Genomic DNA, 144,179 nt, shown 5'->3' with positions numbered 1-144,179 from the left:
ACATTAAGTACACTGAAATTGGAGGGGCTATATTAATCTTAGACAAATTAGATTTAAAAACAAGGGATATAACAGTATTTTTCATAATATGAAAAGGCCAATTTTTATATTCTTTCATTTGAAAATAGCTAACTCTATTGTCAGAAAAAAAGATAGGCACAAGGGGGATTCAAACTTGGTTAACTTTATTGAAATAACGTAATCCCAATAAAATAGAGCTAATTGTGTTTGTACCTAATAAAAATAATAGAGCTTTAGGTTATCTAAAGAAAAAAGAGAGAGAGAGAAGTAAAAGAAGAAATAGACCAATGCTGTTTATAATCAGAAATTTCAACACTTCTCAATAATTGATTAAAATGACTGAGAAATTCAGTAAGGATACACAACTCTTGAATAAAACCGTCAAGCAACCTGCCCCAATTGATAATTATTGATAACTTCACCCCAAAACACTGGAATATACATTTGTTTTCACTGTGCAAGGAATATTCTACAAGACAGTACACCTTCTGGATCTTAAAGTGATTCTTAATAAACAGGAAATACTTGAAATCACACAGAGCATACACCCTGAGAAGATGAAATTAAACTCAGTATCCATTACATACAGATTAACTGACAAAATCCTCAAATATTTGAAATTTAAAAGATATGAATGTAAAATAGTTCAAAAATCACGAAAGATATTTGAGAATATTTTGACTCAATGAAAATAAAAAACAAAGCATATAGAAATATGTGAAATCTGTGCTATAGTTAGATTACATTCTGGGTAAATGGATAGCTTCCTTTAGCACATCTCTATCTCTATCTAACCTAAAAAATACTGATGTTTTCTGCAACCTGCCAGGAAATATCCTCAGTCAGATCTACATGTACATTAAGTTTATTTTCTATTTTTCTATTTTTTCACATTATCTCAGGGTAAAATGTTGAATTTTCTGCCACAACTTAGCACTGTTTCTTTCCCTTCAGCTTCCAATTCATTGATTTTTTTTCACTTGCTTTAAGCTTTCTTTCAACAAGAGTTCCTTGAAAACAAGCAGGTTTCTTCTAAAATTCTCCTCCATGACCTTTCAGTCTCTACTCTACTCACTGTTCAGTATCAAACCAGTGTCACATATTCATGTTTTTTTGTGTGTCAGTGGCCCACTCCCAGTAACAACTTATGTTCAGTGTATCTTTTGCTGCATAATAAACGATCCCAACTTAGTGGTTTAAAACAACCTTTTTATCTTAACTCATGGATTCTCTGAGTCAGGGATATGAACAGAGCTCAGCTAAGTACTTATTTTTTTCTTCATGTAGTTAACTAGTACTAGGTTCTGATGCATTGGTCTGAAGGGTTTAAGATGTCATCACTCACATGTTCATTGTTTGAAAAGGATGACTGGAAGGCTGGAATCAGCTAGGAACCATAACTGAAACTTCAATATGTGGCCCCTAAACTTACTGCTTTTAGGAAAATTGAAGTTTATTGAATTTCACTAGAGTGAGAATTTCAAGAGTGCTAGATGACAAGTTCCTGTCTTTTTTCTCACAGAACCTTTAGAGTCATCTAGTGTCATAAATACAGCATTCTATTGGTTGCAAGTGAGTCAAACATATAACCCAGATTCATAGGTTGGGAATTATAAGCCATCATGGATGGGAGAATTATTGGCAATATGTAAGCAGAAATTACTTTTAAATTTTATTTTCATATATGTCTGATCTCTAGTCATTGATTCAGAATCCATGTCCCTGATTATTTTGTCCCCTAACCAACTATTTATATTTCAAGAAATGTGTTTACTTCAGAGCTAACAATAGGTAGTTTCTGATTTCATATAAAAACACACCTTTACAAACATGGTGGGTATTGTGGTAATGCTGATGATGATAAGGTAGACAAAGACAGGATATCTCTCCTAGGTGAGAGGCTGCTTTTTGTTCTACATCTTGTGGAAAAAAAGGTAAAAATACTTCACTCATCAATTTAGATAAAGGGGTTTTAATTAAATGGCATAAAACCCAAGAAACAATAAAAAATAAGATCAGAAATCAATGAAATCTAAAATAAGTAAATGAAAGGTGGGGACAGTATTAAACAAAAGATTATCTTTGTTTTTTTTTTTTCAACGTTTTTTATTTATTTTTGGGACAGAGAGAGACAGAGCATGAACGGGGGAGGGGCAGAGAGAGAGGGAGACACAGAATCGGAAACAGGCTCCAGGCTCTGAGCCATCAGCCCAGAGCCCGACGCGGGGCTCGGACTCATGGACCGTGAGATCGTGACCTGGCTGAAGTCGGACGCTTAACCGACTGCGCCACCCAGGCGCCCGAAAAGATTATCTTTGAATGTATGAATAAAAGAATATTTTATGACAAGATTAAAAAAAGAGATTGTGAAGACAAACAAAATAGAGACAATGGGAAAACACCAAGAACACATATACAAAATATATTAGACAATTATTTTGTAAATCACTATACACCAATAAGTTATAAAACTGGGATAAAATACATTTCTAGGAAAAATATTACATGTCAAAATAGTGTAATAAATAAAATACTGATGACAACAATAATTAGTGATGTTTACATATTAAAATTTCTTTAAAAATCCCCATACTAAGCAGATTTAGTCATCGACCTGTTCAAGTTATCTAAACCCATGAAATCTCTATCTTATAATATCTTATAATAAAATAGGAAAAGAGGAAAGTATCTCCATTTCATTTTTAGCACCTACTAAAACCTTGGTTTCAAAATCACATTTGAGAATATATGAAATGAAATATGTTAAAGGCCCAACTCATACATGAAAATAAAATAAACAGGTATGCACACTTAGCTAACACGTGTTAATTATACTAGCAATCCATTATATAATTATAGTCAATTTACATAATTATAAATTAGGAAAAATCAAGAAGAATTTATTACAGAAATGTAAAGATAGATATATTATGGAAACTGCCAATATAATGGAAACTGTCAATATAATTGATATTAATGGGCTAAAAGCAAAAAGAAATGTCATCTTAATAGTCAAAATAAATATTTGATAAAATATAATTCCTTTTATGGCTAAAACAACAATGGATTGTAAGGGAAATTCATACTCAAATTTGTTTTAAACTGTTCTAGAAAACCCACTGTTAAACAGAATATCTCTTAGTTTCATTGCAGAAATGAAACTATTCATTAAATTGCATTTATACCACATTGCCAAATATCCAACCAAGTTTTTCCTCTCCAGGTTTCTAGCATAATGCTACAAATAACACTTCTTTTTCTTATACTAATTAATTTCCTCTCCTTGATTTATACACCTCAGTTAATATCCATATGCTTTTAAGTGCACCTAAACCAGTCCGTATTATCTTGTTTTTTTTTAATCATATCATTGGTCCACTTAAATACTCTGCTGCTTTTTTTTATTTGCTATTTACTGGGGTTCCTTCTTTACATCTGCATTAATTATGCATTAATTGCCATTAAGTGTTCAATTCTAACTAACTAAGACTCACAGGACTTAGTTTTTACTCACAAAAGACCTAAATCAGAAGCAAATTAAATGAATATCAACAGCAGGAAAAAAAAAGGACACACATTGAAAATGGTCTGGAGATCTCAACTATGGACTTCTTTCTCTTCCACCACTGAGTTACACAGGACACATTTTATTTCTAGGTCTTGAAACACTTCTTTATCAGCAAACCCAAAGTCTCTTATAGTAAACTGTCACACAGCTACCTTATTACCAGCTTTAACAATAGTTCCACCAAAACCAGTTACAAATCCTGTTGTTATTAACAAACAATGCGTGCACTTGAATGCATGCTGCCTTCAAAATAAATCAGAATCATGATTACAGTACATCATTTACTTCCAATTGGTATATTCTATAGCCTTGGCTGAGGGTCACCATCATGCTTCAGGCATATCTGAAGATAAGCATGCTATCTATCCAGACCAGCTGAAATTAACCCATGCTATTCAACATCTTTTAATAAATGGTGTGCCTCAGGTAAAATTCAATATGTATTGACTTATGTGTCCATGCAGCAAGTAAGTCTATGAAGTTTTACACAGTTTATAATAAAGTGGTCATCTGGGGAAAAGGTCAAATAACTATCTCTCCAGTTTTCCAGTGCAATACCTTAGAAAATCTGACTACTTTAGGAAGACACTGGTATTTGTATGATTTAACCATAACATAATTTACAAATATTTGATATTTTTTCCTTTCATAAGCTTTATTCTACATATTTAGTTTTTTAAGTTTATTTATTTTGAGAGAGAGAGAGCTGTGTGCACAAGTGGGAGAGGGGGAGAGAGAGAGGGAGAGAGAGAATCCCAAACAGGTTCCCTGCTGTCAGTGCGGAACTGGACATAGGACTAGATCCTGCCAACCACAAGACCATGACCTGAGCGGAAATCAAGAGTCTGTTGCTTAACCAACTGAGCCACCAAGTGCCCCAGATTTATTCCACAGATTTAAGCAAACGTTCATAATACTGCAGAGTCTCTATCTACATGAATATATTTTGGAGGGAATGATGGACTTTAAGACAAAAAAATAGGGAGAATAAAAAGGAAAGAACCAATCACCTGCAAAGAGCAAGCCTGCAGATATGTATTGCTAAACTTTGCAAAAGGCCATAGGGAGTTTTCTCAGGGAGGCTCAGGGAGACTGTTAAATTCAGTATAGTTACTCTTTGCTGTTTTTATTTATATTAGGAACACATTAAGAAAATATTACTATGCTGTCTATTCTTAGTACAAATTTAAATCTAAGGCAAGAGAAGGTAATTTCCAGTTTTCAGGACAGCACTAAACTTAGTTTTACCTACTGTTTAACCACCTCAGTGGACACCTGAGAATCCTAATCCCTCCTATGTCTCCAGTTGTGGGGAGGAAGCATATCTTACTAATAGTTAACAAAACACCACAACTCAGCAATTATTTTACCTTGACAATATGGGTATTCCTTTGTTTTGACTATTTCCCTTGTTAACCTAGAAATTTTTATTTATCTTATTAACGATACTCCTCTTACATTTTTTCCTTTTGCAATACAAGACTAATATATGTGTATCCTGGACTATATGAAAAGTTCTCTCTTCTGAAAGCTAAAGGTACAGAAATAAGAATACTTAATTCTTTGTTAGCAAAAACATAATTTTCTTCTTGACCTTAAGTATTTTCCTCTTAATGCTAAAGTCACTCTTGATAGGAAACAAAGTCTCCTCACCACTAACTGTTCAAAGTATGAGAACCTGTGCTTCAAATAAAAAGTAATGTAAAAAAAATCATTTAGCTATGTAGTGATAACCAGATTTTTAAGATGGAAGCAGAAGAGTTATTGTCAATAGCCTTTTATAGAACTAGAGTTTTCATCCCTCTGATCATCCCCGTGATTATCCCTATGTAAGATGGAATTTAAGGGCAGTGGTCAATATCCATTTCAAAAGTAGAAGAAATACAGATGAGAACTGAAGCTGTAAAGGTCACTAGTCTCTTCTACAAAATAAGACAAGCCTCTCGGGATTCACAATTCACTTTAATTCTTCATGTCTTGATTTAAGAAACCAATCAATGGCTCAATCAACAATATTAAAGATCTACTATGTGTCTAGCATTATTTTTAGCAACTATTGACACATCCATCTTACAGTATGTCTACATCAGCAGCCAAAGCATTTTCAGTTGCATGGCAATACAATATTTGTCAATAATAGCTAAATAAATAGCATTATTGAGTGAAATTCAGATTAAGCCTTTATATGTAGAATGTCAGATCACAGTAAATATAAAGTGAACTGAAGGACAAAAACACTTATTTATGATGTGCCATCTCATGGGATTATTTTTCCCCAAAGTATCCAAAACTGCAATCATTCTCTAATCCTACATATAGGAAAAGTCTAAAATTGTCTTTTATTTTTTTAATGTTTTTTTTAAAAAATACTTTTTCTTAAAATTTTTTTTCAACGTTTTTTATTTATTTTTGGGACAGAGAGAGACAGAGCATGAACTGGGGAGGGGCAGAGAGAGAGGGAGACACAGAATCGGAAGCAGGCTCCAGGCTCTGAGCCATCAGCCCAGAGCCCGACGCGGGGCTAGAACTCACGGACCGCAAGATCGTGACCTGGCTGAAGTCGGACGCTTAACCGACTGCGCCACCCAGGCGCCCCTAAAAAATACTTTTGAAGGAAAGAGAAACAGAGCATGAGCGGGGGAGGAGCAGAGAGAGAGGGAGACACAGAATTTGAAGCAGGCTCCAGGCTCTAAGCTGTCAGCCCAGAGCCCAATCGGGGCTTGAACTCACGAACTGTGAGATCATGACCTGAGCCAAAGTCAGATGCTCAACCGACTGACTCACCCAGGCGCACCTAAAATTGTCTTTTAAAAGACTCTCATACATTAGCATCTTCTATCTCGAGATTTCTTAACTTGAAAAAAAATGTTATTTATAAAATGAAGCATGAGATTTTTAATCATAGTGTAAATTCTCTGTAGGCTTCAACTATCAGTAAACATAACATTTAAATATTCACACACTAAGACCACTTTTCCCTTCACTTAGCACTACAGAACATATTAAACAAATGGCAAATAATTTAAAAAGCATTTCCAGAGTTTCAATGGGTAACCCATACACCATCTCCAAAGTTCTGTGCCACCTGTGTAATTTAAAAAGAGGTCCATTATGTATGTAACCAGGTTATACCATATTCATTTGGCTATTTTTTGGCCCCTAGATTTAAGACTTTTTTTTTTTACTGTTACTACAGTTCTGTGGTTCTTCTGTTGGACATTGAGTTAGCAATTTTTGGTGCAGAGTGCAATCTATCAGCTGCTTTCTTATATCACATTACAATTTAGGTTCTATTTTGTCAGTTTTGCAGCAGTATTTTGAATTCTGCTGGGGGATATGATATCTCAAGACAATTCTGTACTTTTCCAAGCTATCTTGCCACTTTAAAAGTGTTGTCAGAAGAAGTATTATTTGGAGAAGTCAGTCTGAATTATGCTGCTGCAAATCTGTACCGCACAGCTAACACAAATTGATTTACCAGGAAGCTTGCTGCATTTCTAAGACATATAGCCAGTAGAGCAGCTTAGAGAAATCATTGCTCACAAACCACACATCCAGATACAGAATGAGAATCCCTGAAAACAAAGTTCCAAAAACATTTTAGTACATTTAAGATATATACATTTATTACTAATTTGGAAGGAAAAGAAATGTTCCTTTTTAAAGTAAGGTGCCACTATTACATTTCATGAACTACTTGAAATAATTGCTATGACAATGAGAGAAAACTGGTGTCTTAGGAGATACATGACTCTTTGGAAAAAGTACAGATGGGGCCAATAAAATGATAGTAGAGCTGACAAGCAAAAAAAAAAAATTCTGTGTGTACATTATTTCTTTTCTAGTCTGTATAGTCTCAACTCTAAAGACAACTGTGTAAAACACAGATGAAATTTCTTTAAAACACATTAACATTATATTTATAAATCATTGGGTAGTCACCTCAGGTGTCAAATACGGAAGGATTTGACTTCTAGCTAGAGCTTGCCATTGTCTGGTTGCCTGCCCCACTTACTTCATCCACTAAAAGGATGTGCAGGTGTGGATGCATTAAATCCAAGGAGATAATACACTCAAGCCACTAGGGGGATGATCATTATTAGAAGAGTGTATAATAATTATTGCCTTTTTATTTTCATTTCTTTGTTTGTGGGCTCACTTTGCCTTGCTACAAGATTTGCAACATTTAAAGGAATTGGGTAAAAATGGCCAAGAGTTACTTAATTGGATTTTCGTGTTATCCTTAAGCATTGTTATTCTAGTAAATATTTAAAGATTCGTTATCCAAAATACTAATAGTAATGCTATAATTTGTAATATTTGCCAATTTCTTGTGTAAATACATACACCATATGTACATTACCAACTCAATATCATTACCATGATTCTACACAACCAGTGAAAACAGAACACATTATAAAAATGGGCCTTGAGTCGACCTTTCCCCTGAAGAGGAAATGTGTTTTCTTATAATTCTAGATGTTTCAGACTGGCTCGTAAGACAATGCTTCTTTGTAGAGTACAAAAGCTTTACCTCAATCAAACCATGCAAAGACTGGATTAATATGGATGATCTAGTAGATTCTTGGTGAGAACAATGTGAAGATTATTTTTTCAGTTACATGAATATCCAATAGGACAATGATGATTTTTTGTTGTGTAGGTCTGTTCTGTACCATTCTTTAATGTCTGCTGAATTTTCAAATGGAAATTAAATAAGGGAACATATACTCATTTTTGTTTATAATTTTTAATTAGAGTTTTTAACACATAGGAAAATAGCATCACCAAAGGCAACACTATTCCTGGCATTTTAGTTTCCAATAAAATTATAACTTTATCAGTCATTTGTCTTGTCTTATATGCTCCTTTCCACAATACACTACACCAAACTCACATTTCATTCCCAGTGCTACCAAGAATGTGATCTTTTCCTTATTTAATCTCTCACTCTCCATGTTCCATGAGAAAAGCAAGGGGAAATAATCATTTTATTTACTCCATTTCCATTTCCTATTTACAGGCTATTGGTTTTTTTAGCCTTATTTTTAGAGAAGTTTTAGGTCTACACAAACTGTATCAGAAACTGGGGTGCCTGGGTGGCTCAGTCAGGTAAGCATCTGTCTTGACTTTGGCTCGGGTCATGATCTCATGGTGGTGAGACTGAGCCCTGCACTGAGCTCTGCACTGGCTGTAGAGGCTGCTTAAGATTCTCTCCCTCTCTTTCCCTGTGCCCCTCTTCTGCTTGCTGGCACACATATGTGCTCTCTCTCTCTCTCAAAAAAATTTTTTAAAAAATGTTTAAAAATGAAATTACACAGAGTTCCCATATATGTCTCCAAGCCCCACCCTCAGTTTCCTCTATCATTAACATTTTATATTAGGGTTGTACACTTGTGAAAACTGATGAAATATGACTGTATTATTATTAACTAAAATACATAGTTTATATTAGGGCTCAGTTTCTATGTTGTATAATTCATAGAGTTTTGACAAATTCATAATGTCACTGCCCTTAAAATCCTCCATGTTCCACCTATTCATTGCTCCTTCCCTCTTCGAAACTCCTGGCAATCATCGATCTTTTAACTGTCTTCATAGTTTTGCCATTTCCAGAGTGTTATATGGTTGGAATAATACAATATGTAGATTTATGAACTGGTTTCTTTCATTTAGACATATGCTTTTAAGGTTCCTCCATGTCTTTTCATGGCTTTAAAGGCTCATTTCATTTTATCATTGAATAATACTGCCTTGGATGGATATACCACAGTTATTTACCCATTCATCTATGGAAGGACATCTTGGGTGCTTCCAATTTTTGGCAAATGTAAATAAAGCAGCTATGAAACTTCATGTGTATACTTTTGTTTGGAAATAAGTTTTCAACTCATTCCAAAAAATACCAAGGAGTATAATTACTGGATAATATAGTAAACCTATATTTAACTTTGTAATGACTGTTAAAAACTATCTTTTAAAATAGCTGTACCATTTTGCATTCCCAATAGCAATGAATAAAAGTTTCTGTTGTTCCACATATTCAACAACATTCAATGTCATCAGTGGTTTGGATTTTGTCTGTTCTAATAGGTGTGTTTTAATATGCAATTCCCCACAACATATGATGTCGAGTATCTTTTCATATGCTTATTTACCATCTGTATATCTTCTTTGGTGAGGTGTCTGTTCAGACCTTTGGCTTATTGTTTAATTGGGTTGTTTGTGTTCTTACTGTTGATATTTAAAAGGACAGTATATTTTGAATACCAGTGTTTTATCAGATACGTGTTTTGCAATTATTTTCTCCAATACTGTGGCTTGTCTTTTTATTCTCTTAACACTGTTTTTCATATAAATTTAGTTTTTGTGGGTTTTTTAAAAATTCTAATGAAGTCCAACTTATTTTATTTTTGTGTCTCATGGATCATGATTGTTAAGGCTACTGCTTTTATGTTCCCATTTAACATATGCTCATTATGCTATATATAGTCACTTTTTATGTCTTTTTACATTTTGAAATGATTTTAGATTTTCAGAAAGGTTGTAAATACAAAAGATTTCCTCTGTATGTCCTTTACCCAGCTTCCCTTAATAAATAACATCTTCCATAACCATGATACATTTATTGAGATCAAGAGTTAGTTAACACCTGTATTACTACTATCAACTGGGATTATTACTACTATCAGCTGGGATTATAAATTTTGGGGAAAAATGTAAGAGAGGTAAAGTGCCCTCCTCATTATACCAGAAGAAAGGTCTATATCAAAATAAGTTACTACTGGTCATTTTAATTACAATCATTTGATTATGTATGTGTCTGCCAGGTTTTTCTATTTTTCCCTTTTCATACTTTATTTATAGAGGTAACTAATACCTGTAGAGACAACATAAGAGAAGAGAAATAAGCTCTACCTTCTAAAAAAAAGAGTATAGAAAAGTCTGTGGACATATGTTACAACCCCACAGTTAAGTTATAAGCACTTCAGGGAAAAGCCTTGGAAACTATGGATGTATCCTGTCTTTCTTTAAAGTTCCACCCACTAGCTTGCTTTAGCATTCATCAGGGGACCTTGCCTGAGGCAACTGTTACTGTGGTGTTCTAAGAATAATTTTCTATTTCCTTCATCCTTTCTATATTTATTATTTGAAATTCTTCTGTAGGGATGGATACTCCCATTTATTTATTCATTTAATCACTAATTTATAGCAGGATGGGTTAATGGCTATTTATTTTATTATTTGGGTAGTAATCCAATTCTAAGGCATTTATTTTGTTGCTTAAATCACACATTTTTAATTACAGAAATACCACACTCCTCAATGTTTAACCTTCTTGCACATTTTCATCCTTAACACTCCTGCTTCCTACTCACATCTCTTCATTCTTCAAGTCTCAACTCAAATATTACCTTCACTAGTTATCCAATCTAAATAATCCATTCTGGTTTAAAGGTCCCTTCTCTTTATCTTAATAGCATGAACAGGCATTTTTTAAGTTATTGATCTATTTTTCTGTTTCTCTAAGGGAACCTGACTGTGTCTTTTATATTTGTGCCCTTGACACCTAGAACAGTGACTAGTGCAGCACAGGTACTCAATTTGTCTTTTTAGAACTCATGTAATTATTAATGACAGGCATGAAATACAAGCAATGAATTGGGACCATCCTTTCATGAAGCTTAGCTTTGCAAAGCAAGAAAGAGTACACTCACAAGGGAGAGATTCAAGTTGGAAACATAATTCAGTTTTGTAAACAGAAATGAACTGAATGTAATAAGGTGAAAGAATAATCCAGGGAGAAAAGAGGTTAGGATCCTGAAAAGTTCTGTCATGGCTAACAAAGTAAGTCTCCAGGGGAAGTAAAGGAAGCAAGATCACACACACGCGCACACACACACACACACACACACACACACACACACAAATCAAGAAGTCAAAGTAGAGATGTTAACCTTGGTCAGATGCACAGGTAAACGTGACTATGGATTTCCCTGTAAGTGGAAGATGACAGAGAAAGAGAACTGAGAAAGTTCAGAGCAATGATGTTTCTGTGAAATAGAGGAGATAACATGAAATTACAGAAATAAGGTGAGCTCTTGCTTCTCATAGTATAACTTAATACTTCAAGGTTGCCAAAGATGGAACCATAGGGAAAGAAGGAGAGGTACTCACCTTTGCCAAACACAGTTTCCTGGTGTTGGAAAACATACCAGTACCTCTACTTAGAAATCTTGCTGGAAGAAATTTTACCATCTCAAACTGCTTTCACTTAAATTTCCCTCGCCCCAGTTTACCCAATCCTTACGCGCGCACGCGCACACACACACACACACACACACACACACACAAATTGACCCTTTCTAAAATCTCATGTTGCATTTGGGAAATTTCATTATAGAACATAATATTTGGTAACATAACACCATAGTACCCAGGTTATATCTAGCTTCCCAAGTAGATCTCTTAGTATTTTCCCCATCTGGACATGACCCATATCTTACTCCTCTTTACATCAACAGCACTAACACAGTACCCTGAATATGGTAGGTTTTAAGAATACTTTGCTGGATAAAAAATAACATAGATAATTACAGAGTACACACACATATACAATATTTTATATGTGACAGTATGGGCTTTGTTGTATCCTTAGTTCTTAGAACAGTGCATGAGGAAAAGCAGGTGCTAAATACCTATTTGTTAAATAAATGAGAGAAAATGATCAGGATTTTATGGAGGTCTTGAATTCATTTCTCAGAGGTATAAAGAGCTATTAACTCCCTTTCCCAACACTTAAAGCTAAACAATAAAATATTTCACTAAAGAAGAGAAAACCAATTTCATTTTAATGGGTGAGATTGAGAGACTTGGTAAATTTGAAAAACAGAATTAAATCCATTCCAAAACAATCAGGTAAGTTATTCTTAATGATTGAGAAAAGATTTACACAAGAGGAAAACCAGTCTTAAGAACTAATCAATAGCAAGTACACAAGCATCAGCTAAACAAAATAAACCACCAGGATTTTGAGTGTCGCCAAAGTTATTTTGTAGTAAAGAGTGAAAAATAGTATCAATCCATGTTTTAACAGCATATCAAATTCAAAAGCAGTTTCCTTAATTGGGGAGTGGGGGGATGGGGAAAACAAAACAAATCTACTATGAGTTAAGTTTCTTGAATAAGAAAGGGCTAAATAAAGCATTAAATCTTTAAAAAAAATAGAAAAAGTGCTGATTTCTCCTTGGCATAATCCATTTTGTCTTTCCAGGGTAGGATCAAAGGATTTGTGGAGACACAGAATATAGGTCTGGTTTATGGCCATATGGTGGAATACAAGTATCACTTAGTCAAGATAACTCAACTCATGCACAGGATATTTTTCCTATAGAAAATGCTCTATTTTTTCCCCAAAAGCGTCCTATATTTTTTTAAATTTTTTTTAGCATTTATTTATTTTTGAGACAGAGAGAGACAGAGCATGAACGGGGAAGGGTCAGAGAGAGGGAGACACAGAATCTGAAACAGGCTCCAGGCTCTAAGCTGTCAGCACAGAGCCCCACGCGGGGCTCGAACTCACGGACTGTGAGATCATGACCTGAGCCGAAGCCGGCCGCTCAACCGACTGAGCCACCCAGGCGCCCATGTCCTATATATTTTAATACAATTTTTGAGTTCCAGCAATAATGTAAAGTATATCTCCTATTAATTATATGTTTTCATATATCATAATTAAGGCTTAACTTTTTACCAAGGCTGAAAAATTGTGTTTTCATGGTATTATGTTTATTTTGTGTTAGAGTAATGTCTCTGGTACCTGTTTTGGTGATATCACTGAACCTGTATTTTTATTCTAAAACTGAGAAACTGCTTTTAAAGTCCATAGAAAGATTAAAATAATTATGTACCTAGGACTCCTGGGTGGCTCAGTCTGTTAAGCCTCTGAGTCTTGATTTCGGCTCAGGTAATGATTTCATGGTTCATGGGTTCAAGCCTGTGTCAGGCTCTGCCCAGACAGTGCAGAGCCTGCTTGGGATTTTCTCTCTTCCTCTCTCCCTCTGCCCCTCCCCTGCTCACTCTTGATCTCTCTCTCAAAAAAAAAAAAAAAAACAAAAAAAAAACAAAAAAAAAAACCGAATAAACTACAAACAATTATATACCTTAGAACAGTACTTTGTTCTTACTTGGCCATCGGCAAATATTAATCAATTTCTTTTCCCTTTTTATAAATAGACTATCAAAATGTTAATAAGGAATAATTTTGAGAAAGTTTCTAATCAAACAATGCAGTATCTTCTTTCTAGACTGCAACATAAAAATGTCTGGAATTACACAATTCATAATCTACCTATAAAATAGCTCACACTTAAACAATTTTTATTATGAAAAATCTCAATGTGTAGTGATAGCATATAAAGTCGTTTAGGAGCTTTATGTTACAATCTGTCAACTTCAACTGTGATCAAACCATGACAATACATTTTTCATCTATATGCACCCATTCTTATCATACTCAAATGATTTTGAAACAAATTCCAAATACTATGAAATCTTACCAAAAATATTTTAGCATTTCTGTATAAAAAATAGTCTATATTAAAAACATCAGCACAAGTTCATCATCTTGTTAAAAAATAATGTTTATTCCTTTAATTAGTTTATTTAAATCTATTTTCAGATGTTTTATGTGTTATAAATGATGTATCCCTTAAGTATCCTTTTCTAAATTTTAGAGATATTTATTCAACTCTGAATTATATGCAATAAAATGCATTCATTCTGATTAGAGATTTTTGATGAATTTTGACAAATATATTCACTCATGTAATCCCAACATAATCAACACATTGATGTATTTCCAAATATGTCAACAGGTTGAATGATAGCATTATTTGTGCTATTTTATCTTTACTCATTTTCTATTTATTTGATCTCTAAATTACTTGATCTATAAAATGATTTTCAGTATAGTTCTATATTGCATTTTGTTCATATACGCTTTAAGTCTCTTTTATTCTGTAGATACTACTTTTTAAATATTGAAGAAGAAATTGGGTATTTTGTCCTATAGAATTTCCTAAAGTCTGTATTATTCTTATATTAATGAAATAATTTCATTCATCACGTTTCTTTATAGCTCGTGTTTCCTGAAAATATCCAGATTTGGGCTCATCTGAAAGAATTTTAGGCAGTGAGAAGAAATGATGCTATTTAAAACATTTTAACAAACATGTAAAGAAGGATAATATGAAAAATATTGATGAGGTTCATATATGACATCATATGGTATTAATTGAAAGCTGACCATGAGATCATGACCTGAGCCAAAGTCCAGCACTTACCTGAGTGAGCCACCCAGGTGCTTCTGAAACTCTCTGGTTCTTAATTAGGATATTAAGATGAGGTTGTATATATATCTACCATCTTAATATCTGTTTGTATTTTCTATCTGTTCCTTTTTTAATATTTTCCAATTTATTTTGTATTAACTAAGCATTCTTATGATTCCATTTTATTTATTTGTGAATTGGGGAAAGATATAACATAGTATTGTCATTTTTATTATACCCTATGTGTATACCTTATATGTCATTCAACATTGCATATAGCATATATGTTGGAACAAATCAAACAGTAAATACACAAGATCCCACCATAAACACTCCAAACCATAATTGAGAAGGAAATTAAATAATACTTAAATTAACATATTAACATATGTTACATATTAGAACACCTGTGTTGTAAAGATGTGAATTACCATTAAGATAGGCTACAGATTAAATAATTCTATAATTACTATCTTATTTTTGACTTTTTAAAATTGAAATGTGCGGCTATTAATAATTACGCTAAGATAATAGAATACATTTTAAGTGTACCAGGCAAGCATGGTTATATGGTTACCCCCCACCTAAATTCAATCAATTTCCATTCAGCAACACAGCATGGTGTTTTGTAGAAACTGACATGATAATCCTAAAATTTATGTGCAAATCTAACAGCCAAAATTAACCAACACTATCTTGAAGAAGAAAATTAGAGGACCTGCATAGTAAAGGCTTATTATAAAATAAACTACAGCAATTACAATGATGTTGTCTGAACACAAATATTAAGGAAGAGGCCAATGGAAAAATAGAGTCCAGAAACAAAATCACTCATGTATGTACACCTGCTACATGACAATGTTGAAAATGCAGCAAAGGGGGAAATGTCACTCTTTTCACAAAACTGTCATAGGCAACTGTTTATCTATATAAAGCTTATAATTTTGACTCCTGTTTCAATTGAAATGTGAATCTAATCTTGAAAGATAAAACAACAAAAAATATAATGGATAAAACAGATGTGTATCTTCATAATCTTGTGACAGAAAGTATTTCTTAAGTAGGAAACATAAAACACTCATTTAAAAAATTACACTGAATTAGGGCTACATTAAAATCAAAAGTTTGGGTTTATCAAAATAAAAATTTCAGAAATTAACAAATCCAACCAAAGAGCAGAAATATATATCTGGTATATATGACCAGATTCATATACTGAATAAGTAGAGAATTTTAAACTAACAGGTCAACACAAGAAAAATAGTAAGCTTCATAATAACTACTTCAGAGAAGTTCTGATAGACGATGCACATATGAAAAGGTATCCAGCATAGCCTATCAGTCATCAGGGAAATGTAAATTAGAACCATACCACTCCACATCCACCAGAAGACTAAAATTAAACAACAACAACATGAAAATTGCAAAATATTTTAAGGAACAGAAGCAAATAAAACTTGTTTTTTGCAGTATAACTTGTTAAAAGCACTTCAGAATACTGTTGTGCTTATCAACTAAGCTGGACATGAACATACTTCTGACAGCAATTCCACTTCCCCGGAACTCTCTTTTTAATATGTATTATTATATATAACACATATATTTTCATATAAATTGTTCACATCTATGATAAAATATGGGATTATACATATGATTATATATAGCATACATATTTTACATATATATGATATATTCAAATAAACACAGGCACATTATTTTCAACATCTATAAAATGAAAGTAATTAAATTACTCAACCACAAATAAGATAAATTGTTGTATATTCAAAAAGTAGAATGTTATATAGAAAAATTCACTTAACACATTTAACACATATTTCTTTGTACATAACTTGAATAAATCTCATAAATATTTTCAGGGGAATATTGTCAGACACAAGAGAACATATACTCTGTAGTTTCATTTACGTAAAGTGTAAACATAAGATAAATTACTACATACCAATGGGAATCAGAATAATGATTAGATTTAGGATAGTGACAGTAAGAAATCAATGAAGGCTTCTAAATGCTGTTAGTACTTTATTTCTATGGTTGGGGTGTGGCTTTATGCAAGTATTCATTTCATGACAATTTGCTAAACATCTTTTCTATATCAGACTTCAGTAAGGTAAAATCTTTTATTAAGTAAAATGTAAATATAATACAGCTCATATCCCAAAGCAATTTATGCCCTCAAAGGGCTATATAGAAGATAAATGATGGTAATGAACAAAGCTAATGTTTAGTAACTTGTGGGAACTTTTCTAAGCACTTTTCATATATTATCTCATTTGATCTTCACAAGTGTGTAATTTCTACATTGAAGGCGATTCGGGCCAGAGAGATTTAGTAACCTGTACAAAGTCTCATGTGGTTAATAACTGGAACAGACTATGAACTTGTGTTCTACCCTTTGTAAGGTTTTTTATAGTTAATGATACTCTCAAATATACCTTCTATTGTACCCAAAGTGAACATACATATCAGGATATGTTTTATTAAAGAGACTAGGTCATTCTATATATTCTTCAGTATAAAAATAGTAAACACATTAAAGGAAGCCCTCTGTACTTCTAAAGAATTTTCTTCCTCCTCCTAGACATTATTGGTGAGTAGAATGGGCATGAAAGAAGTAAACTAATATTAGTGTTGTAGAATTGTATGAAGAAATGTTTGTCCCCTTCCCTTTTTTTCTTGAGTGTTCCATAAGTCACCTTCCATATTTGGCATTGACAAATAGAATCTCTGTTTTTGTATCTCATTTTAAAACTTTTTTCTGTTGGGGCACCTGGGTGGCTCAGTCAGTTAAGCATCCAACTCTTGGTTTTGGCTCAGGTCATGATTTCATGGTTTATGGGTTTGAGCCTGGCATTAGGCTCTGTCTGCACTGATGGTGCGGAGCCTGCTTGGGATTCTCTCTCTCTCTGCTCCACCCCTACTTGCACTCTCTCTCTCTCAAAATTAAATAAACTTAAAAAAAAATTCTGTTTTCATCAGCCACAATTGTCCCATTCTATCCTTTCCCTCCATAAATGCATTATTGCTCTCATATTTCATTTCCCCTTAACTGAAAAAACTAAACTATATCACTGTACTAGAATATTATATTTTACATGTATAGATCCATAACTTTCCATCATTAACTGGGAATAATCTTAATGGGAATCTTCTTAATACTCTACATTTTAAATATGGTATAATACTACTGAGTCTGACTTGCTGATCATAAATCAACAGTTGGGTCACACGTAATTCATTAAATGACTCTAGATTATTATGTTGTATTCTTAGGATGACTCTCTACTTTTGAAAATCACCTCACTTGAAACAATAACGATTGTAGGTTTGATTTTTTGAAAGTTCAGATTCTCTCACTGTTACTGATTTGCATTATGTGCCAAAAGACCTCTTGACTTCAGTCAAAGAATATGTTAAATAATGAAAGAGTCGCCACAGTGATTTTTCTTTCTCTTCACTCTAAGTTGTCATATTCCACTTTTCTTTAATCTTTCAGTGTCTTTTGAAGTGCTGAATGCTTCATTCTACTTCAGAAGAACACTCACTAAAATATACCTCTGCAAAGATTAGCCACAAACCCCCCAAAGACACTGCAGGCTAATAGGATGCAATTCATTGTCAATTCTTTCCCTTTCTCCTCCCACCCAGAATCTCTTACTTTTTTTTTTCATACCAAAGAATTTCACCTATACCAAGATCTGTCTGCATACCATGTATAGATTTTATGCTTTTCTGGTACTACCAATAAAAATAAGTAAACAAATTTTCCCATTAGGAGTGTGCAAGTGAATGATGATGTATCCTCTCCTTCTTCTATCACTAATTATAATTTAAGACATTCTTCTTTAAAAACTCATTTAAAAAGTTTCATTCAATGGGATAAAATATTGTATTTTACACGTAATACCTGCCCTGTAAGTGAACTTTGGGGCCAATATAATGAAAACTGACCTAATTCGATGAATGTATCAAATTTAATTTTTTTGCCTATGGAATTCTCCATTTTGATGGAAAGAAAAAAATATACGAAAATCAAAAATGAGCTTCTCAATTCTAAGGTCACATATAAAAAATGAAGTATTCAGCCTCAATTAAGTAAGTAACTCAACTGGTATAGATCAAAGAACCCCATTGAAGAGACCCATCAGTTTGTACAGTTGAATGGATGTGCAGTGATCCAGACTGGCATTGCCAGTTGTGAGCCACACTAAATAGTTCTGTCCATCCACAGATGTTTTCATGATAAATAAGGACAGATTCCAGCAAACTGCAAAAGCTGAGTGAAAAATATAAATTGCAAAATATAAAATTAAAGATAGTAAAATTTCTGAATTAAAACATCTAAAGGTTTTCCCCTAACCCAACATTGATTAAGATCTCAAGCAGGTAACCCAAGATTACTTTAATTCTTGTCATTTAAAAATAGGGTTGGAAGACAAATGTCAATGGGTCTCTTATTTTTGTCCCTTTCACCCCTCACATGCAGGTGTGTGAGGAAGACATTTGGTCCCGTTTATTTTAGACAATATTTTCAAAGCTATTTTTAGTGAGAAGCCTTGAAATTGAGAAACAGTGTCTCTTCCAAAAAAGACAGATTTCCTTGCAGTTTTGTAAGGATTACTGTCTCTTTCCAGAGCAAAGCCAGGCATTACCATCCAGAATTATACAGATAATGCATCCCAAAGGCAAATGCACTGTCCACTTAAAAAGATTTGAGTTCTCTAAGATCAGAGTTCCTTTCCTGTAATGCAGCCTACCATGTGTACAATATCAACTGGCTTTCTTCACATAACTGAAAATAGGGCCTCAGGAAATAGAACAAAAATGTTGATTTCTGGCTCCTGCTATTGTTCTCTGACTCAGGAGTCTCAGGTCTTCTACCAGCACTTATGAAGGTAAATTAGCATGTTAGTTGACTCTGGCTACATCATTATGGCCCTGGAAACTTCTTTTTGCCATGTTTTTGGCTTTAAAGACTTTTTGTAGTATGACCATTTATTGCAAAAATCACACAATAATAAGCTGATAGTCAAGGTGTCTAACAGACTTCTCATGATTCCTACCATCCACAGCCATCTACATTCTGGAGTACTGGCATGGCTTTCTCAAAGACTGACTCAAAACAATTTCTGATTCTACCTCTTTTCTTTTCCTTCTGGTCCTTAAACCTTAGTATGATAGGTTAGTCATTGACATTCAGAGTGTATGTTCTCAAAATGGTACAATCCCTATTGACTAATTTCTGAATAAAAATCAAAACAAAACGGATGGGAGTTTACAAAGATCCATTTTATAAATTTGAGATCCTGCTCTGGGCATTTTTTGGGCATGATAAATCTTTCTTATCCCTAATAATAATACCTTAGTTAGACTGGTTGATAAACCCTCTGAGTGGCAGCCTAGCCAGAGAGAAGCCTAGAGGATTCTAACTGAATTCTTGCTTAGCTACCTGGATTCCCATGTTAGATTGGCATGGTCTTGGATCATAAGGATAATAATCACATATTTGACTACACTGTTATATTCCTCTACACTGGCCCACACTGATATTTATAAGTTTCATAAAAAAATTCCCTTCACCTTCTTCCACCAGACATTTCTGTACAAAATGTGTGAGTGTATGTAGGAGGTGATTGGCAAGAGTGACAAATTTATTGCTACTGGAATGGAATACACTGACCTTTGGAGTCAAGGGAGAACACAAATTTCAACACTTGATAAAGGAACACCTCGGTTATGAGGGAGAGAAGGACATTTATGATATTTATCATTCAGAATTGCTAACTTCCTTAGAGCATTACTCATGAAGGAAAATTACCTGGTGCATCTTTCTCAAATTGTTTCAACTGCTTTAAATTTAATTGACTTCTATGTTAGTTATCCCATGCCAGATTACTCTGATCATGATTTGATTGATTATTACTTTAAACCTTTCTCATAAGTTTGAGTCAGCAGCAGAGAGCCCTAAAACCTACACCTCCCAAGTAAACACCTTTCAACGCTTGTAGATTTCTTCTCAAACTCAATTGCTATTCCTTATATTTCCATGAGGTGAACAAATGCCACTTTGGAAGATACAGAGAGATCTCTACTGGAGGCAAAGGATGTGTTTATTTACCATGTCAGAAGTTACCTATACTCTATCCCATTCCTTCTATTATAGGCAGAATTCTAAGATGATCTCCAATGACAGATTCTTTTTTATAGTCCCCTTCCCTTTGAATGTAGGTGGAACCCACATATATGGTATCACTCCTATGACTATGTTACATTTTAAGGCAAAAGGGAGCTTATCCTGGGCAGGCCTGACTTAATCATATTAGCCTGAATTAGTCCTTCAGAAGCAGAGATCACAAGAAAGAACGGCAGAGAAATAAATCAGCTCACCTGAGATAATCCCCACATTCATTTTGTGAACTGCCTATGTAGATCACATGGTAAAAAAAACTGTGAGTGGTGTCTAAGAGCTGAGTTAGCCTCACAAATCACTAACAGGAATATGGGGAACTCAATCCTACATCTGTAAGGAAATGAATTCTTCAACAACCAGTAAGCTTGTAACAGGTTTCTGAACCTAGATGTTACCTTGGGTTCAACTACCCACAGCCACAGTGACACTGTGAGTTCAACCTGGTGAGACCCAGTACACAGAAGCCAACTATCCTGTTATGTACAGAAATTGAAGTGATAATTTATGTTGTTTTAAGCTGTTAAATGTGTGATAATTTGTTATACAAGTCACTGCCTATTATAAGCAAGTCACTGCCTATTATAAAAGATTTGGATTCCTGAAGTCAAGGAATATACCACCCACTTCTGTGTAAATATCATTTCACATCTCTTCCATTGTCTTATGAAGTTTGAGTCCCAGAGAGGTGGCACAAAGAGTTAAATCCATTGCTCTGGATAATCACTAAATCTTTCTCTATTTTCTATAATTGCATACCTGAATTCATTTCATTATGATTAAAAAGTCATTCTGTGTTTGTAGTCATTCAAAACAAATGTCATGATGTCCCATTTATTTTTATAAATAGAAATGTCCAGGGGACAGAAAATAGTAAGTTACAGGACTTCAGCTAAAATTAAGTTCTAAGGTTTCTTTTGCCCTCTTTTTCTCCATTCTATCCTTATTGCCATTTATTATATATATTTTTTAATCCTCACCTTGAAGTCCTCAGGTGTATCAATGACAATAAGGCAAATTGTGAGACTTGGATTTTTTTGGCCACTTTTGACTTTATTTAAATGTCAGATTTTTAAATCTTAGATTTTACTTTCCCTCAGATTTTAGACAGTGTTTTGGAATCATTTGGAGCTTTCTATTAGATGACTATTTGAGGTGAACTTTGAAAATTTGGTTTTTATTCCAGAACCTTTTTTTAATCTGGTGATTGGCCTCCCAGGATTTCTGCTTACCTGTGAAGCAGTTAAAAACTAAATATTTCTTAGATAATAGAAAGGACTAAACACAAATTGTTTACCATATGTGGCTGTTAAGGTAATGTGTTAAACTAGTGTCTGAGATTCAAGAATACTAAAGCAGCAGGCAAGAAGTCAAAGTATTAATCCTTATGTGAAAATTAACTTCAATTAAATAGATGCAGTTTTTGAAGTGAAAATTTAAAAGTCAAAAAGAGCCCTTTTACTAATAATGTAGTTTTTAGTGTAAAAATTAGTTCACTAATGCATAGAAAGATACAAAGACTTCTAAAAAAGTATGGCATTAATTTTAAGGAACCTCAATTTTTAGGCCTTAAATTTTACAGCAAAGGCCAAGTTTGAAAGTTTGCATCTATTACTCATTAGGAGACCACCTGAAACACATAGTTTTAAAGAAAAAATTTTTTATGTTTATTTATGTTCTTGAAAGAGAGACACACAAGCACAAGCAGGAGAGGAGCAGAGAGAGAGGGAGACATACAATCTGAAGCAGGCTCCCGGCTCTGAGCTGTCAGCCCAAAGCCAGATGTGGGGCTCGAATCCACAAGCCAAGAGATCATGACCCAAGCCGAAGTTGGATGCGTAACCAACTGAGCCACCCAGGTGCCCCAAGAAACACACATTTTAACTATGATAACTTTGACTAGATTACTTGCACACTTACTGTGTTCTGGTTACTTTGACTACTTTAGCAATTAGTTATTGCTGCATACCAAACCACCCTAATCTTTGTGCCTTTAAGCAACAATAATTTAAGTAGCCTGTGATATTGTAAATTGGCAATCTAAGGTGGGTTCAGATGAATGGTTCTTCTGGTATCAGACATTCTGGGTGGGTTCACTCATCTGTCTACAGTTACCTGGTGACTCATCTGGGAACTGGCAAGTTTAGGATGGCCTCATTAACATGTCTTCTTATTGGCTGGGGGTCAGCTGGAGTGATAGGAATAACTGGGGAACTTGTCTCATTATCTAGTGGGCTAGCCTGCACTTAGGCTTAAGATACCTGGGAGATTTCAAAAGAAGGAAGTACACAAGGCTTCCTTAAGGAAAAGCTCAAAACTAGCAGCCAGTTACTTTTACCACCTTGTATTGACCAAAACAAGGAGAGGGGAAGAGGTAACGCTACCTAACGAGAAGAGTCTCAGAATCATACGTTAGAGGATAAAGAGCCATTTTTGCAATCAATCTTTCACACATGCATTATTTTGTTTAGTTCTCCAATTAACTTCTGAGGTTGGTGTTATTATCTCCTTCCTTCAACTGAGAAAACACAGGCTTGAAAGAATTAGTAACTGGGGTAAAGTCATAGTGCACAGCAAGTATTCCAGCAAAGGCCTGTCCTGAGGGTACTCAGCTATCAACTACTATTCTATGCACTCTAAAGTAAGTTTACATGTTTTGAATGGATTTTCATCTAACGTTTGCATCTGTGAGTGCTTACTCAGAAAGATGGAATAGCACAACTGAAAATACTTTTGCTCTTTCCCATAAGATCCATTTCAGTATTATTTTTCACGGTTTGGGGGAGGGTTAGGTTATTTAACCTTCCAAATGTTTACTTCTTTCACAGCTATATAAAAAAATATACATATAGGTTAGGAGAGTAAAGAGGAAGGAGAAGAAAATCAGTTGCAGCTGAGGAATAAATCTAGACATAAAAGTAAATGTAAAGCTATTGTTAAAAATATTCATATCTTAGGAACAGAATTTTCAAGGCTATTTCTCACAGATTTTAATCCAAAGGTCTATGCAATGTCATACATTTTCACAAAGTTTACCATCACTTTCCTTTCCTAATTTTGAGAGTCTCAAGAATAAAATGCCATAACTATTTTATTCTTGAACTTTCTGTCTTTGTTATACTGATTATTGTCTAAATAAGCACTCTTTTCCTGAGGTAGTGATTTCTTCCCTTGGCATTTTTTGCTGTCAACTTTAATCATAGTGATATATCAGAAATCATTCTTAAATGATCCAGGGGACAATGCAGTTTGCTTAATTTTTGGCAATGATAAATCCTATAAATCTCACTATTGTTTATGAATATCATTAAAGTCACATAGAAATGCCAGTATAAGAAAATTCAAACCAGAATTAGAGAAACTCTGTTTCCTGGAAAAGGCCACACCACAGTGTGAAGGGAAGTAGTGAGAATGTAGTTGTAAAGCAGATAAAAGGAGGGAAATGATTACAATCCACATCTCATGGTGGGTATGCTAATTAGCAGGTATTCATAACAACAAACCATTCTAGAAAAAAAATATGTGTTAAGATGTAATCAGTCTTGGGGTGCCTGGGTGGCTCAGTTGCTTAAGTGTCCAACTCGATTTCGGCTCAGGTCATGGTCTCATGGTTTGTGAGTTTGAGTCCCACACTGGGCTCTGTGCTGACGGCATAGAGCCTACTTGGGATTCTCTCTCTCCTTCTTGCTTTCTGCCTCTCTGCCACCTATTCTGTCATATTCTCTCCTTTTCTCAAAAAAAAAAAAAAACTTAAAAAGGATTTAATCAGTCTTACAAAAGAGCAGATAATGGATTTGGAAACCATACTGATGGATTAGATAAATATTGAAATTAAAGTATAACAATGTAAGTGCTATAGAGCATAAGGGCTACACAACCAGGAAGTTTCAAAACTCATTTTTCGTTTAATAAAGCAGATCATTTTTAAAACTCCCTTCCAACTTAGTCCATGTTGACCGAGGACAAACTATCATACTATGCTTGAGAAAAATTATTTTTTAAAAATTTGATATAGTTTATTCATATTTGGATAGACACACTTGAAATATCTACCAACCATGATAACTCTTTTCATTGAAGGTGTTGCTTAGATGACCAAATGAAGCCACAAACCAAACACAGACTGATTGGACCTAGAGGGAGAAACTGCTGTGCTTATGTTTTCTCCCCCTTCTTTAACCAGAAATCAAAGAAATTCTTTATATTGAGAGAACTGAGAAACAAAATACTAATTAGCTGATGCCTGGAAATGCTAGTTCAGGGCACATAGTCCATTGGTGTGTAAGAAGAGAGGCAGTTTGGAGAGACTATCAATAGATAGAAATAGGACTTCAGTTGAGCTTTCAATAGTTTTCTTTGAAATGAGATCACCTTACCTAGAACACAATCCACTGAGTGGAGTCATGACTATCTAAATGGAAACTCGACAAAAGTAACCTCCCAATTTCTGGTACACATCACACTATTTAGTGAATAATGAAAAAGTATTTTTGACCAACACTTTTTTGAGAAATTAAAGATATATTCTGTGTGTATGTAAACAATCTAACTGTGGAAAGATTCAGGGGAAAAAATGCCTCAGCACTCTGATGTAATGACCTAATATCAAGTATGAATATTGATTTTTTAAATAAGATTTATCAAGGTATCACATATCATAAAACCCACTCTTTTTTAAGTGTTCACTTTGATAATTTTCATGAAGAGTTATGCAAACATCACTATAATCTAATTGCAGAAAAACAAATATTGATTTTTGAAAGAGTAGAAATATCATCAGAGATAAGACACCATGTCATAAAAATAAAAATAAAACATCTAAATATATATATATACACATACATAGTATGCATTATATAAAATATATAAAAAGTATATATAAGCATACATAGTGTTTATATACATACATAGTACAAGTTCATAGAAGAAAAACAGAGCAGTAAATAAGGCTGGAAAGAGACTGGGAAGGGGGTATATTTCAGATAGTGGTTAGTGAACATGTCTCTGAAGTGATGACCATGGAGTAGAGGTTTGAATGAAGTGAAGGAATGAGCACTATGAATATCTGAGAAAAGAGCATTCAGGCAAAGGAATAAAAATGTGTATATATATATATATATATATATATATATATATATAAAGATATACATATAAATAAGTATATACTTATACACACACACATACACACACATATATAGTTCTTCTTTTCCTGAAAAAAAATATTTTTAGGTTTGTAAATGAAAAACTATAACATTAATCATGGCACATATAAAGGGAAATGAATATTGGTCTACAAACCAAAATGAAAGTCCAAATATAAATCGAAACCAAAAAAAAGGAAAGAATGGAACAAAAATGTAAGATCATTGGGCATAGGAATAAACTGAACAAAGAAGATGAGCTTATTCAGGTGATGGTAAACTAAATATTTGTAGTCAGCCTGATTGATGATGCTCCTGAGCTTCAAGGGGTGCTCTTTTCAGAAAGGATGAAGGTCAAAAAAATGTTACCAAGTACTACAAAAGTTAGTATCCTTTCCCAGTTATCCCTAACCCTCAATTCTCTTTAGCAAAACTTCCTTAATTGCTAGGCTACCTTGCTCAGAATATTCTTTTCTGTCAATGATCATCGAATTCATCCATTCATTCACAAATACTTATCCAATTCCTATTTTGTGGAAGACATCATTTTTTTTAAATATATGAGATTTTACTTATTTATGATTTAATTTTAGAATATGTAATGCATTCATATATTTCAAAAGAAAAACAAATCCTGAAAATTATTCATCTCATCCCTGTCCTCCATTTGCTCAGGGCCCACTCTGTCCCTAGCCTCATTACAGGTAATCAGTGCTGTTCGTTTCTCGGATTTTAGAAATTATTTCTATATTCATACACAAGTAAACACATAGTTTCATTCCCCCTTTTTACATGATGCTCTTTAACACAGTTATATTAGTTGATTAGGGCTGCCGTAACAAATACCACACACAAAACAGTTTAAATGACAAAATTTTATGTTCTCCCAGGTCTGGAGGCTGGAAATCCAAGATCATGGTGCTAGCAGGGTTAGATTCTCCTGAGGACTCTCTCCTTGGCTTGTAGATTATCTCCTTCACACTGTATCCTCACATGGCTGTCCATACATCTTTGTTGTGTGTATTCTAATCTCCTCTTCTTATAAAGACATCAGTCAGATTGGATTAGGGTCCACCCCACTGACCTCATTTTAACTTGAGTATTTCTTTAAAGGCCCTATCTGCAAATACAGATTCTAAGGTACTGGAGAGGGCTACCACATATGAATTAAGGATGGGGGAACACAATTCAGCCTGTAAAAACAGTTCCAAACTTTGCCTTGTTCATTTAACAATTTACCTTGATGGTATTCCCATTTCAGTTTATAGAAAGTTGCTCATTTCTGTTTTGAGTTATAGAGTAATTTATTGTATGGATGAACCAGCCAATCAGTCCCCTATTGATGGACACTAGGGTTGTTTCTAATATTTTACTACTGTAAACAATGCTGCAATGAATAGCCTGCACCTATTTCATTTTATACCAGCAAGCATCTCTATAGACAAATTCCCAGAAGTGGAATTGTTGAGTCAAACGTTTTGTGTATATTTGTCATAATGTATTATCAAATGGTCCCTTCTCCACTCCAGCAATGTGCCTCTTCCCCACAGCCACATCAATAAGGTGTACTGTCAATTTTTTGGATGCTTGACAATCAAATAGGGGGGAAATGCTATCTTAAAGAAATTTAACTTGCATTTTTCTCTTAATGAGTGAGGTTGGATTTTTTTTCATATGATTAAGTGTGGAAGGTATCATTTTAAAAATAGGGGCTACAATACTGTAGAATGTCTTCCTTCATGGAGGTTACATCTCAGTGGGGGAGAGAGGCAATAAACAATTAAAGAATTAAATATCATATCAGATTGTGACAAGTTCATACAAGAAAAATAGAACAGTAAATAAGGCTGGAAAGAGACTAGGAAGAGGATCTATTTCAGATAGAATGGCTAGTGAACATGTCTCTGAAGTGATGACCATGGAGTAGAGGTTTAAATGAAGTGAAGGAATGAGTACTATGAATATCTGAGAAAAAAAAAAACATTCAGGCAAGGGAGTAAAAAAGTGAAAAGCTCCTGTGCTGTAAGCTATGTGAAGAACTGAAATAAAGCCAGAACTTTGGCAAAAAGTCAGATATACTTAGTAGCTAGATTATATTGGATTTTATGAGCCAAGGAAAGAATACTGTTCTAAGTGGGATGGGATTCTAAGCATTGATGAGTTTTGCTTAGAAGTCATGAAATCTGATTCTACACATAGGGCCACATGAATAAGCACATATGTGTATGTCTGCTTAAGCAATAAGCGTTGTTGTACTGGGATACACTGAGCTAAAGAAATAAGTTACCAAAATGTCGCCTGAAGGATTAGGCTTAGGGTAATTACCTACCTAGGTCACAGGCATCTATCTAGAGAGAAAGAAGCTAATTAAAAAGAAAACAAGATATAAATGAGATTGAGTCAGTTTCCTGGCAGCAGAGCAGGTGGTACTTTTTGTTGTCAAAATGAGGTTAAATTGATGAATACTAAAGTTGACAGTGAATATATTATTGACTAAATACACAAGTTTGAATTCAAGCCAGTAAGAACAGCATCCATAGTATACTTATTTTCATTAAAACACAACAATTTTAGGACTTTATACTTCCCAAATGAATTGGTCATGTAAAACTGCATTTCACATGCCTATCCAGCTGATATACTCTAATGCAGTGTTTAAATTTTTCCATTACTTATATTTAGTATTTCGGGGGAAAAAGCAAAGAACACCAATTTTTTATTCAGTTGTGCTAATAGTGCTGTTTTTTACTATGACTTTGAAAATTCTGATCCCTCTGCTTCAGAGCCCCTCTCATCTTTGGTTCACTCCTACTAATTTCTGGAGACTTAGCTTAGTATTACTTCTTCTCAGAAATGTTGTCTGATATTTCATATGAATTACCCATTCAGCTAAATAACAAATACTTATTGAGCATGAATTATGTGCTTATAGATTATGTATTTATTATACGTTTTTCTAGGCAATAAAAATAGAGTGAAAAACAAGGCAGAGTGGACTTAATCAACACAAATTCCAGGACTCTTAAGAAGCTTACATTCTAGGGTAATAAACCAAACACTAACACAGCATTTCCTCCTATTCTAGTGTCAATTTCTGAGTGTGGTAGGAAGTAAATTAAAATAATATGATTGAGACCGTCTTCTGGGTGGAAGAGGGATGAGAAGCATGTTACAGTTTAGAAGTAAGAGCAAGTGGGAAAAGCCCTGATATGGAAGTAGGTTTGGCATGTTCAAGGACAGAAAGAACAGTGTGAGACTGGCTGAAATTGATGTTGGCATTTGGATGAAGTGAGAAAAGAAGAAAGGAGGCCAGTTAGAGGATGATTATAGTAGCCTCAGTGAGAAGTATTGCTTTCTTTGACTTGGAATTTAACACTAAATATATTTTAAAAGTTAATATCTTTAACACTAAAGATATTAAAAAGATTCCAGACAGGTAACAAAGCAGGAAAAAAAATCAATGTGCTGAATATAGGGAATGAGGCAAGAATCTCAAAAATTAGTTCTAAATTTTCACTGCAGTGACTGAGTCAGTCATTGGTGGTAATAATAATAATTATGATAATAATAATAATAGAAAATAAGACTCAAAAAAGATTGACGTATTATTGCTCCAATGTGAAGCAGGGTTTTATTTATTTTTTTTATGGTATTTCTATTTTTAATTTTTTAAGGAAACTCCACAGTGGCTGTACCAATTTATATTCCCACCAACAGTGCACAAGTGTCCTCTTTTCTCCATATTCTCACCAATACTTGTTTCTTGTCTTTCTGATCCTACTTTTTCTGACCAGTTTGAGGTGATACCTCATTATGATTTGATTTACATTCCCTGCTGATTAGTGATGTTGAACATCTTTTCAGGAGTTTGTTGGCCATCTGTATGTCTTCTTTGGAAAAATGCCTATACAGGTCCTCTGCTCTTTTTTTATTATTTTTTATGAAATTTATTGACAAATTGGTTTCCATACAACACCCAGTGCTCATCCCAAAAGGTGCCCTCCTCAATACCCATCACCCACCCTCTCCTCCCTCCCACCCCCCATCAACCCTCAGTTTGTTCTCAGTTTTTAACAGTCTCTTATGTGAAGCAGGGTTTTAATGCTAGAAGTAGACTTAAAAGTTCTGTTCCACTGAGTATATACCAGCGTTCTTTCTGCCCAGCCCAATAAGGAAAACTCATTTTCAGATTAATGTTATTAACCACTCAACAGCTTTTAAAAAGTAGCTATCCATATATGAAGAATTATGATGTCTTTTAAAACATAAATGTATTGGGCATAATAAGACTAAAGTTCAAAGAAAAGTATATCCTTATTGGACAAAGGGCTAACATCCAAAATATATAAAGATTCACCAAACTCCACACCCGAAAAACAAATAATCCAGTGAAGAAATGGGCAGAAGACATGAATAGACACTTCTCTAAAGAAGACATCCGGATGGCCAAAAGGCACATGAAAAGATGCTCAATGTCACTCCTCATCTGGGAAATACAAATCAAAACCACACTGAGATATCACCTCACACCAGTCAGAATGACTAAAATGAACAAATCAGGAGACCATAGATGCTGGAGAGGATATGGAGAAACGGGAACCCTCTTGCACTGTTGGTGGGAATGCAAACTGGTGCAGCCACTCTGAAAAACAGTGTGGAGGTTCCTCAAAAAATTAAAAATAGATCTACCCTATGACCCAGCAGTAGCACTGCTAGGAATTTACCCAAGGGATACAGGAGTGCTGATGCATAGGGGCACTTGTACCCCAATGTTTATAGCAGCACTTTCAACAATAGCCAAATTATGGAAAGAGCCTAAATTTCCATCAACTGACGAATGGATAAAGAAGTTGTGGTTTATATACACAATGGAATACTACTTGGCAATGAGAAAGAATGAAATATGGCCTTTTGTAGCAACGTGGATGGAACTGGAGAGTGTTATGCTAAGTGAAATAAGTCATACAGAGAAAGACATACCATATGTTTTCACTCTTATGTGGATCCTGAGAAAATTAGCAGAAGACTGTGGAGGAGGGTAAGGGGAAAAAAAGTTACAGAGAGGGAAGGAGGCAAACCATAAGATACTCTTAAAAACTGAGACTAAACTGAGGGTTGATGGGAGGTGGGGGGGGGGAAGTGGGTGGTGGGCATTGAGGAGGGCACCTGTTGGGATGAGCCCTGGGTGTTGTATGGAAATAAATATGACAATAAATTCCATATTAATGCAAACAAACAAACAAAAAGGCAAAGAAAAGTATGTCTTTAAAGACAATCCAACAATCACAATTGGTAGAGAGGCCATCACAATACAAGTAGTTCTTAAAATTAGTAACAATTAATTATTTAGACATAATTATTTGGAAAAAAGAATCTCTAGACTTATTCTCTTTAGCTATAGCTATAACAATGGTAGTTGAGCATTTATTAGCATCTGTCAAACTGCTTATTTACAAGTGACTGGAAATGACTTTTAAGTGAATAAATACAGTAAATATATATTATAAGTCCCAGCTTTTCTGCATTTTCTTTGTTTCTGTGTTGCTCTTTGCATACCTTAGAAGTGGAATAATGCAATGCTGCTGCTGTAAGTCTACTGCTGAGATTTCCCAACATATAGTACCAGTCCACTGAAGGTAGAAATAAGCTTCAATTACAAATACACCTCCTCCACAAGCCTAGAACAATTACTGAGCACAGTGGGCATTTGATAAGTTGTCAGTTTTCCAGTGCAGCCTACAAGTGTTTAAATAATTGAGTTAGCACTGGAAGAAACATGGCAGAGTGTATCTTTGGATATGATACCGTATTTAATGAATTTCTTACCACTATCATTTAATGAATGCTTCAACTAACATAATTATTTTGTGTTGCTCTGATCATATTCAATCACAATTATTTGTCAGGTATGTAGAATTTGAAATTCAGATGATGGATTGCTAAAATTGGCAAATGTAAGTGTTCTATTAAAATCCTTTCCATTAGGGGCGCCTGGGTGGCGCAGTCGGTTAGGTGTCCGACTTCAGCCAGGTCACGATCTCGCGGTCTGTGAGTTCGAGCCCCGGGTCGGGCTCTGGGCTGATGGCTCAGAGCGTGGAGCCTGTTTCTGATTCTGTGTCTCCCTCTCTCTCTGCCCCTCCCCCGTTCATGCTCTGTCTCTCTCTGTCCCAAAAATAAATAAACGTTGAAAAAAAAAATCCTTTCCATTAAACGTTATTTTCTACATTATATTCATTCATTAGGGACGTAATATTTGGATAATTTTTAAAGTTAAATCTAAAATACTCATATTATGTCTGCTGAAAAAGAACTGGAAGAAACATGTCAAAACTATATTTAGATTATAGTGACAAGAGTGGCCATAAAGAATGTCTAGTCACAATTCTCATTTAATAGATAAACCATGAAGCCTTGTGATGTTAAATGACTTTGTCAAACTTGTATATCTAGTTTTGGTAGACTTGGGAAAAGAATCTGGCTTGCCTTCCTTACTTTCCATCTCTCTTCAGCTTCTTTCCAAGATATCACAGCAACTTACAATTATTATGATTGTACAAACTCTGTTGCCTTTATTTTAGAAAGCCCAGGTTTGACATATAATATCTTAAGATACATGTTCTTTTACCCCCAATCAGGAAATTATTCTCACAATTCTGAGAGAGAATTTGGCAGGACTGGCAAAAGGCACATTATGTAGTAATTTCTCTTGAGTAAACAGTTCATCCCTAAAGAGTTTCTGAATTTTGTGATTTATTATACACCAGATTGTGGATACATCCCAAGTTCAAGCCTGACCCTTAACTTGGCATCCCATTTTATCCTTGAACCTTCTGGATACTGGGTTTTATATAAGAAGATACTATTTCAAAAGAATCCTTGACATTAAATATCTTGCTCTCTTGTTATGAATGACTGCAGTGTCCCATAAAATCCTAAGTATCTATATTCAAACAAAATCTTACATGTTATCTCTGTACTAAGTTATAGAGAAGTTCTCACTTCAGGTTTATCAAGGTATTCTCACTATAGTTTTTACATGGAACATTTGCAGATCAATTTTATCCAATACCACTGAAAAGCAAGTAACCAACTTTCATCATACAGAAGAATTTCACAGATTCTTTGGTTCAATCCCCACCAAAGACAGATATTGATACTTTAGAACAGAAAGTCTAATGGCAAACCCTAATTATGTAACTTTTCTTATCATAAAGAGATTTGCCTCTGAGGAAACAGACATGGCTGCAAAAGAACACTAGCAGATCAAAAAGAATAAGTCAGTTAGTCAGCCAGATTCATAGCCTGGGAAAGAATGAGAAGAAAGCAAATTCCCTTTATAAAAATCTAAAAGGAAGCCACAATTAGAATGTTAAACTTATGCACCCAGTGGTATTATTTTGTTCACTTTGTATCCCACGTACCTAGAAGAGTGTTTTGCTTATATAAATGCTCAGAAAACAATTGTAAACAATTATCAAAAGAATGAATTAATAAAATGATATGATATAATATAATATGATATAATATAAAAACAGATCTAAATAGTCAAGGATGATAATTCATCACTGAGTGTGAGATTTCTAGTTGTTAATGCTTTTATTTCTCTATTTTACTAATGTATACTCTATATTATTAACCTCATTTTCCTCTTTTAAAAAAAGGCAATTTAATTTTAACAGGAACTGATGATCTTGCAGTTAATATTTCACCTGAAATTGCATTCAAATAGCATCTGGGTAAATAAATCTCTCCAGAATGCACTACATTCTACCTAAGACTAAAGATTTTTTAAAGAACTTTAGTGAAAATTTGCACAAAAAGTCACAATTTGTGTCAAAACCCCAAATAAGCACATATCTATTAATAGACGAGACACTCATAACTTTTTTAAAAGCTAAAATCTTACTAACAAAAAAACTAGTGATGGAAAATGAATAAAGCCTTTTTTTTATGCTGAGCTATTTGAATGCAAGCAAGGTTAAGGAAGTCTTTCAAATGAAAAGGTGACACTAACACACACATTCAATGTTTCTCATTGTATTGGCCAAATTAATATATAAAACAAAAAAGAAATGAGTACAAGTACTATAAACTAGGGAAGAATGCCATTCAATTCCATATACTTCAAGAAATTTCTGCTAGATACTATAAGAATGAGATCAATTGAGTGAAATCTGGTCTTAGTCAATAACTTTTAGGTGACAATATGCTTAATGACAAAAACATGAAAAGTATTAGCATTATTACTTGTAAGGTACCAGGCACTGTTCTATAAACTGTAGATGCATTAACTTGTTTAATTCTCCCAGCTTCACTCAGTGTCCCTCTAAGAAGAACAGAAACTTTCAGTTACTTAACTAGGAATTCACATTATCACTAATTTTCAGAGCTAGGATTCATCCTCAAGTAATTAAAGCCCAGAGCCAACATCCTTAACTACTCTGTTGTCTTGCTTATAAATTAATGGTTAAATAAATGATAATACATCTATGTACCTTAATTCTACACAGTCATAAAGTGTAATTTGGAAGAATGTTTAATTACATGTGTAAATATTTCTAACTCATAGCTGAGTTGGAAAAAAATTCTAAATCAGTATGAATGGATGCACATACATACAATGTTTGGCTAAGCATGGTAACAGCTACATTTGTTTTTTAGGAAGCAAGTGAATGATTTCTTCTCCATACCACTGTATGTGAGAATATTCCACTATTGCTTTCATTCATGAATAAGACTGTTGTATATACAGCAACTCTGAACAACACAGCAGTTCAGGGTGCCAACCCCCTGCACAGCCAAAAATTCACATATAATTTTTTTTTAAGTAGGCTCACACCCAGCATGGTACCCAATGCAGAGCTTGAACTCACAACCCTGAGCTGAGCTGAGATCACTTACGGACTAAGCCGCCCAGGCAACCCTGGCATATAACTTCTGACTCCCAAAAAGACCAATGTTGACAGAAGCCTTACCAATAACAAACAGCTGATTAACACATATTTTATACATTTAATATATTATATACTATATTCTTATAATGAAATAAGCTAAACCAAAGAAAATTTTAATTTACTACAAACTTTATTTGTATACTGTATTATCAAAAAAAGTCGGCCTAGCGGCACTTGGGTGACTCACTCAATTAAGTGACTTCAGCTCAGGTCATGATCTCTCACGGTTCCTGAGTTCAAGCCCCACATCAGACTCTGTACTGAGAGCTCAGAACCTGGAGCCTGCTTCAGATCCTGTGTCTCCCTGTCTCTCTGCACCTCCCCCACTCACACTCTCTCTCTGTCTCTCTCTCTCTCAAAAACAAATAAATATTTAAAAAAAGTTGACATATAAGTGGACCCATGCTAGTCGAACCTGTGTTGTTGAAAGGTCAACTATATAATATTTTAGTCACATGGTTTTATATTTGAAACAAAAGTAAGTATATGAAAGACAACTAGTGAACTTGAGATAAATAAAACATATATAGAGAGCAAAATATAGTGTTGTAGATAAGAGAACAAGCTTAAAGGAAAAATCCTACAATGATTTTTGATAATATCATTATAATAACATTTTCTACAAATCTAGATTAAAATAGTACAGACAGTAAGAAAGAGAATTTAAGAGAAGATAAAATCATTCTGGCAGACATTTAGCAATTTTTCCTTAGATATCATTATTGGATAAAAACAAATTAAATTTAACTATTATACATATGAGTATTAGTAGAATTATAAATAAGATGTCTACCATTCAAATTACATAAAATACAATCTTAATAAGTGTAAAAAGAGAAAAGTTGAAATAAAAAATAGAAATGTGTTGCTTAAAATAAAGCTGGCTAAAACTAAATAATAAATTTAATGATGAGATAATAAGGTAGGATTCTCTTAATGATTAGTTGGGTAATTGAGACCACTGTCTCATTAAAGGCCTGGAATTTCAGTGCAGAGTTGGGAGTCATTTTTTACCCTTAGGGACTTCCAGAAATGGAAGGAAAGAGACCTTGAGAATGAACATTCTTGATTATATCAAGGTTTAAGACAGTAAGATTGGTGTCTGAGTCTAACAAATGGGTGAGGATAGGAGAAAATAGATATAAAGCAATGCAATCTAGGAGTGCACTTGGGCTTCAAGGAAGATATCAAAGCATCCTCAGCATTTCTCCAGTCATTTTAATCCATAGTGCTACTATAGCTGGGCTACTGAGAAAAGAAAACTGAATAATATCTAGAGAAATATAACATCATTCTAGACCTCACATAATTCCCCAAAACAATTTTTAAAATATAAATGTATGCTGTAACACATGCAAGAAAAAATAAAGCAACATCTAGCTACGGTGCAGTGAGGACACTGGCAAAGCTTTTCCTCAAAAATGTAAATATGAAGCTAAATACAAATGAAAGCAATCATTTCACTTCTTTGGTAACTGACCAAAGGCATAACATTTTGAGTATTTATGCTTGAAAAACTGCTGATCTTCAGGCAAGAACATTTGATTCTATGGCTTAAAACTGCTCCTGTCTCTCTTTCATCCCTACCATCTGGAAGCTCTATCAGACAGGAAAGGCCATAGAAGTGGTGAGTTTGCTGCTATTTGGGAAAAAAACAAAGTTACTGAAGCAGTAGGTAATAATGACAGTCAGTGACATCATTGGTGGAAGTGACGACTTTGAGGCTAGGAAAGTGGAGAGTGTCAACAGCTTTTAACTACCTAAAGTTGCATGGTTGGAACAAGCATATGCCTTCCTGGGCCTGTGTACATGTGTAAAGAATGGAGAGAGCCCAAATCAGCTTCACATACCTGGTAAATCCTGAGGATATGCCCATGTGAATAGGAGATGGAATGGAGCCTAATGAAAGTAAAAGATAGAAAGATGTAAAATTGGCCTAAGCTTTCAATGTGTCCCCTAATGCACAAACAGAGCCATTAGACAGAAGAAGCCTTGCTAGATTGAGGTAGATAATCACAAATTTCTAATATTTATCTGCCCACAAATCTACAAATGTCTACTAAGGTCTACAAATGTCTACTAATCTACAAATCTATATACTAATGACACCTATGGTCAGATTTAAAAATAAAAACAATACTTTTTTAATTAAAGATATCTGCAGTGATGCATTTCAATTGAGACTGATTTCACAAATTTAGTTTGACAAGTTATTAAAGAAAGAAACAAATAGAAAAATAAACACAAAATAACAAAACTAAATACCACACGGGAAACTGCTACCACACACTATCTAAAATATTCAATTTTGAAACAAACAAGAAAAAGTAATCCATATCTTAAGTGTAAAATTACCCATAATATCAGTTTCCAAATGTTCTTATATGTAGTTTTAATAAACAATAGACGAACACTTCAAAACAGCTACTATATTCAAAGAAGTAAGGGAAAGCAATCTTTAAAAATTAAGTGAATGTGTGTGAACAATGGAGATAGAAATTATGAAAAAAGATCCAAATGGAATTTCTCAAGTTGAATAGTACAATAACAGTAATTAAAATTTAAAAATTTTACTCAGGTGAAGACAGCAGTGTAGTAGGTAAAACATAGGCTTGCCTTGTCCCTTGAACACAGCTTGATAACTATCAAATCATTCAGAATACTCAAGAAATTGAACAGAGGAATGATAGAATAAACTGAAAAACTAGAGGGAAAGAAGAGGCCACCATGACGAAGGTAGAAATTGCCAAGACGTAGTTTGGGGGAGAAACAGATCATGGGTGCTGTGGAGCGTGAGAGGGGAGCACTGGTCACAAAGAAACGTGAGAGAGAGTGGAACAAACAGGAATAAACATAAGGAAAATACTTCCCCAAAGCCATTGGCTCAGTAAAGGACAGGGGCTGAATTTTGTGAGTTTTTGCAACCACCAAGGCTCAAAGACTGGAGATTCAAAAGTCTCCAACCTTGGCTGTGATAGAGACCTAAGGACACTGCCCTACTCCTGGAGTGAAAGCAGGCAAACAACACTGGGGCAGATTACACCACTTGAGTATCATCTTAGGGGCATGGGGGGTCAACTGTTCTTACTTTTTGGAGCATGTATGTAACAGGAAACATTGCCTCTCTAGGAACAAAAGAACCAGCAGGTGCTTTTTACCTCCCCAGCCCTCAGCATAAACCAATTTCATTAAAAAGCACAGGGCCAACACTGGCTGCCCTATCTGCTTATGTGAAGTCCCACCTATCTGCACAGTATCCACAGGTACTGCTTTTCTCAGGCAAGTGTGCCTAAAGACCAGACCAGCAGGCACCGCCCTCAGAAGATTGGCACAAACCCCTGCATGCACCACGTCTACTGACACAGAGTTCTGCAATGCTTCCACTCTAGTGGAAACACCATCAAGTTTCTTTTAGCAAGCAGACCAAAGAACACCTAGTTAATAGTATCCAACTCTGGCCAACCTTCAAATACTCCCCACTGCAAGCAAGGAGAAACTCTGCAGAGGACTGACCTGAGAGACAGAGCAACCAACACAGCAGTGGAGTGCAGGCAGCACATACCAAGGCTACTGCCTGAAGTGCTAGGCCCTGGAAATTATATGACCTCTTCTTCATAAAGCCATTACTCAGGAGCAGGAAACATAACAGGCTTTCATAACACACAGAAGACAAAGACCTAGACAAAATACCAAGACAGAGGTTCATCCCAAAAGAAAGAACAAGAAAAGGTCATGGCCAGGGATCTAACTGAAATAGATATAAGTAATACACTTGATCCAGAATTTAAAGCAACAATCATAAGGGTACATGCTGGGCTGCAGAAAAGCATAGAAGACATCTGGAAATTCTTAACACAGAGATAAAAGAGCTAAAAATCAATCAGGCCAAAATGAAAAATGCAATAAACAAGAATGGAAACAAACTGATGTAATAATCACAAGGATAGAAGAAGCAGAGGAACTAATAAGTTATGGAATATAGAATTATGGAAAATGATGAAGCTGAATGAAAGAAGGAAAGAAAAATCTTGCATCATGAAAGTAGACTTAGTGAATTCAGTGACTCCATCAAGCATAATAACATTCATGTCATAGGGGTACCAGAAGAGAAGAGAGAAAAGTGGGAAGAAGGTTTACTTAAGGACATTATGGCTGAAAACATTCCTAATCTAGGGAAGGAAACAGACATCCAGATCCAGCAGGCAAAGAGAACTCTCATCAAAATCAACAAAGCAGACTAACATCAAGATATACTGTAGTTAACTTTAAAAAATACAGTGATAAAGAAAAAAATATGAAAAGCAGCAAGACAAAAGAAGCCCCTAACTTACAAGGGAAGACCCATAAGGTTAGCAGCAGATGTCTCCACAAAAGGCAAACCAGAAAGGAGTGGCATGATATATTCAACTTGCTGAATGGAAAAATTCGGCAGCCGAGAATACTCTATCCAGCTAGGCTATCATTCAGAATAGAAGGAGAAATAAAGAGTTTCCCACAAAACACAACTAAAGGAATTTGTAACCACTAAACCTCCCTGCAAGAAATATTAAAGGGGATTCTTTGAGTGGGAAAGAAAGACCAAAAGTGACAAAAACTAGAAAGGAACAGAGAGGATGGAGCCAAGATGGCAGAACAGCATGGAAGTTTTTTATGTGTCTTGAGTCCATGAAATGCAGGCAGACCAACACTAAACCATGCTGCACACCTAGAAAACTGATCTGAGGATTAACACCACAATCTGCAAAACCTGAACCACAGAATTCAGCAGGTACATGGCTAGGAGAGGTGAACTTGGGGAGAGAGAAGCTGTGGAGGGCAGGGAGGTGCTTTTGCATGTAGAGAGAGGAGGGAGATGGTGGGGAGAATACGGGAAAAGCACCCCTCCTCAAAAGCAGCTGGAGAGAAAGTGGAAAATTAGAAACAGCTGCAGGGACTGAACTAAAAAGGGAGAAAGAAGAAAGGAGAAAGGAGAAAGGAGAAAGGACTGTAAACAGGGGGAGCACAAGGTCTGCCATTCCATAGCTCGATACCTGGTGGTGCTCTGGTGGGAAGGGCGAATCCCCAGGAGCAGAGTGGGGTCTGGAAAGTTCTCAGGCCACATGGGGAGAAGTGGTTCCACTGCTGGAAGGACATTTGGTAGAGACTGTGAGGCAACCAGGGCCCAGCAGACCCCAGAGAATGGCCACATTCGCTGGTACTGGAACAAGGTCATTAAGGGTGAAGACTGGTGCCAGATGTGTGTTGTGATTTTCCGTAATCCCAGAAATGCCACTGCTATGCTATGTCGGGAACTTTTTCTGGGGTGGGCTGGCACGTGGCCGCAGTCTCTGGGCATCGGCAGCAACACAGTACCACGAACTCTTGGGTGCAGCTAGCATTCAGCCATTGCTCGGTGAGACCCTCCGCAGAGTGGGGGGGGGGGCGGGGGAGGGGTCAAAGCCACAGTCCTTCAGAAGTAAGGGGCCAGGGAAAACAGCCACATCTTAGACAAAACTCAGCAGAGAGGTACTACCTGGTCACTGTCAGTCACGAACAGTGTAAAAGCAGGGAGTGGATGAAAGCTGAAGACAAAGGATGGGTGCGCGATTGCTAATCACAAGAACAGAGTTCCGACACTAGGGACTGGGTAGCTGGGTAATGCCATTTTCACCACTCCCACGCATGCACATACACACCTACAAGTGCCACAACAATCCACCCCAGTAGGCTAGCAGCGCCATCTAGTGGAGAATGGAGCCATTACACTAAGCCCCACCCAACTGGGCCAACCTCGCTCATCAAGAACAGCAGTCTCACAGCCTGCTTAGTTTATGGACTATAAAGCACTTCATAGTCTGACTTCTAGGGGAAAAAGGAAGTAATTTCAGTCGTATTTCAGTCTGTTAGCAGGTCCATCTATTCAATTTTTATTATTTTTCTTTTTTCTTTTTTCTTTTTTTCTCTTTTTCTTTTCTTTTTTCTTGAATACAGAAAGAGAAAAAAATTCATTTTTATTTTCCATTTTTATTAAAAATATTTTTCTTTAATTTTCTTATTACATTTTTTATTCTGTGCAAACTTTTTGAAATTCTATTTTACTTCCGTCATTTTATTTTAGTCTACTTCAGTATATTCATTTTTTCAAATTTTCAAAAGATTTCCTTTTTTTCTTTTTTGTTTCTTTCCTTTTTTTGAATACAGAAAGAGAAAAAATTCATTTTTATTTTTAATTTTTATTAAAAATATTTTCTTTTTTTTCTACCATATTTTTTACTCTTGTGTAAATTTTTTTTCAAATTCTAGTTTACTTCCATCATTTCATTTTAGTCTACTTCAGTGTATCATTTTTTCAAATATTCAAGTGATTTTTTTTCTTCTTTCCCCTTTTTTTTCTCTAATCTATCAAGCCACTTTCAACACCCAGACAAAAACACACCTAGGATCTAGCATATTTATTCAATTTGTGTGTGTGTGTGTGTGTTTAATTTTTTAATTTTAATATTGTTAAATTTTAATATTTTATAACTTTAATTTTTTCTACCTCATTAATTCCTTTTCTCCCTTCAAAATGACGAAAGGAAGGCATTCACCCCAAAAGAAAGAGCAGGAAGAAACAACAGCCAGGGACTTAACCAACACAGATACAAGCAAGATGTCTGAACCAGAATTTAAAATCACAATAATAAGAATACTAGCTGGAGTCGAAAATAGATTAGAATCCTTTTCTGCAGAGATAAAAGAAGTAAAAACTAGTCAGAATGAAATAAAAATGCTCTAACTGAGCTGCAATCACAAATGGATGCCACAGCAGCAAGGATGGATGAGGCAGAACAGAGAATCAGTGATATAGAGGACAAATTTATGGAGAATAACGAAGCAGAAAATAAGAGAGAGATTAAGGAAAAAGAGCATAATTTAAGAATTAGAGAAATCAGTGACTCATTAAAAAGGAACAACATCAGAATCATAGCGGTCCCAGAAGTGGAAGAGAGAAATAGGGCTAGAAGGGTTATGTGAACAAATTATAGCGGAAAACTTTCCTAACCTGGGGAAAGACACAGACATCAAAATCAGGAAGCACAGAGGACCCCCATTAGATTCAACAAAAACCGACCATCAGTAAGGCATATCATAGTCAAATTCATAAAAAAAAATTCAGGCAAGGAGAGAATCATGAAAGTAGCACGGGAAAAAAAGTCCCTAACCTACAAGGGAAGATGGATCAGGTTTGCAGCAGACCTATCCACAGAAACTTGGCAGGCCAGAAAGGAGTGGCAGGATATATTCAGTGTGCTGAATCAGAAAAATATGCAGCCAAGAATTCTGTATCCAGCATGGCTGTCATTCAAAATAGGAGGAGAGATTAAAAGTTTCCGAGACAAACAAAAATTAAAAGAGTTCATGACCACTAAACCAGCCCTGCAAGAAATTTTAAGAGGGACTCTCTGAGGGGATAAACGACAAAAAAAAAGAGAGAGAGAGAGAGAGAGAGAGAGAGAGAGAGAGACCAAAAGCAACAAACATAGAAAGGACCAGAGAACACCACCAGAAACTCCCAACTCTACAAGCATCATAATGGTAATAAATTCGTATCTTTCAATACTCACTCTAAACATCAGTGGACTCAATGCTCCAATCAAAAGACATAGGGTAACAGAATGTATAAGAAAATAAGATGTATGCTGTTTACAAGAGACACACTTTAGACATAAAACACCTTCAGGTTGAAAATAAGCGGATATAGAACCATCTATCATACTAATCGTCAACAAAAGAAAGATGGAATAGCCATACTTATATCAGACAATCTACACTTTAAAATAAAGATTGTATCAAGTGATTCAAAGGGCATTATATCATAATCAAGGGGTCTACCCACCAAGAAGACCTAACAATTATAAACATTTATGTGCCAAAAGTGGGAGCACCCAAATATATAAACCAATTAATCACAAACATAAAGAAATTCCTCGATAGTGATGCCATCATAGTAGGAGACTTCAACACCCCATTCACAGCAATGGACAGATCATCTAATAAAAAATCAGCAAGGAAACAATGTCTTTGAATGACACACTGGACCAGATGCACTTAACAGATATATTCAGAACATTTTATCCTAAAGCAGCAGAATATACATTCTTCTCCAGTGCACATGGAACATTCTCCAGAATAGACCACATACTGGAACACAAAACAGCACTCAGCATGTACAAAAAGATCAAGATCATACTATGCGTATTCTCAGACCACAATGCTATGAAACTCGAAATCAACCACAAGAAAAAATTTGGAAAGGTAACAAATACTTGGAGACTAAAGAGCATCCTACTAAAGAATGAATGGGCTAACCAAGAAGTTAAAGAGGAAATTAAAAAGTATATGGAAGCCAATGAAAATGATAAAACCACAACCCAAAACCTCTGGGATGCAGCAAAGCTAGTCATAAGAGGAAAGTATAGAGCAATCCAGGCCTTCCAAAAGAAGAAATATCTCAGATACATAACCTAACCTTATGCCTTAAAGAGCTGGAAAAAGAACAGCAAATAAAACCCCAAACCAGTAGAAGACAGGAAATAATAAAGATTAGAGCAGAAATGAATGCTATTGAAACCAAAAAAACAGTAGAACAGGTCAATGAAACCAGAAGCTGGTTCTTTGAAAGAATTAACAAAATTGATAAACCACTAGCCAGTTTTATCAAAAAGAAAAAGGAAAAGACCCAAATATATAAAATCAAGAATGAAAGAGGAGAGATCACAACTAACACAGAAGAAATAATAACAACAACAAGAGAATGTTGTGAGCAATTATATGCCAATAAAAAGGGCAATCTGGAAGAAATAGACAAATTCCTAGAAATATATACACTACTAAAACTAAAACAGGAAGAAATAGAAAATTTGAATAGACCCATTACCAGTAAGGAAATCAAATTAGTAATCAAAAATCTGCCAGAAAACAAGAGTCCTGGGCCAGACGGCTTTCCATGAGAATTCTACCAAACATTTAAGGAAGAGTTAACACCTATTCTCTTGAAGCTGTTCCAAAAAAATAGAAATGGAAGCAAAACTTCCAAACTCATTCTATGAAGCCATCAATACCTTGATTCCAAAACCAGACAGAGACCCTACTAAAAAAGAGAACTATAGACCAATTTCCCTGATGAACATGGATGTAAAAATCCTCAACAAGATATTAGCCAACAGGCTCCAACAAGACATTAAAAAAATTATTCACCACAACCAAGTGGGATTTATACCTGAGATTCAGGGCTTGTTCAATACCTGTAAAACAATTAATGTGATTCATCATATCAATAAAAAAAAGGACAAGAACCCTATGATCCTGTCAATAGATGCAGAGAAAGCATTTGACAAAATACAGCATCCTTTCTTGATAAAAACCATCAAGAAAGTAGGGATAGAAGGAGCATACCTTGAGTCATAAAAGCCATATATGAACGACCCAATGCTAATATCATCCTCAATGGGGAAAAACTGAGAGCTTTCCCCCTAAGGTCAGGAACGAGACAGGGATGTCCACTCTCACCACTGATATTCAACATAGTATTGGAAGTCTTAGGCTCTGCAATCAGATAACACCAAAAAATAAAAGGCATCCAAATCAGCCATAAGGAGTTCAAACTTTCACTCTTCGCAGATGACATGATACTCTATATGGAAAACCTTAAAGATTCCACCAAAAAACTGCTAGAACTGATTCATGAATTCAGCAAAGTTGCAGGATAAAAAATCAACACACAGAAATCGGTTGCATTCCTATACACCAACAATGAAGCAACAGAAAGAGAAATCAAGGAAATTGATCCCATTTACTGTTGCACCAAAACCCATAAAATACCTAGGAGTAAATGTAACCAAAGAGGTGAAAAATATATACACTGAAAACTATAGAAAGCTTATGAAAGAAATTGAAGAAGACACAAAAACATGGAAAAAGATTCCATACTCCTGGATAGGAAGAACAAGTATTGTTACAATGTTGATACTACCTAAAGCAGTCTACATATTCAAAGCAATCCCTATCAAAATAACACCAGCATTCTTCACAGAGCTAGAACAAACAATCCTAAAATTTGTATGGAACCAGAAAAGACCCTGAATAGCCAAAGCAATCTTGAAACAGAAAACTAAAGCAGAAGGCATCACAATCCCAGGCTTCAAGCTATACTACAAAGCTGTAATCATCAAGACAGTATGGTACTGGCACAAGAACAGACACTCAGATCAATGGAACAGAATAGAGAATGCAGATATGGACCCACAAACATATAGCCAACTAATCTTTGACAAAGCAGGAAAGAATATCCAATGGAACAAAGACAGTCTCTTCAGCCAGTGGTGCTGGGAAAAAATGGACAGTGACATGCAGAAGACTGAACCTGGACCACTTTCTTACACCATACACAAAAATAAATTCAAAATGGATGAAAGACCTCAATGTAAGACAGGAAGCCATCAAAATCCTTGAGGAGAAAGCCGGCAAAAACCTCTTTGATCTTGGCTGCAGCAACTTCTTACTCAACATGTCTCTGGAGGTAAGGGAAACAAAAGCAAAAATGAACTACTGGGACCTGATCAAAATAAAAAGCTTCTGCACAGCGAAGGAAACAATCAGCAAAACTAAAAGGCAACCAACGGAATGAGAGAAGATATTTGCAAAGGACCTATCAGATAAAGGTTTAGTATCTAAAATCTACAAAGAACTTATCAAACTCAACACCCAAAAAATAAATAATCCAGTGAAGAAATGGTCAGGGGACATGAATAGACACTTCTGCAAAGAAGACATCCAGATGGCCAACCAACACATGAAAAAATGCTCAAAATCACTCATCATCAGGGAAATACAAATCAAAGTCACAATGAGATACAACCTTACACTTGTCAAAATGGCTAACATTAACAACTCAGGCAACAACAGATGTTGGCAAGGATGTGGAGAAAGAGGATCTCTTTTGCATTGTTGGCAGCAATGCAAGCTGGTGCAGCCACTCTGGGAAACAGTATGGAGGTTCCTCAAAAAACTAAAAATAGAGCTATCGTATGACCCAGCAATGGCACTACTAGGTATTTATCCAGGGGATACAGGTGTGTTGTTTCAAAGGGACACGTGCACTCCAATGTTTACAGCAGCACTATCAACAATGGCCAAGGTACGTAAAGAGCCCAAATGTCCACTGATGGATGAATGGATAAGGAAGATGTGGTATATATATACAATGGAGTGTTGCTCAGTGATCAAAAGGAATGGAATCTTGCCATTTGAACTACATGGACGGAACTGGAGGGTATTATGCTAAGTGAAATTGGTCAGAGACGGACAGATATCATATGACTTCACTCATATGAGGACTTTAAGAGACAAAACACATGAACATAAGGGAAGGGAAACAAAAATAATATAAAAACATGGAGGTGGACAAAGCATAAGAGACTCATAAATATGGCAAACTAACAGAGTTACTGGAGGGGGTGTGGGAGGGGGGATGGGCTAAGTGGGTAAGGGGCATTAAGGAATATATTCCTGAAATCATTGTTGCACTATATGCTAACTAATTTGGATGTAAATTTAAAAAGTAAAATTAAAAAAAATAATAAACAAATCTAAGCCAAAAAAAGGAACACAGAAAATCTCCAGAAACAATGACATAACAGGTAATAAAATGGCATTAAATACAATTATCTATCATTATACATTATGTATCTATTAAATACATTATCTAGCAATAAACTGTGAATGTAAATGGGGTAAATGCTTCAATGAAAAGATATAGGATATCAGAATGGATAAAAAAACAAGACTCATCAATATGCTGCCTACAGGAGACTCATTTTAGACCTAAAGAAACCTGCATATTGAAAGTGAGACCAAAGACTGTAACTAAAGATGAAGAAGGGCACTATATCATAATAAAGTAGAGTATCCAACAAAAAGATCTAACACTTATAAATATTTATGCCCCCAAATTAAAACACCCAAATATATAATTCAAATATAAAGAAACTCATTGATAATAATACAGCAACAGTAGGGAACTTTAACATCCCACTTATATCAATGGACAAATCATCCAAGCAAAAAATAACAAGGAAACAATGACTTTGAAAAACACAATGAACCAGATGGACTTAACTGGTATATTTGGAACATTCCATCTTAAAGCAGTAGAGTACACATTCTTGTCAAATGCTCATGTGACCTAGATCATATACTAGGTCACATATTAGGCTTCAACAAGTACAAAAAGATTGATATCATACCATACATCTTTTCTGACCACAAGACTATGAAACTTGAAGTCAACCACAAGAAAAAGATTGGAAAGACCACAAATACATGGAGGTTAAACAATATTCCACCAAAGAATGAATAGGTTAACCAAAAAATTAAATAAGAAACTAAAAAGTACATGGGAACAAATGAAAATAAAAACATGACAGTCCCAAATCTCTGGAATGCAGCAAAAGTGGTCCTAAGAGGGAAGTATATAGTGATAATAGGTCTACCCCAAAAGCAAGAATAATCCCAAATAAACAACATAACCTTATAGGAGCATGAAAAAGAAAAATAAATGAAGCCTAAATCCAGCATGAGAAAGGAAATAATAAAGATTAGAGCAGAAATAAATAATAGAAACCAACCAACTAACCAAACAACCAACCAACGAACCAACCAACAAACAATGAAACAGTAGAATAGATCAATGACACTGGGAATTGGTTCTTTGAGAAAAATTATAAAATTGACAAATCCCTAGCCAAACATATCAAAAAGAAAGGAAGGAAAAATGACCCAAACATATGAAATCACAAATGAAAGAGGAGAAATAACAACCAGTACCAAACAAATACAAACAATTATAAGAGAATATTATGAAAAATTATATGTCAAGAAACTGGAAAACATGGAAGAAAAGGCTAAATTCCTAGAAACATATCCAACCAAAATTGAAACAGGAAGAAATAGAAAACAGACTGAAAACCAGCAAGAAAATTGAATCAGTAATCAAAAATCTCCCAACAAACAAAAGTTCAAGTCCAGATGGCTTATGAAGAAAATTCTACCAAATGTTTAAAGAAGAGTGAACACCTATTCTTCTCAAACTATTTCAACAAATAGAAATGGAAGGAAAACCTCTGAACTTATTCTATGAGGCCAGAATTACGCTGATTCCAAAACCAAAAAAAGACTCTATGAAAAAGAAAACTAGAGGCCTAAATCCCTGATGAACATGGATGCAAAAATTCTCAACAAAATAATAGCAAATTGTATCCAACAATAGATTAAAAGAATCATTCACCATAATCAATTGGGATTTATTCATGGGTTGCAAGCATGGTTCACATTCAAAAATCAATCAACATGATACACCACATTAATAAAAAAAAAGATGAAATACATATGATCCTCTCAATAGGTGCAGAAAAAGCATTTGACAAAGTACAACATACAATCATGACAAAAACCCTCAACAAGGTAGGAATAGAGGGAAAATACCTCAACACCATAAAGGCTATATACAAAAGCCCCACAACTAATATCATTGTCAATGTGGAAAAACTGAGAGCTTTTCCTCCACACTCTGGAACAAGACAGGAATGTCTATTCTCACCACTGTTATTTAACATAGTACTGGAAGTCCTAATCTCAGCCATCAGACAACAAAAAGAAATAAAAGAGGTATATAAATCAACAAAGAAGAAGTCAAACTTTCATTATTTGCAGATGACCTGAAGCCGTATAGAAAACCCAAAAGACTCCACCAAAAATTTCCTAGAACTGATGCACAAATTCAGTAAATATGTAGGATACAAAATCAATGTACCCAAATCTGGTTCACTTCTATACATCAATAATGAAGCAACAGAAAGAGAAATCAAGAAATCAATCACATTTACAAGTGCACCAAAAATCATAAGATACCTAGGAAGAAACCTAACAATGCGGGCCAAAGACCTACACTCTGAAAACTATATGACTGATGAAAGAAATTGAATATGACACAAAGAAATAGAAAGACATTTAAAGAAATAAAAAAACTCAGACATGAACCCACAACTACATGGTTAATTAATCTTTGACAAAGCAGGGAAGAATATCCAATGGGAAAAAGACAGTCCCTTCAACAAATGGTATTGAGAAAACTGGACAGCAACATGCAAAAGGATGAACCTGGACCACTTTCTTACACCATACACAGAAATAAATTCAAAATAGATGAACAACATAAATGTGAGACAGGAAACCATCAAAATCCTAAAGGAGAATACAAGCAGCAACCTGTTTGACCTAGCCAGAACAACTTCTTACTGGATACATCTCCTGAGGCAGGGAAACAAAAGCAAAAATAAACCATTGGGACTTCATCAACATAAAAAGCTTCTGCGCAGCAAAGGGAAACAATCAACAAAACTAAAAGTCAACCTCTGAAATGGGAGAAGATACTTGCAAATGACATATATGATAAAGGGTTGGTATACAAAATCTAAGAACTTATCAAACTCAACACCTAAAAAACAAATAATCTAGTCAAAATAATGGGCAGAATTATGAATAGACTTTTCTTGAAAGAAGACATCCAGATGCTTAACAGACACATGAAAAGATGCTCAGTATCATGCATCATCAGGGAAATACAAATCAAAGTACAGTGAGATATCACCTCTCACCTGTAAGAATGGCTAAAATCAACAACAAACTTTACTACTTCCAAATTTATCCACTAACTCACTGTATTAGTAATCACTATGCTTAATGTATTTTGGAGATTATTAAACCAATTCTACAATTGATTTAGAAATACAAAGTAATGAGAATAATTTAGGACCATGGTGGATTAAATTAAAAAAAAAATAGCTGGAGCATTTCCTCGAACAGATTATAAACAACCACATTTTGGTTGCTGGTGTTCAACAACCACAGATGTTGGTGAGGATGTAGAGAAAGGGAAACCCTCTTACACTGTTAGTAGGAATGTAAACTGGTATAGCCACTCTGGAAAACAGTATGGAGATTCCTCCAAAAGTTAAAAATAGAACTACCCTATGATCCAGACTTGCACTACTAGGTATTTACCCAAAGAATACAAAAATACTGATTCAAAGAGATACATGCACCCTGATGTTTACACCGGCATTAGCAATAATAGCCAAATTATGGAAACAGCCCAAATGGCCATCGACTGATGAATGGATAAGGAAGAGGTTGTGTGTGTGTGTGTGTGTGTGTGTGTGTGTGTGTGTAATGGAATGTCACTCATGAAAAAGAATGAAATCTTGCTATTTGCAATGATGGAGCTAGAGAGTATTATGCCAAGTAAAATAAGAAAAAGACAAATTTGTCATCAGAAAAAGACAAATACCATTTGATTGCACTCATATGTGGAATGTAAGAAACAAAACAGATGGATATAGGGAGACCAAAAAAAGAGATATAGGCAAACCATAAAACAGACTCTAACTGTAGAAAACACACTGAGGGTTCCTGGGGAGAGGGTAGTGGGAGGGGATGGTAAAAGGGCAATGAGCGTTAAGGAGGGCACTTGCTGCGATCAGCACTGAATGTCGTATGTAAGTGATGAATTACTAAATTTGACACCTGAAACTTATATTACACTGTAGGTTAACTAATTGAAATTGAAATAAAAATTTGAAACAAAAGAAAGAAATAATTTTTACTAAGAAGGGCTCAGTTTGAATTGGCAGAAGAATTATTAAGCCCAGAGATAATTAAATAAAAATTATATACTCTCAAGAATATTTTAAAAGATAGAGAAAAATAAATAGGCCTCAGAGACCTATAAGGTAACAATTCAGTGTATTAACATATGTGTAATGGTAATTAGAAAGAGGAGATAAAGAAAGGAAAAAAATAGGGCACCTGGGTGGTTCAGTTGGTTAAGTGTCTGGCTCTTGATTTTGGCGCAGGTCATAGTTTCACTCTTTATCAGATCGAGCCCCATGTCGGGCTCTGAGCTGTGTGGAGCCTGCTTGGGATTCTCTCTCTCTCCTCTCTCTGCCCCTCCTCTGCTTGTGTGCACAAGCAGTCTCTTTCTCTCTCTCAAAATAAATAAACATCCTAAAAAAATAAAGAAAAAAAACCCTGAAGAAATAATGGCTGAAAACTTCTCAGATTTGATGAGAAACCTCTATAATTCTAAGAACCATACATAGATACATGATAGTCAGCTGCTAAAAACAAAGGTAAATAAGAAAATATTGAATATAGACAAAGAAAAATTGGTTTATCGTGTCCAAGAGAACATCAATACAATGAACATAGAATTTCTACTTTAAATAAATTAGAGACCAAAAGATAATCAAATGACATATTCAAGGTGCTGGAAGAAACACACACACACACACACACACACACACACACACACACACACAAACCCTATGAACCAAGAATTCTATACTGCAAAAATATTTATCTTTCTAAACCGAAGATAAAGTAAAACCATTTTCAGTTAATCACAGACTGAAAAATTTCATTGCTAACAAGGGATGAAACACTAAGGGATGTCCATCAAAATGAAAGACAATGTCTCCAGATGGTGACTCAAAAATAAAAGTCTTCAGTAATTGTAAACATGTGGTTAATATAAAAGACTGTATAGATGTATTTTTAAAAATAATTTATTGTTTTAACACTTTGAATATATAACATTGCTCAGGATAATAAATATAACAGTATATTCTTGGGTGACTAACATTTAAAAATATAGTATAAAATATAGTATATAAAAATATATTAGCAAAAAGAGAGGCACAGAATGAAGCTACATTTGAAAAGATTTCCATATTTTACTAGAATTAAGACAGTATTAATCCAAACTACTCTGTGAATCCTGAACATCCATAGCACTATCTCTTTTAACCCATCAATAAGCAAACAACTCCAAAATATATAGTTAAAATAAAAAATTAGAATTATAATGGTATGCTAAAAATTATTTACTTGACATATAAGAACAGTCAAGTAAGCAGAACAAAAAAGGAGATACATGAACATACAGCAAAATAGCAAATATAAAACCAATTATATCAATAATCACACTAAATATAAATGGTCTGGACACTCCAATCAAAAGACATAGATTATTATACTGAATTAAAAAGCAAGATTTAAATATGTAATATATTTAAGAGTATACCTTAAATTCACTGACAAAATAGGTAGAAAGTGAAAAGAAAAAGTGTTCTACATAAACAGTATCAATAAGAGAGTTTAAGTGATTTTATTAATATCAGCAGAACAGACTTTAATGCAAATATTCTGAATGATAAAAAGAAATATTGCATAAAGATAAAATGGTCACTATATCAGAATGGTATAGCAATTATAAATGTATACACATTTGAGAATAGAAACTTGAAATTCATCAATCAAAAACTCAAAAGATTTTAAAGAAATAAAAATTCCAACAATATTAGCTAGAGATGTCCTTTCTCCACTGAATAGTTGATAGAATAATTTAGGTGGAAAATCAGGAGGATATAGAAAACTCTAATAACACTATCAATCAGCTTAACTGACATTTATAAAACACTCCAAACAAACTGCATAATACATATTCTTCTAAATTGCGTATGAATCATTCTACAGGAGAGAACCTACAGTAAACCACAAAATAAATCTCAATGAATTTAAAAAGATTTAATACAAAGGATATTTCCAGACAAAATTGGAATCAATAAAAAATAAAAAATGGAACTGAACTGAAAAATCAATCAAAATAAATCAATCATGAAAGTCTTCTCCAACATTTGAAAATTAAAAAAATTCATTTCTAAATCCTTCATTGGATAAGGAAGAAATCACAAAAGGATATTAGAAAACTTTATAGACTGAAGTAGAATTTAAAACATAATTGACCAAGCGAGAAGCATGATATTTATACAAAAACAGTTAAGATAATCCCTAATAAATTATACAATAATACTTTTTCAGGTGAATAGCCTAACAGGAAAATGCATGAAACATAATTGTCATACAATAGAAATTGAAAGAAACAACAACAAAAAGGGAGCATAGTTGAAAACTGTTTAGGATTCCCAGAAAACACAACTAAATTAATACTTGCACATTGACCCTATTTACCCTATATTGACCTATAGTGTTCAATATTTTCTATTACCCATATGTGGCTATTGAGCTCTTGAAATAAAGCTATTTTATAGCAAAGTGTGTTGTGATTGTAAAATACATACTGTGTTTCAAAGAATTACTACAACAAAAAATAAGACAACTAATAATGTACATTAACTGTTATAATATTTTAGAATTATGCTCGAATGTTTATGAATTGTGAATAATAGGTGCCTTTTACCAAATTCTTCATATCTCTAAATGACTAAAATAAGCATGCCTTCTTTGGAAAGTTAAGAAAAAATAGGGATATTGAAATTAAAATAAATCAGAAAGATCAAGAGAACATACTTACAACTCCTGTTAGAGCCTCATTAAGGAATTCCACACAGCAATAAAATATTTTTTCATACTCTTGAACATTTATAACACATTATTCTAGACCTATAATATTCTAGACTTTATATGGCATATTTTTAATATTAATTTTTGAAAAAATTTTAATGTCTACTGTTGAGAGAGAGAGATTGCAAGGGGGGGGGGCAGAGAGAGGGAGACAGAGAATCTGAATCAGGCTCTGCACTGTCAGAGTAAAGCCCAATGTGGGGCATGAACCTACCAATTGAAGTCGGATGCTCAACTGACTGAGCTACCCAGGCACCCCAATATTAATTTATTTATATTTTCTATTCCCTTGTTTGATTGTAAATCTATTAGGTCAGGGTTCATGTCTTATTCCAATTTGAATAACACATGCAACTTCCTCAGTGGGTGATTAATGCCACTATTGAAGGCTTTTGTTTTTTCATTTTTTTTAAAAGTAATCTCTGTGCCCAAAGAAGGGCTCAAACTCATGAACTCAAGATCAAGAGTTTCAAGCTCTACTGACTGAGCCAGACAAATGCCCCAGAAGGCTTTTGATTAATAACTAATTTAAATGAAACATTACATTTCAAAGCCAATTGTTCATAAGTTTTAGATTATTATCATATAACTCATTTACAATTAATAGATGAACATTGACTATATATCAAACTGATAAAAGCCTCATCTTTAGATAATCTGATTTTTAAATGTTTTCTTGGAAAGAGATTTTGCACTGGCTGCCACAGAAAATGCCAAATTTAATAAAGCATTTGAAGGGTTAAAAATATATTTCTTTCCCAGTCTAAAGAAAGATTATATTTATTTCTAATGAATACAGGAAACTTGAGACCAGATATACTGTCTGCAGTTGAAGCACCAAAAACAAGGTTAATTTATTGTAATTCCAGTATAGCTAGCATACAGTGTTATATTAGTATCAGATGTACAATATAGCAATTAAACAGTTCTATATGTTACTTAGTGCTCATCAAGATAAGTGTACTCTAATGCCCTTCACCTATTTCACCCATTTAAAAAAAAAGATGAAACATTCTGCAAGCAATGAAAATGCAATAAAAGAGCAAAATCTGAAGTGTACCACTTATCACAGAATCTCGCATTTAATATGTGCTCTACGAATATTTGCTAAATGTTAATAGCCTTATACCAAATGTCTTATTTTTAAGAACAAGTTTTTGTTGTCCAAATAGAAACATTTGTATGACGAAGTGTGCCTAGGCAGGTTAAAAACAGGAAGAAGCATTTCTCTCTTCTAAAGACTGAAGAGTCTATAACTTGCTGGAGACAGAAAAATGCAAGAGTTATTTTATCATATGTTTTCTCATGTATGACTGTGATTTAGGTATATATTTCTTTTTAAATTTTTTTTAAATCTTTATATTTATTTTTGAGAGAAAGAGACAGAATCTGAATAGGGGAGGAGCAGAGAGAGAGGGAGATACAGAATCTGAAGCAGGCTCCAGGGTCTGAGCTGTCAGTACAGAGCCCGACACGGGTCTTGAACTCATGAACCCAGGAACTGTGAGATGATGACCTGAGCCCAAGTCAGACGTTCAATTGACTGAGCCACCCAGGCACCCCGTTAAGTGTATATTTCTTGTTATGATAAGAGGACAGTGCTCAAGGAAAATATGGGCTCCTTTCCTTGTTAAAAAGGAATTAAAGTTACATAATGTATAATTCCAACAATATGACATTCTGTACAAGGCAACACAAAGGAGATAGTAAAAAGATCAGTGGTTGCCAGAGGTTAAGAAGGGGAAAGGGATAAATAGGCAGAAAATACAGAAAAATTTGAAGGCAGTAAAACTACTCTGTATCATACTATAACAGTGATTATACTTCATCACGTATTTGTCCAAACTCATAGGATATACAACACTAAGAGTGAACGCTAAGGTAAACTATGGACTTTGGGCCATAATAATGTGTCAGTATAGGTTCATCAATTGTAACAAATGTACCACTCTGTAGGAGGGAGGGATGTTAATAATTGAGGAACCACTTGCATGTGTAAGGATAGGGGCTATAGGGGAACTCTACTTTCTGCTCAAAATTACTGTGAATCAGCTTAGTTGGTGAAGCGTCCATCTTTGGCTCTGGTTATGATCTCACGGTTCATGAGTTCAAGCCACCCATTGGGTTCTGCACTGACAGCTTGGAGCCTGCTTCAGATTCTCTTTCTCCCCTCTCTCTCTGTCGCTCCCTGATTAGTCAGTCTCTCTCTCTCTCTCTCTCTCTCTCTCTCTCTTTCTCTTTCAAAAATAAATAAACATTTAAAAAAATAACTGTCAATCTAAAACTGCTCTATAAAATGGAGAATCTAGGAAGAATATCAACAAATATTTACTACCTCACATATTTTATTATCCTGTTATTATATTATGTTGGTTAAATTTATGTCTATTTTAATAGGCTAAGCAATGCCTAGATAGCAAGTTAAGTATTATTTCTGGGCGTACCTGTGAAGGTGTCTGAAAGAGATTAGCATTTCAATTGGTAGACTGGATAAAGAAGATGACCTTCATCACTGTGGGTGGGCACCATCCAATCTATTAAGAGCCTGAATAGAACAAAAAGGTGTAGGGAATATGAATTTTCTCATTTTGCCTGAGCTGGGACATTCATTTTCCCCTATTTCAGACATCAGTGCTCCTGGTTCTCCAGTCTTGGGACTCAGATTGAATTACACCACCAACTTTCTTGGGTGCCCAGTTTACAGAAGCAGACCATAGCACTTCTCAATCACACTTCTATAATCATGTGAGCCAATTTCTATAATTAATTAATTTATAAATAAATCTATGTATTTTATTGGTATGTTTCTCTGGAGAACCCATATATATATATATATATATATATATATATATATCATATATATATGATATATATATATATCTTAGTCACAAAACTAATTCAATTACCATATAAAAAATAACATTTGAGTGTTGGAAAATATATGTTTTGTTCTTAATAATTTTGAGTAAATAAAACAATCTTATCTGTCGAGAGAAAAAAATCATTTTTTCCCTTGTGACTATAAATTGTACACAATTTCTAGTATACTAGGTATCATGAGCTCTAAAATGTAATTCCCCAAATATAGTTATTTATCCAATTGACAATTTTATACCTATGGTGGTTTAATTTAAAAATAAGAAAAGATAATTACACTTTTAATTTTCTCATTTTCTACAAAATAAAATGTTCCTGACAATAATCTTTTTGCTCTTTGAAAGAAAATTACTATGAGAGAGATGCCACTTTGAGTGGCATTTAAACAGGGTTTTTATTATGTAACACATAGATTATTTAAGTATTATAATTATTATAATTTCTAAACCCATGTGGAAACTGATTTGATTATAAAATAAAGAAAAAAGGAACATGATTTTTTATTTGAATTAATTCAAAACTCTCATTTTCTGTATATATAATGTGGTTTTAGTTTCTATGCTTCTCTTACCTACAAACTGCACAAAATGAATAGCTCACATTAAAATTTCTTTTTAAAGCAAAGAGAATCACTTTTCCCTTATCATTATATGACTACCATTTTCTCATCACACACTCCTCAAAATAGACCTTATAAGTTCCTCTGAAGCCTGCTTGTTGATTGCCATGAATTACTTCTCCTCAACAAATAACAACAAATCAAATCAGAGATTAAGTAGTAGCCTGAAAATGGTGTTCTCTGCCCATTTCCTTCTCTCCCTCACCACCTTCAGAGTCAATGCAAAGGGGAAATTCCTCCCACAGTGAGAAAACAATTGATTTAAAGTATAATTTTAATGTACTACACACTGCTCTTTTTCACTGTCTATAGAATACCAAGTAATAGGATGTGTATTTGTGATGCATTTCTCAACTGCATTTACTGTTTTTTCATATTAAAATGCAGAGATGTGAAATCATTTTCAATATAATAAATCAAGTATGTATTATATGTCTATAAGATAACCAAAACAAAGGCAGAATATGTTAGGAATGTAAAAGAGTATTGCAGAGCACTTATAATTGTAGATAAAGAGGTAGATTCTTAGCGGGAAAAGAGCTCTACATATAGGAAACAAATATTATTTGTAATTTTTTTTTATTTATTTTGAGAGAGAGAGAAAGAGGGAGAACAAGTGGAGGAGGGGCAGAGAGAGAGGGAAGGAGAGAATCCCAAGCAGGCTCCCCACTGTCAGCACAGAGCCTGACCTGGGGATCAAACTCAAAAACTGTGAGATCATGACCTGAGCCAAAAGTAAGAGTCAGACATTAACGAACTGTGCCACTCAGGTGCCTCACAAATAAATAACTTTGTAAATAAATCATGAAACACAGGACCAAATTCATTGCAAATTAATGTTTATCCTTCATATCTATCATATGAAGAGTTGCCTAATGGTTAAATGAAAATATTTGTGTTAACTCTACTGGTGACATGGGTAGCCTAAATACTATTTCCTTCTATACTACTGCTAATCTGTGGTTCCTGGAGTAATAAAACCCTTCACTCATTTATTCAACAAATATCAATGCCTACTGTTCTAGACATTCAATAAAGATATAGTCCTTGGCCTTATGGAGCTCAGATTATAATGGAGGGATGCACTTTAATCAAAGAATCACAATACAGATTTAATTTAAAAAGGTAAGAATTATGAAAAAAAAGGGGGTAAGAAAATAAATAATAGTTTATTCTACTCATAACAGAAGAGTTTAGAGGAATACCCCTGAAGTAAATGATGCTTAATTTAGAAATTAGAATTTATAGAATGAAATTAAGAATGAAATTTGAGAAACTAAGGGCATGAAAATGAGTAACGCATAGAACTAGAAAGGGTGGGGAAGAGGAAGAGTTAATGCAAAGATTCTGAGGCCAAAAAAGCACAATGTGAAAAAATTATCAAGGATAAAATGCAGATTAGAGTTGAGAATGGAAATGTTTTAGACAAACCTGGAGAAACAGACAAGAATCAGGTCAGAAGATCTTATGTTACATGTTATATTATATTTTTAATTATTAAAAAATAAAGTTATGGAAGTATTTTGGAGAAGAGTGTAAAAAGTAAAATTGTGCCTTAAATAGATTTGTTTTTTTAAGATTAAGAAGGAATTAGAGGAGTGGAGGAGTGTATTAATATTATAGCTTTATCAGAACTGATTATTTTTTCCTTGGTGGGAACAGAGATCCATTGTTTTACTTGGGAAAAAATTAAGTTATGGAATTAATAGCTACTTTGTTGAGAAGATTAGGTCAAGGCCATCATGGCCTTGACCATAATTTAGCTGATTATGAAATTTATCTTATAAATAACCTATAATAATAATATTAAAGGTTTAAATATATTGTTTACCAAACACTATTTAGTAATTATTCTGTTTGGATTATAGGAAAAAAAGGAAAGACTCTTCTGATAACACTGCCCACAAATACCTTACTGTTCTTAAACCCTTCCTGTGATGAGTTGAAGATTGGTGACACAGAATCTCTTGTCGATCACACAGCTTTATGTTGGCTTCTCAGTAAGGAACTGAGAGAAATGTCCATGACTGTATTTCTATTTTTAGTAGAATTAATATTTCATAAGATTCTACCTCTGTCTATTGCATTAAACTATAATGAACTGAATTATGCCTGACAGCTGTTTTCCATTTGTGTTACTTTTTCCTCACATAAAAAAATAATAATAATTCACATTGCTTCAGGAACATAAGCTCTGCTTGACAGCTAGCTGATTTTCTGTCAGCAGGCTTGGGAGTCTCAAGGAACATTTATGATGGATTAAGTTTAAAAAGCAAACAAATATCAATAAAATAAAAGAGTCTTCAGTCATCTATATTTAATTTTTCTTCACCTAAAGTATACATCTATTCTGGTCAAGTGTTAAATGGAGGAAGTATTTATCGAGCTGTGATTTAATTATTGGAATAGTTGGGCTATTTGTTAGCTGGATCTCTGAAATGGAATCAGTTTGGCTAATATTAAAAATATCCTGAAACAAACCTTGAATACTAACTAAATTTAATGAAGTGGTTCTCCAAGGAAATTCTACGTTTTTCATTTCAATTTTACTTTTGATAAAATAAGTAGGATTGTTCAACACTAAGAAACATGTCTATTCTTTCAGATTTTTCTGTTATTATCAAGCCCGAAGACATTTTCTTCAATCAGATTTCATTCCTAGACATTTCAGAGGGTGCAGTTAAAATTCTTTGGCTTACTAATGAGCAGGGTGGCAGCAGTGATGGCCATTGTTGCTGCTGCTGCTGCCTTTCCTCTTTCTCCTCTTCTTTCTTTTCCTTTTCCTCTTTCTTCTCCTCCTTCTCCTTATGACATATATTTTTTTTCATTTTTTTAATGTTTATTCACTTTTTTGAGAGAGCGTGTGAGCAGAGGAGGAGCAGAGAGAGAGAGAGGGGACAAGGGATCCAAAGCAGACTCTGCACTGACAGCAACAAGCCCAATGTGGGGCTTCAACTCACAAGCCAAGCCGTGAGATCATGACCTGAGCTGAAGTCCAACGCTCAACCAACTGAGCCACCCAGGCACCCATGACACATCTTTTTTTAGAGAACTAAATGAATTTTACAATTAAATATATTCACCCATTGTCTTTCTTAACACCCCAATAATTCAACATCTATGGAAGCCTGCCACAATGCATAATTCTAAGTGAAGGTAGTCGTATTAAAAGTTATATAACTTCTTGAAAATGCATTCACATGCACTCCTTGCTATGGCACCTGTAGGAATATCCAGAAATCTTTAAAATCTTTGACCACCTTGGAGTAACTGGGATAGGACATGCTTTCCTAGTAATACAATAAAGAGATCAGTATTTGAGGGGGCACCTGGGTAGCTCAGTCGGTAAAGTGTCCGACTTCGGCTCAGGTCATGATCTCGCGGTTTGTGAGTTTAACTCAGAGCCTAGAGCCTGCATCAGATTCCGTGTCTCCCTCTCTCTCTGACCCTCTGCTGCTCACACTCTGTCTCTGTCTTTCAAGAATAAATAAACGTTAAAAAAATAAAAAGAGGTCAGTATTCAAAAAACTGTAAAACAACTGTTTATAGATATTAGAAAAGAGGTAGTACAGGACTGTGGTACATGAGCAAAGGGAACACATGTGGAAAGCCCCACATTTGCCTCAAATTTCTGCCCCAAGGCACTTTCTGGACTGTGGTACAGATAAATGGAGTCCAAGCATTTGCATATGGCCTTGCTGAGTTGAAGACTAAGAATGGAGAGTAAGAATAATAAGGGGGCTGATTTGTGAAGTATGATGCAGTAGACAAAAGAGCTAAGCAGGAAGATAGCACCAGAAGTCTACATGATCGTTTCCAATCACCATTCTACTCTCTGTTTTTACAAGTTCAGTTTTTTGAGATTCCACTTATAAGTAACGTCATTCAACATCTGTCTTTCTCTGTCTGACATCTCACCTAGCATAATGCCCTCAAGGTCCACCCATGTTATTGCAAGTGGCAAGATCTGCATCTTTCCCATGAGTGAATAATATTCCATTTTATGTATAAACCACATATTCTTTATTCACTCATTCATTGACAGATGCCACTTATTTCCATGTCTTGGATATTGTAAATGACAGACACTGCAATTAACAGGGAAGTGTAGATATTTCTTTGATACTCTGTTTTCAATTGCATTGCTTTGTATATATACTCAGAAGTGGAATTCCTGGATCCACTTTGGTAAATTCTATTTTCCATACTGGCTGTATCAATTTATTTCTCACCAAAAGTGTCCCAGAGTTCCCTTTACCTCACATCTGTCAGCAACACTTGTTATCACTTGTCTTCTTGATGAGAGCCACTCTAGTAGGAGTGAGGTGATTTCTCATTGTGATTTTGATTTTCACGTTACTGATAGTAATTATGTTGAGCATCTTTGCATGTACCTGTTGGCAATCTAAATGTCTTCTTTGAAAAAAATGTCTATTTAGCTCCTCTGACCTTTTTTATTTGATTGTTTGATTTGTTACTAACTTGCATAAGTTCTTTATATATTTTAGATATTAATCACATATCCAGTATATGGTTGGCAAATATTTTCTGCCATACATAGGTTGCCTTTTCATTTTGTTGATGATTTCTTTTGTTCAGAAACTTTTTAGTTTGATATAGTCCCACTCTTTGATTTTTGCTTTTGCTGGCTGTGCTTTTGGACTACACCAAAAAAAAAAAAATTGCCAACACCAATGTCAAAGGGCTTCTTACCTATCTTTCCTTCTAGTTTTATGGTATCAGGTCCTATGTTTAAGTCTTTAATCCTTTTTGAGTTAATTTTTTTTTCCTTCCCTTCCCCCATGGGTTTCTGTTAAGTTTCCTAGGATCCACATAAGAGTGAAACCATATGGTATCTGTCTTTCTCTGTATGGCTTATTTCACTTAGCATCACACTCTCCAGTTCCATCCACGTTGCTACAAAAGGCCATATTTCATTCTTTCTCATTGCCACGTAGTATTCCATTGTGTATATAAACCACAATTTCTTCTTTATCCATTCATCAGTTGATGGACATTTAGGCTCTTTCCATAATTTGGGTATTGTTGAGAGTGCTGCTATAAACATTGGGGTACAAGTGCCCCTATGCATCAGCACTCCTGTATCCCTTGGATAAATTCCTAGCAGTGCTATTGCTGGGTCATAGGGTAGGTCTATTTTTAATTTTCTGAGGAACCTCCACACTGCTTTCCAGAGTGGCTACACCAATTTGCATTCCCACCAACAGTGCAAGAGGGTTCCCGTTTCTCCACATCCTCTCCAGCATCTATAGTCTCCTGATTTGTTCATTTTGGCCACTCTGACTGGCATGAGGTGATACCTGAGTGTGGTTTTTATTTGTATTTCCCTGATAAGGAGTGACGCTGAACATCTTTTCATGTGCCTGATGGCCATCCGGATGTCTTCTTTAGAGAAGTGTCTATTCATGTTTTCTGCCCATTTCTTCACTGGGTTATTTGTTTTTCGGGTGTGGAGTTTGGTGAGCTCTTTATAGATTTTGGATACTAGCCCTTTGTCCGATATGTCATTTGCAAATATCTTTTCCCATTCCATTGGTTGCCTTTTAGTTTTGTTGGTTGTTTCCTTGCTGTGCAGAAGCTTTTTATCTTCATAAGGTCCCAGTAATTCACTTTTGCTTTTAATTCCCTTGCCTTTGGGGATGTGTCGAGTAAGAGATTGCTACGGCTGAGGTCAGAGAGGTCTTTTCCTGCTTTCTCCTCTAAGGTTTTGATGGTTTCCTGTCTCACATTCAGGTCCTTTATCCATTTTGAGTTTATTTTTGCGAATGGTGTGAGAAAGTGGTCTAGTTTCAACCTTCTGCATGTTGCTGTCCAGTTCTCCCAGCACCATTTGTTAAAGAGGCTGTCTTTTTTCCATTGGATGTTCTTTCCTGCTTTGTCAAAGATGAGTTGGCCATACGTTTGTGGGTCTAGTTCTGGGGTTTCTATTCTATTCCATTGGTCTATGTGTCTGTTTTTGTGCCAATACCATACTGTCTTGATGATGACAGCTTTGTAGTAGAGGCTAAAGTCTGGGATTGTGATGCCTCCTGCTTTGGTCTTCTTCTTCAAAATTCCTTTGGCTATTCGGGGCCTTTTGTGGTTCCATATGAATTTTAGGATGGCTTGTTCTAGTTTCGAGAAGAATGCTGGTGCAATTTTGATTGGGATTGCATTGAATGTGTAGATAGCTTTGGGTAGTATTGACATTTTGACAATATTTATTCTTCCAATCCATGAGCAGGGAATGTCTTTCCATTTCTTTATATCTTCTTCAATTACCTTCATAAGCTTTCTATAGTTTTCAGCATACAGATCCTTTACATCTTTGGTTAGATTTATTCCTAGGTATTTTATGCTTCTTGGTGCAATTATGAGTGGGATCAGTTTCTTTATTTGTCTTTCTGTTACTTCATTGTTAGTGTATAAGAATGCAACTGATTTCTGTACATTGATTTTGTATCCTGTAACTTTGCTGAATTCATGTATCAGTTCTAGCAGACTTTTGGTGGAGTCTGTCGGATTTTCCATGTATAATATCATGTCATCTGCAAAAAGCGAAAGCTTGACTTCATCTTTGCCAATTTTGATGCCTTTGATTTCCTTTTGTTGTCTGATTGCTGATGCTAGAACTTCCAGCCCTATGTTAAACAGCAGCGGTGAGAGTGGGCATCCTTGTCGTGTTCCTGATCTCAGGGAAAAAGCTCTCAGTTTTTCCCCGTTGAGGATGATGTTAGCTGTGGGCTTTTCATAAATGGGTTTTATGATCTTTAAGTATGTTCCTTCTATCCCGACTTTCCCAAGGGTTTTTATTAAGAAAGGGTGCTGGATTTTGTCGAAGGCCTTTTCTGCATCGATTGACAGGATCATATGGTTCTTCTCTTTTTTTTTTGTTAATGTGATGTATCATGTTTATTGATTTGCGAATGTTGAACCAGCCCTGCATCCCAGGAATGAATCCCACTTGATCATGGTGAATAATTCTTTTTATATGCCGTTGAATTCCATTTGCTAGTATCTTATTGAGAATTTTTGCATCCATATTCATCAGGGATATTGGCCTGTAGTTCTCTTTTTTTACTGGGTCTCTGTCTGGTTTAGGAATCAAAGTAATACTGGCTTCATAGAATGAGTCTGGAAGTTTTCCTTCCCTTTCTATTTCTTGGAATAGCTTGAGAAGGATAGGTATTATCTCTGCTTTAAACGTCTGGTAGAACTCCCCTGGGAAGCCATCTGGTCCTGGACTCTTATTTGTTGGGAGATTTTTGATAACCGATTCAATTTCTTCACTGGTTATGGGTCTGTTCAAGCTTTCTATTTCCTCCTGATTGAGTTTTGGAAGAGTGTGGGTGTTCAGGAATTTGTCCATTTCTTCCAGGTTGTCCAATTTGTTGGCATATAATTTTTCATAGTATTCCCTGATAATTGTTTGTATCTCTGAGGGATTGGTTGTAATCATTCCATTTTCATTCATGATTTTATCTATTTGGGTCATCTCCCTTTTCTTTTTGAGAAGCCTGGCTAGAGGTTTGTCAATTTTGTTTATTTTTTCAAAAAACCAACTCTTGGTTTTGTTGATCTGCTCTACAGTTTTTTTAGTTTCTATATTGTTTATTTCTGCTCTGATCTTTATTATTTCTCTTCTTCTGCTGGGTTTAGGCTGCCTTTGCTGTTCTGCTTCTAGTTCCTTTAGATGTGCTGTTAGATTTTGTATTTGGGATTTTTCTTGTTTCTTGAGATAGGCCTGGATTGCAATGTATTTTCCTCTCAGGACTGCCTTCGCTGTGTCCCAAAGCGTTTGGATTGTTGTATTTTCATTTTCATTTGTTTCCATATATTTTTTAATTTCTTCTCTAATTGCCTGGTTGACCCACTTATTCGTTAGTAGGGTGTTCTTTAACCTCCATGCTTTTGGAGGTTTTCCAGACTTTTTCCTGTGGTTGATTTCAAGCTTCATAGCATTGTGGTCTGAAAGTATGCATGGTATAATTTCAATTCTTGTAAACTGATGAAGGGCTGTTTTGTGACCCAGTATATGATCTATCTTGGAGAATGTTCCATGTGCACTCGAGAAGAAAGTATATTCTGTTGCTTTGGGATGCAGAGTTCTAAATATATCTGTCAAGTCCATCTGATCCAATGTCTGTCTCATTCAGGGCCCTTGTTTCTTTATTGACCGTGTGTCTAGATGATCTATCCACTTCTGTAAGTGGGGTGTTAAATTCCCCTGCAATTACGACATTCTTATCAATAAGGTTGCTCATTTTTGTGAGTAATTGTTTTATATATTTGGTGCTCCGGTATTCGGCGCATAGACATTTATAATTGTTAGCTCTTCCTGATGGATAGACCTGTAATTATTTTTTTTTATTTTTTTTCAACGTTTATTTATTTTTTTTGGGACAGAGAGAGACAGAGCATGAACAGGGGAGGGGCAGAGAGAGAGGGAGACACAGAATCGGAAACAGGCTCCAGGCTCCGAGCCATAAGCCCAGAGCCTGACGCGGGGCTCGAACTCATGGACCGCGAGATCGTGACCTGGCTGAAATTGGACGCTTAACCGACTGCGCCACCCAGGCGCCCCGACCCTGTAATTATTATATAATGCCCTTCTTCATCTCTTGTTATAGCCTTTAAAGTCTAGTTTGTCTGATATAAGTATGGCTACTCCAGCTTTCTTTTGGCTTCCAGTAGCATGATAAATAGTTCTCCATCCCCTCACTCTCAATCTAAAGGTGTCCTTAGGTCTAAAATGAGTCTCTTGTAGACAGCAAATAGATGGTCTTGTTTTTTTTATCCATTCTGATACCCTATGTCTTTTGGTTGGCACATTTAATCTATTTACATTCAGTGTTATTATAGAAAGATACGGGTTTAGAGTCATTGTGATGTCTGTATGTTTTATGCTTGTAGTGATGTCTCTGGTACTTTGTCTCACAGGGTCCCCCTTAGGATCCCTTGTAGGGCTGGTTTAGTGGTGACAAATTCCTTCAGTTTTTGTTTGTTTGGGAAGACCTTTATCTCTCCTTCTATTCTAAATGACAGACTTGCTGGATAAAGGATTCTCGGCTGCATATTTTTCCTGTTTAGCACACTGAAAATATTGTGCCAATTCTTTCTGGCCTGCCAAGTTTCAAAAGAGAGATCAGTCACGAGTCTTATAGGTCTCCCTTTATATGTGAGGGCACGTTTATCCCTTGCTACTTTCAGAATTTTCTCTTTATCCTTGTATTTTGCCAGTTTCACTATGATATGCCATGCAGAAGATCGATTCAAGTTATGTCTGAAGGGAGTTCTCTGTGCCTCTTGGATTTCAATGCCTTTTTCCTTCCCCAGTTCAGGGAAGTTCTCAGCTATTATTTCTTCAAGTACCCCTTCAGCACCTTTCCCTCTCTCTTCCTCCTCTGGGATACCAATTATGCGTATATTATTTCTTTTTAGTGTATCACTTAGTTCTCTAATTTTCCCCTCATACTCCTGGATTTTTTTATCTCTCTTTCTCTCAGCTTCCTCTTTTTCCATAACTTTATCTCTAGTTCACCTATTCTCTCCTCTGCCTCTTCAATCCAAGCTGTTGTCGTTTCCATTTTGCTTTGCATTTCGTTTAAAGCGCTTTTCAGCTCCTTGTGACTGTTCCTTAGTCCCTTGATCTCTGTAGCAAGAGATTCTCTGCTGTCCTGTATACTGTTTTCAAGCCCAGCAATTAATTTTATGACTATTATTCTAAATTCACTTTCTGTTATATTATTTAAATCCTTTTTGATCAGTTCATTAGCTGTTCTTATTTCCTGGAGATTCTTCTGAGGGGAATTCTTCCGTTTGGTCATTTTGGATAGTCCCTGGCGTGGTGAGGACCTGCAGGGCACTTCCCTGTGCTGTGGTGTATAACTGGAGTTGGTAGGCGGGGCCGCAGTCAGTCCTGATGTGTGCCCCCAGCCCACTGCTGGGGCCACAGCCAGACTGGTGTGTGTCTTCTCTTCCCCTCTCCTAGGGGCGGGATTCACTGTGGGGTGGTGTGGCCCGTCTGGGCTACTTGCACACTGCCAGGCTTGTGGTGCTGGGGATCTGGCATATTAGCTGGGGTGGGTAGGCAAGGTGCACGGGGGCAGGAGGGGCAGGCTTAGCTCGCTTCTCCTTAGGTAATCCACTTCAGGAGGGGCCCTGTGGCAGCGGGAGGGAGTCAGATCCGCTGCCGGAGGTTTGGCTCCGCAGAAGCACAGAGTTGGGCATTTGCGAGGAGCGAGGAAGTTCCCTGGCAGGAACTGGTTCCCTTTGGGATTTTGGCTGGGGGATGGGTGGGGGAGATGGGGCTGGCGAGCGCCTTTGTTCCCCACCAAACTGAGCTCTGTTGTCAGGGGGCTCAGCAGCTCTCCCTCCCTTTGTCCTCCAGCGTTCCCGCTTTCTGAGCAGAGCTGTTAACTTATGACCTCCCAGACGCTAAGTCGCGCTTGCTGTCAGAACACACTCCGTCTTAGGCCCCTCCACTTTTGCAAGCCAGACTCGGGGGCTCTGCTTGGCCGGCGAGCCGCCCCCCCGCCCCAGCTCCCTCCTGCCAGTCCGTGGAGCAGGCACTGCCTCGCCGCCCTTCCTACCCTCTTCTGTGGGCCTCTTATCTGCACTTGGCTCTGGAGACTCCGTTCTGCTAATCCTCTGGCGGCTTTCTGGGTTATTTAGGCAGGTGTAGGTGGAATCTAAGTGATCAGCAGGACGCGCGGTGAGCCCAGCGTCCTCCTACGCCGCCATCTTCCGTACTCTGCCTTGAGTTAATTTTTTAAGTGGTATAAGGTAGTTATCCAGTTATCCAGTTTTCCCAACACCCTTTGTTGAAGAGACTATCTTTTCCCCATTGGATCTTCTTGGATCCCCTGTCAAATACGAATTGACTGTATATACAATGATTTATTTCTGGCCTCTCCATTCTGTTTTGCTGGTCTCTGTGTCCATTTTTAGGCAAGTGCCATACTGTTTTAATTACTAAGGGTTTTTACTATAGTTTGAAATCAGGAAGTATGGTGCTCCATTCTAGCATTTATACCTACAGTGACAGATTGGTGTAACTATTTTTATAAATGTAACTGTTGCCATTATGTAGTCAGAAAGTCCTCATTTGCAGGGCTTTTTAGACATTGGGCAATCAAATATAACAACACAAAGGAACAAAGACAATTTGTATTGCACTTAAGGTAATAATTTTGGAACTCCAGGTAATATCATAATTAATAGAATATGTAAAACATCATTTTTTGTCTACAAGACAGTTTAAACTTTAATTTGTTCAAATGGCTGTACTTATATAATAAAAAATAATCTTGGATAAAATTTCACAATGAAATACATATCTTTTAGGAATGGTCATAAGCATTTATTTTAAATTTTAGAATTTTAAAATTCAGTACAACTGAACAAAGAAAATAAAATATGTCCTTGAATTAAAATAGGTCACATGTCTTTGAAGGAGTATTCATCTGTAGTGTGTGATTGTTTATCATGATCAAGGAAAGGTATGAGTTGAATTAAAATTAATACATCTTGCCTTTTTTACACAGGGTTGAAATGTGTAGTCTTAGCTTTCATCTCAACTTATATTTATGTGCTGTAACTCTAAAAGTTTTTACCAATTTAGCTGTCATTCTATTTCACATTTATGGAATATGAAAATGATAATCTACTTATAAAGTATTTGGAAATCCAGGTACAAAATTGCTGCAAAATACAAACTATTACTTTAGTAAGATATTAAAAATATTGAATTCTGAGCATCTTGTTGAATATTTCATTTCAAAATATTTCATGTTAATATGTCTCCAGCTAATTTTTTTTGGCTATACAGGATACACCTGCTTTATGTCTCTTCTGATAAATAACATTTTCCTACTTTTTTGTATTCTATAATTTGTGTTATTGAAGATGTGTTATTGAAAAATGTAAATCTTGTAGAATAGAGGCCTGGCAATGGTTTTGCCAAAAAACTTTCAAATCTCTATCGACAAACCTTGAAATTATTATTTGCAAAGTCAAGGTTGCATTTCCTCTAAATTAAATTTTGTTAGCCTATGTTACCAGCTCAGCCAAACTTGGTTTTACTTTCCCATTTTCTCTGAGAAAACTAATCACTTACTTTTGCATTTTTTAATATGCTTTTAAATTATTTCTGTGATTTAGCAAAGTCCTGAGAAGAAACTTGGAAAAGTATTCTTTTGTGTGCTACTACTATAGATGTCTTTCACTAACTTTACCTGTCACTATGACAATATTGTACAAAAACTCTACTGGCAGTATGAAAATTAGTATAATTCATTGAAACAGAGATGAAGTTGAGTTGGTCCTTAAGGAAACTAGACTCTGAGACGTCACTTTTTATTTCATTGAGATATACAACCTACAGGTAAGCTTCTTTGGGTTTCTAATGCATTCTTTAATTATTTTATCATTAATCTTCACAAAAAGACTTATTAAATCTGTTTATATATGCTTTGACAACTAACACGGGTGCTAATGATTCAGTCCATGTGTCATTAGATGGTATCTTTCATAATTCTTAGATTTACCCTGTACTGTCCTTATAAGGGAAGGTATAATAGGTAAAAGAATATGAGCATATATTCTGATATTAGAGAACAGTTAAATACAAATCCTTCATTTAAAAATATATTATTATGAACATATTTCTGATATCTTAATCATCAGGATAGGCTAATTTTTTTAATATGAAATTTATTGTCAAATTGGTTTCCATACAACACCCAGTGCTCATCCCAACAGGTGCCCTCCTCAATACCCCTCACCCACCCTCCCCTCCCTCCCACCCCCCATCAACCCTCAGTTTATTCTCAGTTTTTAAGAGTCTCTTATGTTTTGGCTCCCTCCCTCTCTAACCTTTTTTTTCTCTTCCCCTCCCCCATGGTCTTCTGTTAAGTTTCTCAGGATCCACCTAGGAGTGAAAACATATGGTATCTGTCTTTCTCTGTATGACTTATTTCACTTAGCATAACACTCCCCAGTTCCACCCACGTTGCTACAAAAGGCCATATTTCATTGTGGCCAATGTAGTATTCTATTTGTGGAATTTCTTTCTCATTGCCAAGTAGTATTCCATTGTGTATATAAACCACAACTTCTTTATCCATTCATCAGTTGATGGACATTTAGGCTCTTTCCATAATTTGGCTGTTGTTGAAAGTGCTGCTATAAACATTGGGGTACAAGTGCCCCTATGCATCAGCACTCCTGTATCTCTTGGGTAAATTCCTAGCAGTGCTATTGCTGGGTCACAGGGTAGATAGGATAGGCTAATATAAGTCAAGGTATCAAACGTCCCCTAATCCTAGTGACTTAAAACAGTTTATTATTTTTGTTCTTATGATATATGTCCATTGAGGTTTATTTAGGGAAATGTAAACTGTTCATTCAAGTAATTCATGGAAAAAGTTGAGTGGCAGCCAGAATTGAATATTCTCTGTAATTATTCCAGAAACCAAGGAGAGCTTTAGAAGATTTTGAACTTGCAGTTAAAACTAGTGAGTTAGTTACAGTTAGTCACTTAGGAAGTACCTCTAACCTGTGTTCAGATGGAAAACTGTTGCAAATATTTGATGAGAAGTTCTATTGACTACTACATTTATATATCTGAATCCTTTAAAGAAGAAATAATAATACCCATGTCATAGAACTGCTTCTAGGAGTTATTTAGATATTGAATGTAGAATTCTTATCATGATGTAAACTACTAAACTTAGCATTATTTTATCATAATCATTTTTATTTTCAATAATCTGGTAAAAAGAGAATGGCTTGCCATTTATAGCACTGTCTTCTCTTATATTGTTTCCTGGAAAATACTGAAACCAATAGTAATTTATTTTTTCATATTGTGAGAAAAATTAAATATTCTTTTTACAAGGTTTCTGATAACATATGCTTTTTCTCACTTTTCCACATCCTTGATTCCATATTCACAACAAATATTGCAGATTTAAAAAATTAAATTCCAAACCAAATTATAATATATATTAGAAAACAACTGTATTTTAGTATTGTTAGTCTTTTATCTCTAATTCTTGCAAAGTTAAGTATATTAACCTCAGCTTACAGATGGGGAAACATATGTTCACAAATAGAAAGATAGTTGCAACGTGCCACATAGGTAGCAAATGGCATAGTGAAGATTTGAAGATAAGTCTAACTCCAGAATTAAACTTTTCAAAATATACATTTCTCTGCCTAACAAACTGCTTAGTGCCTTATGGTTTATAGTTAAATTCAGTACACTTGTTTAATCTTTACAGTTCCCATGTTAGATAGGTATCATTTGCATGATACTCATTTTGTAGGATAAGCACATTGAAGTTCAAAGACATAAAAGTTACTGGCTAAGAATCAAACTAATAACTTTTGACATAGTTTTTTTTTTTTTTAATTAATCAATATGCTCTGACCTGAGACTTGGGATTTATTTTTATTTTATGAGTGTTTTGAAAAGTGGCAATAATGCTTATAAAAAATAATGTGCAGAAGAAGGCTTATAGTTAAATAAGCTTAAAAAAGATTTAGACTTACTACAGGCTCTCAGAGATTTTAATATCTCAGTGTATATTCTGACTCTCCAAGAAGTGAATATATAAAACAATATAAAGGTTTATGCATTTCCCCATTAGGGATTTCATACAAGCAACCACAGAGTATTTTACTATATATTTGTGTGTGTGTGTATATATATATGTGTGTGTGTGTGTGTGTGTGTGTGTATACATATATACATATACATATACATATACATATACATATACATATACATACATATATACATATATATGCATATGCATACACATATATACATATATATACATATATATACACACATATATACATATATATACATATATACATATACATATACATATATACATATATATATATATTTACTCTTTACATACAGTTAGAGTAATCTTTCATTCTTAAAATCTTTTCTATTAGAGATTTTCTGTTTCTTATTTTTCTTGCTTTCCTGCTTTTTTTTTAAGAGGGGAAACAGATACCATTCTGATTAAACAGAATGGAATTATAAACTACTTTTTTGTAACCTTATTTTTATTTAATGGATGGAAAAAAGTGTTTTTCCACAAGAACCACATTTTTTAATTAACAGAAAACTATTTGAAGATTCAGACATGATAAAAATAATGAATGTGATTATTTTACAGACTCCTATAGTTTATTTTTAAACAACCATTTCAGAGAACTTACTCCTTAGAGAACTATTTATGGTGTGTAAACATGACGCTAATTTAATGCAAAACTGAAGGTATAAATTATATAATTTATATTCCTCCTGAAGATGATATTCATGTTGACATTGCAAAATTCTTCTGGGGCATGCCTAAGAAAGGTTCCCAGGAATAAGTTTACACCAAATATTAATGTGTGCATGAATTATATAACATTTTAATGTAGAGAAGTGAACTTAACTTCCTTTGTGATTTAAAATTAAAATTAGGGCAGGGTGCCTGGGTGGCTCAGTCTGTTAAGCATCCAACTTCAGCTCAGGTCATGATCTCACATTTCGTGAGTTTCAGCCCCACATTAGGCTCTGTGCTGACAGTCCAGAGCCTGGAGCCTGCTTTGGATTCTGTGTCTCCCTCTGTCTCTGCCTCTCCCCTGCTTGTGCTCTCTCTCTCTCAAAAATAAAAAACATTAAAAAAAATTTTTTTTAATTAAAATTAGGGCAAATTTAAAAGACCAAAAGGGGCTAATCAGACAAAAATGTCAAATCTTGACAGAGAGTGGAGAAGCAATGGAAGAAAAGGGGGGACGGGGAAGGCAGTAGTATAGTATTAGGCAGTGGAGGAAGAAACTAACTATAGAAACCAAATTTGCATTCAATATGGAGAAGAATTAGAATTAAGAGTAGCATATTTTGGAGCTGAACATATATTGAGGAAATGCAAAAAGAGAATATTGAGCCTATAATTCAAGAACCAAATGTCTGCAGATAAAGAAGCTGCAACAGAACTCAGGCCTCTGAAAACTGGTACGAAGGCCCTAGTTTTCAAGAGTGCATCTTAAGGAGGGTTGACTAGCTGCTACAATGAATCTGGCCATAATTTACAGGAAAAGCACATCTACTACTTAAAATGTGTTACCTCATTTGTTTTCCTGTTTATAATTTGTGCCCTTAGACCCTCAGATTATAAAAGTATTTTATGAATGAATAGAAGGCTCCAAGTGGGATGATTTGACAGATTCATTTTAGTGGGCTTTGTTATGGAAATATCTATGCGGCTAGGTGGTTTTTCCTTCATCATGACAAGAATGGCTACATAAATCATGTGATCTCATTCATGTCATTACCAGGTCTGAAGCCAGTTAAAATAAATGATAAAAGACATTTTATGTCGAACAACTTGGGTTTGCTTTCATTTACATCAGATTTCACTGGCCTAAAAATGGAAGTTCAGAAAAGCACAAGTTAGGGTCTTCTATATCTTTCAAATTTATTTTATTCATTTAATTTAATTTTTCATATATATTTTAGCTTATTTACCTTCTGCTATCTATGGGACAACTTGAAGAAAATGCTTTCTGACTTCCTCAGAATCATGGAAGAATTTTATTTTGCAATTACCTAAGAGAGAAAACAAAGATATCCTCAGTTCACCCAAATCCTTTATTAAACAACATTATAAGTGAAAAATCTGTTTCCCCTGCTATTATCTGAGTACTCTGCTTAAAGAAACAAATAAACACCCTGACAGTTGACTGACAGGAAATATGTTTTGTTTCCTTTTTTATTCCAGCTTCATTATTTGCCATGGAGATGAATTCTTGAAGTGACAGTTTGTGTTCATTTCAGTTCAGCTGCTCATTGACTTGTGCAACATCAAAATCCTTTCCAAAATGAAAAAAATAAAAAAAAACCACTGATACCTAGATATGATTCAGCACCAAGCAATTTACATGTTAGGCAAGGACTCTTGGTATTTAAAGATAAAGGCATTTTGAAAGTCCACTGCATAATCTCTAAAATTTTCATAATTCTGGTTTGGCGATATATCCTATTAAACTGCCACCACTTATTAATGGCAATCACAATCTAGAGTCCTTGAACACAGACACCCTGTATCTCATTAAGGCATCTCTTCCCATTCTTCCCGCAAACATGACATTTAGAAGACCATTATATGACTTACATAGATAATTGCTACAAGGTTCTAAGCCGCCTTGATCCTGCTCTGGCTTAGAGTTGTCAGCCTACTGTCAGCACATTCCAGTAGAGCTCTTATTAGTTAAATATTCTTGACAGTGCCTCACAAATACTATGTTTTTAAAATTCGAAAAGTTTAAACAGCTTGACATTTTAAAGGGTATCACTTTCTTTCCTAGAATAATTATTGCCAGTGTCAATAATGTATTTTTTTAAACCTGTGTATGGACAATAAAAATGTTAGGAGTTCATCTTCTACAGATTTATTTTTAAGAAATAATGTGTACTGTTATAAACAGTAGGTGATATAATTATAAATCTGGTCTTTTTTTGCACATATAATTATTCCTCAATGCTTATTATTCTAAAATCATGTAACACAAGACAAAACCTGAATAAAATAGAATTTAAAGGTCTGAAAGTTGAGATAAAAGCTAAATTCATGGCAAAACTGCAAGTCTTCACTTCGCTTTGAATGTTGAAAAAGGCTAATTAAAGTTTTAGTCACAGAGAGAGGTAAATCGGGTTGGAAAAGTCCTTGTATTCTCACCCACCTTTGAATCCAGGCCTATGATTAGAAGAATAAGAGTGATTTCCATATCTCTTAAGTAAGTGTAGCAAACACAGGAAAATAAATGGAAGGGACACTGCAGAAAATATATATTTTTCAAATGTGAGTAGATTTCCAAATAAAACAGTAAAGGAAGGTAATAATTATTTAAAGGACTTTTAATGATGCTTAATCATATATATTTGAGAATTAAACTAAACACTTTGCAATAGACCTGCATGTAAGAATATTTATCTCTCAAAGTCCAAGAAATGGGCTTGTTTTTAAACTGTTCTGGGAAGCAGAGGAACTTTTTAAGGCAAATAAAATTCCAGCGTTGAACCAGATTTTTCCTGAAAGTTCTTCATACTGAACAAAAGCTGTTTTTCTGAAACTCATATTTATGGTTGTGGCAGCAAAATGACCTTGCAAAAATATGCACACTCTAAATCTTGGAACCTGTGGATATAGCATGTTATATGGCAAAGAGTACTTTGCAGATGTGAGTAAGGTTAAGGATTTTGAGATGGGGAGATTATCATAAACTAATAGGGTGTGATGAGTCTGTTAACATAAGGCCTTAAAAAGAAGAGAATTTTCTCCAGTCAGAGGTAAGAGACATTAAGCAGAAGTGAAGGTCAGAGAGACTTAAACGATGGATGAGAAGGACTCAACCCTGCCATTGCTGGCTTCGAAGATAAAGGCCACAGGACTGGGGGCACAGGAGGCCTCTAGAAGCTGAGAACAATATTCTGTTGAAAACCAGTAAGGAAATAAGGCCTTAAGGCCTAAAGTGAATGGGGGTGAATTCTGACAACAAACTGAGGGAGTCTGAAAATGCATTCTCCTCCAGAAACACCAGATAAGAGTTCACTTATGCCCTCCAAAGCAAAGCAAACAACCAAGCCTACCTGGATTTCTAAAATACAGAATAGTGATAAATTTATAATAATAAATGTATAGTAATAATAATGACAGCAATATAAAATAATGCAATGTCCAATGGTTTTGTCTTCTGGCACTGCATAGAAACTCTGTAAGTCTCCATCCAACTCCCCCGTATTATTTTAAGTTTTCAAAAACAACTTAATGTCTTTGAATCTGCCTTCTATTCCCCAAGCTATAACCCTAAATTCTTTGAATTATTCCTGTGTTCCTCAAAAGCATTAATTAATCTCTCTTTGCATAAACTTTGCTTTGTCAGTGCCAATCATAAAGCACGGTGCTCTGGGGCGCCTGGGTGGCTCAGTCGGTTGAGCGTCCGACTTTGGCTCAGGTCATGATCTCATGGCTCCTGAGTTCAAGCCCCATGTCGGGCTCTGTGCTGACAGCTCAGAGCCTGGAGTCTGCTTCGGCTTCTGTGTCTCCTTCTCTCGCTGTGCCCCTCCCTCATTCATGCTCTGTCCCTCTTTCTCTCAAGAATAAATAAAACATTTAAAAATTTTTTTTTAAAATAAAGCACAGTGCTCTGTATTAAAGACAATGATTGAGAAGTGAACTGACTGAAAAGCACACTTACTTAACGGTGGAAAGTTGTAACAATGCAAGATTTTTTTTTGGCAAACATTTCATACTGTTGGTGGTTTAGCTGTGGTCAATTTATATCTTTGGATATTTCTCACATAAATTTCTCTATTTTATTTTATTTTCTCTAATTTCTCTATTTTATTTATATATCTCTAATTTATTTCTCACATAAATTTCTCTAATTTATATCTTTGGATATTTCTCACATAAATTTCTCTCTTTGCATCCATTCTTAAAATGATCAGTCAATTTTTTAAAGTCATACCCATATAAACACTTCTGCCACCTACACACATACAACTATTTTTGGATCATACAATTTTCCTCTTACTAATTTTTGGTCCAAAACCAATGAGTCAAGACTACTTAAATTACTATACTTCTTTGATTCAAAGAAATAACCAATATATTTTAATAACATATTTTTAGGAAAAAAAACAATCAAATTAACTATGCACATCCATCATAGGTTATATTTCAATTTAGGAATGCTAAAACGTGAAAAGAAAATTTTCTTAGTAATGTAATATATATATCATGTGTGTGTGTATGTGTGTGTGTATGGCTTTACACATATAACTATATACACACACATTTTAAAACAATTATATATATTATATATATATAAATATATATAATTGTTTTAATTTAATAATTTAATAATTAACAATTAAATTAACAATTTAATAATTGTTATATACATATATATACTATATACACACATTTTAAAACAATTATATATATTTATATATATGTATGTATATAAATATATACATATATATATGTATGTGTGTGTATATATATATAAATATGATTTGATGTAGTGAATATGACGTCATTTGGAAATAGTATCTTTGTAGGTATAATTAAGTTAAGGATGTCAGGATGAAGTCATCCTGGATTTAAGGTGGGCCCTACATTCAATGACAAGTGTCCTTTTAAGAGAAAAGAGAAGATTTGAGGCAAAGAGGCACACAGAAAGGAGAAAGTCACATGAAGATGAAAACAGATTTGAGTGATGTGTCTATAAGCCAAGGCACACCAAGGATAAGAAAGGCACAGAAGAGATTTTCTCTTAGAGCCTCCAGAAAGAACCAACCTTGCCAACAGCTTGACTTTGGACTTCTGGCTCCAGAAATGTAGGAGAATAATTTCTGTTACCAAGCTTGTACTAATTTGTTATGGCAGTCCTAGGAAACTAGAATACAGATTTTGTTACCCAGAAGGGTGAGCATCTATAACAAGTACCTGAAAATGTGGAGTGGCTTTGAAATTGGACAATACATAGAGGTTGGAAGAATTTTGAGGCACTTAAAAGAAAAAGCCTAGATTGCGTTCCAGGGTCTACTGGTGGAAATACAGATTTTATAAGTGCTTCTGCTGATGTATGAGAATAAAATGAATAACATGTTACTAGAAACTGAAAAGAGGGCATTCTTTATTATAAAATTGCAGAAAACTTGGCTGAACTCTATTCTAGAGTTGTATGAAAAGCAAATCTTATAGGCAAGGAAGTTGGATATTTAACTGAGATTTTCTAGGAGTGTGTGTAAGGTGTCACAGGGTTTATTCTTGATACTTACAATAAAATGGATAACACTCTTGTTTAATAGTACAGGTCTCCTTGACGTGCACAGAAGATCCACAAAGTTTTGAGAATGTTATATCTGCTGAAAGCTTGCTAGGCTGGACTGAAAGATGCAGAGATGGAATAAAATAAAGGAAGACTGTCAGACTTCTAGGATCCTATAATTGAGAAAAAGGCTGGTAGGGCTATCTGACTATGAGGATGTGCTAACTTTCAAGAAAAGGAATAATGACTTGACAGTAGGGACACCTAAGTGACTGAGTTGGTTGAGTGTCTGACTCTTGATTTCAGCTCACATCACAGTCTCACGGTTTGTGAGATCAAGCCCTGAGTCGGGCTTGCACTGACAGTGCAGTCTACTTGGGATTCTCCCTCTCCCTCTTTCTCTGACCCTCCCCTGCTTGCATGCACACAATCTCCCTCTAAAAAATAAATTAGGGGCGCCTGGGTGGCGCAGTCGGTTAAGCGTCAGACTTCAGCCAGGTCATGATCTCGCGGTCCGTGAGTTCGAGCCCCGCGTCGGGCTCTGGGCTGATGGCTCAGAGCCTGGAGCCTGTTTCCGATTCTGTGTCTCCCTCTCTCTCTGCCCCTCCCCCGTTCATGCTCTGTCTCTCTCTGTCCCAAAAATAAATAAACGTTGAAAAAAAAATTTAAAAAAAATTAATTAATTAATTAATTAAATTTTTAAAAAAGACATAAAGGTCAAAACCAGAGAAACAAAGGCAAAGGTCAGACAATCATGCCCTGAAAACAAAGACCAAAGTAACATTTGTAGGCCCAGAAGATGGAGAATCAACCACAGAAGATTATTCTCTGCCACTGAAACCTATAGGAATTTGTCCTGAGTTTTGAATCTGCTTATGACTAGGGACTCTTCCATTCCTTCTAATCTCTTTTTTGGAATGAGAATGTCTACCTTTTACCTACCATTCTATTTCAGAAGCACATAGCCTGTTTTCTAAATCACAGGTCTGCAGCTGAATAGGCATTTTGTCCCAAGATGAATCATAACCAGAAACTCAAATACCTGATTTAGATGATTTAGATAATGGCATATGAGACTTTTTGAGTTAATGATATTTATATGAGATTTAAGACTTAAGGTTGATGATGGAAGGTAATAGATTCATGGGAATATTGGCGTTAGTGAATTTATTTTACATACGGGTTGAATACGAATTATTAAAATTGTAGTTGGTTGAATAGTGCTTCCAAAAAATATGTCCAACTCCTAATTCCTGTGAATTCTGACATTTGGAGAAAGGATATTTGCAGATATAATTAATTTAAGGGTGTTGGGATGAGATCATCTTGGATATAAGATGCACCCTAAATCTAATAACTGGTGTCCTTACAAGAAAAAGGAGAGGAAATGTGAGACACACAGACATATTGAGGGGAGAAGGTCATATAAAGATGAAAGCAGATATTGTAGTGTATAATATTCACAGGCCAGGGAATACCAAAACTTGCTATCAGCCACCAGAAGCTAGGAGAGAGGCATGAGTAATGTTTTTTCCCTAAAGGCTCTAGAAGGAGTTTGTCTCCTTACTGACACTTTGATTTTGGACCTCTGGCCCCCAGAATTGTAAGACAATAAATTTATGTTGGTTTAAGCCATCAAGTTTTTGGTAACTTGTTATAGCAACTCTAGAAAGTAATGCATACAAAAACACTACAGTTAAGTAGTTATAAATTAATTTTTAGGAATTCATTTATACATTAATTCACTAACATGTATTTATTAAAAATCCTTTCTGTGCCAGAAAACATGCTAATTCTGAAGATACCCAATTTTATGGAAAAAGAATCATGTTCCCCAAAATAACAAAATATTTGATGTATTAATGAAATGTCACAAGAACAAACATAAAACTGCAGTACTAATATACACTTTGAGTGAGACTATATTTCTGAGTGTGTAAGTGGGGTGTTGAGATCATCACTATGATGTAGAGATAGCTGGGCTTCACTCTAAAGAGTCAACTGAGTTAACTAAGTATAAAAGGGGAAGGTGGAGCACTCAAAAAATGGAGACTTGAATTTGCAAAGCATTCGTGGCAATAAGCATCAAGTATGACAGGGACTAGAAGGTAGTAACAGGCTGGAAAGGAGATAATGTTGTTGTGCAATTGAAGGAAGAAGTGGATAAATTCACTAAGCATTTTTCAATCTTTTTCTGCCAACCAATAACCAATAAGAACACTCTCCCAATCTTCAAAATTCCATACAGTTACTTTCTCTATTCTCTCAATTTAGAGTATAGTCTGTGGGTTAGGCTACACCAGTCAGCATTCATCACTAGTATTTAATCAGAAACCAGAGCAAGAAAAATTAGTAACCTCTCAGACACCTTTCCAGTTGGGAGAGTAAGGAAAACAGCAACAACTATATCTAGTTTCCAGGAGCAGTTTTGGAACCAGTGTCTAATGATTAGTGTCAATGGTATCTCGTGTCTACAGGCAAAGTCTTTATGCTGAGTATCAGCAGCAAAGTATCTTCACGGAACCCATTTTATGGTTTGATTTGGGTCACTGTTCCTAGCTGTATGGCATCAGAGTGGTTCTCTGTCTCTCCAGAAAATTCTGTGAGCTATCGAATATATTTTAATACTTTGTTTTTGGCTAGAGTGTTTTCTCTGTTTTTAGAATTAAGGGACCAGACCATTTTGGGTGTAAGCACCACTCTAAGGTTGAACAACTTTATTCTAGTGTTGTACACAGAAAATATTGGCACTGAGATATGAAATGGTCATATCCGATTTTTGAAATATCACTCTGGTATAGTGCCAGAGATAATGTAATAGACCAACTGGGAGACCGTTTCAATTGTTCAGGCAAGAGAAAAGATAGTTTGTCAAGAACTGTGGTGGAGGACATGGAAAGAAGTACCTGCATTCAAAAAGTATTTGAAGGAAAAAACTGACAGAGTTTACAATGAATAGCAAAAGGGTCATGGATGACCTTACACTTTTTGGATTGCAGAACTGACATTAATTTAAATAGGACACATTGGGGGGTGCCTGGTTGGCTCAGTCGGTTAAGCGGCCGACTTCGGCTCAGGTCATGATCTCGCGGTCTGTGAGTTCGAGCCCCATGTCAGGCTCTGTGCTGACAGCTCAGAGCCTGGAGCCTGTTTCAGATTCTGTGTCTCCCTCTCTCTGACCCTCCCCCATTCATGCTCTGTCTCTCTCTGTCTCAAAAATAAAGGTTAGAAAAAAATTTTTTAAAAATAAATAGGACACATTGGAAAATGACCCATTTGAGGGGATAAGAGAAGGGGATGACTAATGGATTTAGTCTGAGCAGGCTGTATTTGTTTTTGAGATACCCCACAGGAGCTGTCAAACTGAAAATTGAATAAAAAGACCTCAAAACCAGAGGAGATAGTCGGGCAGAAACAGTAAGTATAGGAATCATCTGTGTATAGATGGTAATTGAAGCCAGTGACATGCAAAGAAGAAAACATATAATGAGAAGAATCTAAAGAATAGATTTGAATCTTGAGGAGTCTATAAAGGAACAGCCAGAGACATAAGATAGAAGAAATGAAAAGAAGGAAGTTGATATCTAGGCACATATTTTTCCTTTCTTTTCCTTTCTCCTTCCTTGTTTCCCTCCTTCCTTCCTCCCTCACTTCCACCTTCCCTCCCTCCCTCCTCCCTTATTCATTTCTTTCTAATATTTAATATCAACAAATGTTATTTTTTTCTTACAGGAAGGAATTGGCTATTTTAAATAGATATAGAACTGAACTTACTACATTACTCTAAACTAAAATATCAAGAAGAAAAGTTAGAGCAAATCATTTGGTCTATTCCTGTTTATAAGTTCCTTAGTAAAATAGATCTAATAACTACTGCATTGTATATTTAGTAATAGCTGACATTAAATGAACACCACATTGCATTATCTTATTTAATGGTCACAATATTCCTATTTGCAGTGAATGGTTATTTTAAATTTTATAAATGAAGGAAGTAAGGCATAAGAAGAGATCCTTGAATCCAGTTCTGACTCACTTCAAAGATTATACTCTTACTTGTTGAATTGCTTTTTTTTTAATTAATTAATTTATGTTGAGAGAGAGTGAGAGGGTAGAAAAGGGGCAGAGAGAGAGTGGGAGAGAGAGGATCCCAAGCAGGTTCCAAGCTGTCAGCACAAAGCTCAATCTCAATCTGTGAGATCATGACTTGAGTGGAAACCAAGAGTTAGTTGCTCAACCAACTGAGCCACTCAAGCACCCCTTGTGAAACTATTTTATCTCCCAATAAACCACTTCTGCAACAATTATACGGTATTCCTGTATACAAGGTCTTATATGTTTTATATACATAGAACTTCCTCTGGGCCTATAAAAAGTAAAATAAAGCCTTTTAAAGTTTTTTTCCACTAAAAATATAGAACTTCCCTACGACCCAGCAATTGCACTACTAGGCATTTATCCACGGGATACAGGTGTGCTGTTTTGAAGGGACAAATGCACCCCCATGTTTATAGCAGTACTATCAACAATAGCCAAAGTATGGAAAGAGCCCAAATGTCCATCGATGGATGAATGGATAAAGAAGGTGTGGTATATATATACAACGGAGTATTACTTGGCAATCAAAAAGAATGAAATCTTGCCATTTGCAACTATGTGGATGGAACTGGAGGGTATTATGCTAAGTGAAATTAGTCAGTCAGAGAAAGACAAAAATCATATGACTTCACTCACATGAGGACTTTAAGAGACAAAACAGATGAACATAAGGGAAGGGTAACAAAAATAATATAAAAACAGGGAGGGGACAAAGTAGAAGAGACTCATAAGTATGGAGAAAAAACTGAGGGTTACGGGAGGGGTTGTGGGAGGGGGGACGGGCTAAATGGGTAAGGGGCACTAAGGAATCTACTCCTGAAATCATTGTTGCACTATATGCTAACTACTTTAGATGTAAATAAAAAAATAAAAAATAAAACAAGTTAATAAAAAATATAGAAGTAATATTTAGGGTAAACTGAGACCAATATTTAAAATATTAAATATTACACAATAATAACTATAACTAATCTTAAGTTCCCAGTATCGTGAGGGCAATATTATAAGAAATCTTTATTATTTGTCAGTTACTTGACAGCACATGCAAAAGAAATGTAGAAACACTAGGAGACATCAGAATGCAATAAAATCAAATTATGGACATTGAACTTATTTATGTGCTTTTAAGTATTTTTTGTTCATAGTTATGCCAGAGAGAAAGTCTAGCCAGTTTTCAGCAGGAAATTCAACAATGTATCATGGGATAGTTTGTCAATGACTTAAATAAAATCACAGAGAGAATATTTTCCCCTTTTCTTCCTCCCTCCCTCCTCTCCCCTCCTCTCTCCTCCCCTATACACCCTTCCACCCTCCTTTCCTCTCTCTCTCTCTCTCTATCTGGTCAGTTAATTGCTTCACAAAACAGAACTGCCTCTCTCTAATAGATGCCGAACTGGACTACATTACTCCAAACTAAAATACTAAACAGAAGACATATGGAATAGCAATAAAGCTCAAGATGCTGACAAAACAGGCTATAGATATAAAATCTATAGATTTTATATATAAATATACATATGTATATACATACATACACACACACACACACACACAAGCATATATAGACATAGATAATGAAAACAGGAAATGTAAATTCCAAATCTGAGGATCAAATCACCAGCTGATGAAAAATGAACAAGAGCACTTTTTAAGAGTATTCTATATGGAGTGCATGAATACAGTTTGTCAATGCAATAGAAGTTATTGATATGACTTGGATGCCCAATTAAAAAGTCTGTATTTCATGAGAGATAAAGGTAACATCACAACAGGTTTATACTTAGTACAGGCCTCCTATTCTTTTAGCATAATATTGACAAATTTAAATAGTTTCTCCTTGAAAAACTAAGGGAAAAAAAAAACAAACCAAATTCACTTACATTCTCCATGATTTCTTCTGCAAATTATGACTCTGACAATTGGAGTTAAAAAAAAAAAGAATTACAATAATGAAAAACAGGCAATAAATGATTCAAGGTGACTTCCAAATGAAGATGTGAGGGTTATTTAAGCATGATATAATAATAGCATTCAGATTTACAAAAGAATCCCATTTTATAATAACAGTGATTGTCTATGTTGAAGATACAATAACTGAAAATCAGTTTAATTTGAAGCAAATGTAATTCGAATTATATGAAAAGAATTACTAATGAATAGCAAATATTTAAGTAGGAACAATAGATTTAAAGGTCAAGAATTCATCAGTGATGTTAAATTAAGCATTTTAACTTTATAATTATTCAGTTCAATTTTTCTTACTAAAAATTTCATAATTATGCCCAAATTATAAAGTATAGCAATACTATTTTAAGAATCCTGGCAGCAAATGCTAATGTGTCTTTATACCATTACCAACCTATTTTAAATGCAAAAAATTCCATTGATTTTGTCTTCTCATCAATGTTACTTGTGTCTTCTGAGTAAACAGAAGAAAATTATAACTTTGCACTTCCTCATCCTAAAAATCTATTAGCATGTTATAATCCTGGCACTATCAGCTTATGTTGAAATGGAGGCAAAATAATATTCTGAGGGAAGGGGTAGGTAAAATGGTAATACTTAACTTTCCTTTACAGCACTAGTAATTCTATTAATTTATGATCCTCCCCCCTCCACATTTCTGTTGTTATTAAAATTATCTCTTGGACACAACTTCTACCCTTGCTGTTTCTTCTTCAACTTAATCAGATGCCAAATTTAGTTATGGAAGATTATCTGAACCTTAAAACATAATAAAATGAAGCCAAACTCCAAAATAAAAATTTTCTGTGGTAAGATCCACATACAGACACTTAAGCATTTAAATTTTATCATAAATTCATATATCATACTGTGAATTATTAAATAAAAAGAGTAACTAAAAATTAGTGTCCAAGAATAAGAGTCATGTAGAAAAAAAGGACTTTTATTATAGCCTGTTATATAGAAGCAACAGTTTGAAGAATTGTGAAGTATTTTTAGAAAACTAAGACAAAAATAGGTGAAAATTGAAAGCAACAACAACAAGTTTAGTTGTTTGGGGAAAGAACCAGAAGTGACAGGTTTCTGAAAAATATTACTCTCAGGTAGAGATTTAATTTAGTCTCAGGGGGAAAAAAAGGTACAAAGAAAAGCCATTGTTGTGCTAATTTAATGTTATCTGAGGAGGCATGATCATTTTTTTTCCTTCTTGAAATATATTGTCTCTTAAGGTTAAGATGCTTGTAGATTAAATGGAGAGATTAGCTTTCTTCAAGAAGGGAAGAGGCTAATAATAATGAAATTCACTGGCTTCCTTCATACTATTCTAGATTTTGGACAGTTGCCTAATTTATGCCTGAATGCAATGGAAGCTTTAGGTAGTATGTACCTATAATATGTGGAACCTAAAAATAGCATATAAATGCAATGAACAGAATATTTACTTTATTTGTCTTTATTACCTAGACATAGAATAAAATATATGTACAATTAACTCCAGTTTAATTATGTTAAAGGTGACCTGCAAAAATATCATAAATTTCAATTGCCTCAGCTATGTGCTTCAGCAGTTAAATATCTCTTCCAGCCAAGCCAATATAAGTCAGCAAATAAGCTGATAAATAGTGACCCTTCAAAGCATTTTTTAAAGTCCTTAAAGTCCAACTCTGCCATGTTTTAGTTTTGCCAGTAATATCAGGGCTCACGTGTCAGGGACAAGAGCTAACCAGTGGAAAAGTCTGAAGATCTATAAGACCTTATCCAGTCAACTTTTCATTCAGAGAAAAATGGGTTGACGTAATTTTCTTGGTCCTTGCCACACCTAAAATATAGTCATTCTGAGTCACCAGATTCTAGTAAAAGATAATGATGGAATATGTGCTATGATACATATCTTAATATGAAATGTTTACTTCAATTTTTAAAAATTTTTAACTTTTAGGGGCGCCTGGGTGGCGCAGTCGGTTGGGCGTCCGACTTCAGCCAGGTCACGATCTCCCGGTCCGGGAGTTCGAGCCCCGCGTCGGGCTCTGGGCTGATGGCTCGGAGCCTGGAGGCTGTTTCCGATTCTGTGTCTCCCTCTCTCTCTGCCCCTCCCCCGTTCATGCTCTGTCTCTCTCTGTCCCAAAAATAAATAAACGTTGAAAAAAAATTAAAAAAAAAATTTTTAACTTTTAAAGCTAGTAAATTTCTAATGCTGGGCCCACTATTTCCTGTTTTTTTCCTCTTTATACTAGGCAGGATTTTTCAGATAAGCATAGTCAATATAGAGAACTAACCAATATATACTGGGGGGTGGGGTGAGGAGAGTAGTTGGGAGGGGATTAAAATTAATCATCAAAACATCCCACATTACATATTCAGACTCCCAAATGTCAGAAAGCTGTAGCTTAACAAAAACTATACTTTTGTTTCCTGGCATAATGCTTTGAACCCACTAGAAAGAAATGTCAGCAGGGTGGACAGTTTCTCTGTATAAGATAAACTCAGCTCTACTTTATTCTGTAATAGAAACTGATTTGCTTCTTTGAAATCTACATATGGGAATTATTTTTAAAACTGCCACGTCATCATTAATATTGAATACTGAAGTCAGACACTGTACAAACAAGAACCCTAAGAAATTATATTATTTCTGTCTTTCACATTGTGACACTAAAGATCAAGGTCAAATAACTTTTCCAAAGACAGATACATTGTAAATTCTAAAGCCAAAATGTAACACAATCTGAGCTCCATCAGAGGCCCTGCTTTTTCTCTGCTTCCATTTGTATTCTTTATGTGTAGTTGCAATCCTACCTTCTCCAACCTAATTCAACTTTTAACATCTAGAGGTTATTTGCTGCTGCCTGCCTCCCCAGTCCTGCTCATAACCACAGCCTAAGAAATCCCTGTTGCCTTGCAATGTGTAGAGCCCTCCATATAGTAGCCACGTGAAAAGCACCTCAGGAACAAATCAACACCTGCACTTCCTAGTGAATCCTCTTGTGATTTGATTTGGAGCTCATTTCTGAAACAACTGTGTCTTTTCTCTTCCAAGGTGGTTTTATAACATCTCTGGATCAGTGATTATATACCTTCCCCATGTACTTGGGAGTGATTCGGAGTATGATTCCAATTCACTCTGAAGTGCCCCAAAGTCTTCCAAAAGTAAATACAGTTGCTAATACATCCTCCAAAACTTCCATTTAAATATTTCCATCCATTTTGTTTGGAGTGGTAACAGATAGATAGAAACTAGTCTTATTTATATATAGTCTTACACAGTTGTTCAATATACTATTACTAGTCTTGCTTAACTCTTTTACATGTGACTATCTTCAGGCATCATATTGAATTAACTCTTCATTTTGTGTGGAAGAGATGTTCAACCAATATTGACTCATTTATTTAACGAATGGGCAACAACAGCAGAAAAAGCCAAATTAAAGAAAGGATAATCTAAAAATGGAGAGCAAATATTAAAGACGGATCTTCACAGATGTGGAATGTGTGAGAATTCCACAGGTGGAAATGTAAATTGGTACAATTGCTGTGGAAAACAGTATGGAGGTTCCTCAGAAAATTAAAAACAGGATTCCCATATGACCTAGTCATTTTACTACTAGGTATTTATGCAAAGAAAATGAAAATACTAACTCAAAAAGATATATGCACCACTATGTTTAAAACTTGCAGCATTATTTACAATAGCCAAGACACACACACACACACACACACACACACACACACACATGAATATTACTCAGCCATATAAATGAAATCTTGATATTTGCAATGACATGGATGGATCTAGAGGGTATAATGCTAAGTGAAATAAGTCAGTCAGAAAAAGACAAATACCATATTTCACTCATATGTGGAATTTAAGGAACAAAACAAAGAAGGAAAAACAAACCAGATTCTTAAATACAGAGAAGAAATCTGGTTGTCAGAGGGGAGATGGGTGTTGGGCGGGGGGATGAGAGATTTAGATAAAGTGGATTAAGGGCACACTTATCTTGATGAGCACTGAGGAATATGTAGAATTTTTGAATCATCATATTGCACACCTGAAACTAATATAACTCTGCATGTTAATTATACTTCAATAAAAAAAATAAATAAAAAGACAAATTTCCACAGATGTTAAAGACCAATAACTATACTTTTTAAGTGGGTTTTCATTGTGCAGTGCTTATAATCAGTTGATTCCAAAATTTAAAGTAGCCTAGACTTACTTAAATCAAAGCTGCATGCTTTTGTACATTTTATAATAATGCTCTGAAAAATACCAATCGTATTTCAGGAAAAATAAAAATGTTAGAGTTAAAAAATGAGAAAATTAAAATGGATTTACAACTCCAAGGATTTATGATATTCTTTATTTATGAGGGAAAGACTTTTTGTGAGTAGGTAGCCCAGTTCCCACAGAATTCTTTTACCAGACCAATTCTTTGTCTTAAGGGTTCATACAGATTTGGAAAAAAAAACCTCTCCCACCAAACCAGAAAGGAATATGCTGCTTAATAATTGTGTGTTCAAATCCTCCACTACTGAAGGTGATGGTGCCAATCGTCTTTTAACAAGTTCAGTTTTCAAATGAATGAAGATGAAGAAGGTGGAGGGAAAGATTTTAATTCCTTATCCCATCTTGGTGGATGGTGGGAGATTTTCCTGCTTTCTAAATATTTTTCTCATTACAAAGAGCATATGCTTTTTTATGAGGAGATATATATAAAGAACAGAATAAAATAATACTTACAGCCCCATAACAGAGAAATAATAATTTGGAACATTTTGATATATATTCTCTAGTCAAATCTCCCATTTCCTATGTGAGCTCAATTGACCTCCCCTCATGAGACTGAGATAAGACTATGCCAAATATTTTTCCCCTATCCTGTGAGAAATTCAATATCTTCTCCAAAAGCACAGTGAACTCACTGAGGCATATAATATGCAAACATATTTATAGTTATATATTTATTATGTTTATGCATTAAATAATATATTTATATTTACATATATAGTTTTAGCTATATATAGTTGGGATGGCTAGTCATTTCTGGCTTTGGTTTCTGCTTTCTGCTGTATTCTTTTTCTTTGCATTTTGTGATTAGTACTTTACCTATGCTCACCCCACCACTGACATGGAGACATTCATTTATTCAAAATATATTCAGCAAATGTGAACTCTGTGTTGGAGACTATTCAAGGCAATGGAGAAACAACAGTGAAAAAAATATGGAATCCTAACCTTATATTTCAAGGATGGTGAAGAGTACAGGTGCAGACACATAGTGTAACAGCTCATATGTCAGATGGCATTGAATGCTATGGAGAAAAATAAAGCAGGGGAGTAGGTTAAGGGGTTGCAAAGGTGGAGTTTGCAATTTCTAAAAAGTGGTCTGGGAAGACCTTATGGGGAAGGTAACATTTGATCAAACACCTGAAAAGGGTATTTAAAGTCTAAAGATACTTTTAATTGCTATCTCATCCAACCAATTAAAAAAGAAAACTAAAAAAAAAATAGCGAAAAACTAAGAGGCAGCTGTGTTTAGACGTTGACTAGAGTTTCAGGAGAAATGGAAGAGATTTGCTATAGCAACCACAAAACAAAAAATAAAATTAAATGCCAGATTATATTTTTCTTAAGAATTCTCATAATAAAGGGGTTTAATACCTTGCAGTGTTAATGAGCCCTCTCTCCCTTGTCTTTCAATCTTCTGAATTTCCTTCTCTTTCACTCTCTATTCAGGATCCCACTTCATTTCCCCCCTTGTTTTTTCCCTTTCCTTGATGTCACTATTCTCTCACCCTAAAATTATGTTCATGAATGAAAGACTATATAGAACATTTACTTGTATAGGGATCTACCTTGTTATTTTTTGTAGTTTACCATCTAATGACATCAGTGTCTCATAATCTGCACTTAGAGAAATTATGAAGGTACTTTCCTGAAAAAAGACTATTCCATCTTGAAGGTAAATTCTAATTGCTAAAGATAATGTTTTTGCTACACTACATATGAATGTTTATAAGTAATTAGATGCATTTTAGATGCTTTGTAGTATATTTTTTATTTCATGAAATATTAGCTCTTTTCTGTATCATTACAATTTCAAAAATAAGCTTTAATTACAGCATATCATTGTTTTATGTTCTAGTTCATGCAAAGAATTTCACTATTATAAAGCATTCTAGCTATTTCTATTTCTATTATTATTATTATTATTATTATTACTACTCCTCCTCCTCCTCCTCCTAAAAATAATGTAGATGTAACACCACATACTCTGGAACAATAATTGCCTGGGTGGTATGGAATCTGAGTACACTTCCAAATAACTGTGAGACTCTGGACAAGTTATTTAAAACCACCAGTCTTCAGGGGCGCCTGGGTGGCGCAGTCGGTTAAGCGTCCGACTTCAGCCAGGTCACCATCTCGCGGTCCGTGAGTTCGAGCCCCGCGTCAGGCTCTGGGCTGATGGCTCAGAGCCTGGAGCCTGTTTCCGATTCTGTGTCTCCCTCTCTCTCTGCCCCTCCCCCGTTCATGCTCTGTCTCTCTCTGTCCCAAAAATAAATAAACGTTGAAAAAAAAAAATTTTTTTTTTTAAAACCACCAGTCTTCAGTTTTCTTATAAGTAAGGATAATAATACAAATATCATATGATTTTTGTGATAATTAATGAGTTAATATAATGGAAAGCTTTAAGAAAAGGACTTGAAACATGACAATTAAATGTTACTTATCATTATTATTATTAGAATCATGATTACATTTTGGACAAGTTTAGTGTCTGATTATTTCATTAGGATTAGAAGTGGATCTGATGGCTAAAACAAATGTAAACATAATGAATTTAAAGTCATGGTCCTTATAAGAGACTGGTTTCTAGGTATGAATGAGAATACTAACCTAATTTTATTAGTACTGAATAATATGCTTTTAAAATATTTGATGAATTTATAGATATCAATGATACCACATTATAATTTCTATTTATTTTATGTTATTAGGTGCTATAAGCTGTTTTCATATGTTCATTGGACATTTATATTTCTTCCACCAATAATTATCTATTTATATCTTTATCATTTTTCTATAAAGTTTTAGGTTTTTATAAAATATGTTTCTAAAATTTTTTTTTTTCAACGTTTATTTATTTTTGGACAGAGAGAGACAGAGCATGAACGGGGGAGGGGCAGAGAGAGAGGGAGACACAGAATCAGAAACAGGCTCCAGGCTCCGAGCCATCAGCCCAGAGCCCGACGCGGGGCTCGAACTCACGGACCGCGAGATCGTGACCTGGCTGAAGTCGGACGCTTAACCGACTGCGCCACCCAGGCGCCCCAAAATATGTTTCTAATTAGGCAGAATAAATGTACATGTAAAAGGCATGTAAGAGCATCTGCAAACCTTTGATTTCAAGAGCCATTTGACACATAAATCTTTCCAGATAATGGAAATCAAGATGTCTAAATATCACCATCAAGAGAATTATGAAAATTCCTTTAGCAGTCCATTCTGATCTTAGAAAACTTTAATTATATGTGGCTTTTTTTTTATTATACAAAGGGATATCTTCACAAAGTTCCATTAAAAATTGATTTCTGAATGTAGGGTGACAGAAAAAAAATTAATAAAAAGGCTGTATTTTTAGAAATTAGAATAATCCAGAACTGGATGTGTAAATGATAAAAGTAAGATTTTTCTCACACTTACTTTGTAACTTCAATTTATGAAAATCCCAGCAGTGTTCTGTTTAAATTACGGGCTTTACAATGGCCAAATTGAATTCTGATAGCTTACCATTATAAGATCAGTCGGTCAGCCAATTGTTATAGATTATTGCCTCAGCAGCTGTGGATATCTATCAGGGCACTGTGGGAAGCTTAAAATTTAAGGCATATTTAGTTGCACCCTTGTGTGATATAAATGACTATCTTAATATTTAAATTTTCCTCTATTGGGATTTAAAAGATATATCTCTATGTACCCTGTGCAAACAGAAAATAGATACATTCTGCAGTTTTAATTTTTCACATCTATTCATTGACGCACTCTCTCTTACAATAAGGTTTCTTTGGTTTTCCTTTTGTTATGGGACTCTGTTTATGTGTTGTATAAAGGCTCCATGGAAAACATGAATAGCCTTTCAGTATGAGTATTATTTCTGATGTTGAAAGGAATGCAAATTTGTGTATTAGAAGAGTCTCTGGGGTTCAAGTTTCCACCATTTCTAATTATTAACTTACGGGCACAGGTGAAACAAGTTCGGGATGTCGGGATTTGATTTTCAATTAGATTTCAATCATTTATTCAACCTGTGAGTATAAAAGAAAAATGAGACAACCAGAAGCATTTAAAGATTTCACCCAGACATGTGCCTAGTGAGAAACAGAACAAATTGAGTACTTAGGCTGGGGCATTTTCCAGAGTAATATTCTCAAATATTCTAAACAGTAGGAGGACTACTGTGCAACTTGTTGAATCCTGCCAGGTTACGATAATCATTTTATTAAAGTTCCCATTTATCTTTATTTGATATAAAGACATCTATTTTCTTATATAACATAAACACTTGATGCTATTTCTATTTAAAAGGCACACAGTCATCCAAAATAGCATCTAACTACTAAACAGCATAATTATCTATGCAGTTTGATAATAACTGAAAGACAAATTTGACTTGTTGCCTTACTTTAGTTACATCTACAGAAGAATTTAACAGGATTTAAATATGCCCTCACATACAAATCTACTGTACTATTTTGGAGAAAACCACCCACATAGAAATGATTAATACAAAAAATCCACTGTATCTTTTTATTTTGGTGATGCTTGTTAATGAAGTATATATGGGATCAGTTCCTGAAGCAAATGCAGTTCCTGAAGCAAAAGTTACTGTTTAGGCACAGAAATGTGTTTTAGTACTTTCCCAAGGGAAAAGAAGAGCATCTAGCAATGCCTGCTCAATTACAGGATACTTCCAAAATAAATTATAATGCAACCTGGTGTTAGAGCCCAATGTATTTACCTTGATTGGAAGATAGATTTTACGACTATTTATCACAGAGAAAAGCAAAGAAAAAATATTCAGCCAATTCCCTGATGGCGTTTCATTAAGTTACTGGTGGATAATTTTGTTTATCATATTATTGCACTCCTGATGATACTAACCAACTCTAAAAAAAAAAATAGCTATCTTGCTTAGGACTGCTTTGACATATGTTAGAAAAATTTCCATTGAGCCAAGGATAGACTGAATTGATCTTCACACTCCTTCCCAAAGCTGCTCTGAATCAGTCTGTTCCTTTCTAGTTGTCACCTTCAAAGAGACCTTATGTTCTTTCATGAGCAAAATGCTCTATGTTACTCAGGGAAATAAAATATATTGTTTTGTACTATCCTCACTCTTTCTTTTCTTTGAATTAATTGCCCCTTGCTAATTTTCTGGTACTATTTAAGTCTATTCCTTATTTCAAAAACAGTTAATGACTGTGTCAACAAGCAGTCTGAAGAAGGGTTGTATAGCACTGACCCCTATAGCTAAGAAAGCTCAACTCCTTCTACATGGTTCTAAAGGGGTCCTTTAAATTGAGGTATGAATATTAATATTGTTCTCTATTTAAAAGGACAGAAAACAATAGACAAAGGCTGAAAAAAGTGTTTTTTAAAAACTGCAGGAAAGCAGTAATCATATTGGGTAAAGAACTCTTGTCTTAGAAAATCACCCCACTGTGAGCTTACATAAACAGTTGAAGCCACTGCATATAGCTTAGATAGGTGTCTAAACAAAATAAATAGGGCAATAGAATTTGTAATTCAGATCCAATGCAATGGGGCGGCAGTGATGAGGGAGCATGGGGCAAGCTGAGGGCAAAGTACAGGCTAACAGCACTCCCCTTCCCAGGTGGGATATGTGTGATGGTCCGTGGACACTCCTGACTGCTCAAGAACAGGGGAAAGGAAAGAAAGCAAATGATTGATTGCTAGAGATTACAGTCATGCAGGACAGGAGTTTACAGATAACTTAGTAAACTGCAAGAGAAAGGCAATCTTATCCATAGCCTTATCTCTAGAAACCTGTAGACTCTGTTTCCTGGAGCACTAATATCACCCTCATCAAGATGTAAAGGGGTTTAAGTGCTTGTCATGGTAATGTGGGAAACAAAGGCAAATGAAAAATTAAATTCCCTACAGCCCATTGACAAGGCCTTGAAACAGGCAGAGTAATCTTCCTCTAGAAGCTCAGCTGCCTCAATGATGACACTAGTGGCAAAAAGGAATCTTGGCTTAATATTATCCTAACCTTCCCAGGATCCTGTGAGTCTCCTTAAACACCTAAAAATTGCTTTGCAAACTTCCTTTATCTTTAACTCTCAAGTATATGTTGGCAATTACACTCCAAGCATATGGCCCCTGATAGACATCTGAAGGGTCTCATGACTGAGGTTTTACTAAACAGTAATAAATGATGTTTTCTTAATAACAGCTAGCCCTTCAAGGTCCTGGAAACCTTGCTTCCAAAATTCCTTGGAGACTTATGCTGTCTCTAACCCCCTCCCAACCTGAGGGTATATAATCTTCATAACCTCAGTGCAGCTCTTTCTGCCAGTGGTTCCTGTCCCTGTGCTTTCATACAATCACCTTTTTTGCACCAAAGATGTCTTCAAGAATTCTTTCTTGGCTATCGGCTCTGAACCCCTACCATCACCCCCAAGCCCCATCAGCAGGAGTTGAGAAAGTTTAGATTTAGGAAGGTATAAAGAGTTGAGGAAGAAAGATATTTACTGAATGAGGAGTTTAAAAGGCCATGGCAGCCAGAAGAGGCCATTGCTGATGCTACTCCATATTTTCTGCTTGTTTTTTGTTTTTGTAGAACTAGGAAAGATGCCTTTCCATCAGATGAGAATAACACTGGGCCACAGCTCTGGGCTGAATTTTAGACTTCAGTCACCCCTTCAACTCAGCATCCCTGTGCAGGGCACAGTCTGCTGAACTGTGTGGCTATCTTGGACAGGGCTCTGGAGAAAGGGTGAACTGTCACTGATAAGAGTAATGGCCAGAGAACATAAGAACAGGATACCCAGCAGCCATATTCCAGTCATTCTTTGACCTATATTATAAAAGAGCTAATTCCCTCTTGTATTTGGTGAGATGATGAGCGAAGTAATGAAAACTTAACAAGAAATCTTGTGTGAGTTATGACCATGTGCAGGTAAGTCCCCTAAGAAACGTCAGAAATTGGGGTAAGGTGTCCTGATAAAATTAAATACAAGAGGATTTTGCAAGGTCGTAGAGGATCTGGGAACATCTAGTTAACAAATCTATAGATTGTTATATCTTAGACTTTTATATTTTAAGGGATTTTAGTTTTTTGTTACATTTAAATGATGAAAGAAACTGAGGTGACTTTAGGAAAATAACAGGGCAGAGGTTATAATTTCTTTTTAGATAGTTTGATTTCTTAGCGCTCTACTCTAATGAATTATCTCCCAAAATGTAAAAATTTCTTTACATTTATTAGTGAATTATTTAAAAGAATATATAACATCTATGGAGAAATAGTGACAACTTCCCCTAATAGGAATATCACAATCTTCTATTCTCATGCCCTCAATGTTACTGAGGAACTCTAACATTGCAACATTTCAACGTTAATGAATTGAGGCCAACTGATGTCCTTCTCTTTAAATTCTTAATAAATTCACTCATGTTTTACTTCTTTCCTCTTAATTTTTCTAAGAGGATACCCTCCTTCACTTTGACATTTGGCTTTGTCATTTCCTGTGTTTTGTATTTGACTTATTTTTTTTTCTTTTTGTATGTTTATATTTTTTCAAGGAGAGTGGCATAAACTTTTTCCTCCAAGAATTTGTCTTCCTTGGCCTAAATATTTTCAAGTTTCTCTGACGGTTAAAACATAGGCAAACATAGAAGGAAACCAATACCTCTCCCAAAATCAAACTTCGAAAAGCTTTCAAGGCCTTGCTCCATTATCTCTTCTGTTGCAATTTTGTTAAAGGAAAGAAGTTCCAAACACTAGCTCACCTTCTTTCCCTTCTTAAAAATTTGCATTCTGGATTAAATCTGCCAATATATTGCTGCTAAAATTTCTGTGCCTCCTCATCAATGTATTTTAGTTTCATTCATTAAATACATCATATTGTGTTGTCCTCATATTTTTTACTTCCAAGCATTTGATGTTACTGCTTTTCTCTTTGCTGAATCTCTCTGTTCTTGAATTTACTATTGTACACATATATCTACCAATCCCCCTATCTATCTGACTGATATTTATCAATCCCCCTCTGTGTATTTTTTCCTTTATATATTCTGGGTTACACAGTTCATTTCTTCCTTTTACTACTCAGTTTATTTTTGGGCTTTTCTTTCTCACAGATTTTCTTTTATCACCTAAGTGTAAGTGCTTTTTGTCCACATTGACAGTCTTGATATTTCCAAATGTCTACTGATACTTTTTCTTAGAAATATTTATCACTTAAGTGAGAATTGTTAAAATAAATTTGTTATCCTATTATCTGTATATCTTTCTCCTTCAGTATGTTGTTCTTAAATTCATGGTTCATTCATACTAAAAACACCTATGTAAATTTCTGGAACTTTTCCTTCATATGTCACCTAGATATATGTTTTTCTAGTTTTCCTTGTTATCAATGGAAGATTTGTCCATGAAAACCAAAAAAAGAAGCATACACTGCCTGTGATAATGAATCCAATAATATACATCGTTTATAATCTTGGTCATGGTCTCATAGAAAGGTTCTTATAAGTTCACATTATTTAGCCATTGTCCTGACTGTTCCATAATACCATTGTTTTCATTTTCCATATCTTATATAAGCAAAATATATCTTTAAAAGGGGACTTCTCCCTAGATATATATGTGTGTCTTCCTTTTCCATAAACTTTTACTAAACACATGATTACTTTTCACAAGAAGTAGCTATGGAATAAAAATTTCCATACTCAATTTCAGTACCTGAGATATGTAAAGAGTGTATCTATCCATTTTTCATGTCATATAATGACAAAAATTAATTTTCTCACTTTCAGGCAATTTAGGTCTTTTATGTTTGTCAAATTTGAGACCAATTCTTTATGAGATACATTGTGAGTAATTTTAGTAAATAATTTTAAATGTATTGATATGCTACTCACAATTTATATGTTGAAATATGGAATTATCCTTTTAAAGATTATGACATTTCATACAAATTGAATATATATTATTATAGAAGCTATAACTGACTTATGTGTAGCATAACTCTCCAAAAAACTTTAACCTATGAAAATATTGGCCCTAGTTTCCAGGGAACATTTAGTAGAACATGAGATTTGATACCCTGATCCAAGTGGCAAATACTGATCCAAAGCATAGAGCCATGAATTTATATGTGAATTTTGATGAATTTTTTTCAAATGTAAAAGAACATATATATTCACATTGTTTTAATTTAAAAGTAAAAAATACCAAATGAAAAAAGAAACTTAAGAAAAAATATGCTTTCATTGGAATTAGTCTCATAAACTACTGTCTTATGACATTATTTTTACCAAAGACTATGATACTGAAAATTAACTAGGACAGGCATTTTACTTTTAGGATAGACAATTTTGGTTGTATCTTTATTAATATAAAAAAATGCTCTGTAATCTCTAGTTTGTATAATTATTGTAAAAAATGCCTATTTCCCCAGTTCTGTACAGTTCCATATTTGGAAAACTCATCCCTATTGCAAAATAACAAGGCAAACTGTCATAAATACAAGAGAAAATTGACACTGTAAAATAGACTTAAACTTGTATATATCATGTGTGTAAATGTGTTTGTGTATAACATGTAGACATAACTTTACAGACATAGATATATCTATTTGTGTGTGTGTGTGTGTGTGTGTGTGTGTGTGTGTAAAATACAATTAAACAATACAATAGACACTGAAGTGGTCTGCCTTATATCTAGGGTCAGCTATTTGTAAAATCTTACTTTTAAGTATCCACACAAAGTATATTTGTCATGAGCTCATATTTCATTTATCTTATACTCATATCCCTGTTACCTACTGTAGTGTGATGAAAGTGAAGCAGTCTTCTGCTTCCTTGTCCATGTAGGTAAGTCGATCCTAATTTCTATCTTCTTTACTGAAAGTATTGTACTATATCATATAAGGGAACAAAACTTAAATATATACTATATTACTGCTCTTAAGTTTCTTTTTTTTTTTAATTAATGTTTATTTTTGAGAGAGACAGAGAATGAGCAGGGGAGGGGAAGAGAGAGAGGGAAACACGGAATCTGAAGCAGGTTCCAGGCTCTGAGCTGCCAGCACAGAGCTCACCACGGGGCTTGAACTCACAAATTGTGGGATCATGACCTGAGCTGAAGTCAGATGCTAACCGACTGAGCCACCCAGGCACCCCTGCTTGTAAGTTTCTTAAAGCTTAGTACATGTATAGTGAGATAATATGGTAAAGTGGGAAGAGCATATTCCAAGGAGGATAAAACCTAGTATTATCTGAGTTAACATTTGTAGCAGTATAGCTTTAGGTATCATACATATAAAGCATGTTACTGGGGCCAGATGAAATCTTAGATCATTCCTAGCAACAAAGTCTGACCTTAGCATGTAAGGATAAGTATAAAAGGAATATTAAACCCTTGATGAAGAGGAATTTAAGGATTGCTAAAGACAACGATGCACGTGTAGTAATCATGAACCTCGCAAAATGCCCTTCCCAAATAATATGAAATAATTCACAACTATGAAAATTCTATACAAAATCACACCCTCATCATCATTTGAGGACAATGAATGCCAAAACTTCAAATCAACTGTTAGTGAAAAGAAAATTCAAAACCCCTAGCATTTTGGTCCAACAAGTGCCAGCTCCCACTCTGCTCTCTGTAAGGCCTTGAGGTAAACAAAAGCTGACAGAGGAAAAAAACACAAGGAGGGATACTAGTAAATGGTCCTATGGGAGAACTGAAGCAAGCACCAAAAACATTAAAACTACCCTAAAGTTTAAAATACTAAAAGAGTAACCAGGAAGAGTCAGAGCACAGATATAGAGAAGGGATTTCAAAGTATGTGTTATTTAAAAATACCAGATGTCATGGGCGCCTGAGTGGCTCAGTCACATACTTAATTTCAGTTCAGGTCATGATCTCATGGCTCATGAGTTTGAGCCCTGCATCAGGTGCCTGGAGACTGCTTCAAATTCTGTGTCTCTGTCTCTCTCTGCCCTTTCCTTGCTCATGCTCTGTCTCTCTCTGTCTCAAAAAAAAATATTTAAATTTTTTTTAAAAAAAATTAGATGTCATAGCAAGGACGAGGCATACAATTTAAAGGGACAGGTTTAGCTTAAAGGGATGGATAAGGTATAAAAACATAGGACCCCAAATGCATAACTTGTATGAAACTAAAAAGGCAAATATGAAGGAAAAGTGTCTTTTAGCATTGAGGAGGTGGAAGAAAAATGGAGAGATTAAAATCTTGCAATGCCAAAGTCAACAAGAAACCTCACACACTCAAAATTGAAAGACTTACAACCTACCCAGCCCACCAAAGCAAAATAAAAGAGACAATTAATTCTTCTAATGTGCCCAAACTTTTCCTAGTCTTGTAGAAAATGATACCATTCAAATGAAGATCTAGTAATACTCCCCCTTAAATGAACAAAAGCCGTGTGATGTTAAGAGAAAATATTTTTTAAACGAGGAAAAAATTTCATGCATATCAAATGAGTAAACCTATCCTGAAAACAAAAAAGCATGAAAAAATTATGAGTCTCCACCGTACAGAGAATTAAATATACTCAGATAAGCATTTGACGATATGAAAAACCACCTTGAATAAAAATGTAAGAATTTAGTAAAGAAATTTTAAAAAACTGAAAAAGTTGATTTAAGTCAGAAAAAAACTTGCAAAGTGTGATTAAGTTATCTCAAAAACAAACAAATCTATAATTTTCAAGGTGCCTTAGAGAAAATAGACTCAAATTAAAATTCAATAAAAATACAATAAATTAATATAGGAGAATAACCCACATAATGAAAATAGCATAATGAAGCGAAATATTAGGAAGTAGTGGAATTGGAAGACAGACAAAAAAGAATAATATTCACATAATTGAAGTCCCTGAAAAAGAAAAAAATAATTAAATATATTTAAAACTATAAAACAAGAACACTTTCAAAGATAGAAAAAATGTTAATCTACACATTGAAAAGGCTTACCAAACACTTGAGAAAAATTAATCCAAAATAATCAATGTCTAAAGATTTTTCCAGTAGAACTATTACATTTCAAAGATAAAGTAAAAATATTCAAGGTTCCCAGACAAAAAGATCAAATATTTCACAAGGGCAAAAAACTAGACAAGCATCAGTCTTTGCCAAATCAATATACAAATCAAGATACCAATGGAGTAGTGTTTTTTTTTTCTAAAACTCAGTAAAAGAAAGTTTGAACCCAAGAGTTTATGTCTAGACAAGATGTTCTTCAAAATCAAATATATTAAAAACAGAGTTTTTAAAACAAGAGTTTAGGGAATTTTGACCTAATAGTCTTTCTTACATAATCTTATGGAGGTTGATGTCATCCAAATAAAAACGGAAAACTTTTGCAAAAGACTGATAATGAGCATTTAATAATGTATGAATGTACATAATACAATTTAAAAATGACAAGGATGAAGGTGGATAATTAATGTTACATTATCTAACTAAGGAGAAATAGTTCAGCTAAACTAACAAACGAGAAGAAAGGAGAAAATAGGAAGAAAGGTTATTGTATAAAGACAAGAAGTAGTTTAAAAGATATTAAAGAGTCAAATTAGAAAATACAGCACTAAAGGCATCAATGAATATATAAATCCAAAGATATCACTAGAGCAAAAACATACACTTTCTTAAAGACTAAAAAGAGTTTAAAAAGAGAGAGATGAGAGGCAGAGACAGAGACAGAGAGAGAATGCAAAGAATATCAACCTAGTTCCAAAGAATAAATTCTAAAATTAATGATGAAAATTTGGGGAAAATCAGGATTTGCATATCTTCAAAATTTCTCTCCTAATATATAGTTACTAATTACAAAGGCCAAGATAATAATTTTACATTGGGGAAACCCGGCAGACCTCACCTTAATTAAGAGATCAAGGTAAAAATCTCTAGTGTTTGACATGATTCACTGAAGATATAATATTATTTCTGTGCTATTTTTACAAAATAATGCATAATTCTATACCAGTTATGAGACAACATCATATAAACTCAAGTTGAAGGACATTACCACATAACTGACCACTACGCTTCAACCAAAGTGTGTTAAAAGTGCCAGAGTCATGAAAAACAAAGGAAGGCTTGAACACCTGTTACCGGTACAAGGAGACTAAGGACAACTTGAAGACATAATGCAATATGTGATGGCTGACAGTATCTCGCAAGAGAAAAAGTTGGTGAAATGTGGGTAAGTCTGTAGTTTAGTTAATAGTAATACATCAATGTTAATTTCCTAATTTTGACACAATTTTGAAGTGAATAATCTTTGTAAGTCTAAAATTAGAAAATTTAAATTGAAAAAAATTCATAGAAAAAATTAACACGAGTTTGGTAAAAAGCTCTTTAAGAATGAAGAGAAAATGAGTGATCTGAGCAAGGTATCATTTCCATAACAAAGGGGAAAATACAATGAATATATTCCATTCTTAAATTTAATCTAAGAGTTAAAAAGACACTTTGCTAATTAGACAATCAAGTAAATGTTAGTTTAGGGAGTCTGCCAAATTTGAGATTAGGAACAAAATCCAATATCCTATTTAAATTAACTACAGATAAATCCATGTTTATTAATTTTTCAAAAGCCAGGGTCAGCAGTGACTACCTAAGCAAGGCACCCCAAATCTGGACAGGAGCCTGTATGGAGCTGGTCCCTGTTTCTCTTCTTTACTATACTCTTCAACTTCCCAGAGTTGCTCCCAGTTCCAGTACTGCTTCCCTTCAGTACTACCAAAACCACCAATGGCTGGCAGTATTTCCTTCATGAATTCACTCAGATTGTAAGAATACCAAAACGATTGTTGACACCCTGATTTGGGGTGATTCCTACTCATTGTTGGACATGGACTGGGTTAAGGATACTGGGTTACCACTGTCTAGTTTTAAGCTAGAGCTACTTCTGTGGGACCATGAAAAAGGCTTGTTCAGCTCCCTCTTGCAACCACACTCTCACCTCTGGTCTAGAAGACCCTAAAGAGGCAGAACACGGGGTTAGGATCAGCACCTAATTGATACTGGTTCTATAGTATCTGACTAAATGGCTCATAGATGCAAGGAGATTTTTATGGTATTATTTTCCATCCAAAGCCAAAGTAAGTATGTTTGTGACTAGCAGTAATGAATGTATATATCTGTCACAAATATGATAATTTATCAAGTGTTACCTAGGAACAACATTAGAACATAAGACTTCCCAGGTCGCATGCTCTACAGTTTTCAACATTTGAATTCATTCTATATCAAAGAAACTTCTTGTTCAGTACTTGGAAAGGACCAAAGAAGGGCCTTTTCTCCTTCAATGTTTCTAATAATGATTTTCAAATGTTGGCATTTATGCATGAGCAGAAGCCACTTTTCACAGGATAATGTAACTGAATTCATCATCTTCTTTTGACCTTTAAATGACTTTTTGGTCTTGCCTCACTTATCTATCTTACTTCTTGGTTTTGTCATTCTCTCTCATCTTCTGAGATCATTGAGTCAGGGCTTCAGGGTGACCATTTTCAAAGGAAGATGCCTTGGTATTAGGCCTTGTCTGTTTTGGATCAAGGCTTTAAAGCTTGCTCCCACATAATATTAGAAGTAATATATCAGTTATATAATTACTTTTTTAAAATCCTTACAAATGTGGACTTTCCTATTTCTCAGGTAATGACCTGTGTAGATATCATTTGATGCTTTAATATTTTCCCATGGAGTAATATGTTTTTAATAAAGCTTTCAAAATTCTAACTTTTTACCTAAATTTAATCAAGCAAAGCAGTACTTAGAGAAGGATTACAAAACATAATGGATATACTTCTTTCACATATGTATTATAAGTGAAGAAAATTACCAAATGAGAAATACAAACCATGAAATGTAGAATAGAATTTTTAGAGTCAACTTTATATCTGGAATTTCATACTTAAGACCATCAGAGTGAGAAGGCTACTGGTCTATAAAAAGAAAAAGAAAAAAAATCAACCACAAAAATCCTCATGGCCTTTGTAATGCTTTCTTTTTAAAGGTCACATTATATATGTGTATATTTATGTGTATAAATGTATATATTTATATGTTATGTATATTCATTGTACAAAGAATGACAATATTTCTGACAATCATTGAATTGTTGCTGTTCCAATAAAATTACAGCTAAGTTACTACCATTTTTATAATTGTACGGTAGGAAATATCGATATAAAAGGATATATAGAGTACCTTAGCAGTACAAATTCTTTTATTTTACATTTAACACAGATAAAGCCTTTTATTTAATGTTAAATTTGGGTATGTAAATTTAAATTTTTGAAGTTGTTTTTCAAGCTTTATAGAGTTATCCTAAAAGTGACTTAATTATCTATTTCACTTTGTATCAGTACAATCTTCAATGAAAACAGAAATTCTATAAATTCATGTTTTCAAGAAATGAGCCCTTTTTTTATTATACAGTATGGACTGAACTAAAAAAAATTCTAAAGTAAATGAAATCAGATGGTTATTAGAGGAATTACAGGGTTGTAATTTCAACAAATTAGAGTGCTATAGCATAAAATATAATTTACCCCAATATTTTAAAAGACTATATGTTTTTCTAGATTTATATGGGTTTTAGAAAATTTTAAACACAATTAACCAAAATGAACTTCATGCGTGTGTGGATAAATGTGTGTTTATATCCAAAGCGACCATAACTGTATAAAATATTCACTAAATTTCAACAAGTGGCCCATTAATTATACAATTTTTGAGTGTTACACTTTCTTTAGTTTTTCCTGTGTGTTTGCCAGAGTATGTGTGTGAAGGATTCTGCCACTGTGCATAAGGTTCATTGAAATTTAAGCTTTCAGTAGCATTCAAAAACATTACTGCCAGCTTACAATGTATTAGTCATTTTGCTAGATGCTGACAAAATAGACTAATGGTTCCTTATTCAGAAGAGTACACAGTCTGATGAAGGAAACTTTCTTGTATGTGACTGAATAAAGTACAACATACTAAGTGTCAGGAGATTTCAGAGGGAGAGGTGATTTACATTGTCTGGGGAGAGTGCGTACTCATTTTCAAAGAACTGGCATTGAATTGGGCTATGTGCAATATTCTTTGCTTTTTACCTCTGAATTCTATATTACCTCAACAAGGGTTCAACCCTGTTATTTTATAATTCTGTAATTCCATTTTGCTCACATGCTTTCATAGTTTTAGAGCCAGAAGATATATAAAGCAGTAATGCATGATGAGGCATCTCCCTGATGATTAGTCTCCTACATATTGGGAATTTATTACAGAATATCAGCCAGCAGATTTCTGATAGCAGAAAACTGGTAAACACCTCTAGGGAACTTATTTTATTGAGTCTTCTCATTTAACATATGGTGAAACCTGGTACCAGCAGGATGTGTTACTTTTTCAAGGTCACAGAGTTAAACAGTGATAAATCAGGACTAAAATTCAGACATTTAGCTTTCGAGTTTGAGTGCTTAGCTTGGTTTACTTTTGTTTTCTAGGCTAGATCAATATTCTGCCAAATTTCATCTAGCTTAGGAAATAGGAGTACCTCTCTCCATTATGCTTGTTAGCTTACTGTCTTCATTAATATTTCTAGAGTAAATTCAGAGAAAAAGAATGATCCACATGTGAGTTTTATAGACTGGAGATTTGCAATAATATTCATTCATTTTTTTGTTGTTAGTGAGGTTATGTTTTTGTCACTTCTTCACAATAAGAATTATTTAATATTCTCTGGCCTAATTTCTTTATCTATGAAGTAATTACAAATATTAAGGCACTTGAAATATTTTACATATTATTCTCAGGTTTTTTTTTATATTTAATTGTGGATAGTGCTATACTGACATGCTTATATAGATTTTTCCATGAAAATATTACCTAACCACTTTTGCACCTTGAATAGACTTTTAGAATTTTTATTTTGAAAAAAAAAAATCCTTATCTCATGTTGTCCACAGATTTACACTAGTTCATTTTCACTCTTCCCCTCTAGATTTTACATTTACAAAAATGTGAGAGAAAAAGCTACGCAAGTGGCACATTCAAATGACACCTTTAAAAACTGACAAACATTATTATTTCCCTGATGTTTCTTCTGTTCATGACTTTATTTTATTTATTTATTTAGTTTATTTTGAGAGAGAGAGTGCAAAGTGGGAAGAAGGGCAGAGGGAGAGAGAATCTCATGCAAGCCCCAGAGGCCATGCGGAGCCTGATGCGGGGCTGGAACCCACAACTCTGAGTCAGAATCAAGAGTCTGATGCTCAGCTGACTGAACCACCCAGGTAGCCCTCTTCTGTTCATGATTTTAAAATGTGATCATAAAAGTAAAGCAGTTATTAAAAAGCAACACAACCTCTTCTAACCCTCCCAAATCTCTCCTTAGGCTGCACTTGGCATATTGTTACACAATTAAACTACGTGCCACTAATATTGTTCTAAATATTTAGCATAAATAAGTACATCCATTTTAAAAGCAGACCATTTTAATTATATTGGATTAATAACAAGAAGATTCTAAATTATACCAACTTTTTCACGTTTGTCTTTAAATCCTTCTTTTAAAAATATTTTTAAATGTTTATTTTTGAGAGAGAGGCACAGAGGGTAAGTGGGGGATGGGCACAGAGAGACAGACAGACAGACACACACACACACACACACACACACACACAGAATCTCAAGCAGGGTCCAGGCTCTGTCAGCACAGAGCCCGACACAGGCCTCAAACTCACCCACCACGAGATCAGGAGCTGAGCTGAAGTCGGACACTTAACTGACTGAGCCACTCAGATGCCCCTTTAAATCCTTCTTTAATTCAGTTTTCTTTAATCCTTATTTTCTTCTACTTAATCTCATATGTTCTCTTGTATCTTAAGACAGCTTAACTTATTCCTTTATATTATTCATATTCAACATTCTTTAGGCAACACAAAAATGTTTGTTTTACACAATTTAAAAATGAAGAAGGAAAATGAAAGAGTGGAAAATTAATAATTTAATAAATAACTGCATTCACTAAAATATTATAGCCCCATGTGTCAGTCTCTGTGCTATTTTCCCATACATTATCTTACTGAATATTTTCAATAACTCCACGAGCCATGAATTCTTGTTCATGATTCACAGAAGACAAACTTCAGACTCAGAAAGGTGAAACATCATGGCCAAAATACCACACACCTTGTCTGTTGGGGAACCCCGGCCTTGCTTTATGCTGCTGCCCAGTTTCATTAAATATAAAGTCTAGAATTTGAATCATGTTCTTTCTTATTCTGTGTTCTATTTCCCAATGTTTAGTTCTTCGTGGTACCCATGGAGTTGAGCAGATTATTTTTATGGTCATAAAAATGAAATTTCTCACTCAACAAGTATTGATCACCTACTCACAGGGGTCTAACTCCCATAAAGAACACAACAAATATCTTTCTAACATATAAAATAACCACATTTTAAAATATAGTTTCCCAAATATTTAGTATTACTTAAATGTTTAAAGTTTTTTTTCTACTTGGATTTTCATCTTATAAAATCCAAAGCATCATTAAATATAGCAGATATACAACTGAGAATGAAAATTCTGAAACACTGTGAATAGACAGCAAGTCTAAAATTATACAAAAGTCAGTTAAATGCCTTTGACAGCATCCTGAAGACTGATGAAATCATGCTCCATCAGTTCATAAATGAGTGGGAAATTCAGATCGATGGCCTTCCCCTGAAACACCTTGCCCTGGGCCTAGAGAACAATTCTCCATCCTCTTACTCTCAGCAGAAACTACTTTGTTAACCTCAGCTGCCTGAGGGAAATTTCAGGTAGAGAAGCATTCACAAGCTGGTTCTCATTAGTTTGCTTTCCAGTGTCTGCTATGATACATGTATGTTTTTGCACTTTGTAACCAAGAGAAGGTAGCTATTCTTTCCATTTGCTTCCTCAGGTTGCTAAGCAGACAGGCAGAGAGGTACTGAGGCAACAGCACTGAGCAGAGTACTCAGGTCTAAGTTCTACTATTGGTTCTTCCACTGACTGTGTAATGCTTTTAGAGAAACCACAGAACCTCTTGGAGCCTTTGCCCATTGGTGAGCTAAAATTCTTAGACCATTCCTAATCCTTCTGTAAGTCTATGTTTTAAGGATACCATAACTCTGCAAAGTGAACCACAAGCCTGGATTTCAGTGCCTAAGGTATCTCTGGGCACAAAAGAAAAACCCACACAGTAAATAATGTATAACAGTTACTCTGAAAAAATGTCATTAAGTGCTTTCAAAACTATAATAAAATACAACATTGAGTATTTAAATAATTATATGAGTTTGAATCAACAGGTAAGACAGGAAACCTAAAATATTGTAAAGTAGTCTTCCTAATAAGTTGTAGAATGTCTTGGGTTCATGCTTTATCTAGAACTAATGATTAATGCATGGGGGAGAAATGAAGTTAACAATAATAATAATGGTAATAGTGAATATTTCTGTCATGTTAAATTCTCATTATAGTCTCAGGACTTTCAAGACAAGCCCAAGTGGCATTAACATGGTAAAATTGTTTAATAATCCTATAACTGTTGTAACACAATATATCTAAAATTGCTACTGTTAGCCTTTTCAAATGTCAGTAAAAGGAATTCTTTTTCCTTTTAATTCAATGATGTTGATAGAATACTTAATCATATTCTATTACCCTGAAACATATATTTCCTCAACCGTAATTTATCAAAGATAAAAGCTGTGAATTCCATACCATTTTACTAAAACTACGATCATTGTTTAAGCAGGATAGTAAATTGTTACGGAGAAAAACTACCAAATCATTTATTATGTTATGTTGTTACTGACTTGTATTACATATTTTATGTAAAAACAGCTTTAAAATTTTCTCTAACAATTGTATTAGGTTTCTGGAAATATTCACAGGTATAATCCCGGAAAGAGCCATTCATTTCACTAAAAATAATAAAGCCATCATCATTTAGAAAATAACTTTAGGGGCACCTGGGTGGCTCAGTCGGTTGAGCAGCCAACTTTTTATTTTGACTCAGGTCATGATTCCACGGTCATGGGATGGAGCCCTTCATCTGGCTCCACGCTGGGCATGGAGCCTGGTTAAGGTTATCTCTCTCTCTCCCTCTTCCCCTCCCCTGCTCGCACTCTTTCTCTCTCTAAAATAAAAAAAAAAATTAAAAAAATAATTTTAAATAGAAAACCTGGGAAGATTCTTATCTCATTGCTATCGTATAATCTCTTTCAAGAGTAAGCTAACCAGCATAGCATAACATATAGAGTTGGCGAATCATTATATTGCACACCTGAAACTAATCATTGTGTGTCAACTACACTTCAATCAAAAAAAAAAACCTAGAGAAAAAGCCACTGGAATTGGGTCTACAAATCAACAGAATATCCATATGACAAACACAGCATGAAAGTCCAAAACAAAGGCCCATGAGAAACAAAAAGAGACACAGATCGTCACCTTGCCTTCAAAGTTTAATAATCTACCTGCAAATTTACTCCATGGAGTGAAGACTATCTTGCAACCATCTCTACCCAATGCCTGATCAGTGACTAGAATACTAAGTGCTATAAAAGAGGGGGGAGCCAAGAAGGAAAGCAAGTCTGTGGGCTGGTGAGAGGGAGGTAAAAGAAAGCTTACAGAGGATGTGGGACTTGTGCTGGGTCCTTGGAATCCAGAGAAAGGTGAAGAGAAGTGATCTCAGAACCAACATTGTAACTCAAATGACATTTTCAGGTATCTGAATCATGGATTTGAATTATTCAAGTGAGGTGTATAGCACACTAATTTACTGAAGCTTGAGCTGGCTCACATAGTAGTTTTCATTAAACTAGGAATTGACTTAAAAAAAAAAAAGATTTGCTAACCAGTTACTAACGTAGGAATGCCTTTTTAACTCAATACTTTTTCTAGTTAAGAAGAAACATGTCCAAAAAGTAGTCAACTGTAAGACCACACTGTTATTGGTTCCTCCTTGTCACCGGTTCTAAGAGTGTGGTCCAAGGACCAGAAGCATTAGCATCACCTGTGAACTTATTAGAAAGGCAAATTATTATGCCTCATTCAAACCTACTAAATGAGACAATGTAGGTAGGGGTGAGCCACAGATTGTGTTTTAACAAGCCCTCCAGGGATTGTGATGCATAGCAAAAGTAGAGAACCACTGCTCTACGTATATGTGGGTTTGTTTCCATTTTTTTTAATAGACTTTATTTTTCAGAGCAGTTTTAAGTCCACAACAAAATTGAGCATAAAGTATAAAGAGTTCCTATTTTGTACTCAAGTTGTGCATTTGTTACAGTTGGTGAACCTTTATATATGATTTTAAAAATAAAAAAAAAATGTTTTCCTCTGGAAATCATATTTTTGTACCTTTAGAGTTTTTCTTTAAAGATTAGTTTTAAAATAATTTAAAGCATTAAATGGCATATTCATTGTGCCTATGTTTTGTTCATCTCATTTGATAGAATTTATATAGTGATAAAATTGAAGTTTTCATGATCATTTATTGGCATAGGTTGTAATAATGATTGTAAAGGATTCACTGGGGCTCTGAGAATTCATGACATTCCCCCAAGATCCTTTTTTTCCTTGTAGCATCCCATAGCAATCAAAAGTCAAGAAAAAGCAATTAGCAAAAAGCAAAATCAAAAAGCAATCAAATAGCTTTAATGAACTAAGGTGTTATAAAATTTTAAAGTTACTTTTTAGTCAAAATCTTCCTAAATTATCATTTAGTCACTTGTAGTTGTGTGCCTCCATTACTTGTGGGATAGCTGTGATATATGCATATTCCTGTGGTGTTTAGTATGTTTTAATTTATCTCTTGTTCAAATATTAGAATTTCTGGTAGGTGTCAGACATTATGCCAGGCAATGAGGAGAAACACAGTTCCAGAGGAACTCTTCAAGAATCTGTCTCACTTATACAAAAGGGAGTAACCTTCTTTTAAATCACTTGCTGCCTAAGTATGTATCTTACAATTCCAGTTTCTCAAAGGCAGAGAGATGAATCTTTAAATTAAGAAATACTTAAAAAATATATTTTTGGGGTGCCTGGCTGCCTTAGTCCAAACAGCATGCAACTCTTCATTTGGGGGTCATGAGTCCAAACCCTATGCTGCATGTAGAGATTACAAAAAAGATAAATAAAATTGTTTTAAAGAAAGTAAAAAAAAATAAAATATTTAAGTATTTTTATTGAAGTCTAACATATGTAGAAAAATGTGAAAAATAATAAATGTATGGCTCAATGAATCTCTACAAAATAAACATACTCGTAATATCCATTCAGATAAGGATAGAGAACATTATTGGTACCCCAGATATCTCTCCCAGGTGCCCTTCCAGGCATTAACTCTCTGTTGGATGAGGACTAGCCCAGTTTGTATCACTAGATTGCCTGATTTTACCCTTATGCTTTTCAATTGGCAATTAAAAGTAGTATCGAAAACTAATTTCTCTGTATTTATGCATTTTACATATTCTGCTATGTATTTGTTATACTTAAAAAATGCTCCAAAACCCAATTATATCTCCATTTTTATTTCTAATTTTGTGTATGTATACATTTTATTGTACTCATAGTTTCATCTATTATTTGTTTGATCTATAACAAATTATCTATGGGGATCATTTATCAATTCTATTGCTTTACACAGTTTTTAAAAAAATCAGTATTTACTTCTTTCATCTTTGTTAATTCTAGTCTCTTATTTCTTTACTTATTATTAAACATTTTGGGGGAGCCTGGATGGCTCAGTCGGTTAAGCGTCCGACTTCAGTTCAGGTCATGATCTCATGGTTCCTGGGTTCGAGCCCCGCATCAGGCTCTGTGCCGACAGCTCAGAGCCTGGAGCCTGTTTCAGATTCTGTCTCTCCCTCTCTCTCTGCTTCTCCCCCACTCGCGCTCTGTCTCTCTCTGTCTCAAAAATAAATAACATTAAAAAAATTTTTTTTTAATTTTTATTTAAATTCCAGTTAGTTAATGTACAATGTAATATTAGTTTGAGGTGTACAATATACATCTGATTCAACACTTCTGTAAAATACCTGGCTCATCACAACAAGTACACTACTTAATACCCATCATCTACTTTACCCACCCACCCCGACTTCCCCTCTGGTAACCATCAGATTGTTTTGTATAGTTTAAAGTTGTATATAGTTTGTATAGTAAAGTTGTATATAGTTATAGTTTAAACTATAATTGTATAGTTTAAAGTCTGTTTCCTAAAGTCTTGGTTTGCCTCCTCTGTCTTTTTTTTAACCCTTTGTGTGTTTCTTAAATTCCATTTATGACTGAAATCATATGATATTTGTGTTTCTCTGACTGACTTATTTCACCTAGTATAATACTCCCTAGCTCCATCCATGTTATTGCAAACAGCATCATTTATTTCATTCTTTTTTCTGGCTGAGTAACATATACATATATATATATATATATATATATATATATATATACACACACACACACGCATATATATATATGTATGTATATGTATATGTATGTATATGTATATGTATATATACACACACACATACATATGTATGAATTAGTAGTTTTTGTATTTTTTGGGTAAATACTTAGTAGTGCAATTGCTGTATTGTAGGGTAGTTCTATTTTTAACTTTTTAAGAGGAATCTCCATACTGTTTTTGAGTGGCTGCTGGAAGTTGGCATTCCCATCAACAGTACATAAGATTTCCCCTTTCTCCACATCCTTGCCAACACCTGTTGTATCTTGTGTAGTTGATTTTGGCCATTCTGACAGGTGTGAGGCAATATCTCCTTGTAGTTTTGATTTGTATTTCCCTGGTGATGAGTGATGTTGAGCATCTTTTCATGTGTTTGTTGGCCATATGTATGTCTTCTTTGGAAAAATGTCTATTCATGTCTTCTACATATTTTTAGTTGGATTATTCATTTTTTGGGGTGTTGCTGAGTTTTACCATTCCAGACTTTTAAGTTATATTGAAAAAGCTGTAGTGATCAATACAGTATGGTACTGGTACAAAAACAGACACATAGATCAATGGAACAGAAGAGAAAAGCCAAAAATGGACCCACAACTATATGGTCAACTAATCTTTGACAATGCAGGAAAGAATATCCAATGGGAAAAAGCCCCTTGAACAAATGGTGTTGAGAAAACTGGACAGCAATATGCAAAAGAATAAAACTGAACCACTTTTTTACCCATACACAAAAATAAATTCAAAATGGATGAACAACCTAAATTTGAGACAGGAAACCATCACAATTCTAGAGGACAACACAGGCAGCAACCTCTCTGACATTGGCTGTAGCATCTTCTTTCTAGATATGTCTCCTAAGGCAAGGGAAACAAAAGCACAAATGAACTATTGGGACTTCTTCAAACTAAAAAGCTTCTGCACAGTGAAGGAAACCATCAACAAAACTAAAAGGCAACCTATGGAATGGGAGAAGATATTTGCAAGTGACATATCCAGTACAGGACTGTAGGAAACAGTTGAATCACTATGTTGTACACCTAAAAGTAATATTACACTGTATGTTAACTAACTGGAATTTAAATAAAAACTTTTTAAAAAGGTTAGTATCTAAATATATAAATTAAGACATACTTTAAAAGTAAAAGAGATGGTATCTATGATGTCTATGCTCTTAACTCAGAGGCAAATGTGCTAATTGTCAAGATGAGATACACAGCCACTGTATCAAAAGCATTTGATTTTTTAATTTTCCTTTATATTTTAAAAATTTTTTTTAACATTTTATTTATTTTTGAGACAGGGAGAGACAGAGCATGAACAGGGGAGGGTCAGAGAGAGGGAGATACAGAATCTGAAACAGGCTCCAGGCTCTGAGCTGTCAGCACAGAGCCCAACGCGGGACTCAAACTCACAGACCGTAAGATCATGACCTGAGCTGAAGTCGGCCGCTTAACCGACTGAGCCACCCAGGCACCCCATATTTTTTATGTTTCATAATTTTTGACTGTTAATATCAGGTTATGCTACAATAGTGACCATTGGTCAGACAATATTAATCTATTTTATATAACCTCTGGTAGTGTTTTCATCTTCTCAAGTGGAAAACTAACACAAGAAATGTGGGAAATATTTGTTTCCAGAAACCTTCTGCATTTGTTTTTGTTTATCTCTCCTCCCACTAGATTATGTATTCCTTTAACTGACATCAGTGTGTTAGCTTGGCCAGATGGTATCCTCTACATTGCACTGTACTTGTTATTTTGTTTGCTGAAATGATCAAACTAATTGAACTCAGTTCACGTTTTAGACACATGGAGTCAACTTTATCTCTTCCAGTATTGGAGAACTCTTTCCTGAATTGATGCTGCCATGTTTACATAGATCATAGGAGAGTAAATGAAGGGAGGTAATTTTTTTTAACTTGTAAAATAATTGTATTTGGAATCTTACATTCTAGAAGAATATACTCTCTCGTATACATAGAATGTAAATTCTCTATTTAGAGAATGGTAATTAGACTCCAAAAATGAGAAGAGAAGGAAGAGGTTAGAGACGGTGACTGAATGAAAAGATACTTTTACTTAAAAAAAGAGCACGCCTTGTGTAATCCATAAAATAATGAATATAGTGTTATGTTCATATAGAGGTATTGTTAATTAATACTTGTAACTGAAATCTTTTTTACAATATTACTTTATTTTATTGGTATGATTCTATAATGAAACAATATGAGATGGAGAAAAGGAAAATGATGGTAAAGGCAATGGTTTGAGTTTTTTGTTTTTGTTTTAATTTTGCTTTGCATAAAAGAACCATTAATTGAAGGTCTGTTTATCACATTCCTGTTGTATTACTTATCTCTGATGCACAGGGAGGTTTCCTTAAGAAATACAGAAGAGAATCCTGGGCAAAGGATTATAAGTACTGATTTTGCAAGGACACTTTGATCTACCAAAATTATATGTCCTTTGTTGGAAAAGTCAGAAATTTTCCATTTTACAATCCCACTTGCCAGTGTATACTTTTGTTTCTAAATTAGGGGCAGAAACACCAGTTTCTAAGGAGTTCAGGGCTGGCTGTAATGTAATAAAATTGCAAGCTCTCCTTATCAATGCAGAGCCATCTGACATTCTTACAGGACATGTTCAGAATAGAGAATGCCTAGCACAATGTTTCTGTTTTCCCTTGACAGAACATATGAATGATTATTTCTGTGAGGGTTCCTTGTGCACTCTGCTCATCTGACCACTCTAGTAGATTGCTCTAAATTAACTCCATGCTCTTTTATGTTCTTCTAGTCCAGGGGTCAGCAAACTTTTTTCTGTAAGGGCCACATAGTAAATATTTTAGATTTTGCATGTCCTATGGTCTCCGTTGCAACCATTCAACTCGACCTCTCATAGCGCAAAAACAGTCATAAGCAGTACAGTAAGAAATGTGTCAGTATGTTCAATAAACAAAAATGCATTAAGAATGAAATTTGAATTTCATGTACTTTCCATGTGTCATGTATACTAGTTTTCTTCTTCAACATTTTCAACTACTTAAAAATGTAAAAGTTATTTTAATCTTTTGGGTTGTATAGAAACAGGCAGTGTGATGGATTTGATTCATGGCCCATAGTTTACTAACCTTTATTCTAGTCAAACATATCATATGTTATGATTTAATTAACAATTTTACCACTGTCCTATAAACTCTCAGGAATTTTGCCCTTCATCTGAATCTCTTTTTGCTTCTTTGTTATTCAGTGAATAAATGAATGAATGAACCAACCCATTGAGGAAAAATATGTTAATAGTTGTGTGAATAGTTAATACATGTCAGTGGCAGACTCCAGAGCTGGAAAGTATGTTTGTGGTATCTGATTAGGATGTTGCTATCCCCGAAGAGTCTTCAACTACTGTTTTGTAGAGAAGTATTATTGAATTTATGTTCATTCTCTGTGTTTATATGCAAGTTAAATTTTATTAATAAAATAGCATTCTCCCAGTGGAAAATTCTGAGAAAACTGTGGTGAGGAACAAAGAAGAGTTGAGTTCAAAACAAATTAGTCAACGGATTTGAAATGATGCACTGCATTGATTTGTCTCTTAAGTTCTGAGAACCTATCAATTTAATTCTTTCAATGTAGCAAATTGCTCTTTTACATTATTTTTCAGACTTTCCACAGGGAAAAACATAGCAAGTGTGTGTGTGTGAGAGAGAGATTAGACTTTAGTAGCCTACATGCCTTTTTAATTCTTTTATTTTTCTAATAAAGGAGAACAATAGTATATTTCTAATGTTTTATTTCTGTTGATTAATGCTATTATACTCTTAGTTCCTTTCTTTCTCAAGTCATTTATGTTTGATAAGATTTTTTTCTTTCTCTTAAATTAATGTAATAAGTGTTAAAGATATTTTCTCTTACTCTTAAATATTAAAAATATGTTGAGACAGAGAAACATTAACCTTTGTTGGAATATCTTATCCTTGAATATACTCATTGTTACAAAACCAATTTATAAACGTGGTCTAGTTTCCCAAGAATGCTTATCATGCATCTGGAATGCTCATGTAAATGCTGCTATGTTCACAACATCTTGGGAACAATTCTTTGTTGCATAGATTTGGATAAATAGAAAACACAACACCACATTTCAAATACCCAGTACATAAAGTATTCTGTGTCCTCCAATTATGTACCCTATAGACAGATTGAAAATGCTCTCAGAACCTCATTCCAAAAGGCTTGTGCCCACATGATTGCTTCTAAAAGACAAACATTTTAGTTGAACCTTTTCAAAAAGCCAGGCAACAAATTATACTTTTCTCTCCATTATGCCTCTACAATTGTGTGAATTTCAGTGATATATTTATATCCTTCTCTATGTGATGACTTGTCAAAGAGATTAAAGTCCTCATCATGCCTAATGCATGCCTAAAATAAAGATGAAGTCACTAAAAGGCTTTAAATAAGGCCAAAATATGAATGTGTTGAATAATTTCTAGACCTAGCAATGCCCTCCCACTTCATGGAACACCTTAGGAAAGCCGTGGAAAGTCAGGGTTTATAATCATCCTCTTCTCCACACATGGCATCCGCCAAATATCAACATCCCAAATCATTTATAGGAATGGCCCAACTCAAGACTGATGAATAGGGAGAGTGGTGATGTACTGGCTTAGATTTATTGCTTGAGCTCTTCTGGATCACCTTTATTCTCCTTCTCATATCTTTTGACCTCTCCCTTGAGTTTTTACAATTCTGCTTTGGGTTGTGGGTTTTTTTTTCATGCTTAAAGATTTAAGTTCAAGTTAGTTAATGTACAGTATAATATTAGTTTCAGGAGTAGAATTTAGTGATTCATCACTTACATGTAACAGTGCTCATCACAACAAGTGCCATCCTTAATACCCATCAGCCATTTAGTCCATCCCCCTGCCCATATCCCCTCCCCAACCCTCAGTTTGTTCTCTACAGTTAAGAATATTTTATGAACCTAGAAGGCTCAGTTGGTTATGCATCCGACTTCAGCTCAGGTCATGATCTCATAGTTTCAGCCTGCATTAGGCTCTGTGCTGACAGCTCAGAGCCTGGAGCCTGCTTTGGATTCTGTGTCTCCCTCTCTCTCTGCCTCTCAAAAATGAATAAATGTTAAAAAAAATTTCTACAAAAGAATGTTTTATGGTTTTCTTCACTTTTCCCCCTTCATGTTTATCTGTTTTGTTTCTTAAGGTCTACATATGAATGAAATCATATGGCATTTGCCTTTCTCTGACTGACTTATTTTACTCAGCATAAGACACTCTAGTTCCACCGACATCATTGCAAATGGCAAGATTTCTTTTTATGGCTAATATTCCATTGTGTGTGTGTGTGTGTGTGTGTGTGTGTGTGTGTGTATCTGTTTTATCCATTCACCAGTTGTTTGTGGGATCTTGCTTCAAAACCTTCATTAAATGTGTTTAAACAATTTTCCAAAAACAATTTCAGAGGGGAAGGAGGTGAGGGATGGACAAAATGGGGGAAAGGAGTAAAAGATATAGACTTCCAGTTATGGAATAAGTAAATCACAAGGATGAAAGATAAAATGTAGGGAATATAGTCAATGGTACTGTAATCGCATTGTATGATGATAGATGATAGCTACACTTGTGGTGAGCACAGTGTAACATATAGAGTTGCCAAATCACCATGCTGTATATCTGAAACTAATGTAACATTATATGTCAAACATACTTTGACTAATTAATTAAAAACAAACCCCAAAACAATTGCACCTAATTTTTATCTTTTCCTTCTTTTATTTGCTATTCTTCATCTGCCATCCATTTATCTTTTACTTTCTCCTTTTTTTTGTAACATTATGCAGATCTTGTATTGATTTCTTTGGGATTACTCATAGGTGAAGAACCAGTGATTTAGGGGTTCATGTGCAAAACAGTGTTCCAAGCTAAGAAGGATTCCTTTCATGACCAAAGACTTTTTTGCCTGTAAGATATTAGTTTTTAGTCTCCCTAGATAATGGAGATAGGCAGATTATCATTGTTCACAATAAAAAGTCTGTCTTCTTTCCAATGCCGAAGGGACACATTCATACGATTCCTTGGTTTGCACCCCCATACTGGTCATCATAGCTAATAAACCTGCTTCAAGTAAGCTCCTACCATCAATCAGCAGACTATATTCTCTTTGTTATAAACACATGGTTTACAACTTGCTTTTCATGGTAAGTCTTTCACCTGTGAGAAATATGCATCAGTAGGCATTTTCTAATATGAGAAGCACCAGAAATTTCTTTTGGTTTCTACCTATAGGAAACTCGAAGTGAATGTTCTTTTGCCAAATATCCCTAATTTATGCTTTAACATGTTAGGTGTCTTCTAAATTACATTTTGTTTCTTTTTTTCTTTTCTTTATAAATAATTTCCTCTAAAAGCAGACATACCAAGTTAACACCATCATTAAACCGGAACTCTTCCACTCAGCTTTTCTGGCACAAATGTTGGAATTCTTTTGTCAAAATTTACAGCTTATTTTGGAAAGTATTGACTTTGCTATCTTTCAAAGAATGATACATACCAGCTTTTGAAAGTCCAGAATCTGCCTCTGAGATTATAGGACTAAAATACATATTAAAATGCATCCACAAACTCTGAACATATATTCTCTTTTCTTGTAGGATTTTTAAAACTTTATTGAAAAATAACTAACAGGTGTATGGTATATATTTAAAATGCACAACATAATGCTTTGATATATATACACATTATGGAATGATTTCCAAGATGCAGATAATTAATCCATCATCTTACATAGTTAATTCTTGTGTGTGTGTGTGTGTGTGTGTGTGTGTGTGTGTGATGAGAATTTCTAAGACCAACTCTCAGCAACTTTCAAGTATGTAATACTATATTATTAACTATAGTCACCATACTGTACATTAAATACTCAGACCTTACTCTTCGCATAACTGAAAATTCGTACATCACCCTATCCCCCCTTATCCCCTGCCATGGTAACCATGATTATATTTTGTTTTTCTATGAATCAGCCGTTTTTTGTTTTGTTTTTGTTTGTTCATTTTGTTTGTTTGTTTTTTAAGGTTCTTCATGTAAGTGATACAGTACAGTACATTGTGTATACATGGCACATTTTCTCTATCCATTCATCTGCCAGTGGACAATTTGGTAGTTTCCATATATTGGCTATTGTGAATAATGATGCAATGAACATGGGAGTACAGATATCTCTTCAAGGTATTTTGTTTCCTTTGGATATATATCCAGAAGTAGGATTGCTGACTATATAGTAGTTCAATTTTTAGTTTAAAAAAAAAAACTACCAGACTGTTTTTCCATAGTGATTACACCAACTTACATTCTCATGTTATGTCAGAAATTGTTTTGTCATTTTCTAGAATTTCTTAAAATGAGACAAGCTCATATAACATACACTTAACCATCTTAATGTGAGCAAGTCAGTGCCATTTAGTAAATTCAATATCCAGCCAACACCACAATCCAGACAAAACATCTTTATCATGCCTCAAAAAACTCTCTGTATTCATTAAACAGTCACTATTCATTTCTCCCTTATCCTCCAGACTCTAGGAACATCAATCTGCTTTCTGTGCCTATGGGTTTACCTTTTTTGCATATTTATGTAAATGAAATTGTATAATTATATTATTTTGAAAATGATTTAATGAAAATGGTGTCAACATGGGTGTTAGAATCCCTGAATTTAACTCTTTATTATACCACATAAATTTACACAAATGATAATTTCATTAAAATTTAATTTCTTTTCAGCTTTAAAAACTGTGTATCCTCATTAATCAATAAGAATCACTTGTAGATACCCAGTGCACCTGAGTTCTCTATTGGTAAAAATACATCAATCAAGTTTCTCAAGCATGTTCTTATTCTTTACATAAAATGGTGTTATTTATTCCTTTATTAGATTGAAAAAGTAAATTAAAAATGATGATCATATCACTACTTTCATGGCACACAGTATTAAAATAGTTCTGAGGGAAGTCAACAACTCTATGAAACATAATAAAACTTGTGTAGGAGTCCCAGAAGAAGAAGAAAGAACAAAGCAGGCAAAAAATTTATTTAAAAAAATAGCTTGGGGTGCCTGGGTGGCTCAGTTGGTTAAATGTCTGACTTCGGCTCAGGTTGTGATCTCACAGTCCGTGAGTTCGAGCCCCACATTGCGCTCTGTGCTGGCAGCTTAGAGCCTGGAGCCTGCTTCAGATTCTGTGTCTCCCTCTCTCTCTCAATCTCTCTCTCTACCCTTCCCCCACTCATGCTCTGTCTCTGTCTCTCAAAAATGATTAAACGTTAAAAAATTTTTTTTAAAAATAGCTCAAAATATCCCTATTCTGGAGGAAGGAAACAGATATTCAGGTTCAGCAGGCACACAAAAATCCTATTAAAATGAACAAAAAGCAGGCCAACACCAACACATATTGTAATTAAATTTGCAAAATACGGTGATAAAAAAATATCTTAAAAGCAGCAAGACAAAAGTAGTCCTTAACTTACAAGAGAAAACTCATATGGCTAGCTAGCGATTTCTCAAGGGAAAACTGGCAAGCCAGAAGGCTGTGGCATGATATATTCAATGTGCTGCATGGGAAAAATCTGCACCCAAGAATACTGTATCCAACAGGGCTATTATTCAGAATAGAAGGAGAGATAAAGATGTTTCCAGACAAATAAAACTAAAGGAGTTAGTGATCACTAAACCAATCCTGCAAAAATATTAAAGATGACTCTGAGTGCAAAGGAAATGCCAAAAATGACAAAGACAGAAAGGATCAGAGAAAATGTCCAAAAACAACAACAAAACAAGTAATAGAATGTTAATAAATACAGATCTATCAATAATTACTTTGACTGTAAATGGACTAAATGTTCCAATTAAAAGACATATGGTGCCCGAATGGATAAAAGTCAAGACTCATCTATATGTTGCTTTCAAGTCAAGTGATGCATTTTAGACCTAAAGATGCCTTCATATATAAAGTGATGGAAAGAATAAACTTTTGCTTTTAGTTTCTCCAGTTTTTACTTAAATTCCAGGTAGTTAACATACAGTGTAATATTACTTTGGGGTATAGAATTTAGTGATTCAACATTTACAAAAAAAATTTGGTGCTCAAAACAAGTGCCTTCCTTAATCCCCATCACCTTTAACCCATCCCCCCATGAAAGTGAGGGGGTAGAGAAACATCTAACACACAGATGGATGCCAAAAAAAGCCAAAGTAACAATACTTACATGAGGCCAATTAGACATTAAAACAAAGAGTTTAAAAAGAGATAAAGAAGGGCATTATATATTCATAGAGGGGACAATCCAACAAGAAGATATAACAATTGTAAATATTTATGCACCCAATATAGAAGCACCCAAATACATAAGCAGTTCATAACAAACTTAAGAAAACTAATTGATAATAATACAAAAACCCCACTTATATTGACTAAACACAAAATAAACAAGGAAACAATCGCTTTGAATGACACACTGGACCAGATGGACTTAATAGATACATTCAGAACATTCTATCCTAAAACAGCAGAATACACATTTTTTTCAAGTACACATAGAATATCCTCCAGAGTAGATCACATATTGAGGTCACAAAATGGCCTCAACAAATACAAAAAGATTGAAGTCGTACCATGCATCTTTTCAGACCACAACGCTATGATTAGAAGTCAACCCAAGGAAAAATTTGGAAAGACCATAAATACACAGAGGTTAAACAACTTGCTACTAATTATTATTGTGAAAAATTATATGCCAACAAATTGGACAACCTGGAAGAAATGGATAAATTTCTAGAAACATATAAACTACCAAAACTTGGTAATAAACAACAAGGAAGAAATAGAAAACTTGAACAGACCAATAGCAAGCAAAGAAATTGAATCAGTAATCAAAAATCACCAATAAACAAAAGTCCAGGGCCAGATGGCTTCAGAGGGAAATTCTACCAAACATTTAAAGAAAAGTTAGTACTATTCTTCTCAAGCTATTCCAAAAAATAGAAAAGGAAAGAAAAGTTCCAAATTTATTCTATGTGGCCAGCATTATTTCCCTAATTCCAAAACAAGACAAAGACTCTACTATAAAATAGAACTACAGGCTAGTATCCCTGATGAACATAGATCTAAATATTCTTAATAAAATACTAGCAAATCAAATCTAACAATACATTAAAAGAATCATTCACCACAATCAAGTGGGATTGACTTGATTGTGACTTGATTGAACCACGCAAATCAATATTCACAATCAATCAGTGTGATAACACCACATTAATAAAAGAAAAGAGCCACAGGATCATTTGAAAAGATGGAGAGAGAGTATTTCACAAAGTACAACATCCATTTATGAAGAAAACATATGGTTTTCTTCATATGTGGTTCAATATTCACAAATTAATCAGTGTGATAACACCACATTAATAAAAGAAAAGAGCCACAGGATCATTTGAAAAGATGGAGAAAGAGCATTTCACAAAGTACAACATCCATTTATGAAGAAAACCTCAATAAAGTAGGGATAGAGGGAACATACTTAAGATAATAAAGTCAATATATGGAAATCCCACAACTAATTTCATTCTCAATGGGGAAAAACACAAAGCTTTTCCTCTATGGTCAGGAACAAGACAGGGATGTCCACTCTCATCACTGATATTTAACATAGTACTGGAAGTCCTTGCCTCAGCAATCAGATAACAAAAAGAAATAAAAGGCATTGAAATTGGCAAGGAAGGTTTGCAGATAGTAAGATACTCTGTATAGAAAACCCAAAGACCACCAAAAACTTGCTAGAACTGTTACATGAATTCAGTAAAATTACAGGATACAATATCAATGTACAGAAATCTGTTGCATTTCTATACACCAATAATGAAGCAGCAAAAAGAAATCAAAGACTCAGACTCATTTATAATTGCATCAATTACCAGAAGATATCTAGGAATAAACCCAACCAAAGTGGTGAAAGACATATACTCTAAAAACTTTAAAACACTGATAAGAGAAATTGAGGGACACCTAGGTGGCTCAGTCAATTAAGCAAGTGACTTTTGATTCTGACTCAGGTCGTGATCTCACAGTTTGTGGGATTGAGCCCACATCAGGCTCTGTGCTGATGGCACAAAGTCTGCTTGGGATTCTCTCTCTCTCTCTCTCTCTCTCTCTCTCTCTCTCTCTCTTTCTTTCTCTCTCTCTGTCTCTCTCTGTCCTCCTCCCCCACTCATTTTCTCTTTCTCAAAATAAATAAATAAACATTTAAAAAAATTGAATATGACACAAAGAAATGGTAAAAAATTACAGGCTCATGGATTGGAAGAACAATATTGTTAACACGTCTATACTACCCAAAGCAATGTACACATTTAATGCAATAATAACAGCAGCATTTTTCACAGAGCTAGGACAAACATTCCTAAAATGTGTATGGAACCACAAAAGACCCTGAATAGCCAAAGCAGCCTTGAAAATGAAACGCAAAGCTGGAGGCATCACAATTCTAGACTTAAACTTACATTACACAGCTGTAGTGACCAAAACAGTATGGTACTGGCACAAAAACAGACACATAGATCAATGGAACAGAACAGAAAACCCAGAAATGGACCCACAACCATCTAACCAACTAATATTTGACAAAGCAGGAAAGAATATCTAATGGGAAAAAGACAATCTCTTCAACAAATAGTGCTGGGAAAACTGGACAGAAACATTAAAAAAAAATGAAATTGGCCCACTGCACTATGAAGGAAATAATCAACAAAACTAAAAGGCAGGGAACCTGGGTGGCCCAGTAATTGAGCATCTGACTCTTGATTTCAGCTCAGGTCATGATTCCAGAGTCATGGGATTGAGCCCTGCATTGTCACTAAATGTGGAGCCCTTAAGATTCTCTTTCCCTCACTGTCTCTCTCCCAGTTTTCCGCCCCCTCTCTAAAATAAAATAAAATAAAAAACTAAAATCTATCCAAAGTCCTTTTTTTGGTACTAAAGTAGTTTATTTGAAGGAATTGTACAAATGAAAGAAGTTAAGTAGATGTTTGGTACAACTTGCAGAAAAGGGAACGGTTACCCCAGCATGCATGCACTGTCTTGGTGACCAGGGAAGTCACCCTTGTGGCTATTACAAGACAATATAAAGCTTAACTCCCATTATCACTGTTTCCCAAGGTGTGCTTGTCAAATAGGTACTCTGTCATGCCAGATTCAGAAGTCCTCATCTTGCACATGTTGGTTACATGGTCACCCAATTCTTTGATGTATTTCATCTGCTCATTCAGGTAATGAGTTTCAATGAAGTCACACAAATGGGGGTCATTTTTATCAGTGGCCAGTTGGGAGAAGATATTTGCAAATGACATACCTAAGAAAGGGTTAATATACAAAATATATAAAAAACTTATAAAATTCAACAACCCAAAAATGAAGAATCCAATTAAAAAAATGGGCAGAAGATATGAACAGGCATTTCTCCAAAGACATTCAGATGGCTAACAAACACATGAAAAGATGCTCAACATGACTCATCACCAAGCAAATACAAATCAAAACTACAATGAGATACCACCTCACACCTGTCAGTATGGCTAAAATCAACAACACAAGAAACAACAAGAGTTGGTGAGGATGTGGAGAAAGGGAACCCTCTTACACTGTTGGTTCCCACCAACAAACTGGCTGCAAACTGGTGCAGCCATTCTGGAAAACAGTATGGAGATTTCTCAAAAAGTTAAAAATAAAACTACCCTATGATCCAGCAATTTCACTACTAGGTATTTACCCAAAGAATACAAAACACTAATTAAAGGGATACTTGTACCCTGATGTTTATATCAGCATTATCTACAATAGCCAAATTACAGAAATAGCCTGTGACCATCAACTGATGAATGGATAGAGGTGGAAATGGAAAACTAGCCATAAAAAAGGTTGAAATCTTGCCATTTGCAATGACATGGATGGAACTAGAGACTACTATGCTAAGAAAAATAAGTCAGTCAGAGAAAGACAAATAACATATTTCACTCATATGTAGGATTTAAAAACAAAACAAAGAAAGGGGAAAAAGAGAGGAGGCACACCAAGAAACAGACTCATAACTACAGAGAACAAACTGATGGTTACGAGAGGGGAGGTGGGCAGGGATTTGGGTTAAATAGGTGATGGGGATTAAGGCATGTGCTTGCTGTGACAAGCACAGGGTAATGTATGGAAGTTTTGAATCATTGTATTTTACAACTAAAAGTATTATTACACTTTATGGTAACTAAGTGGAATTTAAATTACAACTTAAAAATATAGAAATTAAAAATAAATAAGTTCTGTTTTCTAAACATTTCTGTGTGTCAGATGAATTATCTTTATAATTCTTACAAAAATTCTTCCAGTTCAGTGTGAATATTACTAACATACAGATTCGTAACTCTAGTTTATAAAATCTTCCTAAGCTTGCACAATTAAGAGGTAGCAGATTCAGAATTCCAACTCAAGTCTTCCTAGGAATAATGCGAAAACTAAGCAATATTAAACACTTCCCTTTTATTGTTACCCACTAGAAACATTTAGAGACCTAAAGAAAATGAATACAAATAGAGCTGTGGTAATATTCAGAACCCATCTTTCTCTAGAGAAGTCAGCCTTTGGACTCCAAGCCTCCAAATAATGCATCTCCCTGTATTTAGAACAAAGTAATGTAATGATATTGATAGTAATCATAGTATACTAATAAACACTGACACTCAATTAACATATTATATATTACAAACAAATATATGTATATATACAAAACACTTTAAGACTTGTAGAGGGGAAACTGGCTGGCTCAGTCAGTGGAGCATGTAACTCTTGATCTTGGGGTCATGTTCCAGCACTTGCTCTTCTTTAGAGATTACTTAAAAAAAAAAAAAAAAAAAAAAAAAAATATATATATATATATATATATATGGAAGGTAAGGCTTCTAGAAATAAATTGCATTTTAAAATATTTTGAATAAATAACTTATTTTGTGTTTAAAAATTATCATAATTAAAATCAAACAAAAAGCAGGAGATAATATAGGATGTTGTTTCTATGCAGAAAATAGTTGAAACAATGCCTGTATATATTAATTGACAAAAGAAAATGATATAAAAATTATAAGGAATTTGAAATCTTCTCAAAATATTTTTACATGTGATATTTTTAATTTCATTGCCACATAATATTTATTAAAACTCAATATTCATTTGTATTTTTATCAAATCTCTTGAAAAAGTTTAACGTATTGAATTATGTTTTGATATTTTTTGGTAAAATTTGGTTTTTAAAACTTGATCCAGATTGTTTTGTTTGTTGCTATTGTTTTTATTGCTTTTTTCTTGTTAAAGTGACAATTTATTCTAAATCTCCTGAGAATCTTCCAAAGAGATACCTCTATTTCCAAAAATACAGTTTGCCCCTTCATTCTTTGTGATAACTTTTTTTCTGTTCATCTTATAAAAATGATACTACATAATTCTTTTTATTTTAGACAGATAAACTAAAGTACAGTGAAAAATCAAAACAATAAAGCTATAATTTGATCACAGATTTGCATAATTTAATTGCTAAAAGAGTAACACCTATATTCTCCAAAGATGAGAGATTTATCTGCTCATGTCCCTTGAAGTACATAGGTAATCACAAAATAATATCAATAATTCAAGACAAAGTCATTCAGAAAATATGCAATTTAGAGGAAAAACAAAGACTTCAGGGACATGTAATACATGAAATATACAGAATTATGTCAACAATCCTCATGTAAGTAGTCTAAATATATTGAATTTTATAAAATAAAAAATTATATTAAAATATTAATGACAGCCACCACATTAGAGATGTTGATTATAATTGGATATTCCACTGTAAGGCTTGAATTCCTTTGATGACCAACAAATAAAATACAATGTATCCAGGTTATTTAGCCAAAAATTTTCAGCAAATGAACTGTTAAATTTACTTAGCTACAAAATTAATATTTGCCTGCACTCCAAATCACACCCTTCAAGATGCCAGTGTTTAATGCTGCTATTCAGAAGTAGCCTGTTTTAGTAAATCTCTGTGCTTTCTTTTTATTAATAAAAATGACCACAAATTGACATTTGAAAGGGTTTAACAAATTCAACCTCTAACAACTCTTCTCTTCAGAACTCAGAAAGAAGTTAATGATGTTTAAAGTCATATGATAAGATGGATGTAAGATTTTAAGTCTTGCAACATATTACAGCCTGCTTTATATTACAATTGTTGCAACTCATGCCTTATTTTCTCTACTAAGCCAAAGTCCCTGGGTCATGCCTAACTCATTTTCATATAACCTGTGCTGCCTCCTATGGAGTTTAGCACATTATAGTCACTTAGAATTCACTAATTGATTTTCGTGTTTGTGCCCTACTGAGTTCAAAATGTTCAATAAACCTGTTATCAAGTTTTATATGGAATCTGCCTAGGAAAGGAATGATTTTTAAATTATAGTTTTAGATAAGCAATTTTGTAGTGGTATCAAGGGAGTTAAAAACACCTCTTAAATGCTATTAAGAACAGTTCAGCTCAGGTAATTCACATTCCAAATTTCTGAAAGCATCCCGATTATTGGCACTAGGGAATTTGATTCCCAAGCTTCTTGATTTCAAGGCTGAGCCACTGTTGCCTTGACTGGCAATAACTTAGGAGAAAAGAAAACCTTCTTATTCCTTTTAGTCAGCAGGACTTTACCATGAATGGCTTACTGTGAAGTCTATGTCCTTGGCCTTGTCCTTTATGGATGAGTTTGCAGTGACTTCCAGAGATCAGAGAGTTATGAATATATATTAAAGCAATTTTCTCATAAACGTTGTGCAAGTCAGATTTCAGAGAGTTTAACCTATCCTTTTCTAGTTTTAGCTGTTGCTCTTCACACACACATATACACACACAAAGAGGCTTGCTGATGAAAAGACCATAAGTTAACACTGAAAAAGATGGGATATAAATAAATTCAATCTATAAAAAATCTTTCTCCAGAATTCAGAAAGAAACATAATTTTTAATGGCATATGACACTGTGATATAAGATTCTAACAGCATGTGGCATATTACAATCTATTTTATATTTTAATTTTGAAACCCAATGCCTTATTTCCTCTATAGGCTAAATGTATTAACCTTAGTGCCACATCTTTTAAAAGTCTAAATCCTTTGTTTAGCGTATTGATTCAACCTAGCTAAGTTAAACTATCTTTCTCCCTAATCTTCCTGTTAGGGTCCCAGGTTGGGTAGGGTTGGAAGAGTGAGAGAGTACCATTTTGCTCTAAAGGCAACAGGGGCTCTTGAAATTCATGCTTTTGGCCCTGATCTGCCTTCTTGCCTTGGGGCACTGGGAAGCAGTCAGGTAGAATTCTTCCAGATCCCACTGGATTGCCTCCTTTAATAATGTTCCGGGACAGGTTGGCATGCAGCACTGAGGCAAAGGGTGCCTGCTCCTTCTGCAGGCCACCTTCATCATTGAAGTTGTGAAAATGTGTTAAGGAAAGGAGTCAAAATTGGAGTTGGGAAGCCATGAGGGAAGGACTCTCAGATATGCCTCACACTTGGAAGCTTGCATAGTCCAGCAGGAGAAAGGAAGATTTCCTCTCCCCTGGCAACAGAAAGTTGTCCATGCCTGCAGCCATGGACAAGCTACCACTACTTCGAACTCTCATTTTCTTCCAATGAACTTTTATTCAAAATAACCCCTGCCAACTTCCTCCTTTCTTTTATAAAAAGATGCTTCTACTCCTTTGTTCTCTGCACTTCCCTATGGTTTTCTATAGCTTGCTTGCCCCAAATTGCATTTCCTGTGTGATTCCTGAATAAACTTGATTTTGCTGGCTAATCACTTAAATTTTTCTTTTAAAAGACTGACGGTGTAAAAGACACAGCTCCTATTTTATCTTCACTGGTCCCATTTTATCCTCACTCTCCTTTGATTCATTGATCGTCTTCTTCCTCTTCTTCTTCTTCTTCTTCTTCTTCTTCTTCTTCTTCTTTAGAGAGACAGAGGGGGGGCACAAGTGTGAGAGAGAGACAGACAGAATCCCATGTGGGGCAGAAGTAGAGAGAGAGAGAGAGAGAAAGAGAGAGAGAGAGAGAGAGAGAGAGAGAGAGAGAGAAGTGGGGTTCACCCGAAGCAGGACTTGTGTTTACCTGAAATGGAGCTCGAGTTCACCCTATGTAGTACTCAAATTCATGAACCATGAGATCATGACCTGGGCCAAAGTTAGATGCTAAACCGACTGAGCTACCCAGGCACCCTGGAGCTTTTCTTCTTCATTGCTGTTCTAAAGCAACTTCAGGTCCACCACCAGATACAAAAGCAAAATTTTCCATAGTGTTTTTTAATCAACATTAAAATTCTACACTCACTAATAAATTCCATATTTCATATCATTCATGGTGGTTCTACTTCCCCACTCAAACCCATATGTTGCAAAGCACAAATTCTAATACCCCAATATACTTTTCTAATACTGAAATATGCTAGTTTTGTTCTAATACAATCATAGCCAATTGAAAAATGCCTACTACTTCACTTAAAGGAAATTTATGAAAAATACTGTTTCTTAAAAAAAGCACAAATAATTAACAGAAAGCTCATATAGAAAAGTGAATTTCAGACAACATGTAAGTTTTAACTGAGAAATTGCTCAATGTCTATGTTATTCTTTATTTTCAAGCTAATTTTGCTTAGGTCTATCTTTAAGCTATGTTTTCATAAATATTCTAGGGAAATAAAGTTTCTGACACTTGACTTGCTTTAAAATATCTTTGATTTCATGACTGTAATAATTTTGGTGGGGATAGAGTTCTTTGTTTAAAATCATTTTAACTTCAGAATGTTCAAGAGCTTATGCAATTACTTTTTAATAAACATTCCTTTTTTAATGTTTTATACTTATTTTTGAGAGAGAGAGAGAGAGAGAGAGAGAGAGAGAGAGAGTATGTGAGCAGGGAGGCACAGAGAGACAAGAGGATAGAGGATCCAAAGCAGGCTCTACACTGACAGCAGTGAGCCCAATTTGGGGCTCAAATTCACAAACCATGACCATGACCTGAGCCAAAGTTGGACCTGAAACTGGCTGAGCCACCCAGGCGCCCCTAATAAACATTCTTAGTGGTGAAAATAATAGTGTGAATCATTTTGTCATTGTGGTTTCCCTGTGTATGGTGCCTTGAAGTCACTTAGAATTCTCTCTCCTTTCTCAGTATCCTAAATTCTTACTAAGACTTGTCAGGTATGTCTCTATTCATTCTTCCTAGCCATTTGATAGGCTCCTTCAATTAAAAGCTCCTGTATTTAGCATGTTTTCTTCTTTTATGAATTTATTTAATCATTATTTTCCTTTTTTATTTTACTCTATTACTTCTTTTTGGAATTTTTATTATTTAGCTGTTTGATCCTTGAATTACACATTTAAGTATTTTATCTTTCCTTCCCTATTTTCCATGACTGTTGGGTTTTGTTCTGTAAGATTTACTCAACACTTTTTCTAACTCTTTTTAGGTTCTAAAGAACTTCTTAAAATTTTCTGCCTGTTTAACCACTGAAAAGGAGAAGATATGTCTTGCAAATGATATGTTTGATAAGGGGTTAGTATCCAAAATATATATAGAACTTATCAAACTCAATACCCAAAATAATAGAGTTAAAAAATGGACAGAAGACCTGAATAAACATTTTTTCCAAAGAAGACATACATATGGCCAATAGATACATAAAAATATGTTCAACATCACTAATCGTGAGAAATGCAAATCATAAACACAATGAAATAGAACCTCATACCACTCAGAATGGCTAGTATCAAAGACAAGAAATAACAAGTGTTACTGAGAATGTAGAGAAAAGGGAATCCTTGTGCACTGTTGGTAGGAATGTAAATTGATGCAACCACTGAAGAGAAGAGTATGGAGGTTCCTCAAAAAATTAAAAATAGAATTATCATGTGATCCAGTAATTCCACTACTGAGTTTTTACCCAAAGAAAACTAAAACACTAATTCCAAAAGATACATGCACTCTTATGTTTACTGCAATATTATTTACAATAGCCAAGATATGGAAGAAACCCAACTTTCCATCCATACATGAATGAATAAAGAAGATGTGGTATGTATATACACAATGAAATATTAGTCAGCCCTAAAAAAAGGAATGAGATCTTACCATTTGTAACAACATGGATACACATAGAGGGTATTACGCTAAATGAATTAAGTAAGACAGAGATTTCACTTATATGAACTAAGTCAGACCATATTATTTCACTTATATGTGGAATTTAAAACAAAAAGAACAAATGAACAAATAAACAAACAGACTCTTAAATACAGAGAACGAAGTGGTGGTTGTCAGGAGGAAAGTGTGTGGGGGGAGTGGCAAAATGGGTAAAGGGGATTCAGATATGCAAACTTCCAGTTATAAAATAAGTCACAGAGATGAAAAGTACAGCATAGGAAATACAGTCAATAATATTGTTAACGATGGTGACTACACTTAATTGTGGTGAGCACTGAGCAATGTACAGAATTGTGGAATCACTATGTTGTACACCTGAAACTAATATAACATTGCATGTCAATGATACTTCAATAATAAATTTAAAACATTCTGCCTATTACTTTTTATGACACTTCTTTATAGGTAGTCAGTATCTTTTCTAATCTCACTCAGGATATTAATCAGTCTTTTAGGCTTATATTTTGCTCCATTACATAGACTTGTTTCCTTCAGAAGTAGATGTTCTCTTTTGTTTTGTTTTTAAACTTATGCATTCAGTTTTCCTTAGAATTTTGTATTCTTCAGTTCTCATGTGCTATAGACTGAATGTTTGTGTCCCATCCCCCCCAAACTCATATATTGAAATCCTAACCCCCAACATGATGGTATTAGAAAGTGGGTCCTTTGGAAGGTAATTAGGTCATGGGGGTAGGGCCCTCATTAAAGGGATTAGTGCCTTTGTAAGAAGAAATACCAAAGTCTGATCTTTCTGCTACCTGCCATGTCAGGATACAACCAGAAGACAAAGATCTGCAAATGAAGAAGTGTGTTGTCACTAGACACTGAATCTACTGGCACCTTGCTGTTGGACTTCTCAACCTCCAGAACTGTGAGATATGAATGTTTGTTGTTTAAGCCACCCAGTTTATGGTATTCTGTTATAGCAGCCCAAATTGACTAAGACACCGCTAACACTTGAGAATGAAAGAAAAGAAAATCTACCTAGTTGCTATACAGATACAAGAAAATTCACTGACAGATACATTTTACCTTAGCATGATTGGTGGCAATATGGCTGCTATTTATGCATGGAGTACCCAAACTGCCATTAGAAGCAGAGAAAGACTTAACTTGATGGTATCAACACTAGCTTAGCTGGCCCTAGTTGCCCTGGATACATTTTTTAAATACTCCTTTTCAGAAAAAGCTTGCTTTGTTGCTTTGTCTTCATTAAAATATAGTTTGAACATTATGTTCCAACTTGATTACAGCCATTCCAGTCATTACATCTGCAATCCAAGCTGGCATAAGAAGGAAGAGAGGAGAAAGACACTCCTCTCACTAACATGCACCGCCAGAAATTACACACACCACCTTTACATCTCACTGACCACATGTCTTCACATGGCCACACCTTACTAAAAGAAGGCTGGCAATTTAGTAATTACTCTAGATGTTTTTTGGGTCAGCTAAATTTCAGGGATGCCATTGCTGATTAAGAAAGGGAAATGACTATTAGAAGGTAATTTATAATTCCTATCACATCAAAGAACTAATTATTATGAGCCATTAGGAAGTGTAGAAAAAAAAAGAAACTAACATTTAAAAAATATCCAGCATAAACTGCATATTCATATCCAATAGTGTCCTAGAAAATTACATAAATGGTATCTCAATTGATCTTTACAGCAACTCTGTGCCAAAGGTATTACCATTCACCAAATCAATAAATTGTTACCTTGATTTGAATGTTAGTCTGATTCTTTTATTTTTTATTTTTATTTTTATTTTTAGAGGGAGAGAAATCAGGAGAGAGGGGCAGAAGAAGAGAGAGAAAGAATCTTATGCAGGCTCCACGCTCAGAATGGAGGCCTATATGGGACTCAATCCCACGTCCCTGGAATCATGACCTGAGTCGAAATCAAGAGTCAGATACTCAACTAACTGAGCTACACAGGCACCCCAAACAGTCTGATTCTTAATCCTATATTCATTTTTATGTGATGGATTATAGTCCAGCAGTTAGACATTTTAAATATTAGAAAAAAAGGTTAAAAATATTGTAAACTACCTCAATCGAATGTGTATTGTACTTAACCAAATATACACTATGATACTATGACAATGTCTTAAACCATATTTCCATCAAGTAACACTCCTAACACATAATTACATAGTTTAATTCATGACATATGAGAATGCAAAATAATATTCACTATATGCAGATAAGATGCATATTTTATTCCAATTATATATGTAAACATAAATTTTCTTAATGATAGATTAATATATCCATGACAAAATTTGTCATACACATTAAAATTCATAGAAGTATGATTTCTTGAAAAGATGTACAAATGGAAACTTTGGTATGAAAAATGAGATTTTGAAATGGATGCATGTATTCCAATATCTTCATTTAATTTCCAAAGTCTTTTAAATTTTTTTTCTTTTTTTAAGTTTTTAATTAAATACCAGTTAATTAACATACAATGCAATATTAATTTCAGGTGTACAATACAGTGATTCAGTACTTCCATATAACACCCAGTGCTCATCACAATGAATGCACTCCTTAATCCCCACAAGGCAAATATTTTTATTCTTAAAAAAGTTTTCTGCATACATGACATGTCTACATACATCATAATAAAAAGGTGTTTTTATTTTGTTTTGTTTATAAATTTAAAGCTGACTGATATTTACAGTTTGCTACATTTTCTTCAGTCACACTTTCTATAAATTTGACAATACCTATTTTAAAATGAGTGATGTGATACTTTTATTGGTTTCATTCAAAGAGTAACTTTGCAGTGAGATATAGTAAGTATTAAACAGAAAGCTTACTTCAAAAGGCCATTAAAAACTGTAATCATGAAACAGGTGTAACAGACTCAAATAAGCAGCAGTGTCCTCACTGATTGGTACCAGTTGTAAATTACTGAACAACAGTGAATCATTCTCCTTCATTCCTTTCAACAGTACGAAGTTAGCAAGCACTTTTAGGCCTCGGTAATGAAAGGGAAGGAAGAACACACTATCAACTTGTTGAAACCCTGAATGCTGTTTAATGCAGCACACGGCCATTTAGCAGCCACTTCTATTTGTGACAGTCTATACTCAGGCATGTGTTTGATCCTTCAGGGTGTATATTCAATATCAATATTAGTTTCTAATATTAGTTTCAGGTAGAGAACTTAGTGATTCATCACTTACATATAACACTCAGTGCTCATCTCCATAAGTACTCTCCTTAATAGCCATCACTCATTTAAATCATCTCCCTCACCCACCTCCCCTCCAACAACCCTCATTTTGTTCTCTATAGTTAAGAGTCTGTTCTCTGGTTTGCCTCTCTGTTTCTTATTATCCCCCTATGTTCATCTGATTTGTTTTTAAATTCCACATATGAGTGAAATCATATGGTATCTATTTTTCTCTGACTTATTTCACTTAGCATAATACACCCTAACTCCATCCATGTTGTTGTAAATGGCAAGATTACATTCTTTTTAAAGGCTGAGTAATATTCCATTACGTATATATAACATTCATACACACACACACACACACACACACACACACACACACACACAAGTACACATATCAACTCTTTATCCATTCATCAGTCAATGGACATTTGGACTATTTCCATAATTTGGCTATTGTTGATAGTGCTGCTATAAGCATATATCCATTCATGAATCAGTATTTTTGTATCCTTTGGGTAAATACCTAATACTGCAATTGCTGGATCATAGGGTAGTTTTACTTTTAACTTTTTGATAAATCTCCACACTTTATTTCAGAATGGCTGCACCAGTTTGCATTCCCACCAGCAGTGCAAGAGGATTCTCCTTTCACCACAACATCGTCAACATCTGTTGTTTCTTCTATTGTTGATTTTAGCTATTCTGACAAGTGTAAGGTGATACTTCATTGTAGTTTTGATTTGTATTTCCCTGATGATGAGTGATGTTGAGCATCTTTTCATATGTCTGTTAGCTATCTGTATATCTTCTTTGGAAAAATGTCTATTCATGTCTTCTGCCATTTTTTATGATCTTTTTTTTGGTGTGTTTTTTATAAATTCTTTATATATTTTGGATATGAACCCTTTATCTGATATGTCATTTGCAAATATCTTCTTCCATCTAAAGATTTCCTTTTAGTTTTGTTGTTTCCTTCACTATACAGAAGCTTTCTATCTTGATGAAGTCCCAAGTTTATTTTTTTGTTTCCCTTAACTCAGGAGACGTATCTAGAGAGCAGTTGCTATGGCTGATGTTAAAGAGGTTATTCCTGTGTTCTCCTGTAATATTTTGATGGCTTCTTCTCTCACATTTCAGTCTTTCACCTGTTTTGAATTTATTTTTGTGTATAGTGTAAGAAAGTGGTCTAGTTTCATTCTTTTGCATGTTGCTGTCCAGTTTTTCCAGCGCTATTTGTTGAAGAGACTGTCTTTTTCCCATTGGGTATTCTTTCCTGCTTTGTCAAAGATTAGTTGATTAGATAGTTGTGGGTCCATTTCTGGGTTTTCTAGTCTGTTCCATTGATCTATGTCTGTTTTTGTGCCAGTACCATACTGTTTTGATCACTATAGCTTTCTAATTTAAGATGGAATTCCAGAATTGTGATGCCTCCAGCTTTGCTTTTCTTTTTCAAGGTTGCTTTGGTTATTCAGGGTCTTTGTGATTCCATAAAAATTTTATGATTGTTTGTTCTAGCTCTGTGAAAAATGCTGCTGGTACTTTGATAGGGACTGCATTAAATGTGTACATTGCTTTGGGTAGTATAGCCATTTTAACAATATTTGTTTTTCCAATCCATGAGCCTGGAATGTTTTGCATTTTCTTTGTGTCATCTTCAATTTCATTTGTCAGTATTTTATAGTTTTCAGAGTACAGGTCTTTGATCTCTTTAGTTAGCTTTATTCCTATGTATCATGGTTTTTTTGTGTGTGTGCAATTGCAAATGGGATCACTTCCTTGATTGCTCTGTCTTCTGCTTCATTATTGGTGTATAGAAATGCAACAGATTTCTACACATTGATTTTGTATCTTGAGTCTTCCCTGAATTTGTGCATCAGTTCTAGCAATATTTTAGTGGAGTCTTTTTGGTTTTCTGTGTAGAGTATCATGTTGTCTTCGAATAATGGAAGTTTGACTTCTTCTTTGATGACTTGGATGCCTTTTATTTCTTCTTTTGTCTGATTAATGAGGCTAGGACTTCCAGTACTATGTTAAATAACAGTGGTGAGAGTGGACATCCCTGTCTTGTTCCTGACCATGGAGGAAAAACCCTCTGTTTTCCTCCACTGAGGGTGATATTAGCTGTGGGTTTTTCATATATGATCTTTATTATGCTGAGGTATGGTCCCTACAACCCAACTTTGTTGAGGGTGTTTATCATGAATAGATGTTGTACTTTAATGCTTTTTCTGGATCTATTGAGATGATCATATGGTTTTCATCCTTTCTTTTATTAATATGGTGTATAAAGTTGATTATTTTCCTTATATTGAACCACACTTGCCATCTAGGAATAAATTTCACTTGACCATGGTGAATAACTCTTTAATGTACTGTTGGATTTGATTTGCTAATATTTTGTTGAAAACATTTAGATCTATGTTCATCGGAGATATTGGCCTGTAGGTTTGTTTTCTAGTGGAGTTTGTCTTGTTTTGGAATTAGGGCAATGCTGGCCTCATAGAATGAGTTTGGAAGTTTTCTTTCCATTTCTAATTTTTGGAATCGTTTGAGAGAATAGATATTCATCTTATTATTCTTTAAATGTTAGGCAGAATTCCCCTGGGAAACCATTTGGCCATACACATTCGTTTGTTGGGAGATTTTTGAATACTCATTCACTTTCTTTGCTGGTTATCAGTCTGTTCAAGTTTTCTATTTCTTCTCATTTCAGTTTTGGTAGTTATATGTTTCTAGAAATTTATCCATTTCTTCCATATTGCCCAATTTGTTACAATATAATTTTTATAATATTCTCTTAGAATTGTTTGTATTTCTGTGGTGTTGGCTGTTATTTCTCTTCTCTCATTTGTGATTTCACTTATTTGGGTCCTTTCTATTTTCTTTTTGATTAATCTGGCTAGGGTTTTATCAATTTTACTAATCTTTTCAAAGAACCAGCGCCTGTTTTCATTGATATGTTCTTCTCAGGGTTTATTTGTTTGTTTCTATTTCATTTATTTCTTTTTTTAAAAAAAAGTTTATTTACTTATTTTTAGAGAGAAAGAGAGTGTGTGTGTGACGGAGGAACGGAGAGAGAGGGAGTCAAGCAGGCTCCACACTCTCAGTGCAGAGCCTGATGCTGGGCTCGATCACAAACTATGAGATCATGACCTGAGCTGAAATCAAGAGTCGGATGCTTAACCAACTGAGCCACCCAGGTTTCCCTCTATATCATTTATTTCTGCTCTAATCTTTATTAGTATTTATTAATCTTCTTCTGGCTTTAGGCTTCATTTGTTGTTCTTTTTCTAGCTCCTGCAAGTGTAAGTTTAGGTTTTTTATTTGAGTTTTTTCTTGCTTTTTGAGGTAAGCCTGTATTGCTATGTACTTCTCTCTTATGACTATTTTTGCTGTATCCCAAAGGTTGGACCGTCATGTTTTCATTTTCTTTGTTTCAATGTATTTTTTAAATTTTTTCTTTGATATCCTGTTTGACCCATTCATTCTATAGTAGGATGTTCTTTAACTTCCATGTATTTGTGGTTTTTCGAATTTTTTTCATATGGTTGACTTAAGTTTCACAGCATTGTGGTCAGAAAAATGCATGGTATGTTCTCAATCTTTTTGTACTTGTTGAGGCCTAATTTGTCACCTACTGTGTAATCTATTCTGGAGAATGTCCCATATGTCCAAATAATTTTTAAATTTGAATGGCAGCTAAATTGAAATGCTTCAAGTAGTCCACAATGTAAAAATAAAGACTTGGGTGTAGTTACTTGGTAAGCATATTTAAAATATATAAAAAATTGTATTTTCTTTAGAAAATAGCCCTGAATCTTACAAAATGAAAAACTGTATTAGATTTTTTTCCCAGTATCTGTTATTCAACACTGGTTTGTCATGAATGCATCTTCTTTTACCACATGAGTTTTGGCATGAATAAAATAAAATTAATCCAGAAAAGGATAAAAATTTATGTTTATGTAAAAAATATAGATCTAAAATAATTGAGCATGAGTATCTCAGAACAGTGGTAAAGTGCTATTTTGAAGTATGCAGGAAGAATATTTATGTAAGAGATCAAGGGAATAAATAAAAGCCTCATGTGAGTGAAGGTGAAAGTTACATAAAAATTATATATATTCAACCATCGTTAACGTCATTGCCACATTTGGAGCACTTTTTAAACAAATTCAATGTATTTAAGAAAACATACTCTTGACTTAGTTATGTCACTGAAACAAGTCATCCCTTGAGGTCTTTATTAAAATTAAAATAATCTAAAACATTGACTTTTATATCAAAAAGCTAAAATTACCCTTTCTAGTCAATTTGTTTACTGACCTTTAGAAAAGTCCATATACTGTTAAATATAGGTGCAGTATTAATCCTAATTTAGTAAGTAAAAAAAAGATATGGGGTATTATCAGGAACAATATCACCTATAGAAGATAAACTTCAGAGGTCTACATTTTCTTGCAATTTTATGTGAATTAGATGTAAAAGTGAAAAATAAAAGAGACATAATTCTGCACAATTAACTAACTGAAATTAAAACAAAGCCATTGATGTATAGCATTAATTATGCTGTTAACAAATAATTTACTTAATACTGACATTTATTATAATCTTGTTTTCTTTGCTTACTTTGGAAATGTAATGTGTTATTAATCATAAATATTATGCTAAAAGAATTTCTATCCTGAAAATATAAGAAGTGTTGATATTTATACCTCTTAAAATAAACTACCTTTTGTTCTTGTGTTTAAGAATATAGCCCTTTAAAATAGATGTAATAAATCTGAAAACAAAACTGATTATTTTCACATCATGACTTGCATGTTCAAACCTGAAGGAAGAGTTCTCAGATTAATGAAATATCTTCCCTTTAAGCACTCAAGATACTTTAAGCACTCAAGATACTCAAGATAACATTATATTATCCTTGTGTGGAAGATGATGGGTATGATAATGACATTTCCTTTACGGTAAGAATAATCCAGTCGAAGGGATTCTAAATGATGCGTTCTTCTCAGAGTACAAATCAGGATTGGAATTAATATAAACCTCATTGACTTCCAGTTTGTTTAGTTTTGTTTTGTTTCAGTCCATTTAACTCTTGACACCTTGTAATTTTGATTATTGATCCATAATTTTCTGGTATAATTATTTTTGGTAATTTTTTATCTCCTCAAATGATCATGAAAAAATAAAATGAAGCTAAATTAAAAAAAAACCCTTTATTTTGATGTATTATGGGTAAATTTTTCACTGTTTGCGAATACAGATATAAAGGAAGGATTATATAGACAACAAAACTTTGATCATAGTTTAATTTTTTTCACGAAAAATATGTCCAAGTTACCATTTTAACATTACAATGAAGCAGTAATTGAAGTCAGTATAATCAGTCATGGAAACTATTGTTTAGTTTATTCAGTAGCTATGAATAAGGAGGAAAATTATTAATTTGTACGTTACATGAAATGAAAAGGAATCAGTTAACAATGGCTTTGGTTTCAGGCTTTCTTAGTACACAATTACTTATATATTTCATATTTTAAAGGGCTTAAACAAAGGTATAAATAATACTACTATTTTCTATGAGTACTGGGTACTTACAGAGCATTCAATCCCACAATTTTTTAGATTGAAATAATGGCAAGTGTAGTGTAAGTACACTTTTTCAGTCATTTATCAGTCCAAGGCTGCATAATACTATAAAGTCCTTGACATGAAATACTATCAAGGAACTTGTACAGATATACCTATATGACAGGTAAACAAAATTCATCAGATTTTATATATATTTCTTGATCTGGCTTCTGAAGGTTCAGATTAATGTGCTGTTCATATTGAGGTTTCTGAACTAAGGAATAAAATCCAACTTTGCTGCTCTTAAAATAAAATACAAAACAAACAAAAAAGCACACAAAACCCTTTAACTTTTACTTTTTATGTAATTCATAAAAAATGCTGATATTAATACTGAATTTATCATGTAGTCTCAGAACACTTATATTCTGTTATATTGGGTTTATTCTGTGGTCCTGCTTCTCTGCACTGTGATTCACTAAAATGGGGGGATTACAGAGATCCTCAACGACATAGGTGTTAATGTTACTCTATCAACTGCTATTAGTAAGTCCCTGAATGACTGGTTTGATAATCAAAATTACACATTAATAGTTTAACATCCTAGTTTCTACCAAGGGTATATGCTTGCTGGTGAAGCTCTCATATTAAATATTCAGAACTTTTCCAGAATGCTTATTTTAAAAAGTATTTTTCTTTTTCTTTTTTTTTCTCAAATTCACCATTACTCTGTCTCTCTCAGGCTTGTCCCAGAGAATAGGGTCAATAAATTCCAACCTTTTCTCTTTTTTTTTTTTTTTTTTTTAATTTTTTTTTTTTCAACGTTTATTTATTTTTGGGACAGAGACAGAGCATGAACGGGGGAGGGGCAGAGAGAGAGGGAGACACAGAATCGGAAACAGGCTCCAGGCTCTGAGCCATCAGCCCAGAGCCTGACGCGGGGCTCGAACTCACTGACTGCGAGATCGTGACCTGGCTGAAGTCGGACGCTTAACCGACTGCGCCACCCAGGCGCCCCCAACCTTTTCTCTTAAACTTCAGGTCTGCAATATTTTAGTAATGCAAATCTAAGATACCAGCAATCATGATTATAAATGCTCTCATTAATTTAATTTCCACTGGAAAGTAAGAGTTGATCATTACTATCTAATTTAAATATATAGGTACACATATATATGTAATACACACATATATAAAAATACATAATATATATAAAATATGTAAGAACTTAAGACTTTAGCAACCTATATGAGTTTCAAGAATTTGCATTTTCTTGACTGCTGCTGAATTGGAGCACCATCTAATATATACATTCTAAATGTATATAATATACATTGCCCATTTATTTAATGGGTTATTGTCCTTTTCTTACCAATATGTAAGGTTCCTCATATATTACAATATCAGTCCTTTGCCTCTTGCCTTATGACTATTTCCATCACCATTTGTAACATGCCCCATCTTTATATCTTTTGCTAGACACAAAATTCATCCATTTCCAATGTTAATGCCCAGTGTTCGAGACCAGTAATTGTGCTGCCTTGCTGTGAATTACGGTCCCAGAATCAGTTTCCCAAAAGAGTTGCTGGTAATGCAGTTTTTCTCAAAATAGCCCATTAACTCATTTCCCTTGCTGAAAACATAGTAATATTTTAATGCAAGTCTGAGCATGATGATCCATTTTAAAATCCCTCTATGGTTTTCCATTGTTATTATGATGAAGACCCAAATTCACAATTGTTCACAAATTCTGACTCAATCTGTTCCCCTGTATAATGCTCCAGCTTCTCATAGAAATCTTTTCTTTACTCTCTGGTCTACCACCTTGCTCCCTTCCCCTCAGACATGCTTTTCTTCCAACTTCCTTACTTAAGCTCCCAACTTAAATGCCACTTTCTCTCTGGGCTTTATTTCTCTCTGGGCAGGTACTTCACTAAACTCTCTCAGAACACTCTTAAGACTTTCTCTCTCATCTCAACTGGGATTGCCTAATCATTCATGCAATATCTTTTCGTGATTTTTGTTTCTTTTAGGTTGTCAGTATGAGGGCAGGAACATCACCTGTCTTGTGCATTCTTGAATCTCCTTTGCCACCATGAAACCTAGTACATGGTCAATACTTAATGGAATAAGTAAAGGGATAGTCAATGTTATGCAACAGAATGCCAAATCAGATTAAGGACTTTTCTCTACTGCAAGAATGTTGAAGAGACTTAATATTCAAACTTGTATTTTGGCTTTCAAAGGGTAGGGAAATAATGTTAAGTCTACATTTCCTTGACTGCAATTCCAAAATCCAGAAATGAAATCAAAACTGCTTTGCGATAACTGACTTGGTAATAAATTCTTGCCTTGACCGAGGTGAGGCAATCTATAGGCTTTCTTTGTCTCACATTTAGTGTGGATACTCATACACAGGTGTAGGGAACTGTCTCATATATAGTATAAAAACTGCATTCTCTTTCAAAAAATCAAAGAAAATACCCTAATTCAAACTAACTCATCTCACCCTCCAAAGTTTTAGTTAAGGTATTTTGGGGCTGCACACAGAATTGTGTAATCTTGTTCACAGGACTCTTTTTATTTTTCCAGCCATTCATCTTACTCTTTCCAAGAAGTGCTTATTCCAAGGAATAAGTCTTAGAGAAACTGAAAATATTGAAAGATAATGTGTGGGGATAGGAGAGACGTGGGCAGGATTGAAACAGGACCAGATTCCTTCAACTGTAACTCCTGAATCAGGGAGGTGGGTAGAATTAACCTTTTCACACCAGGTGGACTGACATTCTGCCTCTGTGCTTTGATTGATGGGGATCCTTTTGTTTTTATTCTTTGTGATTTCTGGCAGGTTGTTCATCAATAACACCGTTTTCTTATATTATACTACATTTACTTTACTTGAAATATTTTCATGAGAATTTCCAAGGGAAAATGTGGAACATGAATCAGTAACAGCAAGGTTTCACCATCTCTATTCAGAATCTTTTTAATATGGTAATCTGATTTTCTAACCTGGTATAGGCATTTGATGGTCATTATTAATCTAATCTAATAGAAATAATTTAATAGACACTTATTGATAAGGTTATCTTTCCTTTACAAGTATCTTCTCTGTCCCAACTATTTGATAAATGTGTTGCATTCTATATTTCCTTATTTTTTTTAGCCAAAATATGTAGTAGGTATTATCTCCATGTTTACAAATAAGGAAATTAAAAGTCAGAAAGATTGACTTTCCTAAGGTTGTACTACATGGAGCTTCAACTGCAACAGAGGATATTGTGACTTCAAAATCTATCTCACCTAAAAGCACAATGATTTTTTTTCCTATGTTAAAAAATAAAGATGAAAAGAATAAATATTAGAAAATGCAAGTGAGTCAACTTTCAAGATGTGTTAACAAAAGGGAGCAGTCACCTGTATCAAATAGTTTCATAAAGAAAATACTTAAGCAAAGAATATACCATAAATCACTTACCATCACATCCCATAGTAAATTAAGAGCTCAATGACAAGCTACCTAATTTAATTTAAGACACAGTGGTATAAAATGAATTGATCTGTAGGTATTGCTACAGAGTATGGGTTGTATATTCGGCCAGACTATATGGATTTGAGTCCTACAGCTGTTGCTTATCACCTCTATAAACTCTTGAAATTAATGTTCTGTTCTCTTATTTGTAAACTGGAGGTAATAACTATCCGTACATCATAGGATTGTTTTTAGGATTAAATGAAACAACAAAGAAAACGCTTAAGATCATGATCAGCACTTAAAAGTATTACCCACATTGTTAGCTTTGGTGAATTTGGCTAGTCATTTAAGACATATGTAGAATATATGAAGCATCCATGACCCTTTATTAAAGCAATACCATTTTACCTAATCTGGGTCCTTCTAATGTAAATTCAAAACTAGTAAGACCATACAGATTTATTTATGACAGTTATTTGCTGTAATTATTAATGTGTGCTCTAAATATTTTAGTCAATAAAACATCCTTATAACATTTTAAATGACCATTAACCAAGGATTAATATGTATATACAAGGAAAAATATATACAGATATAAAAAGTATTCACTTAATTTAATAAAAGAAAAAAAAACCCTAAACATCTGATTTAGTAGTCTTTATATTCAGATCCTGATAAAAAACATTTGTTTACACTTAAGTTG

The sequence above is a fragment of the Prionailurus bengalensis genome, chromosome F2 (genome assembly GCF_016509475.1).
Source record: "Prionailurus bengalensis isolate Pbe53 chromosome F2, Fcat_Pben_1.1_paternal_pri, whole genome shotgun sequence".
NCBI classification, from domain to species: domain Eukaryota; kingdom Metazoa; phylum Chordata; class Mammalia; order Carnivora; family Felidae; genus Prionailurus; species Prionailurus bengalensis.
Note: the sequence above shows the minus strand (reverse complement) of the source record.